General features: G+C 49.7%; 3 protein-coding genes across 3 annotated transcripts; all 3 read left to right on the plus strand.

The window, feature by feature from the left end:
- Positions 1-45,812: 45,812 nt before the first annotated feature.
- On the plus strand, positions 45,813-46,751 carry LOC308340286 (olfactory receptor 6B2-like; the record flags this gene model as incomplete). The annotated part of the gene is made up of 1 exon (XM_080799419.1): positions 45,813-46,751. The coding sequence occupies one exon, from the start codon at positions 45,813-45,815 to the stop codon at positions 46,749-46,751; it is 939 nt and encodes a 312-aa protein (XP_080655545.1).
- A 7,020-nt stretch (positions 46,752-53,771) lies between these two features.
- Positions 53,772-54,710, plus strand: LOC308340438 (olfactory receptor 6B2; the record flags this gene model as incomplete). The annotated part of the gene is made up of 1 exon (XM_080799639.1): positions 53,772-54,710. The coding sequence occupies one exon, from the start codon at positions 53,772-53,774 to the stop codon at positions 54,708-54,710; it is 939 nt and encodes a 312-aa protein (XP_080655765.1).
- Positions 54,711-64,292: 9,582 nt separating this feature from the next.
- Positions 64,293-117,248, plus strand: NDUFA10 (NADH:ubiquinone oxidoreductase subunit A10). The gene is made up of 10 exons (XM_080798540.1): positions 64,293-64,457; positions 67,400-67,568; positions 68,210-68,425; positions 70,790-70,876; positions 73,543-73,664; positions 75,071-75,150; positions 79,816-79,870; positions 81,500-81,585; positions 90,911-91,019; positions 116,874-117,248. Exons 1-10 carry the CDS (start codon positions 64,383-64,385, stop codon positions 116,940-116,942), a joined length of 1,068 nt encoding a protein of 355 aa, XP_080654666.1. The 5' UTR covers positions 64,293-64,382; the 3' UTR covers positions 116,943-117,248.
- Positions 117,249-142,548: the final 25,300 nt, after the last annotated feature.

The raw sequence follows: 142,548 nt of genomic DNA on the forward strand, positions 1-142,548 counted from the left end.
CATCCTCTCCAACACACGTTGTTTCCTTTACATTTTTATTGAGTATTTGTGTCCATGTGCTTGTATTTCCTACATAATGTTAATGAGTGAGACAAAGGCTATTGCATCATTGACCTGTTTGTAGTTTTAGAGGAAAAACTTTTAACATTATATTATTTAAGGGTGGTATTTCCTGTAAGTTTTTAGAAGATGTCCTTTATGATGTTAAGGAAATTTCTTTGTTCCTATCTTGCCAAGAGTGTATAAAAACAGCATTTCACCAAATGCTTGTATCATATGTATATTCTTCCTTATTCTGTTCATGAGTTAAGTTACCTCAATTGATTTTTAAGTGTGTAACAAACTTGTATTTCTGAAGTATATGAGTTGATTGTAATGTATTCTATCTATCTATGTATCTATCTATCATCTATCTATCTCTCTGTCTGTCTTTATCTGCCTACAGTTATACTTTTCTTTTAAAAGGTTTTTTATTTGGGAAAAATTTTCCATCTATATTTATTAGGGAATTGGGCCTGTAATCTTATAATGTCCTCACCAGATTCAGGAAGCAAGGTTACGCTGATTATTACAAAATGAGTTCATCAGTGTTCCTTCCATTTCTATTTTCTGAAAAGGCATGACTATGCTTCTACCTTATATGGAAAAATCACTGAGAGAAGTTCCTGTGTCTATAATTTTTCCCTGTGGAAAGTTTGTAATTTCAGAGTCAATGTCTTTATATAAAATTATCATTCAGCTTTTAAATTCATTTTTTGGTTGGCTTTGGTAAGGTTGCATTGCTATAGGAATATTCATCCTTTGCATCTAAATTTTCATTTGGCTTAAATTTGTTCATAATATCCCTCATCATTTTTTAAATATTTATGAGCTCTATGTGATTTCCCTTCTCATTCCCAATATTGGTTATTGATGACTTTCTCTTTTATCTTCATCTGTCTTGCTGTGTGTGTATCACTTTCATTAGCCTTTATAAAGAAAAATTTTTAATTTGGTTGACTTTGATATTGAGTTTTTATTTCCTAATTAATTATTTTTTGCTCTTATAGTTATCTTTTCAAAAAATATTTTTTCTTTCAACTTTGTTTTTTTAAATTAAAAATTTTTAAATTTAATTTTATTTTTTCAGTGTTCCAAGATTCATTGTTTATGCACCACACCCAGTGCTCCACATGATACATGCCCTCCTTAATACCCACCATCAGGCTCACCTAACTCCCCACCCTGCTCCCCTCCATAACCTTCAGTTTGTTTCTCAGAGTCCACAGTTTATGGTTCATCTCCCCCTCTGATTCCCCCCAACTCGCTTCTCCTTTCCTTCTCCCAATGTCTTTTGTGTTATTCCTTTTGCTCCACAAGTAAGTGAAACCATATGATAATTGACTCTCTCTGCTTGACTTATTTCACTCAACATAATCTCTTCCAGTCCCGTCCATGTTGGTCCGTGTTGATACAAAAGTTGGGCATTCATCCTTTCTGATGGATGCATAATACTCCATAGTATATATGGACCACATCTTCTTTATCAATTCATCTGTTGAAGGGCATCTTGGCTCTTTCCACAGTTTGGCAATTGTGGCCATTGTTGCTATGAAAGTTGGGGTACATATGGCCCTTCTTTTCTCTACATCTGTATCTTTGGGTTAAATAGCCAGTAGTACAATTGCAGGGTCATAGGGTAGCTCTGTTTTTAATTTCTTAAGGAATCTCTACACTGTTTTCCTGAGTGGCTGCACCAACTTGCATTCCCACCAGTGGTGTAAGAGGGTTCCCCTTTCTCCACATCCTCTCCAACACTTGTTTACTGTCTTGTTAATTTTGGCCATTCTAACTGGTATAAGGTGGTATCTCCATGTGGTTTTGATTTGATTCCCCCTGATGGCTAATGATGATGAACATTTTTTCATGTGTCTGTTAGCCATTTGTATGTCTTCATTGGAGAAGTGTCTGTGATGTCTTCTGCCCATTTTATTGATGTGATTATCTATTTTTCTGGGTTTTGAGTTTGAGGAGTTCTTTATAGATCTTGGATATCAGCCCTTTGTCTGTAGTGTCATTTGCGAATATCTTCTCCCATTCCATGGGTTGCCTCTACTTTCTTTAGGTTAAATTTAATCTGCCAATTTCTTGAAGTGGCTCCCACTGTTCTGTTGAAAATACAGTTATCTGTTTTATGAAGATATGACTTTTTTCTGTATCTGCCTTTAGATTTTCCATCTGAATATGGTTTTCATCTCAATTGTTACATGCCTAACTACACTGTGGTTTTAAAAAAAAAATATCCTATTTGATGTTTCATTGATTTTGGAATACTCACCTATTATCTATATTCAAATATGGTCCCAGGTCATGCCTTCACTTCTTAATTTGATAAATATCAATTATATATATGTTAAGGTTTGTTACCTTATCCCCATGTCTCTTATTACTTTTCCAGTATTTTTTATCCTTTCGACTCTTCATGCTTTTGAGTATGAATATTTTCTTTTGATCTGTGTTTCAGTTTACTAATTCTCTCACCAGCTATATCTAGTCTTTGTTAATCTTATCCATTGTATTCTTGATTGCAGTAATTTTATTTTTTTAATTTATACTTCTAATTCCTTGAACATATTTATTTCAAATCCCTGTCTGAGATGTCTTATAGATGTTTCTAATGTCTACTTTTTATTTTTGTTTTTATCACATTTTTTCTGAATGGCTGGTTACTTTTGATTACATGCCAGATAATAAATATTTTTCAGTGCAGGGGTAATTTGAGATGCTGGATGATGTTAACTCTTTTCTGAGAGAATTTCCTTTTGCTGCTACTCAGAAGTCAGGAAAAACAAATCGTGACCACATTAATTCAATTAGAATCTAAGATCTGGATCTGGGAGATATTGTGAGACCTTGTGAAAGCTGGTCAACTTGAAGTTTGCTGCTACTTCAGGATGTTGCCCTTTCCACTCCCTCCTATTCATTGCCAATTTTTGCTGTCCTAGCCACATGAATGTGCCAGTCACTTCTTAGCATTTCAGTATCAACCTTAGAAGTTGACAACTTCCTTAAAGGAGAAACCCTGAGTCTCATATGGTTTGTCTTCCTCTCTGATTTCTTCCCTTCTACCAGTCAGAATGGCAAAAAGTAACAAGACAGGAAACAACAAATGTTGGCAAGGATGTGGAGAAAGGGGGTGGAACGCTTTTACACTGTTGGTAGGAATGCAAGCTGGTACAGCCACTCTGGGAAACAGTATGGAGGTTCCTCCAGAAGTTAAGAATAGAGCTACCTTATGACCCAGCAATTGCCTACTGGGTATTTACCCCAAAGATACAGGTATAGTGAAAAGAAGGAGCACATGCATACCAATGTTCATAGCAGAAATGTCCACAATAGACAAACTATGGAAGGAGTTGAGATGCCCTTCATCAGATGAAGGGATAAAGAAGATGTGATCTATATATACAATGGAATATTACTCAGCCATCAGAAAGGATGACTATCTACCATTTATATCAACATGGATGGAACTAGAGGGGATTATGCTGAGTGAAATAAGATGAGATATCCAAACTGATAAGGAAGAAGACAAACTCAGTATTTGCAGACAGTATCACACTCTCTGTTGAAAACCTGAAAGACTCCACCAAAAGTTTGCTAGGACTAATACAGGAATTCAGCAAAGTTGCAAAACCTAAAATCAACATACAGAAATTTGTTGCATTTCTATACATCAATAACGAAGCAGCAGATAAAGAAACCAAGGAATCAATCCCATTTACAATTGCACGAAACCCCATAAGATACTCAGGAATAAACCTAACTAACAAGGCTTCAAGAGTCAGGGTTGCAGAAAAGGTGGTGGGAGGGGAATGTGGTAACTGAGTGATGGACATTAAAGAGGGCATGTGATATGATGAGCACTGGGTGATATACTCAACTAATGAATCATTGAACATTATACCAAAAAATAATAATGTTCTGTACCTTGGCTAATTGAATTTAAATTTTAAACACATAGCATGTGACCATTCTGAGAGTCATTTCTCTGAAAATGGTAATTTATTACATTTATCTTTGTTTTGATTTTTTTAAAAGATTTTATTTATTTATTTGACAGACAGAGATCACAGGTAGGCAGAGAGGCAGCCAGAGAGAGAGGAAGGGAAGCAGACTCCCTGCTGAGCAGAGAGCCTGATGTGGGGATCAATCCTAGGACCCTGGGATCATGACCTGAGCTGAAGGCAGAGGCTTTAACCCACTGAGCCACCCAGGTGCCCCTGTTTTGATTTTTAATATGTTTAAACTTATACCTCACATTTCTTCTTATATTATATATTGGCCATCTTTCTTACCTTTTTTTTCTAACTAGTTTCTGTATAAATTATTGATATTTTTTCTTTCACTTTTACTCTCAGTATTTCAAAATTACACACTTATTATTCTAGTAGCTACTCTTAGATTTTTAATACATGTTAACGTTATATTTTGTATTAATGCCTAGAGTGCAATAGAATCTCCTTCCTCAAGAAACCAAAACCATTAACATATTCTTTCCCATAACCCACCTCTCTAAATTAACATCATTTAGCATTTTAGAACTATATTTTACTTATTTTTTCAATTTAAATTCAATTAGAAAACATAAAGTACATCATCAATTTTTGGTGTAGTGTTCAAAGATTCATCAGTTGCATGTAACACCCAGTGCTCATCACGTCATGTGTCCTCCTTAATACCCATCACCCAGTTACTCCATCCCTCTACCCACCTCCTTTTGTTTGTATGTTTCTAGAAATTTGTCCATTTCTTCCAGATTGCCTGGTTTGTTGGCATATAATTTATCATAATATCCTCTTATGATTATTTGCATTTCTGTGGTATCGGTGGTGATATCTGCTCTTTCATTCATGATTTGTTTATTTGGGTTTTTCTCTTTTCTTTTTGAAAAGTCTGGCTAGGGGTTTATCAATTTTATTAATTCTATCAAAGAACCACCTTCTAGTTTTGTTGATCTGTTCTGTTTGTTTCTATATCATTTATTTCTGCTCTAATCTTTATCATTTCCCTTCTGTTGCTGGTTTTAGGTTTTATTTGCTATTTCTTTTCTAGCTCTTTTAGGTATAAGATTAGGCTGTGTGTTTGGGACTTTTTTTTGCTTCTTGAGGTAGACCTGTATTGCAGTATACTTCCCTCTAATAACTGTCTATTGCATCCGAAAGCTTTTGGATTGTTGTGTTTTATTTTCATTTGCTTCCATGTGCTTTTTTATTCCTCCTTTAATTTCCTGATCACCCATTCATTCTTTAGTAGGATGTTCTTTAATCACCATGTTTTTGTGGTCTTTCCAAAAAATTCTTTGTTGTTGACTTTCAAGTTTCATAGCATTGTGGTCTGAAAAAATGCATGGTATTTTTGTACTTGTTGAGGGCTGATTTGTGAACCAGTATGTTATCTATTCTGGAGAATGTTCCATTTATACTCAAAAATAGTGTATTCTTCTGCTTTAGGATGAAATGTTCTGAACATATCTGTCAAGTCCATCTGGTCCAGTATGTCATTCAAAGACATTCCTTATTGATTTTCTGCTTAGATGATCTTCCCATTGCCATAAGTAGGATGTTAAAGTCCCCTACCATTATTGTATTATTATCAATGAGTTTCCTTAGGCTTATTATTAATTGATTTATATATTTGGGCGCTCCCAAGTTGGGGGCATAAATATTTATAGTTGTTAGATCTTCTTGATGAATAGACCCCTTTATTATGATATAATACCCTTCTTCATCTCTTGTTACAGTCTTTGTTTTAAAATCTAGTTTTTCTGGTATAAGTATTGCTACATTAGCTTTCTTTTGACATCCATTAATATGATAGATGGCTCTCAATCCCCTAACTTTCAATACGCAGGTGTCTTTAGGTTTAAAATGAATCTTTTGTAGGCAGCATATAGATGGGTCTTATTTTTTATTCCTTCTGATGCTCTATGAATTGGATTGGAACATTTAATATATTTACATTCAGAATGATTATTAAAAGATAGGAGTTTATACCATTGTATTACCCATAAAGTTGGTGTTTCTGGTGATGTTCTCTGTTCCTTTCTAGTCTTTGTTGTTTTGGTATTTTTTTCCCCACCTAAGGAGTTCCCTTTAATATTCCTTGCAGGGTTGTTTGAGGGGTCATGAACTCCTTTGGTCTTTATTTGTCTGGAGAACTTTAGCTCTCCTATTCCAAATGACAGCCTTGCTGGATAAAATATTCTTATCTGCATATTTTCCCCATTCAGTACATTGAATATATCCTGCCATTCACTTCTGGCCTGCCAAGTTTCAGTGGATGGATCTGTTTCAAATTTGATCCATCTTACCTTGTATGATAAGGACTTTTTCTTCCCTTGCTGATTTCAGGATTCTTTTCTTGTTTGTGTACTTTGTGAATTTGATTGTGATATGTCTTGGCAATGACTGGTTTTTATTGAATTTAGTGGCAGTTCTCTCTGCTTCTTGGATTTTTATGTTTATGTCCTTCCCCAGATTAGAGAGCTTTTCAGCTTTAATTTGCTCAAATAAAACTTCTGCCCCTTTTTCACTCTTCATCTTCTGGGACTCCTATCATACAAATGTTATTACACTTTAAGGAGTCACTGAGTTCCCTAAGTCTACATTTATGATCCAATACCTTTCTTTCCCTCTTCTTTTCAGCTTCATTAGTTTCCATATTATCTTTTACATTACCAATTTGTTTCCCTATTGTCCATCCTCATTGTCATGGCATCTATTCAGGTTTGCATCTGGTTGTAGCATTTTTAATTCTGGCCTGACTAGATTTTAATTCTTTTATCTCTGTGGTAAGGAATTCTCTAATGTCTTTTACACTTTTTTTTCAAACCCAGCTAATATCCTTATGACTGTTTTAAATTGTATTTGAGAAATCTCATTTGTATTGAGTAAATCCCTGGTGCTTACTTCTACTTCCTGTTCTCTTTTGCAGTGAATCCTCCCATCTTGTCATTTTGTCCAGAGGTGGGGGAAGAGGAGGTGAGGAAGCTAGATCCTAGTTGTATTTGGTCTGCTTGTTAAAAGAAGCTTCCAGAAGGTAATTGTTTTTTTTTCTACTTGTAGACTTACAGTTTCATTCTCTCAGTCCTCAGATTTATTTCTTGGGTGTTCAGAATGACTTGATATTTATCTAGCTGTGTTTGAGAGATGAGGCAAGCTTAAGGTGTCCCTCCTCCTCTGTCATCTTAACTCTTTCTCCTTTTCAATCCAATACAGCTTTAATTTATTTAACAGTGTAATAAAGGACACGCTATGTCCACCAAGTATTTGTATTTTTATTATGAATTTTCGTTAGCTTTCTAGTTAATCATATTCAGTAAAGAAAGGATTCAAAAAGATTCAAAGGACAGAAAAGGGATTTTTAAATTTCTGAACGCATGAGTATTGACATATCATTTGAATATATATATATAACTTATATATATATTTATATAAATATTTATTTGTATGTTTATTACAAATACAGTCAAATGATATGCCAACATTCATGTAAGATACTGTATTCAAATACATATTACAAAATATGTAATATTTTACATATTTTATGTAAATATTTATGTAAAAATTTATATTACATAAAAATATTTAGGTAAAAATTTAACAATGTTAATCAACCTATTCTTATACTATGCTATGCAGCTAAAATGCATTTGTGTGCTTATTTAAATACATTCTAACAATACTGTGAGTCAAATATTAATAGTGCCTAGCAATATTTAATGTAGTTCTAGGGAGCCCACTGCTGGTGATTGAATTAGGACCCCAGCCCAGTCTTCTGAACACACATCTAGCACCAGTTCTATACAAAAGCTGGCCTTTTCCATTTGTCCTCTATCCTAACCCTATCAGAACTGACTTAGCCATCACCTTGGACTGTTTGCTAATAATATCAGAATTTATTTTTCTCTTAACACTGAAGTTATATACTCCCCTGGGCTCTGCCTTCAAAAAAAAAAAAAAACTATGCTGCTAACAGTCTTACAACTCTTGCCTCATTAAAGAGTTTCTAATGAGCTAATTAAACAGGAATGGAGTTTGGCCAAGGAAACGGCCCCCAGAGAATGTGGATTCTGAGACAGGGAGAATTGGGATTTAACACCCTGGAGAGCTCAGCCTGATGACTCAGGATCCTAATGAGCCTGGTGTGGCCCCAACCAGCTCCCAGAAAGCACATCTAATCAAACTGTGTATCATAATGAGTGTGGGCTTTTGACCCCAGCCTCTAGTGAACCAGTCTGAAAAGCCACATCTTCTAAGGATTCGCTTTGCCAAATCACAATCACCTACAAAGTTAAGTCTCACAATCCATGTGTCCTGCTGAGCAACCCATCCTCAATAAAATGCTCCTCACTGTTGAAACTGTCAAAACACTGGGTTCTAAATAGTTCAATATCTCATGGGACCAGACTGTAAGAACGTGGAACTACCCCAAAGTTCATTTGGTCAAATCCCACCCTTTCTTGGAGGAAGGAGACAAAGCCTAGATAAACTGAGATTTGACTTGCTATATGAATTCAGGGAGCCAGCCAAAGAAGGTGTATAAATAACAAAGAATACTTGAAAAAGAACAATGAATAGGCATTTTTTCCCAGCCAGTTGTTAATGTTTACTATAAAAGTAATGGTCTTTTTTGCTTTTTGCCGAGATGAATGACCATTTTTTCTGTTATCTGGCCATTTGCATAGCTATCTCTCCATAACAGACTGAAAATACCAGACACTAGCTTTCTTAGCGCCCTTGCAGCTGGTCCAGTATTGACCAACAACACATAAAGGGGAAACAGCTGGAAAATACTTTACTCATGAACAAAAGAGGAGGCCAAGTTATACTCTGTGTAAAAGACTGATAATACCTTTCAACATCCAATTCCTTTTATTATTGTAATAGGATCCTTATTATGAACTCTTCTCACGATCACTCAAAATAAAGATGGTATTTTTCATCTTGCAATGTATGTGGCCACATAATCAAGTACTGATAAATGTAATATAGCAACAATTTTTTTAAATAAAAATGAATGAAACTTGGTAAAAACCTCAAAGGCTATGTCATTTTTGATCTGGGCTTCTCCCATTTCCCCCTTACTACCTCCATGGATTGTTAGCCTTGAAAAATAGCCTCTCAGATACTGGAAGGATAACGTTGATTTTACAGTCCCTCAATCCCTAGAGTACTGTCACTGTTTCACCTGATCTGCAGTCTCCTGGAAGAACGACATTCATGTGACAGTTGTTTGGTCTGACCCAGAGCCCAGTTTTATTCCTAAAGAATTATTGAAGAGTCACCAGAAGGTGTTTAACATTGAAGCTGCTACATGCTGCAATACCAGTATTTTTGGGATAAAGAAGAGCTCAGTCAAAATTTAAAAGGAAGATCTGGGGAGTAATAGGCCTAGAAGGGGGTTTGAAAAGCTCATACACACCACTGGGGACTTATAAGGCTGCATTCATCATATGGCTATGTGCATGCCCAGGAAAGATAAGAGAGTTTCAGTCACTTACTTGTCAATGATATGGAGACTCTGCACTAACAGGAAATCAAGGCTAAGACAGATGTGTAAATTGCCTGAGCTTTGAAAGAGTGCCTCAACACACACAGATCTCAGCAAAGCGTTAAAGATTTATCACTGAAGGCATTTAAGAAAACCTGAGCAATCATTTGCCTGACTATTAAGTTGGTCTGAGCAAGTAACTCTTAGGATGCCAGGCTTAAAAGTAAAAACAGAATTAAGGAAAATACCCAAAGACTTTGGTATCCACAAAATGTGAGGAATACAGACTCTACACAATTAAACCAGGAAAAGCATTAAAGAAGCAAAACACAAACAAACAAACAAACAGCAACTATAACAAATACTGGATGTTATCTTTTTCCAGAGTTGCATTGTTATGTTATCTAAAATATCAGTTTGTCAATTAAAAATTATGAAATACCAATACCAAAAGATTAGGATTATTCCCTACATATTTTCAGAATACGATGCTTTGAAACTTGAACTCAAGCACAAGAGGAAATTTGGAGGGAACTCAAACACTCAGAGGTCAAAGAGCATCCTACTAAAGAATGAATGGGTCAACTAGGAAATTAAAAAAAAGAATTTAGAAAGTTCGTGGAAACAATGAAAATGAAAACACAACTGTTCCAAACCTTTGGGATACAACAAAGGTGGTCCTAAGATGGAAATACACAGCAATACAAGACTCTCTCAAAATATTAGGAAAATACACAATTTAACCTTACAGCTAAAGGAGCCAGAGACAGAACAGCAAATAAAGCCTAAACCAAGCAGGAGAAGAGAAATAATAAAGATTAGAGCAGAACTCAATGAAATAGAACCAGAAGAACAGTAGAACAGATAAATGAAACTAGAAGCTGGTTCTTTGAAAGAATTAATAAGATCAATAACCCCCTAACCAGACTTTAAAAAGGAAAAGAGAAAAGACCCAAATTAATAAAATCATAAATGAAAGAGGAGAGATCACTACCAACACCAAGGAAATACAGGGAATTGTTAGAACATATTATGAGCAACTATATGCCAGTAAATCAGGCAATCTGGAAGAAATGGATGCGTTCCTGGAAACTTATAAACTACCAAAACTGAACCAGGAAGAAATGGAAAACCTGGACAGACCCATAACCAACAAGGAAATTGAAACAGTAATCAAAAATCTCCCAAAAAACAAGAGAACTTCCCTGGGGAATTCTACCAAATATTTAAAGAAGAACTAATACTTACTCTTTTGAAGCTGTTTCAAAAAATAGAAAGGGAAGGAAAACTTCCAAACTTGTTCTCTGAGGCCAGCATTACCTTGATCCCCAAACCAAACAAAGACCCCATCAAGAAGGATAATTATAGACCAATATCCCTGATGAACACGAATGGCAAAATTCTCACCAAGATACTAGCCAACATAATCTAAAGTACATTAAAAGGATTATTCACCAAACCAAGTAGGATTTATTCCTGGGATACAAGGGTGGCTCAGCGTTCACGAATTCAACAATGTAATACATCACATTAATAAAAGAAAGGACAAGAACCATATGATCCTCTCCATTGATGCAGAGAAATCATTTGACAAAATACAGCATCCTTTCCTGATTAAAAGTCTTCAAAGTCCAGGGATAGAGGGAACATACCTCAACATCATAAAACCCATCTATGAAAATCCCACAGCCAATATTATTCTTAATGAGAAAAACTGAGAGCTTTTCTCTAAGGTCAGGAACACAACATGGATGCCCAATTTCACCACTTTTGTTCAACATAGTACTGGATGTCCTAGCTTCAAGAATCAGACAATGAAATGAAATAAAAGGCATTCAAATTGTCAAAGAAGAAGTCAAACTCTAATTCTTCACAGATAACATGATACTATATGTGGAAAAGCCAAAATAGTCCATCCCCAAATTGCTAGAACTCATACAGGAATTCACCAACATGGCAGGATATAAAATTGATACAAAGAAATCAGTTGCATTTCTATACACTAACAATGAGACTGAAGAAAGGGAAATTAAGGAATCAATCCCATTTATATATATTTTTTTTAAATTTTATTTATTTGTCAGAGAGAGAGTGGGAGAGAGAGTGAGCGAGCAGAGGCAGAGGGAGAAGCAGGCTCCCTGCCACGCAAGGAGCCCGATGTGGGACTCGATCCCAGGACACTGGGATCATGACCTGAGCCGAAGGCAGCTGCTTAACCAACTGAGCCACCCAGGCGTCCCATCAATCCCATTTATAATAACACCAAAACCCATAAGATATCTAGGAATAAACCTAACCAAAGAGGTAAAGAATCTGTACTCTAAAAACTACAGAACACTTACTAAAGACACTGAGGAAGACACAATGAGATGGAAAAACATTCCATGCTCATTGGTTGGAAGAATGAATATCATTAAAAAAGTCTATGTTACCCAGAGCAATCCATATATTCAATGCAATCATGCAATCCCTATCAAAATACCATCAACATTTTTCACAGAGCTGGAAAAAACAATCCTAAAATGTTTATGGAACCAGAAAAGACCCCAAATCACCAGGGGATGTTGAAAAAGAAAACCAAAACTGGGGGCATCACAATGACTAACTTTAAGCTACATTACAAAACTGTGATCGTCAGGAAAGCATGGTACTGGCACAAAAACAGACACATAGACAAAAGGAACAGAATAGAGGCCCCACAAATGGACTCCAAATTCCATGATCAACTAATTTTTTGATAAAGCAGGAAAGAATATCTAATGGAAAAAGGACAGTCTCTTTAATAAATGGTGTTGGGAAAATTGGACAGCCATATGCAGAAGAATGGAACTGGACCATTCTCTTACACCATACACGATAAACTCAAAATGGATGAAAAACCTAAATGTGAGACAGAAATCCATCAAAATCCTAGAGAAGAACACAGGTGGCATTTTCTTTGACGTTGGACACAGCAAGTTCTTGCAAGACACATCTCTAAAGGCAAGGGAAACAAAAGTGAAAATGAACTAGTGGGATTTCATCAAGATAAAAAGTTTCTGCACAGCAAAGGAAACATCAACAAAACAAAGAGACAACCCACGGAATGGGAGAAGATATTTGCAAATGACACTAAAGATAAAGGACTGATATTCAAGATCCATAAAGAAGTTATCAAACTCAACACCCAAAAAACAATCCAGTCAAGAAATGGGCAAAAGACATGAACAGACATTTCTCCAAAGAAGACATACAAATGGCCAAGAGACACATGAGAAAATTCTCCACATCACTTTGCATCAGGGAAATACAGATCAAAACCACAATGAGATACCTTACACCAGTCAGAATGGCTAAAATTAACAAGACAGGAAACAATAAATATTGACAAGGATGTGGGGAAAGGGGAACCCTCTTACACTGTTGGTGGGAATGCAAGCTGGTACAGCTACTCTGGAAGAGTATGGAGGTTCATCCAGAAGTTAAAAATAGAGCTCCCTATGACCAGTAATTGCACTACTGGGTATTTACCCCAAAGACATAAATGTAGTGAAAAGAATAGGCACATGCACCCCAAGGTTCATAGCAGTAATGTCCACAATAACCAAACTGTGGAAGGAGCTGAGATGTCCATCAACAGATGAATGGATAAAGAAGATGTGGTATATATATGTATGTATATATATGTGTATATATGTGTATGTTTATATAGATACATATCTATACAAACATATATATGTGTGTGTGTATATGTGTGTGTGTGTGTGTGTGTGTGTGTATGTATCTATAATGGAATATCAATTTCTGAGCCATCAGAAAGGATGAATACCTACCATTTGCATTGACTTGGATGGAACTGGAGGGTGTTATGCTGAGGGAAATAAGTCAATCAGAGAAAGACAATCATATGGTTTCACTCATATATGGATTGTGAGAAACAGCACAGAGGATCATAGGGGAAGGGAAGGAAAACTGAATTGGAAGTCATCAGAGAGGGAGAAAAACCATGAGAGACTCTAAACTGTAGGAAACAAACTGAGAGCTGCTGGAGGGGAGGTTCCTGGGGGGATGGGGTAATTGGGTGATGGGCATTAAGGAGGGTATGTGATATGATGAGCACTGGGTGCTATATGCAACTGATAAATTGTTGAACACTACATCTGAGGCTAATGATGTACTATAAAGTGGCTAATTGAATTTAAATTTTTTAAAAAAGAAAGAAAATCTGGAAAGACTATGACAAGTAAATAAATTAAATTAGTAACTTTACATTTTGCCACAAAGAAAAGCCCAGGCTAAATACTTTTACTGGCCAATTGTATCGAACATTTAAAGAAAAAGTAATGCCAATATTCCCAAACCCCAGAACAGGTAGTGGGTATTAAGGAGGGCACGTATTGCATGGAGCACTGGATGTTGTACATAAACAATGAATCTTGGAACACTGCATCAAAAACTAATGATGTATTTTATGATGATGAACATAACTCATTAAAAAAAACCAGAACAATACTCATGCTAGCATGACCATCTGATTATTGACAAAGGTAAGAAAACAATTCAGTGGAGTGAAGATAGTCTTTCAATATCTGCTGGATTCATTGGATATCCAGAGCCACATACAAACAAATCAGCAAAACAACTCAACCTAGTTTTCACACCATATGTAAAAATTAGCACAAATGGATCCTGAGCCTAAATGGAAAACTTAGAATTATAAAACCCTCTGTATTATTTCTTATTTCTTACAGCAACATGCAAACCTACAGTTACCTCAAGATAAAAATGTAATTGAAAACACTCCTCAGTTGAGCTTAAGGACAAAACAAAACCTAAGTGAACAAAGCCTTAGAAAGTGCCAAACATTTCATAGAATAAAAAAATTCCACAGCTGTTTCCATCTTTGACATAACTCTGTAAGGAAAAGGAATCCATTGTAGAGGGGGAAGGAAGACACAGACAAGCTTTCCCTGAATTTTAGTCATCTCATCTTGCTGGCATGGGAAATGGAACCTAAAAGAGTCCCAGCCACGAGTGGAATTGCAGCCATCTGGAAACTTAGTCATGAGTCTTCACCTAATACAGGGGGTAGAATGCCAAGGGGCAAGGGGTGGGCAGAGAATGAGTTGAGAGACATCCGTCCTGCAAAGGGATACACATGTGTGGGGTGGTGCAGTGTTGTTAGAGAAACCCATCACAGGCACTCATGGCTTTAGGCTACAGAAGCTCAGAGCATACAGTTTAATTGAGAACTCTGCAGATTCTTTTGTGTACCAGCTAGGAGAGGCCGAGGGTGGATCAGGGAGACTGAGAGAAGCTCCTCGAAGTCATTGCCGGCATTCCCAGAATTGAACCACTGGGGTCCACAGCACTCTGCCCACACACAGAGCACCTTGGCTCATTAAATATCCTAAACTGAGGAGTGCCTGGGTGGCTCAGTTGGTTAAGTGTCTCTCTTTGGCTCAGGTCAGGATCCCAGCATCCTGGGATAGAGCCCAGGTGTTGGGCAACCTGCTCAGCAGGGAGTCTGCATCTCCCTTTCCCTCTGCCCCACCCCTGCTCTCTCTCTTTCTTTCTCTCAAATAAATAAATAAAATCTTTTTTTTTAAGATTTTATTTATTTATTTGTCAGAGAGAGAGAGAGAGAGAGTGAGCACTGGTAGACGGAGGCAGAGGGAGAAGCAGACTCCCTGCTGAGCAAGGAGCCCGATGTAGGACTCGATCCCAGAATGCTGGGATCATGACCTGAGCCGAAGGCAGCTGCTCAACCAACTGAGTGACCCAGGCGTCCCTAAATAAATAAATAAAATCTTAAAAAAAAAAAATAGCCTGAGCTGAAGGAATTTATTTATTTATTTATTTATTTATTTAGATTATGTTATGTTAGTCATCATACAGTACATCATTAGTTTTTGATGTAGTGTTCCATGATTCATTGTTTGCATATAACACCCAGTGCTCTATGCAATCTATGCCTTCCTTAATACCCATCACTGGGCTAACCCATCCCCCACCCCACTCCCTTCTGAAACCCTCAGTTTGTTTCCTGAGTCCACAGTCTGTCATGGTTCATCTCTCCCTCTGATTCCCCCCTTCATTTTCCTCTTCCTTCTCCTAATGTTCTCCATGCTATTCCTTATATTTCACATGTGAGTGAAAACATGTGATAATTGATGTTTTCTGCTTGACTTATTTCACTAAATATAATCCCCTCCATCTCCATCCATGTCGATGCAAATGGTGGGTATTGATCCTTTCTGATGGCTGAGTTCTGTTGTATATATGGACCACATCTTCTTTATCCTTTCATCTGTTGAAGGGCATCTCAGCTCCTTCCACATTTTGGCTATTGTGGACATTGCTGCTATGAACATTAAGGTGCATGTGCCCCTTCTTTTCACTACATCTGTATCTTTGGGGTAAATACCCAGTAGTGCAATTGCAGAGTCATGGGGTAGCTCTATTTTTAATTTCTTAAGGAATCTCCACACTGTTTTCCAAAGTGGCTGTACAAACTTGCATTCCCACCAACAGTATAAGAGGGTTCCCCTTTCTCCACATCCTTGCCGACATTTGTTGTTTCCTGCCTTGTTAATTTTAGCCATTCTGACTGGTGTAATGTGGTATCTCAATGTGTTTTTTTTTTCTTTATTATGTTATGTTTGAATTTCCCTGATGGCTAATGGTGTTGAACATTTTTTCATGTGTCTGCTAGGCATTCATATGTCTTCTTTGGAGAAGTGTCTGTTCATGTCTTCTGGCCATTTTTGAATTGATTACTTGTTTTTTGGGTATTGATTTTTGAGAGTGTAACAGAATAGAGAGGCCAGATATGGGCTCTCAATTCTATGGCCAACTAATCTTTGACAAAGCAGGAAAGAATATCCAATGGGAAAAAGACAGTCTCTTCAATAAATGGTGCTGGGAAAACTGGGCAACCACATGCAGAAGAATGAACCTAGACCATTCTCTTACACCATACACAAAGATAAACTCAAAATGGATGAAAGACCTAAATGTGAGACAGGAAGCCATCAAAATCCTAGAGGCAGTAACTTCTTTGATATTGGCCACAGCTACTTCTTTAAAGACAAGTCTTAAAAGGCAAGGGAAACAAAAGTGAAAATGAACTTTTGGGACTTCATTGAGATACAAAAGCTTCTGCACAGCAAAGGAAACAGTCAACAAAACAAAGAGACAACCCACAGAATGGGAGAAAATATTTGCAAATGACACTACAGATAAAAGGCTGGTATACAAGATCTATAATGGAATTTTTTTTAATGGCAGAAGCAGAAAGGTCACTCTGACAACCGCTTCTCGCACCTCTTCCCTGAAACAGGTCATCAAATATCCATGTGAAGTTGCCCTCCTTGTACCAGGAGGTGGGAAGAGGTTCTTTTCACCAGAGATAGGGAGTTGGGGGCCAAGAAATATGTACAAACAAACCTTGTTAAAAACACCCTGATCCAGCTCTTTGAAAAATACTGGTGGAATTTTGATTGGTCTCCAAAGGCGAAGGAAACAAAGGCAAAGATGAACTTCTGGGACTTCATCAAGATAAAAAGCTTCTGCACAGCAAAAGAAACAGTCATCAAAACAAAGAGGCAACCCACGGAATGGGAGAAGATATTTGCAAATGACAGTACAGATAAAAGGTTGATATCCAGGATCTATAAAGAACTCCTCAAACTCAACACACACAAAACAGATAATCATATTAAAAAATGGGCAGAAGATATGAACAGACACTTCTCCAATGAAGACATACAAATGGCTACCAGACACATGAAAAAATGTTCATCATCACTAGCCATCAGGGAGATTCAAATCAAAACCACATTGAGATACCACCTTACACCAGTTAGAATGGCCAAAATTAGCAAGACAGGAAACAACGTGTGTTGGAGAGGATGTGGAGAAAGGGGAACCCTCTTACACTGTTGGTGGGAATGCAAACTGGTGCAGCCACTTTGGAGAACAGTGTGGAGATTCCTCAGGAAATTAAAAATAGATCTTCCCTATGACCCTGCAATTGCACTGCTGGGTATTTACCCCAAAGATACAGATGTAGTGAAAAGAAGGGCCATCTGTACCCCAATGTTTATAGCAGCAATGGCCACGGTCGCCAAACTGTGGAAAGAACCAAGATGCCCTTCAACGGATGAATGGATAAGGAAGATGTGGTCCATATACACTATGGAGTATTATGCCTCCATCAGAAAGGACGAATACCCAACTTTTGTAGCAACATGGACAGGACTGGAAGAGATTATGCTGAGTGAAATAAGTCAAACAGAGAAAGTCAAGTATCATATGGTTTCACTTATTGGTGGAGCATAACAAATAATATAGAGGACAAGGGTAGATGGAGAGGAGAAGAGAGTTGAGGGAAATTGGAAGGGGAGGTGAACCATGAGAGACTATGGACTCTGAAAAACAACCTGAGGGTTTTGAAGGGGCGGGGTGGGAGGGTGGGGGAACCAGGTGGTGGGTATTAGGGAGGGCACAGATTGCATGGAGCACTGGGTGTGGTGAAAAAACAATGAATACTGTTACGCTGAAAATAAATAAAAAATTGGAAAAAAAAAAAAAAAACAAAACACCCTGATCTTCCTACTTACTTTTCCACCATTGACCACCCCTAGCCCAAACCCTTTTGTCAAATCTTCACAAATTTCCTGTGTCCTTTACCATGTAAATCTATAAAAGCTGCCTGATCTGGGCAATACTTTGCATCTTCATTCTGTCATGAAGTTTCCCATGTACATGTAAAAATTCTATAGAATCTGTGTGCTTTTCTCCTATTAATCTTTGTCAGTTCACTTTTCAGGTCCAGCCAATGACCCTAACAGAGCTGAGGAACACTCAGACCGGTGGAAGGCAATGCTACTAAAGCAATCTCTTCTGCCACAGAAAACAGGTATGTGACTGGAGAACAAAGAGAAATGTCCTCTGTGACCTGGAATCCTGGGTACTGTGGTATAAAGTGTGAGGATATTTCTCACAGTTTCTTAAGGAGGTGCTCCGACTGAAGGTCCCTGGAAATCTCACTAATCACAGACCCTTGATGCCACTACCACCCTCAAAACATTTGAAGCTCGTGGTAAAGTGAACCAAACTACAGGGGCCACACCTCATCCAGTTATAGCCAGACTGGCTCATGTCCCACTTTCATACACCCCAGTCAGGGTCCTGAAAAACTAAAACAAAGAGCAGATCTTCATAGCGGCCTGAGAGAAAAGACACATTACATATACTGGAATAACAATAAAAATATTTCTGACTTATAAATGAGTCTGAGGACAGTGGAGTCTCACTTATAAATGAGTCTGAGGGCAGTGGAACAGCATCTTCAAGTTGTTGAAAGGAAAACACTGTCAAGGTAGTATTCTATATCCAGCAAAGATATTCTTCAAAATGAATGCAGAAATGAAGACATTCTCAGGCAGAGAGAAGCTGACATAATGGGGTCCACAGACCTGTACTATGAGACATTCTAAAAGAATATAGCTGCAATGTTCGCGAAACCCAAAGTATGGAAAGAGTTCAGATGTTCATTGACAGAAAAATGGATAAAGAAGATGTGGAGTATATGAAATATATCAGCCATGAAAAAGAATGAAATCTTGCCATTTGCAACGACATGGATGGAACTAGAGGGTATTATGCTAACCAAAACAAGTCAGTCAGAGAAAGACAAATACCATATGATTTCACTTACATGTGGAATTAAAAAACAAAACAGATGATGGGCACCTGGGTAGCTCAGTTGGTTAAGCATCTACCTTTAGCTCAGGTCATGATCCTGGAGTCCCAGAATTGAGTCCTGCATTGGGATCCCCACTCAGCAGGGAGTCTGCTTCTCCCTCTGACCCTCCCTCTTCTCATGCTTTCGCTCTCTCTCACTCTCTCTCTCTCTCTCAAATAAATAAGTAAAATCTAAAAAAAAAAAAATAAAGAAATAAAGAAAGAAACAAAACAGATGAACATAGGGGAAGGGAGGGAAAAATAAAATAATATGAAAACAGAGAGGGAGGAAAATCATAAGAGACCCTTAACTGAGGGTTGCTGGAGGGGAGGGGGAATGGAGTATCTGGGCATTAAGGAGGGCACTTGTTGGGATGAGCACTGGGTGTTATATGTAACAGATGAATGGTTAAGTTCTACCTGTGAAACTAATAATATCTCCTGGTAGAAAGAAAATGATATGAGATGGGATCCTGAGTCTTTAGGGAAGGAATAAAGAAGGCAAAGAGAATAAGGCTGAGCATATGGGAAATATAAAACCAAGTTTTAGAAAATATAATAAAAGCAAGTAGAATCAAGAGCAAGAAGTTCAGAAGGGAAATGAATGGAATCAGATGGATGGAACACTCACACTGCTTTTGTAATGGTGTAATATTAACTGGAGGTAGATATACTATGTTAAAGATACATGTTTCAATTTCTAGAATAATCCCTGAAACTAACCACATTAGGTTCCTGTTACTGCTATAACAAATTAACACACTGTCGCGACCGGCGCGGCAAGGGTGTCAGGGCCGAGGGGCAAGGGAATGCTAAAGAAGACGAGAGGGACACCAGGATGATTATCCACAGATTGCCACATAGCGTTTATTAGTTCGTTCTTTTGTAAGCTTACTTAATCACAGCAATGTGATTTGACCTTGACTACCATTTCTGGGCTGCTAAGCTTGTGTTAATAAAAGCCAGAGTGCCCTAGTTCAAGGATGCATAGGATAAACACGGCTGTGTTACTGTAAGATAAACACAGTCATGTTGCTGGCAATGCCAAACCGCAGACCTTGTTCCTCTGCCAATCGGGAAAAGATGCAGGCAGCCATTTATAGACTGTACACCTGGTGTGGTGTCCTGGCTGAAGGGGCTCTGAGAACCTTTGCTCAATCAGGTTGGTGACCTGAGAGCCTTTTGCTCGATCAGATTAACCCCTTTCAGGCACACCTTTTGTGGCTTGAACCAATATGAAACTATTATCTTGCAATTCTGGAAATCAGACATCCGAAAATAGGTCTGATGGAGATAAAATCAGGGTATACAAAGGTTGTGATCCCTCTGGAGGCTCCAGTAAAGAATCAATGCCTTGCCTTTTCCTGCTTCTGGAGGCCACTGGCATTCATGGCTCATGGCTTGTGGCTTCTGGTGGTGGCACTCTGATCTATGCATCCATCAGCACTCTTCCTGCCCTTCCATCTTTTAAGGATCCTTGTGGTTGCATTGGACCCACCCAGATAATCCAGGATAATCTCCCTATCTAAAGAGATTCTTATCTTATTCAGATCTGCAAAGTCCCTTTGCAATGTAAGGTAACATTCACACATCCCAGGAATTAGGATGTGGGCATAATGGGGGGATATCATGTGAACGTCATCACTGTTATTCTATCTACCACTGTTATTATGCCTACTAAACAAAGAAATAGAGCCAAAATATCCATATGGACTATAAAACAAAACTCTAAAAAATGCACAACTTACCCAAAAGAAGAGAAGAAGAGAGAAACAGAGAAACAAAGAACAAAGGAAGTAAATAGAAAACATGATACTAATATGGGACACTTAGAACAGAACATGACCTTAATTACATTAAGTTTAAACGGAGTAAATTCTCAAAATAAAGGATAGAAAGTTGCCTTTGTTTTTAAAACACATGTTCTAATTTCTAAGTCAATAACCTTACTTTAAAAAGGCAGATTGTTTTGAAATCACTGTTCACTCAGTTTCTCTGTGCTTGTCCAAGAATTGCAAGATACCTGTCTCTTTTGCTTGGTGGTTTCCTGAGCTCTGGCATGTGTAGCCAGTATCTTTCTCCTCAAATAAATATCCACTGCAAAGGCTGACTAGCATTTAATTAACATTTTCCCCTTTGCAGAAAGAAAGGGGAATGTAGGCCAAGTAAAGTAGAAGCTTTCTCCAAACATCCTTGACTGTGAAATTCTCAGCCCAACACAGGTTGAACTGCCAAAACAATTTTCATCCTACCATTAGTTTCCAAATTCAAAGACTTTGTACCCAAACCTAATGAAATATACGTGGTTAGTATTAGTATCACGTTGCTTAGAAAGGGAGCTGTTCCTGTAGGATTCTCTCTTCTTCTAAGTCTCAGAAACCTAACATGTAAAGTTGGCCAAAAACACTTCCCAAGGAAACTACCCTGGTCCTCTGTGGCACTCACCCATACTCCTCAGCTCATCATGCCTTACCTTGCTGAACGTCCATGAGTGTGTGCTTTGAATGAATACTGTCACCTTCTTACATATTCAGAATCTTGGTGACTCTTGTTTTGTTGGGAGAAGGCACCAAACAGAAGGTGGGACGATTAGAGGTCTTCCCACCAGGAATTTTAAAATAGATTTAGAAGACCAAAAAAGTAACTCACAATGCCCTAAAGAGGTGAAATAGGAGATGTGTAGCATGGAAACTGTTGGCAGCTGGTCTCTGCTATGTAGACAAAGACTCTTTGGCCAAAAAAGTTCATGGGCAGAGGAAAGCAGTCTGGAAAGAGAGAGAACATCCCTGAGCCCAGGAAGCCCTGAGACCAGCTGATCATGTGCTCTGCCTCTTCTTCCTTAAATCCATTCTTCAATGTCTTAGCTACCATTGAACTCTCAGCCTTTTCAAGAAATGATCTCTCCTTCCACTTCTCTTTTATCTTCATGGAACAGTCTTCTCCAAGCCACCATCAATTTCTCTCCAGCTAGGATATTCTCCTCCAAGGAGCTCAGTTATTCCAGTTAGAGCTGAAGGCCTCAAGCTTTAATTTGCCTTTCTGATGTAATGTGAACTTTCTACCTTCTGAGTTTATAATCAGTGACATTGTTTTTATTTGCGGTAGAATTTCTAGATGTGGCAAAAATTGCTATTTTTTTAATTAAGGCAATTTTAGAAAGTAGAAGAAATATATTTTTTTCTCTATACCTAAATATATATATTTTTTATCTAGCCATCTATTTTGCTGTATCAGTAACAGCTATTCTTGAAGATGTTTGGAATTGTAAGAATACTAGGCCAACAAATTTCACAATGTTGATGAGAAGTCCACAACTTTAATGATTCACCTTGTCAAATCTGACACAAGGCACAAAAGAATATCTCAATAGCCATATTTCAATTAAATAAATAGAATGTGTAAATAAAATCTTCCTACAAAGAAAACCCTAGGTTCATATGATTTGACAGAAATTGCTATCAAAACATAAAGACATCAAAAGAAAAGTAGATTATAAACCAATCCCTCATCAACATACTCACAAAAGTTTCTAGAAATATTACCCAAAAGGTCTAGAAATGCATGAAGAGTATCAAATAATGATCAAGTAGGGTTTATTCCATGAATTCGGGATTGGAGAACATTAAAAAAATTCATCATTGTAACTCAATATACTAACAGAATAAAAGAGAAAAAATATGATCTTCTCAACAAGTGCAGAAAATAAATCTTTTGAAAAAAATCAATACCTGTTCAAAGTTAACAACTCAGAAATAGGAATATTCCCTTGAGCTGAGAAGGGCATCTTCTCACTTGTAGCTGATATACATGATAGTAAAAAATGAAATGTTTTTCCCTAAGATCAGACATGAGGCAAGGGTATCTGCTCTCACTATTTCATTTAACACTGTACTAAAGGTTTTAACAAGGTGAAGAAGACAAGAAAAAGAAATAAAAGATACAGAATGAACAAAAAATAATTAAAATGTTTATTCACAAATAACATGAGTTTCTATGTATAAAATACTTGGGAATTTACAAACCAAAATTATTCAATCTAATGAGTAAACTTGGTTAGGCCATAGGATGCAACTTACATAAAATTAACTGTTTTCCTATGTACTAGCAACAAATAACAGGAAAATGAAAAAATTTAAGTCATTTGTAATGCCATCACCAAAAATAAGGGGTAATCATTTAGTAAAAGCAGAAAATGTCAGCTAAAAAACAAGCAATAGATGTCAACAAAATTTTATCATCACTTACATTCAATGTTAGTGGACTAAATATTCTATTGAAAGGAATAAGATTATTAGATTGGCTAAATAAAAACCCTATATGCTTCTTACAAGAGATCTACCATAAATATAAAGACCAAGAAAAAAATGTAAGTGGGAGTGAGGGGAAAAGGTACATCATGTAAAGTTAAACAAAAGGAATTGTGTGTAGTTATACTAGTATCAGAAGAATGTACTTTAAAGAAAGAAGCAATTCAATAAATAGAGAAATTTTATAATGATAAAGGCAGGTTTGTATTGTTCAGCCTGGGCAAGTTTATCCCCAGCTCCTTATGAAAGATTGGGGTCTTAGGAGTTTCTTGGTTGCAGTGCAAACTCACTCTGTATGCAATATCTACCCGGGCCACTCTACATCATCCCTGTGGTACTGGAGAGTGGGCAAGGGGAAATTGATGGAATTAGGAAAATCATTCTGCCTACTGTGTCAAGAATAATGAAATCCTTTTTCTCTGATCTATGTGTTCTACCAGCCTCCATGAAGCCATGGCAGACCTAACTGTTAGCTTCTAAGTGGGTAAAATCTCAGCTCCTCCAGTTCTTGACACATATGGGTTGCCAATGAGTGCATAAAACATGTTCAACATTATCAGTAATCAGAGAAATTAGTATGAAGAGCAACAAAACCCTCAAACATTGCTCTCTGCCCTCACTTAGATAGAGTAATGCCATTCTTTTAAATATTACCCTTCTAGTGACTGTGTGGTGCATTTTTTATGGTTTTAATTTACATTTCTCTAATTGTTCATAATTTTGAACACCTTTTCATGTGCTTATTGGCAGTCCATATGTTTTTACAATCCATCATGTTATTACATTGAGAATGTAAAATAGTACAGCCACTATGAAAATTATTTGCCAGTTTCTTATACAGCTCAAAATACATTTTCTATATAACCCAGAGTTGCACTCTTTAAGTGTTTATGCAAAAGAAATAAAAACCTCCGTACACAAAAAGATACATACACAAATTTGTAACTGCATTGTTCATAATAGTCAAAACAGAAACAACTCAAATGCCAATTAACAGGTAAATAGATAAAAATGTATGGTATATCCATAAGATGAGATACTCTTCAGCAATAAAAAAGAATGAATTACTTATGTACCCAACCATATGGATGATTCTCAAAATGTTATGCTAGTCAATTGGAGCCATACTGCATGATTCCATTTACATCACATTCTAGAAAAGGCAAATCTAATCTATAGTGACCAAAAGCAGATCAATAGTTTCCTGTGCCAATGTGTGGGGTCATTTTCTGCAAATGAACTTAAAAGAATTCTATAGAATGATGGGATTGGTAATGTTACAAAACTATATACATTTCATAGAACTTTACATTTAAAATGGGTGTATTTTAATAAATAAATTAAAGCTCAATAAAGTTATATTAAAAGGAATATTCTAAGAAGAAAAATCCATAGCAGACATTATATTTCATAAAATATTAAAAGTTTCCCCCCCAAATAAACGTATATTCACCTTAAGAATTTCTTTTTATTTCCACCATTTCAGGATCATTTGTTAAAAAGTCTGTACTTTCCCTACCTTGGCACTTTTCTCAAAGACCAGTTTATCATTTTATATGTAGTTAATTTATGGGTTATACTATATTCTGTTCCAGTGGACTATACATCTATCTTTACACCAATCTCACATTGATTAGATTGCTGTAACTTTATAGTAGATCTTAAAATCAGGTAGTAGACATCTTACAAAGTTTTTTTTTTTCTTTTTCAGAAATGGTTGTGACTCTTTTTTTAATTTTTATGTCTAGTTAGTCAACATACAGTACATCATTAGTTTTTGATGTAATGTTCAATGATTTATTAGTTGCATATAAAACCCAGGGCTCATCACAACATATATTCTCCTTAATACCCATCACCCAGTTACCCCATCCTCACACCCACCTCTCCTCTGTAACCTTTGGTTTGTTTCCCAGAGTCTAGACTCTCTCCTGGTTTGTCTGCCTCTCTGCTTTCTTTCCTTTCAGTTTTCTCTCCTTTCCCCTGTGGTCCTCTGTGCTATTCCTTATGTTCCACATATGAATGAAACCATGTGATAATCGTCTTTCTCTGCTTGACTTATTTTGACTCTTGTAGGACTTTTCCTTTTCTGCAAAAATTATAGAGTAAAAGAACTCCTCAAACTCAACTTACACAAAACAGATAATCACATCAAAAATGGGCAGAAGACACGAACAGACACTTCTCCAAAGAAGACATATACAAATGGCTAACAGACACATGAAAAAATGTTCGTCATCATTAGCCATCAGGGAGATTCAAATCAAAACCACATGGAGATACCACCTTACACCAGTTAGAATGGCCAAAATTAACAAGACAGTAAACAAGTGTTGGAGAGGATGTGGAGAAAGGGGAACCCTCTTACACTGTTGGTGGGAATGCAAGTTGGTGCAGCCACTTTGGAAAAGAGTGCGGAGATTCCTTGAGAAATTAAAAATAGAGCTTCCCTATGACCCTGCAATTGCACTACTGGGTATTTACCCCAAAGTTACAGATTTGTGAAGAGAAGGGCCATCTGTACCCCAATGATCATAGCAGCAGTGGCCACAATTGCCAAACTGTGGAAAGAACCAAGATGCCCTTCAACAGATGAATTGATAAAGAAGATATGGTCCATATATACAATGGAATATTATGCCACCATCAGAAAGGATGAATACCCAACTTTTGTATCAACATGGATGGGACTAGAAGAGATTATGCTGAGTGAAATAAGTCAAGCAGAGAGAGTCAATTATCATATGGTTTCACTTACTTGTGGAACAAAAGGAATAACACGGAAGACATTGGGAGATGAAGAGAAGAAGTGAGCTGGGGAAAACTGGAGAGGGAGACAGACCATGAGAGACTGTGGACCCTGAGAAACAAAGTGAGGGTTTTGGGGAGGTTGGGTGGGGTGAGCCTGGTGATGGGTATCATGGAAGGCATGTATTACATGGAGCACTGGGTGTGGTGCATAAACAATGAATTTTGGAACACTGAAAAAAAATAAAATAACAAAATTTTTTTAAAAGTATAGAGTAAGATTTTCAGTTTCTAAAGCCTGATGGCATTTTGATTTTGAATGTGTTATTGAATAAATAAATCAAGTTGGGGAGAATTAACATCTTCACAATATTGAAAATTTTAACACATGAATATGGTATATCTCTCCATTTAATTTTAGGTCTTTGTTATTTCCTTTCAGAAATGTGTTGTGGGGGGCACCTGGGTGGCTCAGTGGGTTAAAGCCTCTGCTTTCGGCTCAGGTCATGATCCCAGGGTCCTGGGATGGAGCCCTGCATCTGGCTCTCTGCTCAGCAGGGAGCCTGCTTCCTCCTCTCTCTCTGCCTGCCTCTCTGCCTACTTGTGCTCTCTGTCTGTCAAATAAATAAATAAAATCTTAAAAAAAAAAAAGAAATGTGTTGTGGTATTTGACTTTATCAATATTTTACATTCTTCAGTATGAGGGCTAAAGAATGGTCAGGGTCTTCTGGCTCAACCATTAGTTGGGGCCCCAAAGCCATATGTATTTGTGGGCAAAATGGCCAGAGGGTAGAGAAAACATTTGAGGAGACTCTGGGACATGAAGCTTAATGATTCCAAAACTATGCTTCCAAAACTGTTGGTAAATAGCTGTGTCTCCCTTATAGGAAAATATTATTGGCATAGATATTATGTCCAACTAGGGAGCACTTCCCCTACCTAGTTTTATAAAACAGAAAGCAGCAGTGCTGGGGTGGCTCAGTGGGTTAAGTGTATGACTCTTGATTTTGACTCAGGTCATGATCTCAGGGTCATGAGATTGAACCCTGCATTGGGCTCCATGCTCAGCTGGAAATTTGTTTCTCTCTCTCTCTCTCTGTCCCTCCTCTATCTCTCTTTCTCTCTCTCTCTCTCTCTCAAATAAATGAATCTTTAAAAATAAAATAAAAAAGAGAAGGCATATAAATTCACCCTTCAGACAGTACTCATTGGAAGTACTACATGAGAATCCATAGAGTTGTCTGAGCCCATTCAGGTTGCTAATTTCAAGCAGTGTAGAATACCTAGTGCACAGAAAGAGATTGCCACTTTCATTAACAACATGTTAGAAGCTGGAATTTCTGTAAATAAATTCTGTGTACTAGTCCTATATGGTGTGTGAGAAAGGCAGATGGCTCATGGAGGCTGACAGTAGACCAACCAGGCCTGATAAAGTAGTACCACCAATAGCACCAGCAGCTCTTATTGTGGTTTCAATTGTGCGAAAAACACTGCAAGCTGAAAGAGACATGTACGCTGGGATGTGTCTTTTTTTATGTCTATTTTTTTAATTTAAATTCAATTAACAAACATATAGTATATAATTAGCTTCAGATGTAGAGTTCAATAATTCATCAGTTGTATATAACACCCAGTGCTCATCACATCACTTATCCTCCTTAATACCCATCACCCAGTTACCCTGCTCCCCGCCCACCTCTCATCCAATAACCCTCAGTTTGTTTCCTAGAGTTAAGAGTCTCTCATGGTTTCTCTCCCTTTCTGATTGCTTCTCATTCAGTTTTTCCTCCCTTCCCCATGATCCTCCGTGCTATTTCTTATATCACTTACGTCGATGTTCATTGTATGTATTTGTCCTTTCTGATGGCTGAATAATATTCCATTGTATATATAAACCACATCTTCTCTAGCCATTCATCTGTCAATGGACATCTGGGCTCTTTCCACAGTTTGGCTTTGTGGGCATTGCTGCTATGAACATTGGGGTGCAGGTGTCCCTTCAGATGACTACATTTGTATCTTTGGTATAAACACCCAGTAGTGCAATTACTGGGTCATAGGGTAGCTCTATTTTCAACTTTCTGAGGAACCTCCATGTTGTTTTCCAGAGTGGCTGCACCAGTTTGCATTCCCACCAACTGTGTAGGAAGGTTCCCCTTACTCTGTATCCTCACTGACATTTATTTCTCCTGACTTGTTAATTTTAGCCATTCTGACTTCTGTGAGGTCATTGTGGTTTTGATTTGGATTTCCCTGATGCCCAGTGATGTGGATCTTTTTTCATGTGTCTGTTGGCCATTTGTATGTCTTCTTTGGAGAAATGTCTGTTCATGTCTTCTGCCCATTTCTTGACTGGTGTGTCTTGCAAATGCTCTTTTCTCAGTCTCAGTCTCGATTTCAGAAAGGAGTCAGATGCAGTCTGCCTTCATGTGAAAGGATCCCAATACAAACAGCCATGGGTTTCTCTGAATTCACCAGATCACTGTCATAAATTGGTTAGAAAGAACATGGACTTGGTGCACTCTGAATGTAAGAAAACACTCAGTTGACACCGTGATGATATCGGAAACTGAGGAGCCAGCTGGAACTGCCTGAGTGTGGTGCTGATACTCGCGACTCACTGAGGCTGGAAGACAAATCCTGCACAGATGGCAGGGCACACGCAAATGGTGAGACTTTTAGGAATAACACAGTCAGAAGCCCCCTGTGACGTCCCATGGGTGACTGAAAATAAGCTGCAGCCACTGCCTGTCCCTGGAACTAAGGAGGAAGCCAGTGAATGATGGCACTGTTTGGATTTGTGGGGCTTTCCACAAATGGGGTGTATTGCTAACTTCTATCTGCACCCCAAAGGAGATCATATTTGAATGGGGGTCTGGGCAACAGCAGGCTATGTCTGGACTGCAGAAAGCAGTCGCCCTATGGCTGCTCTCGGCCCTGATGATTCATTCACACAGGATTGTGAAAGGATTTACAGCTCACGCTTCACAAACTAGAGCTCAGGGCTGAAGCCCGTGAGTGCCGCCTAGTGGCCAACACTGGGATTTTGGACCAGAATGCTGCTTCCGCAGCCATAGGGTGTAAGCCCTCCGACAGACTATTGCTAGGTTCTCGACTCCCCTTTTCCCTATGATTGGTGCTCCTGGGTGCAGGGCTGTGGCCAGAGGTGCGGACAATCGCTCAGCAAAGCACTAACTACACTTCAAGCCTTTATGTCAACGCTTTCTGAGGGTTGATGGGGTGGAGCGTGCCTACTTCCTATCTGGAAAACTTGGAGCTGACAGGCAGGGCAGCTGTTCCGCCTGGTGGTTGAGATGGTCCCCTGGCTACGCTTCTATGTGGCCGCACCCTGCATGAGGGAGAGGCACTTGTCAGACTGGTCATGCTACCAGCAGTCAGAGGAGCTCAGAGGCCCAACGTACTGTCCCTTCCCAGGGTAGAAAACTTTATGCTAAAATCAGTGACAGATGGAAACAGCCATAAGCCTGCAGCTAAAGGAGTGAGTGGTTTGCCACAAAGGAGATCCAAACAGCCTTCAAAACAAGATGCGGCAGGTGTCTTTATGACTCCAGAGAAAGCAGACATTTCTAAATAGGTTGTTAAGAATTAGTGCCAACCGAAAGGAACAAATGAACTAATGAAACTGTTAGCAGAATAAGAAATAGCATCTTCCTATCAGGGCCTGCGTAGGTCCCACGTCTACCCAAAACCGTGAACTGTTTCCAAGGCAATTCCATGAGCTGATTTTCTAAATCTGGGTTCCTATAGATCTGTCAGGGCGAAAGGATGTGATAACCACACGTGGTTTAGAGGCTTGGGTTAGTTCATTCTTCTCCCAGGAGGGGGTAGTCATTAGCCTTGGCCCACGTCCCATGGGCTGGGTTGGGGAGACCAGTCACCCAGACTGGCTGTGGCCCAGTGTTGCTTCTGGGCATCATGAGAAATTAGAAAGGGGATCAAGAGGCAAGATACAGAGTGGGAGAACATGTAATTCATGTAAAATTCCAAAAATATATCTAAAGATATGAATGAGGCAAAGAATTCCTACAGATTGATGAGAGAAATGCAGAGCACCCAACGGAAACAAGAAATGAGGGAAGCACTTGCTTCCGAAAGTGGGCAGCCAGCTGGCCGATAAGCGTATGTACATACAGATGGGGCCTAATTTTATCAGCAATTAGGGAAATGCACATTGAAAACCTCCAATGTGCAGATGGACAGCAGACAAGTGCAAATGTGGGTTCCATCCACACTGCTGGAGGGTTGTTTGTGTGTCTGTTGTACTGTGCATTGCACTTGGGTGTGGACGGGCCACCCCCGCTTGTCCGTTCACCTGCTGACAGGCGTCCCAGTCCTTTCCAGCTTTTGGCAATTATGAACAGAGCTGCTGTGGACGTTTGTGCCCAGGTCTCTGTGTGAGCAAACATTCAACTTCATAAGAAACTGTTAAGCTACTTTCCAGACTGGCAGGACCTCTGGCACCTGTACAGACACTGCCCGCTGTCCGCGCGACCCTGGCACTTGGTGCCATCTCTGCTTTATTTTCACAACACTGACCGGTGTCCACAAGGCTTTGATTTGCGTTCCGCTGACAGCTGTGTTGTGCATTTTCCAAGTGCTCCTTTGCAGCCTCTTCTCTTTCTTGATCTTGAAATGTCTGTCCACCTGCCTGCCCTAAAACCGGGCCATCCTTTTCTGTTTCCACTGGCTGCTCTCCAGAGAGGAGGAAAGACGCTGGTGCACTGGAGTATTCATTTATAAGAATGACAACCATCCCCACTGCGTCCTTTCCTGTGCCTGAGCTCTGTGGCTGTCAAAGTGTGGCCCCCAGACCCCTTGGCCAGAAGGTTCTAGGCTGCTCTTGTCTTCTGCCAACTTGGGAAACATTTACAAGATGGATCTCTTTTGGCTTAGACACATCAGTGGTTTTTAGGTTGATTATAATTATTGGAAAAGTTCTTACCTTATGCCAGAAACTCGCATTTCCCTATCCCTTTGTGAATAATAATATGCATGAAATCTGGGGTAAAGAAGCATTGCCCTGAGTCCATCTCCCTGGACCAGGCCATGGTCACTGCCCCCAGAAAGGTCCTCTATTCCTGAGCCAGAGTCATCCCCCTCCCCAGCCCTGAAGGGAAGTGTACCAGAGGTCCTGGTGCGGACAGTGCTGTGTGCCCAGAGATCGAGCGGATAGGGGAGGCTGTTTGGTCAGGGGGTCTGGACCCTGGACAGGGCACGGGAGCCGACCAGCAGAGAAGCCAGACAGGGCTCGGCCCCCAGCCAGCTGCTGTCACCAGGGCCCAGAGGCCCACGGACACGAGGTTCTGGGCTAATTGGCAGTGTGGGGCAGTTACTTCTCAATAGCGGGGTAATTGGACCCTGGGGTCTGCACCTCTGTGCATGACGGGGAAGGGTGCCAACAGTCCCTTCTCTCTGGTGCCTCCTTTAAACCAGCAGTTGCTCTGGGGGCTGACCAGGCCTTGCCAGGGGCTGCCCACTCAGGGTGTCAGAGAGAAGGGCGGCCAGTGACGCCTGCATTTGTCCCAGGTAGGTCCCCCTGGCGTCCTTCCTCTCAGCGAGGTGGTGGTCTAGGCGGCCTCTGGACCTGGTCTTTCAGGGAAATGGCAGGAGTGAGGCCAGGACTGAGCCACCCCTCACCGGCACTGGCCCCTGGTCCCGAGTAGGCGGTGTGGGGACTTCCTCCCCACCCTGCACCCCTGCATGTCAATGCTTCACTCCCGCCCTCAGCGGTATCTCCAGCGTCCTCCTCTCCCTCTGAGCTCTGAAATAGGCCCCCAAGGGGCACAGCCCCTCCTCCCACTGCCCACTTCATCCACTGTCTGCTTTGCTTTGTCCACCTCCTGCAGTGGTGCCTGCCTCCCCCTCCAGGACCTGGAGAGACCACCCAGGTCTGCCCGGCCTGCACTCTCAGTCCCAAGTGGTGACGCCTGCTCTCTGCCCCCCTGTCCCTCGGCCCAACCTGCCTGTCCCCTCTTGTCCCCTTTGTTCCCGCAAGGGACGGCAGTCCGCTGACAGTGGGCATGGAGGAACGTTTCAGTAGGGGCCACTCTTTCAGTCTGGTGTCAATGAGACCAGCCCCCAGCTTGCAGCAAAGCCAGAGCAGGGACCTGGCCAGCGGGAGAAGCGGGGGTGGCAGCAGGGCCTGCTTCCAGAGTACCGCCTCACCCCTGCCTTTGCCCCGCGGGGCGCCGATGGGTCCCAGCTTCAGGGGAGGACTGCCCTGCCCACCTCCCCCACTGCCCCTCACCCCGCACCCTGCTCGCTCTTCCCTTCACTGCCCACACTCCCAGCTCTCACTCCTTTAAGCCTCCATTTCCCCGTCTTTGACAAGGCCAGAAATAACCGCATATTTGCCTTAAAATTGGGAAGTGCAGAAAGATCCAAAGAAACACCAAGCTTGCATCCCTTAAATGCTCTGCATGGTCCAGGTGGACAAAGGGCCAGGGAGGTGTTGACCCTTCAGTGGGACTGGTTCCCTGGCCCTGACCTGGTCATGGTGGAACTGGTGCCCCTGAGCAGACACATCGGGCAGCTCCAGCCCTAGCCTCTAATGAAGCCCAAATTCCAGTGTTGAGCTCGAATTCTGGACAAAACCCAAGCTTCCCCCTAAACTAGCAGCTGGACAGAGCCCTCACCCCTGCACATTAGGTCAGGGTGGGACTGCCTGTCTGAGGATTTGGGGAGGGGCGTGGAAAGGGATGGGAGCACACGCTTGGTCTTGAAGCCCCCAGACCGCCTGTCTGGTCTCTCTGCCGTGTGGGCTCCTCCCTCTGCTGCTGTTCATACCTGGGGACCTGAGCAAGTTTCCCCCAAACTGTCCCTGACCTGCCCCAAGTCACCTCCTGGAAGACTCTTGTTTAAGTGCTGATTCTTGCTCTGTGCATGTCCCACGCTGCCCTCCATGCGCCCCCAACACGGCTCCCGTGTCCCCATGACAGCCCCATGGCTAACACGCAACTCCTCGAGACTCTGCCTCTGAGTCGCCTTCTCGTGACCCTGGCTCAGGCCCCCAGCACCCCAGCTGTGCACCTGGACCACTCTCCACCCCGCGCTTTCCTGCATGCTAAGCAGTTACTTCTCTACGGTGAGTGTTACTTGTGGTCCGTCTTCTCTGCCTCTACTGGAACGTACTCTCCACGAAGCCACTTTCTCTCCTGATTTATCCCCATTGCCTTGATGTGATGACTGCCACATAGTAGGCGCTTAGGAAATCCTGGGAGGATGAATAAGTGGGAAGCCTCAGGTGACAGCCTGCCCTGTCTCTCCGTGGGCTCAGACACCCTGGGCTGGTGTGGGAGGCCCCCTCACCTGGCCCCCGCAAACCTCTGCTCCCAGTACACCTGAAACCATGCTCCTCGCCGTCCTGTCTTTCCTAAAGCATGCTTTTTCCCTCTGCACCCAAATGCTAATGGAGGCAGATGCCTGGGAGACACTGTAGCATTCTCCATTTCTGGGGGGCATTGAGTGGCAGTGCTGGGGGCTCATGGGAGCCCTTCAGGAAGAAGCTGTGTCTGGACTGAGTTCTGCCCAGGGCGGGGCCATAGGGCACTGAGCAAGCTGCTCTCAGGACGAGTGGGGATCTCCCAGGCAGGACACTGTGGCTCACGAGGGGCAGGAGCACAGGGCATGGCGTTTATGCTAAGGACACTTGATGGATGTGGTGGGGACAGTGTCTCACATGCCATTCTCTGCCACACAGACCCCAGAGCAGGGGGAGGCAGGAAAGACTGGAAGAGCGCCATCTGAGGCAGTGGCAGTAATCCAGGGTGGGGACAATGGAAGCTGGGTGGGGGCATGGTGTGGAGGCAAGAGAACTGGTTCTGGAGACATTTAGGAAGTGCTGTGGGCAGAACTCCATGCCTGCAGAGCTGTGCGGGTGGGGAAGAGGGGAGAGGGGAGCAGAAGCTGGGTTTCTGGCCCGGACAGGGGGGTAGACCATGGTGCCATTTCCTGAGACGAAGAGCCCAAGAAGGGTGTGAACTCTGTGGTTAGGGGAGGTCTCCTGTCGTTGGCTGGATGCCCGAGGGGAGTCCGCAGGGAAATCAGGGAGGACCCGGAGTGGTCATCTGGACACAACCATGAAAGACACCAGGCAGGTGTTTGCGCTCCGTGTGGACAGTATGAACAGAAGCCTGGGGCCACACTGCCAAGGGCAGAAGCGGTGTGGAGTGACACATGTGCCCGGAAACTAATGACAGGTTTTTCCCGGGCATCTGCAGGATGGCCAGGCTGGGGTGTGTGGGGACAAAGGCCAGCAGATGGTGGAGGAAGGTGGGGACCAGACCATGGCTGTAGGTGAGCATTTATGTGAGAGAGGAGACTTCTTTTCTCCTCTAAGAGGTGCAAAGCCCCAGCAGAGCCAGCGCGAAGGAGAGAAGCGTGCCTGGGGAGCGGGGCGAGCAGCAGCGGCTCCGCAGCTGGGCCAACAGCCGAGGGGCCGGCAGGTGCTGCCCACGGTGCTACCCACAGTGCAGAGGGTCTTGTACGTGGTGGGTGTGCAGCAAGGTGGGGCCACGTTGCCCCCGACCTCCCAGTTGTTCAAGAGAAGCCAGAAATCTGTGCTTCAACAAGAATGTTCTGGTTTTCCAAAATGATCGTTACAGTGAAAGGGTCCAGATTTCTGAAAGAAAGTGAAGGACAGAGTGGAAACATAGTAGCACAGCGGTGTCTGGGACCCGATGGTACAGATGTCGCTCAGATTCTCACTGCATGCACAGTAGACTCTCCCCCAACTCCAGATGTACATCTGAAATGTCAGTAATCGTCTTGGGTTGAGTTCTAACTAGCGCCCCCACCCCCGTGAGTGGACACTGCCTGCAGGGGCCGGTCTGTGCTCGCGTCCCCTATGTCCATGGGAAGGTAGCCCAGGGCTGCAGGACCGGCAGTCACACCCCCAATGCGGCAACCGTCAGAAACTCAGCTCCTGATGTAACAGGGAGAAGAGGTCCCTCCGTGTTTCTGGGCAGATATGGAGCCCAGCACCTCAGCCTCACTTACTAAGCCATCCACCCTTACCTTGCTAATTACATGCCCGGATACCCTCAGCTGCGTTTTTAGTGCTTTCTTATTGTTCCTGTATTGTGTTTCTTTATGGGTCACTGTTCTTAATATTTCTTTCATTAAAGCAGTATCTTCGTTTTTATGCTCGATCCAGCATAGGAAGTCCCCTTCATCAGCCTCCTTTTTTTTCCTGAATGTTCATGGCTTTTCCTATGTTTTCATATTTTCAGATGGTTTGAAGAATTATTTCTTCATGTTTTTAAGAGAAATAAGGTTTGATGGGATTTCAACAGTAATTGAGTAAATTTTTGAAATCAGTTTGGCGATACTGATCTTGTAATATTATGTTTTTTCATCATGGAGCATTCTTATTCATAATTGCTGGTATACGAGATGACTGCATTTTTAATACTCACTTTGAGATCCCTTAATCAATTGTAACAATGTTCTGGGCTTTCTAGATTAAAAGCCAGGTTATGTGGAAACAAGGATAATTTTGTATATTTCTTTTTCTTTTTATTATTGTGTTATGTTTGTCACCGTACAGTACATCATTAGTTTTTGATGCAGTGATCTATGGTTCATTGTTTACATATAACACCCAGTGCTCCATGCAATCCGTGCCCTCCTTAATACCCAACACCAGGCTCACCTAACCCCCCACCCCTCTGCTCCAAAACCCTTAGTTTGTTTCCCGGAGTCCACAGTCTCTCATGGTTTGTCTCCCCCTCTGATTTCCCCCAACTCCCTTCTCTCCTTCTCCCAATGTCCTCCGTGTTATTCCTTATGTTCCACAAGTAAGTGAAACCATATGATAATTGACTTTCTCTGCTTGACTTATTTCACTCAGCATAATCTCCTCCAGTCCCGTCCATGTTGATACAAAAGTTGAGTATTCATCCTTTCTGATGGAGGCATAATATTCTATTGTATACATGGACCGCATCTTTTTTATCCATTCGTCTGTTGAAGGGCATCTTGGTTCCTTCCACAGTTCGGGGATTGTGGCTGTTGTTGCTATGAACATTGGGGTGCATGTGCCCCTTCTTGTCTCTACATCTGTATCTTCAGGGTAAATACCCAGTAGTGCAATTGCAGGGTCATACGGTAGCTCTATTTTTAACTTTTTGAGGAACCTCCATGCTGTTTTCCAAAGTGGCTACACTAGCTTGTATTCCCACCAACAGTGTAAGAGCGTTCCACATTATACCAGTTAGAATGGCAAAAATTAACAAGGCAAGAAACAATGAATGTTGGAGAGAATTTGGTCTGTTTCTTTACCCCCTTATGTAGTGGGTCCCAGCATGTTTTCACAAGGACATGTCTCTGTACTGATCTCAGCAGAATGGGAGGGACACTTGTATCCAGCTCTGGGGATGCTGTAGGCTGTGGGTTGAGGCAGTGTTTATTTATCCTATTAATCTAAGCCATTTCTCCCAGGTGACAAATGTATAAAACATTGGCATAGTTTTCAGTCAAAGCTTTTCAGCATCAGCTAGGCTGTCACTGTGATCATTCGAATGGATTTGCTAACCATGAGCTCTCTGTGCAGCCCTGAAATAGATCAAGATGATGGGTGACAGGTGCTTTTTTAATATATTGCCCTATTTGCTAGCGAAACAAGCTAGGCGGTCGGCATGTAGCTTTCCTTTTGTGCAGTGCTTGTGGGTTTCTGTGCTGTTAGGAATCTGCACTGAGATGCACTTCACCTTCCCTGTAATAGTTTAGAGAGCTCGGGGAAGCCAACCCCAGGGGAATGGAAGGTATGGGCGGGGGAAGAAGCATCTGGGTTCCTTTGCAAAGACTCCAGCAATCCCTAGATTTCTATCGTGATGATGCTGGGCTTTCTGTTTCTACTTGTCAGTCTCTCAGAAATTCATCCCTCTGCCCCAGACCCTGAGCTTTGCATTCCACAGCTGCTTTCGGGACCCCGGGGACGCTCATGGATAGTGACACTGCAGGACGGCCACTCAAGGACACACAGTAGGTGCTTTATAGATGCTACTGAGCCTTCTCCTATCCCTTGGTGAATCTCTGTCGGTATCTGGTACCTTCTTTCATCATTAAAATGATGCCTGCATGCTCCCTATTTACACGTTTGTTGGACAAGCTGGGCTTTGTCTGTGTTACTGCTCCCCACTCCGAGGCTGCCTCTAAGCCCATTGTTGCCTCTATTGCTCCATGGAGGCAAATTGATCAAATAGAGGCAAATCCTATTCTTTTTCCTAATTAAAATAGATTTTCCCCTTTTCTTTCCTCTGTTTTTCCTCAGATTGGCTTAATACATTTTCTGACTTTTTAAAAAATTTTTATTTATTTATTTGACAGAAAGAGAGATCACAAGTAGGCAGAGCAGCAGGCAGAGAGAGAGGGGGAAGCAGACTCCCCGCTGACCAGAGAGCCCGATGCGGGACTCGATCCCAGGATCCTGAGATCATAACATGAGCTGAAGGCAGAGGTTTAACCCACTGAGCCACCCAGGCGCCCCCATTTTCTGGCTTTTTGAATGGAATACTTATTTATTTTTCCCTCCCTTCTGGCTAAACAGTAAAAGCCTTTAGAAGCACAGACCCGCACATGGACACCTGTCTGGCCAAGTCACACATAAGTGTTGCTGTGTCATGTCCTACCCGGTCTGTGACTGTGGTTCTGATTTCCTTGCAGACGTGGGAACTCATTAGCAGAAGCTGTCTTCTTTTCCACATGCTTAGCTGTTGTGTTTAGTCTGATGTTAACTTGTTTAGATTTTTTTGTTCCATCGCTTTTAAGAAATTGGGGGATCTGTGATGTCTACTTTGGAAATCGGGTGGACTTTTTATGCTGTGGCAGAGAATTTTTTCCAGATTTTCTGTGGGCACTTCCCTTTTTTCAAGGTACTGAGTTAATAGCCCTCCAATCAGACTGTAAGTCCCTTTACTCTGACACTCCATATCCTAACCCATTCTTGCCATGGGGATTTGTCACGGCCTGAGCGACGCATGCCCATCTATGGCCTCCTTCCTTCTGGCTGCTTCTCTTCACAGTGAAGCCACTGTGGACTTGGTGGAGGTCGTGCCAGGGACCAGAAGGTTCATAATGTAGACTGATCATTTGAGGTCTTGAGTGTTACCTGATCCAATATTAATTCTGAAATCAGGCTTTCTTGTTGTGTGTCTGACACACCCAGCTAAGCCTGTAACGTCACCCTCCCTGAGTGTTTCATTCTGCAGACCACACATATTCTGTAATGACACATATTGTCATAGATCGCTCTCACACGCTGAGAGTCTTCTCCTTTTGCCAAATTTTATTCTGTTTACATTTATTGTTGTGGCCAATGCATTTCTTTTCCTGTGACTGTCCCACCTTATTTCCACACTCTCTTGATGTTTCCCTTACTTCTACATTCTAGTGTTGTCCTTTCAGGCTTTATAGGGTCCACATCCTTTTGGGTACTATTGTTTACTTCAAAAATGTTAAGAATTGATATTACTCTTATTATAAACTCCAAGAACAAGACATAACCGTTTGATGTCCTCCTCTGAGAAATGAGGCAACAGACACAGATTTTCCTCATTATAATCATTGCATGTCCCAGGTTTTCCCTGATGTCTGTAAACCCAGTTTCTGTCTCCAAACCCAATTTCTGTCTCCTAATGAGAATTGAATTCTCATTATTATTATTTTGCATTATCTATCTTCTCGAGCCGCAAGGACTGACATTCCCATTTTGTTCTGTAAGTCTAGTGACAACAGTTGGAGAATTGCTGTGTTGGCTGTGTTCACTTTCCCTCCTCATCCCTCTCTGTGTGCCGATAGCCTGGGGTGGGACTTCCCCTTCTGAAGCTGATGGCTGTGATGTTTGAGTTTCCCATGGAGGAAGCATTGATCAGCCCCATGTTCAGAACAGGTTGTGTGGAGAGTATCTCATGTAATGGGTCTGGACACCGTATTCTTGCCCACAGCCTTCATCCCTCTGCTGTATCGGCCAGCTGTCCATCTCAGAAGTGTGTAAAGGTTTCTCTGTTGTTTTCTGGGCTCTAAAGATTTGGTGAAAAGTAAAGCTAATTCCACTGATGTTCCATTTTATAAAATGTATTTTATTCTGTCTAGATGCCTTTCACATTTTTTTCTTGAAGTTCCAATATTGGTCTCCCCTGGGACCTTGGGTTGCTGGCAACTTACCCCTTTACAACCTCCTGAGCCTGGGGCCAGCCACCAGCACCCCTGTAAGTCCCGCTTATTTGCAGTGACAAACAGTTCTCCATGAGTCATACAGCTTCCTCCACTGGGCTATCCTAGTTGGAGAACTGGGAACCTCGTGTCCCCTGAGCCACAGCACTCCTGCATGATTGTGGGTAGGTTGGCTTCATTAGTATTTCTTCTTTTCGGTGTCCAGAAGTCTGGTGACATCCTACAGGTGCTGGGCGCATGGCCCACTTGTCCTCCTAGCTTCCTGCATCATGAGGGTTTCTCTCTATTTTTGTATTTTCTAGGAAAGTTCTCTGGGACTTGAGGACTAGGAGAGGGGAAAGGGAGCAGCTGTGTGCTGGTACCATCTCTCCTTTGGCATCTTTGGCTCAGTCACATTATCGTCTGCAACTCTTTTTTCCCATGCTTCACATCCCCATTCACTCCCCTTTGGGTTCGTGGAGCTTGTCTTGTGTATTGGCAATCATGCTTGGTGCCCGGCCCAGTGGGGACTGAGGAGGCATAGCTCCTGCCTTGGGAAGTGCAGTGGGAAGACACCAAGAACACAAGCAGATGCAAACAGGGGAAGTAGAGCTACCATGCAGGTGGGTGTGGGGTGAGGGGCCCGAGAGCAGAACCAGCCAGGGTGAGGGTGGGCCGGGAGCACCCCAGGCGTGAGGGAGGTGAGCCCGAGGCTGGGGACCTTCACTTTGTGCAGCTCTATCCTGCACCCCATTATGGTGTGCTTTATGGCTTAACCACTATGTGGACAAGAAAACTGTCTTATTGTAGTTCATTAATTCAACTCCTGTGCCCATTACTGCCACCATTATGAAAGGCTGTCCACCCGCCAGGTGCTGAACAGGTATTTCCTACACATTTTTCTCTAAGAATCTGTTAGACTCATATTCAGTTATCTAGATTCTTAATAATTTGTTCTAATTCATGCCCTGATAATGCTGTTAATACACAGTTGACCTTTGAACAACACAGGTTGGAACTGAGCAGTCCATTTATATGTGGATTTTTTTTTTATAAAGACACTACAGTTCTATATGTATGTATGATTTTCTTGATCACATTTTCTTTCCTCTGTCTGACTTTATTGTGAGAATACTGTGTATAATACATACGACATACAAAATGCACGTTCATCGACCGTTGATGGTGGTGGGAAGGCTCCCAGTCACTAGTGGGCTATCAGTGGTCAGGTTTTTAAGGAGGCAGAAGCTATAATGTGGATTTTTGATTGCACAGGGGTCAGTGCCCATCACCCTACCTTGCTCAAGGGTCAGCTGTATTTCTATTATGCCCCCTTCAGGTTTTCTTTTCTGTGTTTTCAATTCTCTACTCTTTTGGGAAGACAGATGCTTTTACTATGATTCTCATCACACCTTCTTGCTGCGTCATTATTCCTGATACCCCACTTAAGGGCTTTGGCACGTGAGAGGCACATGCCCAGTGACCCAGTCTGTCCATGGGTTTTCCATGCAGATGTGGAACTGTGGTTTAGGGAAATGTTTACCTGCTGAATGTTTAATCCAGCACATAACATCTTCTTTTTAAAGGAGAATTTGAGAATTTAAAAATAAGGAAGGGTTCATTGTTTTGATAAATAATACACTTACATGAAACAAAATGGAAAATGTAGCAAAAATAGACCATAGAAAGCTCTTGGTCCACCACTGTGTTCCAGCACCTGCCTCCCAGCTGGGGTGATGGGCGTTCCAAGTTCCCTGTGGGATGGTCACACACAGTCGTCCCACATATGTGCCCTTACATACACCAGTGGAGACCCACTGTATGTACTGCTAAGAATATCTAGAAAATCTAACTATGTGTCTTGGAAATCATTCCATTCCTGTAGAGAGATGGGTTCTTTCTCAGGGATGGCACAGTATTCCGAGACAGATGGGACAAACGTACATAGCCAGCATTTCTTTCTCACATATCTGCATGTTCTGCTGAAAAATACTTTCTTCATTTGTGACCTTTGGTTAGTTTAGACTATTAGAGTTGTGTCAGAAGGCAGCCTGCAAGGCTGTCTACCCGTCTTAACAACTCCAGATTTCTGGCCTTGGTCAGATGGGTTTGTTTCCTCTCTTGCGGATTATCTGGTGGGAGGAGCTGCAGCCATGGTGTTGGAGGGTCTGAGTTTGTGTCCTGGTGCTGCCACGATGTCGGGCGAGCCTGCAAACATTTTGCTCTGAGTCTAACTTCATCTGAACGTGAAGATGTTGGCCTTGTTTTCCAGGGCCCCAGTGATGATGACAGGACATCTTTCATGTTAAAATACTTGGTCAGTGATGACGGTGATGGGGGTGATGAGGGTGATGAGGGTGACATCAAGGCTGGCTCTAAGGACCCACATACAGGATGAGGAGAGCGGTACGGGGGCAGCCACTAGACTATTCTGGAAGCAGACTACATGTAGGAGCCCTGTTTTCACCCCCTCCCCCATCACACCTGTCACATGCTGGGGAAAATACAAGCCCTTGAGAACATTCTAGACTTCTCCACTCTTTTTAAAAATTTTTTAAATTTTTAAAATTATTTTATTTTATTTATTATCTTTTTATTATGTTCAGTTAGCCAGCATATAGTACGTCATCAGTTTTTGTTGCAGCAGCCAAAAATTCATCAATTGCATATAACACCCAGTGTTCATCCCAACACGTGCTCTCCTTAATGTCTATCATCCTATTACCCCATCGTCCCACCCCACTCCCCTCTGTTACCCTCAGTTTGGTTCCCAGAGTCTAGAGTCTCTCATGGTTTGTCTCCCTCTCTGATTTCTTCCCATTCAGTTTTCCCTTCCTTCCCCTGTGGTCCTCTGTGCTATTCCTTATGTTCCACATATGAATGAAACCATATGATAGTTGTCTCTCTCTGCTTGACTTATTTCACTCAGCATAATACCCTCCAGTCCTGTCCATGTTGGTACAGAAGTTGGGTATTCATCCTTTCTGATGGAGGCATAATCCTCCATTGTATATATAGACCATATCTTCTTTATCCATTCATCCATTGAAAGGCATCTTGGTTCTTTCCACAGTTTGGCGACTGTGGCCATTGCTGCTATGAACATTGGGGTACAGATGGCCCTTCTTTTCACTACATCTGTATCTTTGGGGTAAATATCCAATAGTGCAATTGCAGGGTCATAGGGAAGCTCTATTTTTAACTTCTCAAGAAATCTCCACACTGTTTTCTAAAGTGGCTGCACCAACTTGCATTCCCACCAACAGTGTAAGAGGGGTCGCCTTTCTCCACATCCTCTCCAACACATGTTGTTTCCTGTCTTGTTAATTTTGGCCATTCTAACTGGTGTAAGGTGGTATCTCCATGTAGTTTTGATTTGAATCTCCCTGATGGCTAGTGATGATGAACATTTTTCTATGTGTCTGTTAGCCATTTGTATGTCTTCTTTGGAGAAGTGTCTGTTCATGTCTTTTGCCCATTTCTTGACTGGATTATTTGTTTTTTGGGTGTTGTTTTTGAGAAGTTCTTTATAGATCTTGATACCAGCCCTTTATCTGCTATGTCATTTGCAAATATCTTCTTCCATTCTGTAGGTTACCTTTTAGTTTTGTTGACTGCTTCCTTTGTCATACAAAGCTTTTTATCTTGATGAAGTCCCAAAATTTCATTTTGACTTTTGTTTCCTGGCCTTTAGAGATGTGTCTTAAAAGAAGTTGCAGTGGCTGAAGTCAAAGAGGTTATTGCCTTTGTTCTCCTCTAGGATTTTGGTGGATTTTTGTCACACATTTAGGTCTTTCATCCAAGTGGAGTTTATCTTTGTGTGTGGTGTAAGAGGATGGTCTAGTTTCATTCTTCTGCCTGTGGCTGTCCAGTTTTCCCAGCACCATTTATTGAAGAGACTGTCTTTTTTCCATGGGGTGTTCTTTCCTGCTTTGTCAAAATTGGTTGACCATAGAGTTGAGGGCCCATTACTGGGATTTCTATTCTGTTCCATTGGTCTATGTGTCTCTTTTTGTGCCAATACCATACTTTCTTGATGATGATGGCTTTGTAATAGAGCTTGAAGTCCAGCATTGTGAAGCCTCCAGCTTTGATTTTCTTTTCAATATTCCTCTGGTGATTTGGGGTCTTTTTTGGTTCCATAAATGTTTTAGGATTGTTTGTTCCTGCTCTGCAAAAAATGCCAATGATATTTTAATAGGGATTGCATTGAATGTGTATATTGCTCTGGGCAGCATAGGCATTTTAACAATATTTATTCTTCCAATCAATGAGCATGGAATGTTTTTCCATCTCTTTGTGTCTTCCTCAATGTCTTTAGTAAGTGTTCTGTAGTTTTTAGAGTATAGATCCTCTCTCTCTTTGGTTAGGTTTATTTCTAGGTATCTTATGATTTTTGGTGCTATTATACATGGGATTAATTCCTTAATTCCTCTTTCTTCAGTCACATTGTTAGTGTATAGAAATGCAACTTATTTCTGTGCATTGATTTTGTATTCTGCCATGTTCCTGAATTGCTGTATGAGTTCTAATAACTTAGGGGTGGAGCCTTTTGGGTTTTCCACATAAGGTATCATATCATCTGCTAAAAGAGAGAGTTTGACTTCTTCTTTACCTATTTGAATGCCTTTTATTTCTTTTTTGATTGATTTGATTTGATTTTGATTTGATTTGATTGATTGCTGAGGCTAGGACTTCTAGTACTATGTTGAACAGAAGTGGTGAGAATGGGCATCCTTGTCATGTTCCTAACCTTAAGGGAAAAGCTCCCAGTTTTTCCCCATTGAGAATAAGATTTTCTGTGGACTTTTCAGAGATGGGTTTTATGATATTGAGGTATGTTCCCACTATTCCTGTACTTTGAATAGTTTTAATCAGGAATGCTGTGTTTAATCAGGATGCTGTATTTTGTCAAATGCTTTCTCTGCATCAATTGAGTGGATCATATGGTTATTGTCTTTTCTCTTATTAATGTGATCTATCATGTTGATTGATTTGCAAATGTTGAACCACTCTTGTACCCCAGGAACAAATTCCATCTGGTCTAGGTGAATAATCCTTTTAATGAACTGTTGGATCCTCTTGGTTAGGATCTTGTTGAATATTTTGGCATCTGTGTTCATCAGGGATATTGGTCTGTAGTTACCCCCCCCTTTTTTAAATATTTTATTTATTTGACAGACAGAGATCACAAATAGGCAGAGAGGCAGGCAGAGAGAGAGGGGGAAGCAGGCTCCCTGCGGAGCAGAGAGCCCGATGTGGGGCTCGATCCCAGGGCCCTGGGATCATGACCTGAGCCGAAGGCAGAGGCTTTAACCCACTGAGCCACCCAGGCGCCCCTGTAGTTCCTTTTTGATGGTAGACTTCTCTGATCTTGCTGCCCCAGCCACCTTTCTGCCATCTGCTTTCTTTCCCCCAGAATTGGTTCAAAGTCCTTCCCTTGCTGATATCCCCCCTCCTGGTCTCTTTTGATATTTTGATGTTATGGGTTTTAATCCTTCTTTAAAGATTTTTTAAAATTTATTTGAGAGAGAGGGAGAGGTCGAGCATGCACAAGCAGAGGAAGGGCAGAGGGAGAAGCAGGCTCTGTGGGGAACCCCATACATACCAGACTCCAGACTCGGTCCCAGGACCCCAGGATCAAGACCTGAGCTGAAGGCAGACACTTAACCAACTGAGCCACCCAGGTGTCCCTGGGTTTTTACCATTTTACTCCTTTGTCATATTTTCAGGGGTTTTGAGATGGCACAAAGATAGGTATGTGACTACTCTTCCCCCTTGGCCTGGGAGATTGCTGCTGCTCCCAAAAACCCCAGCCCTGTGAGTGTGTCTGGGTCCAGGGTCTGGCTAAACTGGGACACCATATCCCACCCCCATGAGCCCCACTGCTATCCCTTCCTCTTACAAAATCAACTCTGAAACCAGGCAGAAAAGTCAGTATCCACAGATTTAGAAAGAGCTTGCCAGATGACCACCAAAAGGCCCACGCAAGGCTGGCTGCAGAGAGCTTATTGTCTTTAGAATCTTGGGAGACCTCCAGCTTGTAGGAAAATAGGACCATCATGGGATATGTGGGAGAGGATGTGGCGGACATTCCCAGAGCCCCTATTCTTAGTGTGATCTGCCCCACAGACACTGGGAAACTCCTGATGGGAAAAGCTTCACTTGGGGACAGTTTCTGCTCCCTCTGCTGCTCATGGAGTCAGGCATCCAATCTCTGGATCGAAACCCTCCTGCAGGGTGAGCTTGGCCTTCTCCCCCAAGGCCCCACAGCCCCTCACTCTGGAATGACGGTGTTTTGCAGGCTCCCAGCACACAAGGATGAGGGGAGAGAATGTCACCAAGGTCAGTGCGTTCATCCTACTGGGCTTCCCCACGGCCCCTTGGCTGCAGTATGTGCTCTTCCTCCTTTTTCTGCTCACCTACCTCTTCGTGCTTGTGGAGAACTTGGCCATCATCCTCACCGTCCAGACCAGCTCCTCCCTCCACAGGCCCATGTACTACTTTCTGGGCATTATGTCTTCCCTGGAAATCTGGTACGTCTCTGACATCATCCCCAAGATGCTGGGTGGTTTCCTCCTGCAGCAGAAACACATCTCCTTTATTGGCTGCATGACCCAGCTGTACTTCTTCAGCTCCTTGGTGTGCACTGAGTGCGTGCTCCTGGCCTCCATGGCCTACGATCGCTACGTGGCCATCTGCCACCCCCTGCGCTACCAGGTCATCATGACCTGGGGGCTCTGCGTGCAGCTGGTGGTCTTCTCCTTTGTGAGCGGCTTCTCCATCTCTGCCATCAAGGTGTACTTCATCTCCAGTGCCACGTTCTGTGGCTCCAACGTCCTGAACCACTTCTTCTGTGACATTTCCCCCATCCTCAAACTGGCCTGCACAGACTTCTCGACGGCAGAGCTGGTGGACTTCATCTTGGCCTTCATCATCCTGGTGTTTCCCCTCGTGGCCACCGTGCTCTCCTACGGGCACATCTCCGTGGCTGTCCTGCGCATCCCTTCTGCCACTGGCCGCTGGAAGGCCTTCTCCACTTGTGCCTCCCACCTCACCGTGGTCACCATCTTCTATACGGCCTTGCTTTTCATGTATGTCCGGCCCCAGGCCATTGATTCCCGGAGCTCTAACAAGCTCATTTCTGTTCTGTACACTGTCCTCACCCCAATCATCAACCCATTGATCTACTGCCTTCGGAACAAAGAATTCAAGGCCGCCTTGAAAAAGGCTCTTGGCTTTGGTCAAGTTCCAGTGTAGGAGGGCACACCTTGGCATTCTACTCTTGTAGAACATAATCTGAAAATACATATCCTCACTGATGGGGCCATTTAATTTGTAATTATGGAAATTCCTTCCATCATTGTAAAGATTATTCCCACCTCTATGTTTCTCCCTTAGCTCATGGAGGACGTCAGTATCATAGGTGGTGGTCTATTTAGGCTCCTAGTGTCTTCATTTTGTATCTGAGCAAAGTGGAACTCGTGATTTTTTCTCATCCTTAAAATTGCTCTGCACATTTCAGGAAAGAACAAAATACACTAGATCATCTGAAGTATTAAACTCCTAAATAATTGCAATGTTTTAAAGAGTTAACTTAAACTACCTGGTGAAATGAGCCCCAAGTGTCTCCAAGTGTCCCCACGTGGCCCCAAGCAAGCCACATCCTGGGCTGGCCACCACTGCATAAGCACTTACCCCTCACCCATCAGCTGCTCAAAGGATAAGACATGATCTTGGGTGACCTGTAAAAATCGCAGATGCCCAGGCAGGCAGGGACTGCATCTAGGAACCCTCACAGCTCAGCCCAGTGCCTGGTGGGTAGTCCACAAACATTTGTCAAGTTAATGCCCCGAGGTACAAAAAGGACCTTCTTGTCTGCAGGGAACATTCTGGAGCCCTCTCAAGACCCCAGCCGCCTCCTTCAGGGAGCCCTGCCCAAAGGCCATGACTAGGACCTAGCACACTTCGAATGAGTGTTCTGTGGGGGCGGGCATGACAGGGCCCGACCTGGGGACCCCCGGATCAGAACCTTGGGATTCAGCTCAGCATGTTCTCAGACCCTTAAAACATTAAACAGCTCTCGAGATGACTCTGATTGTCTCCCGAGTTCAAAAGCCAGTCTGTTGGACAACTGGGAGCAATTAAGAAAACATGAGGGCAGACACCCCCACAACAGGACAAGGTTTGGGGACACATGGAGGATGGAGGGGGCCGTGGAGACCAACGGACAACCCCAGGGCCTGGGGGCTGCTCGGGCACAGAATACTTCTCTCTGACGGGGGGGGGCGGTCTTGGGCCCTGGGCCCCCTTGCCATTCCCCCCAAGGGTCTATAGCTGTCACCCCTCCTGACACCCCACGAGGGTAATGATGCACGTAGGTCCTTTGTCATCTGCTGGTTGTTATTAGGAATTCTGTAAGTCATCGTGTTCATACCGACGGGGGGCCGAGGCTGGGTCCTGAGTCCATCTCACAGGTGGCCACGCCGCTCTCCATCTTTTTTGCTTCTTTGTTGGTTCAGCGGCCTGGTCTGTTCCCAGCTGCCCACCCACCTGCGTCAGGCCTGAGATCCATGTTGGAGGGACAGAGGATGGAGACTCGCCACCTGTGGCAGTCCTCAGTGCCCAGAGAGGCAAGGCAGGTGTGGCCACACTGGGGGTGACTGGAGCTCCACAGCCAGAGGGAAGATGGTGAGCAACCCACGGTGGGGGCACAGGGAGGGGCTGAAGGGGGCCCCGCGGGGCTGGAAACAGGAGAGGGGTGTTAAAGGTGGAGGATGGACAGGGCCCAGGCATGCTGGGCAGCCCCGGGTTACCAAGGCCAGAGGTAGGGGCTGCACAGTGCACGGAGAGCTCAGAGAGGCTGGGGCAGCTGGTGCCCTGGGCTCATGGGGGGACACTCACGGGGCGGGTGGAGGCAATGCTATGAGCCCACGGGCTGTGGCAAGCAGCAGACAGACCACAGGCAAGGGTGGGGATGATGGGGCCAGTGAGGCAGGGAGGCTGTGGTGGAGGTTGCTGGAGCTCCCCGGGAGGGGTGATACCACTTGGATGGCTGGGTGCCGTGGTGTGGTCTGCAGACTCTTCGAGAACCTTCTGGAGGGCTCCAAGAGGGCTTCCAGATTCCAGGTGACCAAATGGAAAAAAGAGCTTCTGAAGGAGGGCAGAGGACGGGGAGCTCGTCTGAAGGGAAGCGGACGTTTGCTTGGGGCCACACTGATGTGGGGACCATCTGGAAGTCCCGCATTACAGGGAAATCCTACAACATGAGCAGGACTGTGGTCCAGGGCCCAAGCAGTCACACTCAGGCCAGGGGAGCAAGGGGTCTCCCCAGGGCTCAGGACAGTGATAGCATTTGGGATTTGGGGTATTTGGGTTAAGGGATCAGGAATTTGGGGTTCACATCTGAAAGAACACTGCAAACAGAGGCAGTGTGCAGGTGACTGGGCAGCTGGGGGTGAGGGGTAGCGGGCAGGCCTGTCCTGGGCAGCTGGGGGCGGGGGGCAGGGGGCGGGATGGTCAGAGAAGCGGGGGCTGGGTGGGATTAGAGCGGAAAGGATGGGCGGGTCAGAAGTGAGGCACAGGGCTTCCCCATCTGACAAGTCCTTCCCTGGGGTGTGTGGGTGGGCGGAGGTTCTGAGCTGGGGGCTGAGACCCGCCTCGTGTTCTACTGGCCTCTGTGACAGTGGTGGGGCCCACCCAGGGACAGGGACAGCAGGGCCAGCCATTGGCTCTGGCCCCCACCCCTCCCACTGCAGTGGCAGCCCACTCTCCCCCTCCCACCACCCTCCCGCAGAGCACAGGCTCCTCTCCGTGCAGACACAAGAGCCGGAGCCTCTCTGAGTGTGAGACCCAGGGCTGACCCAGGGACAGTGGCTCTGCAGGTCAGGAAAGCAGGACATCACCACCAAGGTATTTGCAGATGCAGCCGACCAGGGGCCATGGGGCATGGGTCCACACACTTACCCAGGGGCCCTCAGCCTGGGGTGTGGGGGGGGGCAGACAGCCCCAGAGGCACGGAGACCCAGCTAATTGGTGGTGTAGGTAACATTGTTGGCGTGGCAGGGGTAATTGGACCCTGGAGTCCCCGTGCTCCAGCAGAAAAGTCCACGACCATTCTCCTCAGCTGCTCAGGCAGCTTGCCTCTCCAGAGTGTGTTCGAGCCACAGCCGGTCACCGTGGCCAGCCTGTGAGTCACTGGGCGAGGGGAGAAGCCACCCCTTCCCCAACAGGCAGGTGTAGGCATTCACAGTGAGGCTTCTGGAACCTGCAGGTAGGACCCAACGCTGTCCATGCTGATGCCCGGCTCATTTTGCTGTGATTTTTAGAGCATGATGGCCAAGTGTATGTGTGTGTGTGTGTGTGTGTGTGTGTACATGTGTGTGCAGGTGTGTGTGGGTGCACGAGTGTGTGCACACGCCACCCCCTGCCACAGATATCCATACACCTGATCCAGGGCAGGGGCTGCGCAGGACCCTCTGCATGGTGGCTCGAGGATGCTCCACAAACAGTCCCCAAACCTAGGGCAACCGCGGCAAGCGCCCGGCTGCAGATCCTGTGGGGCCTCGTTCCAACGTCACACGCAGTGGCCCACAGCTGCGTCACACAGACTGTGCAGAGCGGAGGACCCCTGCTCCCAGGCCAGCTCAGGTCCTCTGCCAGCCGTCTGCTGGTAGGAGAGCCCTTTGGGGCAGGCAAATCGGCCCCGTGCTCTCTGCCATATTCCCGAGGGGCCTGGGGGTGAAAGCCTTCTGTCACCAGAGCCTCGGAGAGGGGACCCACGAGGAGAGAACCCAGGATCCCCTCGCCTGCCCCACCTGGCCTTGCCGACCCTGTGCAGCCTGTTGTCCAAGCATCGCGGGCCTGGAACAGGAGGAGGACGCAGAGGAAAACGAGATGAAACCCAAGTGGGGGCTGGGGTCTAGCGGGCAGGGATGCTCCAAGTCAGTCTCAGCGGTCCGATGAGCGTGTGCTCCCCTTGTGAGACGCGGCCTCGCAGCCACTGGGGGAAGGTCCGCGGGACCTCCACACTCTCTTCACAACTTGTCTTGACGTCTAAAATTATTCCAAGATGAAAGTTTATTTAACAAGAAAATGCAGCCATTGTCCAAAGTACAGAAGAAGGAGAGCATGCTTTAAAGGGTCCTGAATTTGTAAATAAACACAATATTTTATATAACTGATCGATCTGGTGTAAATTAGCCAACTAACTAGTGATCAGTTATGACTCTGAGTGATCAGCACAAACTCTCGAGGGCCTCACTGTGTGGGGATGAGGGTCAGAGGCTCGGAGCTCCGCCGGGCTCCCCTGGGGGTTAGGGGACCTCCTTCTGGGCTGCAGGCCCTGGGGCAGCCTGGCTGGGCGACAGGCATGGGGTGCCCAGCCAGCGTGCAGAGAGGCGGCCTTCAGGACAGGATGCTGGGGGCCCTCTCCTGGCAGCTGTCATCCCTGCTCTTTCTATAAAGGACACGGTAGGTTTGGTGTGGAATCCTAGAGCGGACAGTAAGTCTTCTGAAGTTGGTCCTCAGTTCGGAACCTCTCGCTGGGACTTCAAGGCTGAGTCTGCTGTGCTGGCCGTGGGGGCAGACCTGGCCCCATGCTGACATGGGAGGACAGGCATGTCTCCCCCAGGGCATAGCTGCGCTCTGGAACAATTCCTTTCCAGAAATTTCTTTGTCAGCCCAGCCCTCATCCCTCAACTTCAGATTTATGTAGCCACCAGGATATCCAGCCACTACCCCATATACCCCCAGGAGATCCCCGACGACGTGGCCCCTGCGTGGCCCTCTCCTGCTCTTCCTACCTGACCAACAGCGGGTGTCCTGGGCCAGAAACCTGAGCCTCAGGCTCAGCACCTGCCGCCAGCCCAGCGGCCTTCCTCCTGTCTGTGAACTGGCCACATTCACCGTCTGGTTTTTGCACCTGCTGTTCCCTCTGACAGAAATACCGTTCCCTGGTTTCCCAGGGGCCTCCTCATCACCATGCTGAGACCTCAGGGTGAGCAGCACCTGCTCTGAGAAGCCTGGCTCCCCCTGGCCCCCCACCTAAAGATGCGGGGAGGCCAGTCCTCCTCCACCCTCCCAGCCCTGGCTGGGCCTGAAGAATAAAGCCTCAGGCCGGTTAATAGGAGGAAGCTTGCCGCTGTGCTGACTATAGACCTCGGGGCCCTTTCCCAGGAACGGAAGGTGTGCTGAGGCGGCTGAGCGAGCGTTTTCCTATGAGCTTTGGTGAAGGGCGGACGGGGGAGCCACATGGGGAGTAAGTGCAGGTGTGGGACCTGGGCTGCTGAGCAAGTCCTGGTGTCCAGATCCTTTGTCTACAGAGGCTGGGGCTCCGGAGGGGAGGGAGGGCCCCTCACGCTGAGGGGGTGACCTGCTGCAGGGGAGGTGGGGTCAGAGTGACCTTCCTGCTTCTGCCAGTTTCTCCAACTCCCTCCCAGGTCAAGGTGCAGTATTTCAGGGTGCTGGTCCTGAACCCTGTCCGCAGCTTTACTGCCTTGTCACCCCGTGTCCGCATCCACCCGCCTCCCCAGCAGAGACATGAGCATCACCACGACAGCCTCATCTCCCACCCGGTCCCCAGTGCATGATCAAACATTGGCCTCAAAGAAAAGAGAAAGAGGCCAGTGAGAAGGGGACGGGAGCTTATGAGGAGTCACTCTCGTTCGAGCCTGGTGAGACAGGGTGGCTGGAGACAGAGGCCAGGTGACACCCATGGGTTTGGGGGTGTCGGTGTCACCACATCCCCCAGAGACCCTGCGGCTTCTCAGCAGGCTCACACTGCTGGCGTCTGCTGGGCATGCAGGTTCCCAGTCAACGTTGTCATCCTGTGCAAACCAGAATGTCCCCACAAGGCTCTGCCACCTTCTCCCATCCTGTGGCCTCCTCAGACCTTCATTGCACTGGCTGTTCTGTAGGCTGTGGGCTGCTTAGCCCTCCTGTGGCCTCCTGGTGTGTCTGCCCCGATGCCTTCCTCCCATCCCACCACCTTAGCACAGGTACCCCCGCCCCCAGCTCTGAGCAAACGGCCCAGGACACGCCCTGCACCTGCCAGGTAACCTAGATGACCCATCAGAGACTGTCCCCCAAGTCAGCAGGGGCCTGGAACCACAGCCCCTCCTGTGGGTCTGGTCTCCTTCCCTTGAGCTTCCTCCGTACACCTCCCCTCTCCTATCCACATTGGGACTCTGTCCTGGTTGGCTGGTGGCCCCAGCTTCTCACTGAATTCCTTCTGTCCCGCTCAGCGTCCACTGCACTGACTTGGAGGAAACTTCCAGGTCTGTCACAGCTCGGGGAATCTCCAGGGGCCCTTCTCTGCAGGTGTCCACCTAGAGGGTCCCTATGTGAGACTCACCCAGGGCTCAGGGCTCTGAGTCCTGGTCCTGCACCTGCCTTGGGGCTCCTGGCCCTCTGTCTGCTGCCTGGATGCCATCCCCGTGCTCCCAGTGGGTGTCCTCCCATAGGCTGGCCACAGCAGGAGCGCGAGCGATGTCCATGAGTGCATCGTGGTGTGTGTGCACATACTGTGTATAGTGGTTTGTGTATACTGGTGTGTGTGCGTAGTTGTGTATTGTGCACAAGTGTGTTTAGTAGTGTGTGCACAGGCATGTGTGACTATGGCCTGTGTGCACACATTGGTGTGAATAGAGGTGTGTGTGTACCCATGTGGCTAGTGTTTCGTGTAGTGTTGAGTGAGTGTGTACATGAGCGTGTGGCATGGTGTGAGGGAGGTCAGGGCACATCCAGAGACCCGGGGCCCCTCCCTCACTTGCAGCGGCTCAATCCTCTGGGGGAGAAGTGGGCGTGACCGCACTTGGTTCCCTCCATGGAGATCGTTCCAAGCCGTGGAACGAGGTCCAAAGATCGAACAGTAGCCTTGGCCATCTCTGAGACTTAGGAAGAAAACAAAATAAAATAAGGCTCCGTCATGATCCATCACGATGGAGGTGCTGGTGGGAGTGGATGCCGGCGATGGCCGGGAAGGCATGCGTTTGCCTATAAGACCAGACCGCACACCAGAGAGAACAAATGAACCATCCTTGCTCCCAGCTCTCCCTCCCAAAGAGCCAGGCAGGTAGGTCCTTGTCTCAGCCGTGCGCAGCTGCCCCTGCCCCTCTCCCTGGCTCCGGCTGGGTTACAGTTTCGGGTTTTCCTACTTGAAGACATAACCACAGAGGTGACACTGCTCGTGGGGGCAAGGTGAGCTCGATCTTCTCCCCCAAGGCCCCACAGCCCCTCACTCTGGAATGACGGTGTTTTGCAGGCTCCCAGCACACAAGGATGAGGGGAGAGAATGTCACCAAGGTCAGTGCGTTCATCCTACTGGGCTTCCCCACGGCCCCTTGGCTGCAGTATGTGTTCTTCCTCCTCTTCCTGCTCACCTACCTCTTCGTGCTTGTGGAGAACTTGGCCATCATCCTCACCGTCCAGACCAGCTCCTCCCTCCACAGGCCCATGTACTACTTTTTGGGCTCCATGTCTTTCCTGGAAATCTGGTACGTCTCTGACATCATCCCCAAGATGCTGGGTGGTTTCCTCCTGCAGCAGAAACACATCTCCTTTATTGGCTGCATGACCCAGCTGTACTTCTTCAGCTCCTTGGTGTGCACTGAGTGCGTGCTCCTGGCCTCCATGGCCTACGATCGCTACGTGGCCATCTGCCACCCCCTGCGCTACCAGGTCATCATGACCTGGGGGCTCTGCGTGCAGCTGGTGGTCTTCTCCTTTGTGAGCGGCTTCTCCATCTCTGCCATCAAGGTGTACTTCATCTCCAGTGCCACGTTCTGTGGCTCCAACGTCCTGAACCACTTCTTCTGTGACATTTCCCCCATCCTCAAACTGGCCTGCACAGACTTCTCGACGGCAGAGCTGGTGGACTTCATCTTGGCCTTCATCATCCTGGTGTTTCCCCTCGTGGCCACCGTGCTCTCCTACGGGCACATCTCCGTGGCTGTCCTGCGCATCCCTTCTGCCACTGGCCGCTGGAAGGCCTTCTCCACTTGTGCCTCCCACCTCACCGTGGTCACCATCTTCTATACGGCCATGATCTTCATGTATGTCCGGCCCCAGGCCATTGATTCCCGGAGCTCCAACAAGCTCATTTCTGCTGTCTACACTGTCCTCACCCCAATCATCAACCCATTGATCTACTGCCTTCGGAACAAAGAATTTAAGGCTGCCTTGAAAAAGGCTCTTGGGCTAGGTCAGTCTTCACAATAGGACAACCAAAACTTTCGGAAATCTGACTGGTAGGATAATAAAATGCTATATTTTATTGCACTTTCCACTTTTTTAAAGTAAATCTATAAGTGAAACATGGCAAACTATAGAACCACACAGAAATCATAAGCGTTTATCTGCTTTTGTTTTCCCAAAGGGCAGTGGTCACTTTGGGTATATTTTGAGGTTTTTATGGATGCAGTTGTGAAGATGCTTTTACGTTTCTTTCATTCAGTGTGGTGCTTGAGTGACTCCTTCATGGTTCCGCATGTAGCAACAATTCACGCATATGGTGTATAATGTTTCACCGTGTCAATGTATCACAGTGTGCTATGCATTGACTGTGCGGACCATGTTAGAGATGGAGCCTATCATCACTATGGTTAGCGTTGCAGTAAACACTCAGACTCAATTGTTTTCACTAACGCACATTCACTACTGCTAGCTGTGTGCCTGGGTGGACTGAGGTTCACGGAAGCGACACCAGTAATTGCTGCTGCAGGAGGTATGTGTTTGGGCAGTTTTAGTAGGAAATGCCAAACTGTTTCCCAGGGCGGGTACACTGGTTTTTCTCCCCCACGAGCAGTATGTGAGGGTCCCAGCAGCCCAGAGCCGCCCCGACATTTGGTGTCCTTATAGTCCCCCCAGGGACAAATGCTGAGTGCCCCAGTGACGTTAGGGTCTGCTGTCCTGGGTGTTTGCCTTCTCAAGCGCCCATCACCAAGGCGTCCCCTAGTCTCAGATCTAGTCGCTGTTTCTTTTTAACAATTTTTAATGGGCCTTTTTAAAAAAGGTTTTATTTATATATTTGACAGACAGCACAAGTAGGCAGAGAGGCAGGCAGAGGGAGAGGGGGAAGCAGGCTCCCTGCTGAGCAGAGAGCCCAATGCGGGGCTCGATCCTAGGACCCTGAGAACATGACTGGAGCAGAAGGCAGAGGCTTAAACCACTGAGCCACCCAGGTGCCCCCAGGTGGGCATTTTTGCATGCCTCTGTGTTGCATTTACTGCAAAAATATCCTAGTTCCTGGGCTTGCCTTTTCTCTCCCGTAAGGGTGTCTTCCAATGAGGAGCACTGCTTGATGCTGACATCTAGTCTGTCCACTTTCTCCAGTTGTATTTGGTTTATTTTCCATTTAAGAAGGGCTCATCTAGGGGTGCCTGGGTGGCTCAGGGGTTAAGCCTTTGCCTTTGGCTCGGGTCATGATCTCAAGGTCCTGGGATCGAGCCCCACATCGGGCTCTCTGCTCGGCGGGGAGCCTGCATCCCCCCCTCTCTCTGCCTACTTGGGATCTCTCTCTCCGTCAAATAAATAAGTAAAATCTTTAAAAAAAAAAAAAAAAGAAGAAGAAGGGCTTGTCGACTCCAAGCCATAAAGACATTCTATTTAATTCTAGAATCTTTATTGTTTTATCTTTCATGTTTAGATTTACAAACCATCTGAAACTGACTTTTTTTTTTTTTTTTTTTTAGGGTATGTGGTACGGGTTAAAGTTTATCCTTTTCTATGTGGATATCAAATTGACCTGCACCCATCATATATTGATATGACCATGTCTTCCCCGCTGCGACGTCGCCCTTTCTGTAAACCAAATTTCTATCTATCCACCCATCCTCCTCTTTTCAGACTCTTCATTCCATTCCATTTGTCTGTGTCAGCTCCCGCCCCAGTGCTGTGCTGTTGTAGTTACTATGGCTTTTTTATGTACTGACATCTGGTATTAAATCCTCCATCCTTGTTCTTGTTTTTCAAGACTGCCTTGGTTATTCTTAGCCCTTCCCAAATGGGTGTTGGGGGATATAAATGTGAGAATCAGCTTGTTAATTTCAACACAAGAAAAATTTTTTTGGATTTCTTTTTATTGGGATTGTAATGAACCTATAGATCAATCTGGAAAGAACTGTCATCTTTATAATAATTTTGAGACTCAATCTAAGAGCAAGACACATGCCTATATTCTTTCACAGGTCCCTCAGCTTCTCAATTCTGTTTCATGATTTTCAGCTTATTGATCTTTCATGTTTTTCAGCATATACTTGAGTTTGGGTTGTTTTTTTTTTAAACTAACACAAATGGTAACTTTTCTGTTTAAATTTTTATTTCTTAAATTAAAAAAAAATTACCTCTGTTCCTTTGTTGCTGGTCCATAGAACAAAAGCTTTAAACTTTCTTTTTTGGAATAATTAGATTTACAGGACATTGTAGAAAAATATGGAGGGAGGCTCTCCATGTGCTTTGCCCAGCCTTCCCCCATGACACCATCCTACATGACGAGCTTGGCATCAGGACCAGACAACTGACTTCAAGGCAATCCACACAACAGATTCCCATCCCACCCATTATACATGCAGTCATCTGTGTGTGTGTGTGCGTGTGTGGACACACGTGTGGCTCTGTAGTTTACCACCTGCGTAGCTTTGGGAACTAGCACCTTCAGGGCATGTGGAATGTTCCATCCCCTCAGGACTCACACTTGACCGCAATCTTTTGATATTGGTTCTTTCCATTCAAAGGCATTCTCTGGGGGTCCATCCAGGCTGTGGTGTGTCAACAATCTGCTTTTTTGTTGCCACCACGAGTTCTGCCCCAGGGCTGAGCCGTTCACCTGCTGAAGGACAGGCGGGGTGGGGGTGCTCCCAGCTGCCAGCTGTGAGGCACGACCGTGCAGGCAACACTCAGTCCAGGTCTCTCCGAGAAGCCAAGTTTTCGTGTCTCTGGATAAGCACCCAGGAGACCAGGTGCTCACCAGCATCACTGTTGTGTTACAGCTCACTTTCAATGCTAAAGGGAACCACCAACCCTTGGGCAGAGAGGCTGTGCTGTTCTCTGCTCCCGCCAGCAGCGAATGAGTGAGCTGTTCCTGCATCTTGCCCCATCGGTGTCATCACCACATTTCCCTTCGCCTTTCTGGAAAGTGCGCAGTGGCACCTCGTTGTAGTTTACTCTGCATCCCTCTAACAATGATGTTGAGCTTCCTTCCTGTGCTCACTGGCCGCATGCCCGTCCCTGCCAGCGAAGTCTGTTCACATCTCTATCCTGTTTTCTTTAAGATTTATTTATTTGAGAGAGAGAGAGAGAGAAAGAGAGAGTGAGGGAAAGAGTGAGGGGAGGGGCAGAGAGAGAGAGAGAATCTCAAGCAGATTCCAAGCTAGTGGGAAGCCCAATGTAGGGCTTGATCCCAGGACCCTGAGATCACGACCTGAGCCGAAATCAAGAGTTGGGCGCTAAGCTGCCTGAGCCATTCAGCCGTGCCTCCTGTTTTCTAAGTGGATTTTTAATGAACGTTTAGTTTTGAGAGTTCTTTCCATATTCTAGATGTGAGCCCTTTGTCAAATTGCACACCTTTTCTCCCCATCTGATGTCTGCCTTTCCATTTGTGTAAGGTCCCTCCCTGATGGAACAAACATTTAAGTTTTGCTGAGTTCCCCCTTCTGTGTATCATGCTCTTGATGTCAAGTCCAAGAATTCTTCCCCTCATCCCAGGTGCTGAAAGCTGTTTTCTGAAAGCTGTATAGTTTTACATTTACATTTAGGTCCATGATCTATTTTGAGTTAGTTTTTGTGTGTGGTGTGAAGGTCACATCAAGGTTAATTTGTGTGTGTGTGCCCTTGGATGTCCAGTTTCTGTGATACCAGTGTGCAAGAAGCTGTCCTTCCTTTACTGAATCACGTTTGTACCTTTGTAAAACATCAGTGGAGGATGTTTGTGTTAGTTTGTTTCTGGTCCTCTATTCTGTTCCATGGATCTATGGTCTGTCCATCCCACCAGGACTGTGCAGGCTTGAGAAAGGTAGCTATCTGATAAATTCTTAACATTGCAAGAATGACTGGTTCCCCTACTTTATTCTTCTTTTTCAAAATAATTGTGGCCATTCTAGGGCCTGTATGTTTCCTTATAAATTTTATAATAAGCGTGTTCATGTGTGCAAAGATCTTGATGGAGTTTTGACAGGAACTGCATTAAACCTACAGATCATTTTGAGAACTGGCATTATTGTTCTGCCAAGTCCTCCAACGCAGGGACACAGCAAGTCTCTCTGATGATTGATGATTTCTCCGACTTCTTTCCCTTGTGGTCTGTGGTCTCCAGCATACAGACCCCATACATGCTTTGCTGGATTATACCTAACTATTACATTTTTTTTTTCTGGAGCAGTCATAAGTGGTATTGCATTTTTAAATTTCAGCCTCCTCTTCTTGTTGGTAGTATACAGAAATGCAGATTTTTGTGTGTTGACCTTGTAACCTGCAAGCCCACAGACCTCATTTATTGGTTCTAGGGGCTTTTCTGGGTATATTGCTTTGGATTTTCTACATAGTCAATCATGCGTTCTATGAATAAAGGCAGTCTAATTTCTTCCTTTCATATGCTTTTTATTCCTGCCTTGCTGTACTGTTCAGGATTCCAAGGCTCTGTTGAACGAGAGCAGGGACAGTGGTTATCTTTGCTGTCTCCTCTCACATAAGGGTTAGAAGGGAAGCATCACACTTTCACCATGCGGTGTGACATCAGCCGTGGGCCCTTTGCAGATGTCCTTTACCAAGTTGAAGCAGCTACCCCTCTATTCCCTGCTTGTCAGGGTTTGTTTTGTTTTGTTTTAAGTGAATGAGCGTTGTGGTTTGTCAAATGTTTTTTCTACTGCAGGTGTTCTGATCACTGATTCTTCTTCTTTACCTGTTAAGGTGGATTGCAGTGACTGACTTTTGAATATCAAGTCAGACTTGCAACCTTTAAACAAATTCCATTTGGCAGTAGTGTGGTCTTCATCTTCTATTCATTGCTGGTTTCAGTCTGTTAATGTTTCGTGGAGAATTTTTGTGCCTAAGTTCACAAGATAAATTGGTCTATAATGTTGTTTTTTCCATTTCTTTGGTGCTATCTTTGTCTGTCTGGAACCATAAAATGGACTCAGGGACATTCACTCTTCTTCTATTTTTCAGAGGAGACTGTATAGTTAAATCTTTAAGTGTTTGGCAAAATTCCCCAGTGAAATCATCTGGGCTGGAAATTTCTTTTTTGGGGGGGGCGTATTTTAAAATAACAAATTCAATTTGGGTAATTCAGGTTATCAAATAATTGTTAGGGCTTACATCTGTTTTCCTTTGTATTTCTTTCCTCAGCTTCTTTCCTCTTACCTTCTGGTTGGAAACCCCTACATTTTTTAGAGATCCATCTTGATTTAGTTATAGAGTCATAGTAATAATTCAACTTGCATAGGAGGTGGTGTTTGGGCAGTGCCGTTCTGTGTCACGTGGTCTCCTTCACGGTTGCTCAGTCACAACCTGTCTTCGCTGCTTTACCACTTCCGGCGAATAGTCTACCTTCGTTGACATCCTTGGACCCTTCCTACTTTCTCAATGTGATTGTTCCGCCTCCTCCACATACATTAGACATGCTTCAGCCATCCGATGTGATCTGAGCAGCTCACGAAGGAAGGTCTATTCTGTTCACGCCCCCACCACGGTTCTCACTTCTTTCAGAATTCCCCAGAGTCCTCTCGCTATATCTTCTCTGCTTTGGAAACTCCTGTAACCACGCATAAGGGGTGGTTTCCACTGGAAACGTCCCTCAGTGTTCCTTCACCTCAGAATGTCTTTGTTTCCCCCTTTACACCTGAAGGACAGCTGTGCTGGGTGCAGGAGTCCCAGTCCAGGGACTCTTTCTTCCTCTGTGTGGATGGACAGTCCCCCCAGTGGCACCAGCTGAGCCCAGCATCACTGGAAAAGGGGGCAGTCAGGAGTCCACCGACAGGAAGTGGTTGGAGGAAGTTAAAGAGGAACACTTCCCAGGTAATATTATGAATTCAGGATTATCCTAATAGCGTGACCTTAAAGATGGTCCAAAGTGAAAACTATAGCCCATCTCTCTCATGAATATACATGAAAAATTCTTTAATATTTGCAAATAGGACTCAGCAATATACAAAAATCATGACACAATATGACCATGGGGGGTTAGTCCAGGGATACAAGGCTGGTTCAGTGTTCAAAAACCAGTCACTGAGATCCACCATATTAACAGGAAAGTCACATGGTTCTATCAATAGATGTGGGGAAACTGCTTAACGGAGTCTAACGTCATTCATGGTAACAATTCTCAGGAAGCAAAGAACTGAGGGAGCTTCTCCAACTTCCTAAAGCACATTTACAAATTTCCTGGAGTTAGCATCACACTTCACTGAAACCTGAGTGTTTGTCCCTAAGAAGGCAAGGAGGTCAGCTCTTGCCACCACCGTCCATCACGGAACCGGAAGTTCCAGATGGGAAAAGAAGTGAAGGGCATCCGGGCTGGAAAGAAGGAAATAAAGCCGCTCCTCTCTACAGATGACATGACCATTTGAAAGGACTAAACGGTTTTTAAGTACTTAGATGTAGATCTAACAAAACTAAAACATCCATGCTGGAAAGTGTGCGGTGCTGGTGGCAGGAGTTAGGGAGCAAAGAAATAGGAGGGGGGCTGTCTGCTGCGCATGGGTGGGAGGAGTCAGCACAGCAAAGGGGCTCATCCTCCCCAAACTGATACGCAGGTTTAACACAATTACTACCAAAATCGCAGCAAGAGTTTCCGTACATGCAGAGAAGATGATCCTAAAATTTACACGAAGAGGCAAAAGAAGTAGAACAGCTAAATCAATTTTGAAGGAGAATAAAGTTGGAGGAATTAGCCTATTGATGCTGAGACTACTCTATAGCTAGTCGTCAATCTGGGGTATTGTCGAGAGACACACAGATGATGATGGGACAGAAGAGAGAAGCCCCATGTAAATACCACCAATGTCTTTAATCAAAGATTTTCCTGAGATAATTTCATATTCACATGCGATTGTAAGAAATAAGAGATCCTTTGTGAAGTTTGCCCCATTTCTCCCAATGATCACACTTGCGTAACTAAGGTTACACAAGGTTGTGGATGCTGATTCTGTCCACCCACTTTGTTCAGGCTTCCCGCATTTCCCGTACTTCTTTGTGTCGGGCTCGGTGTGTGTGCTGTTTTAGAGAACATTATCATCTGTGCAGGTTTTGGGTCCACCACCACACTCAAGACATTGCCCCACCCACCACCACGTGGATTCCTTAAGCTGGTCTTTTACACACAACACCTTCCTCCCACTCACTGCAAACCTACCCCCATTGCTAACCCCTGCAGCAACTAACGTGTCCTCTGTCTCCAAAATGGCATCTCAAGATGTTGTGTAAATGGAGTCACACCATTTCAGAAGTCATTCTCCATGTAGTGTGGGTCCTGTTTGGTGTTCTTTCCCTCTTCAGTGTTGCCCGTGCTCCATGGTGTGCACCTGTCGGTCTGCTCACCACCTCCCCTCTGAAGGACGTCCCTCCTGACTCCAGCATCTCCCTATTATAATACAGCTACCACAAACATCCATGCACGGGGTTTTGTGGGGGACCCAAGTTCTCAGGGAAGCAGAAGTCAGAGATGACATGGGGAGAATATGGCTCAAGACCTAGATCAGGCTATACTTGCAGCCGATGCATGCACAGAACTGCCTGGGTCCAGTGAGGTTTCTGTCCCATGCCTTACATGGTGGGTAGGTGCTGTCAGGTGTTACACGGTATCTCAGATGGAGACTTGACAGGTTAGGATTTGGGGGCTAGTGTTCTACAGGTGTACACAACATAAACATGAATTTTATTAGTAAAGTCTCACAAGTCACGTGATCTCAGGATTGAGCAAGTGTCTCCTATCAATCCAGAAACATCAACTTTTTCTTATGAACTGATACTGAATTTTCTCTCATTTGGTTTCACCATTATAGTGATTATACAATCATTCAAACTGCAGCTGGACAGAAGTGTAACTTGCAAGATATTTATAAATGAAGTTCATTTGGACGTGAATTTCCCAAGCTCACAACTTCCTTCTCCAGTGTTTCTGGACAGGGAAGGACAGTATTGGTTGGAGCTGGCTATGGAGGTCCCCTAACAGAGTGTTTATGAATGGTCTCACAAGGAGGAACAGTTGAAATATATTATCTATTTCTGTGTACCAAGAGCTTAACTTACTCTAGTTACAAGATTCATGTGTTTAAATAATGTTGGTTTACAAAAAGTAGTTGGGAAGCATTATACAGAACAACCCTTACTTCAATATTCATCATGAATGTTAGTGTTTAGAGCTGGGCCCCATGGACTCTGTCCCTTGTTATTCTGTCTCAGGATCCATCCCTGGAGGAGGTACCAGGGAGGAGAGGAGCCCAGGTCTGGAACTGGGAGGTAGCTCCCAAAACAGATGGTGGAGAGGGCCTGAGAGGCCTGACCGTGCCTCACCTGGCAGGGATTGTGACTGTGGCCTCCATCCCTGTCTCACTCTGCCTTCAGGACCTGTTGCTCACACAAGGACTTAGTCTTGGGTAAGAACATAAAGGATGGGTCTTCATCCGGGGTACAGCTGGGAAAGAAAACAGGAGCTCCAGAGGCAGTATGTGAATGGGACAGATAACAAAGCAAGGTAAGAGGACAGAGAGCCCTTCCCTGAATTCTGACCCCAGAGGCATGGGATGTGGAGGGAGGCCTTGGGTAGGTGGTGACCCCACGGGGGCTAGAGGACTTAGGGCTCCCTGGTCACACCTGCTTATTGGAGGTGCATCTGCAACGTGGCAGGAGCTTTGCTTGGGGACACGGTGGGGCAGGACGTGAACGGGGCCCCTGCTCTCCAGGAACGAAGGGTTTAGAACAGTGTTTCTTTTAGTGAGGACCATTTCCATCGCAGTTCAGGGCCCATCCCAGATCTTCTAATTCGCTCTGGCTCCGCGGACTAGGACTCTGCATTTCGGACCGGCAGGAATTTTCTAATGAGAGAAATATCCGCTCAAAGATCTTCTTTCCAGAACCGCATTCCCACCCTACCGTACAAGTCCACGGTCATTCCGAAAAACTGAGAACCAAACGAAGTTAAACGACAGAAAACTTCGGGAGTTAAGAACCGTGAGCCCGACTCGGTGAGATGCTAAAACCCTTCCCAACGACAGGCTAGTAGGAAAAAAAAAAACCCCGCGTTAAAGTCCTGGGAGGACTGAGGTGACGGAGAACCCACGGCGCGTGTGCGTCCGGGCGCCTCTAAGGTGTTACACGTCCTACCAGGCCTGGGGCCCGTCGTCACGCGGCCGGGAGGACGGGGACCCCTGCCCAGCGCCCTGGGGCGGAGAGGCCGTGTCCACCGTCGCGGCTGCTCCTCTCCCTGCCCCGCCCAGTCCGGAGCTGCCCTCCGGGCTCGGACTGGCATCGGGCTACGGAGACGTCTCGATGATCTTCAGGTCTGCACCCGCCCACCCGGGGGATGTGGGAGGGCGGGGGGGCGTCCCGGGTGCAGTAGCTGCCTGCCCGGGGGCGGTGTCGGCTCCGCGCCCCGCACGACCTCGGGGTCCCCACAGAGCCTCCCGAGCGCCTCTGTCACGGCCCCAGGCCCAGGTCGGGCGGCCGGACCCTGAGAGGTCCGGGCGGAGCAAGAGCCGGAGCAAGAGCCAGAACAAACGGCCAGCGGCCCTGAGCCCCAGACCAGCTGCTCTCAGCGCCTGCGCGCATTGCCTGGAAGCTCCCGACAGGCGCCGCGCGGGCACCCCGGCCGTGACGTCACAGAGGCGCGCCGGCCGCGGAAGAGGACCCCGTCGCGACCGCGTCCCCTCTGGTCCTTGAGCTGTTGCCGACAGAGGAGCGATGGCCTTGAGTTTGCTGAGATTGGTCCCCGTGTCTGCGTCGGCGCGGGGCCTGGCGGCGGCCGCCCACCGAGTGGTGAGGCGGGGAGCAGGCGGGCGGGCGGCGGGTGGTGCTGGCCTGCCCTCCCGGCGCGGACCCTTCCTCTACCCGGGCCTCTGGGCAGCGGCTCCCGGGGTCACTCCGGGGAGCTCCCCTTGCCCCCGGCGTTTTTGGTCCTGAGTCGCGGCAGAGCTCATAGGGGCCGGGAGCTTCTCCAGGCAGGACTCTGGGGACGGAGGTGAATCGGCCGCCCGGCTGCCTTGGTATGGGAGGTCAGCTTGCAGGTGCCTCGGTGCAGTTGGGCGCCGGACGCACGAGCAGGTGTGGGGGAGCCGGGGGAGCCTGGGTGGTGGTTATCCACGGACGATCCTAGTGGCGCTGTCAGGCCCACTTAGGGCTCAGCCCTTGCTAGGTCCCGCGGGAATGTGACGTGGAGCAAAACCCGAAGACAAGGCATTTCGGTTAGATCAGAAAGGCTTAGGGGACTTCCCAAGGTGGACCACCGGCGGGACATTAACGCAGAGGAAACACAAGGAGCAAAAGAACTGAGGCCAGAAACCTTAGGAAACTTTATTTTATAACCGCCGTTGTAGAATCGCTTCTTTCCTTGCTAATGCCTCCCCCTGCATCCGTGTCAGATTGATCATAAAAGGACTTGCTTGATCTCCGTGCTAAAGATTCTCATCAAAGGATTGTGAATAGAACAGTGTAATAGTCTTGCTAAAAAGCTATATATGTGTTTTCAGGAGATGACTCAGGCCACCAAAGAGAAGAAATAGACAAGTGGTCACCTTTTTAATATTCAGTGTCGTGGGAATTGTGTTAGTGTTAGTGAAGGACCCAGAATTAAGGGGGTGCTACTCTGCTGCAATGTGAGTACTGGACAGACCCCCTTGTAACAGTTTGTTCACTTCCTGGTACCCTCTGCAGGGGTTGTAGATGAACTTCAGTAAGTCCAAAGAAAAAGGAGGAAGATGGAAAGGGAATACGCCTTGTTACTTAAATAATCAGAGGAATTGGAGATGTGTCGTGAAAGATCTACTATTCTGTGTGATTCTAGAGAGCAGTAAACGGGACCAAGGATGGGAAATTGTAGAAAATCGTACCATAATTCTATAAAAAAGCACTTTCTAAAGATTTCAGTCAGTAAATGGCTGATTGCTTGATCACACATTACTGTGTACCTGCTTTGTGCCGCGTCTGTGCTATGATCAAGCCGTGGCCACACATGGAAGCAGTTTGCACATGGCTCATAGGTAGCCTAGAGGAGGGAGTGGTTAATTTCTAGGATGCAGGGTATGATAAGATTAACAACCCCGTATGCCCCTCATGTGCTGTTCCCTAGTCCACTTGGCATAAGTTTCACTGGACTTGCTGATCTTGCAGTGCTCTTGCCCTTGGACTTTTGTGCTTACTCTTTCCTCTGCCTGAAAGACCCTCTTCCAGATGTCCACTTGACCAGTTCCCTTGGCACTTTCCAGTCTTGGTTCAAATGTCACTCTTCCTTCAAAGGCTCCTTGGCCTCCCAGTATAGCCTACGGCCCGTCCCATACACCGTGCTGCCCTCCACAGTGATTATTTAATATGCTGTGTATGGTGGATGCCTGAGCAACACAAATTTGAACACATGGGTCCACTTCTTTGCTGATTTTTTTTTGATAGCCACAGTGTTGTATTTTCTCTTTATGATTTTCTGAATGTTCTCTCTAGCTTACTTTAAGAAAACAGTATATAATACATATAACATACAAAATATGTGTTAATTGACTGTGTTATCAGTAAGGCTTCCTGTCAACAGTAGGGTATTAGTAAAGTTTTTGGGGAGTCAAAAGTTGTAGGTGAATTTTCAAGTGCACGAGGGCGGGGAGGTCAGCATCCCAGCTCCTGCATTGTTCAGAGCTCAACTGTTATTACTTTTTTGTTTTGTTGTCCCGTTGAATCCTTTGGCTCATTTCCATATCTACGTTGTCTAGAAAACATGCTTTGCATTGTGTAGGCTCTTAATAAGTACTTGTTGAATGATTAAATAGGTGAGTGAACATTTTGCCAAATGGTTTTTGGCTATTTTTAATACTTTCAAAATAAGCATTCCTGTTTTTCCTTATTCTTTCAATATTCCTTGCTGGTCCATACAACCTTTATATATACTAAGGATTGTGCTGCTTGCCTTTTGATTGTGTTTCTTCCTTGATGTGTGTGTTTTGTGTGTGTGTTGGTGGGGGTAGACCATTTGGCCTTTGAGTGGAGAATAGACTGGATTTATTGGAGATAGGACATGAGGCAGGCACTGCACTATAGACGAGAGGCGTGAAAATGTCTGCAAAATCATTGCGGTGGGGATAGGGAGGAGACACTTGGTTCCAGAGAGGTTTCAGAGTTATCAGTAGGATTTTGTGAGTGACGATAGGGTTGGAGGAAGGTTGAGGATATCCAAGGTGATTCCCATGTGTCCTTGGATTTGCTTGGTAGATTGCGGATAGGGAGCTTGGGAGGGATAGCAGATTGAGGGGTTAGGGTATGTATGTTAAATTTCAGTTTTAAGCCTGTTAACGTTCAGATATTTTCAGGACCACTAGATGGAGCTGTTTAAAGACAGGTAACCTGGTCCAGAGCTCAGGACAGAAGTCTGGCCTAGAAAAAGGCTCCATTCCCTTTCTATCTTCCCTTTCCTTCCTCCCTGCCTTTCTTCCTTCCATCCATCCATGCATCCATCCATCCATCCAACTTCTATCAAACATGGTATGCATATTCTGTTCCAGGTACTGTTCTAGGCCATGAGGATTTAGCAGTGAACGAAACAGACAGTCCCCCCATCCTTATGAAATTACACTGGGGTGGGGTAGGGAGACCGGTAATTAAACAAGTAAATAGGTAATTAAAATGTAGATGTTGGCATTTTTATCACCAAGGGTCTTCTTGGCATTTTTATCTCATAGCTGCTTTTTCCCGCAGTAACCAGATGCTGTTGTGTTTTTCAGGGAGGAATTCATACAAGTGTACAGTGCAAACTACGGTATGGCCCTTTGGCCTACATACTCGGTGAAAGAACAACCAAAAGATTCACAGAACACAGCAAAGTGATAACTGTAGATGGCAATATATGTTCTGGAAAAGGCAAGCTCGCAAAAGAAATAGCAGAGAAATTAGGTATGGACTTCTGTCTCTGGAGTGCCTTCCTCCCAGCTGCACGGCTGCTTGTCTGAGTTTGATTTTACTTTAACATTGACTAGACAGAATTGGGCCCTGGGCAGGTGTTTCACATTTTCAAAATGCATTAAAAGCTGCTTTAATGTATTAAGTTTAATGAAGAAAAATTTAAAAACCCATACTGGTTGTCAATTTGACTTGGAATTTCTTGATAATTTGCTCTTACTTGAGCTTTGGAGCAGTCCTCTGAGTAGGGCAGTGATTACTGCTGTCACTCCCAGAGGGGTAAGAAGCTGCTGTCATGAGGCTGGTTGGTGCAGAGCCAGGCTCTGAACCCTGTTCCCCTCGAGTACGACTGGCTGGTGCTCACTTGTACATGTGGGGCTCCCACAGTGCTGGGCCACCGTCCTTTTCAGGAGGATCTCCCATGGGGGTGGGGAGGGTCTCCGGGGGACCTTGTCCTGCAGCTATTCTGGAAACATCGTCTTCAGTGTCCTGTGCAAACACAGGTGTGAGGGTAACTTTGCCCAGGTTCTAAGCGACCAGCCTCTGCTGTGTGTCTGGGTGGGGCTTGGTTTCTGTGAGACCCGGTTGCCCATGGAGGGCAGGTGAGACACTCACGTCTCATTTCTTCTTCTCAGGCTTAAAGCACTTCCCAGAAGCGGGGGTGCATTACGCAGACAGCACCACGGGAGATGGGAGGGCCCTGGATGTAGAGCTCAGTGGCAGCTGCAGCATAGAGAAGTTCTACGATGACCCGAAGAGTAACGACGGCAACAGCTACCGCCTGCAGTCCTGGCTGTATGCCAGCCGCCTGCTGCAGTACGCCGACGCGCTGGAGCACCTACTGAGCACTGGTGGGTTCCCCGAGGCCGGCGGCCACGTGCTGTGCCCTAGCCCCCTTCTGGAGTCCCGCCATGCTCCATCGCCACTAAGCAGAGCTTTGCTTTGAGGGTGTTAGATGAGGCAAGCTCTGTCTTCTTAATAAGATTATAAATTCCCCCACGATTCATGTCATTCCTGCTTCAGAGTAAAGTTTGTTTCCTGTTACTTCATTCCTGGGGTAGGATTGATGGTTTTTGTAGGAAGTTTCCGTGCCGCTGCTCTAGGCTCCCGGGAGAGGTATCTGCAGACGCAGGGAAGAGAGCACGTGTAAGTGGCTGTGATGACGTGTAGTCCCATGCATGCGGTGGTGCTATTGTCACAAACAGATTGGACACACAAAACAGGCTTGTTTTTGTGGGCCAGGGGTGGGCTGGGGTTCACCGTGCACCCACTGGGTAGCGCTCACCCTGGAGAAAGTGCAGAGGCAGGGCAGGCAGAGCACACAGGGCCTTGCGGGCCCGTGCAGTGTTTTAAGAGGGTGTGTTTCTGGAACCCAGCAAGAAACAGACAAGGGCCGTTTGGGGCAGGTGCTGCCTAGAGTCTGGGAGACAGGAAGTAGGAGTCAGTGCGTAAAGTTAGCGCCGAACAGGGTCTGGTCTGGGGTGGTGTGGAGGGTGGCAGCATCCTGGGAACAAGCAGTGTGGGTTAAACTCAGCCCCTCCCCCAGAGCATGCTGTGGGCAGCAGACACTACTGTGCTGTGCCAGAGAGCCCCGGCCTCGGAGGTGCTGAACATGCAGCCGGCAGCAGACAGCGTGTATGCGTGCCTGAGAGGAGGTGCAGATTGTCTAAGTGTTGTGTCTGCCTCCTATGGCAGCGGTGGCCACACCAGGGCGGCTGTCTGTTAATGCAGTGAGCTCACTTACAGGCAGCTCAGCTGCCACCTGGGGGGTGTGCTTCATGGGTGGGAGAACAAGAAGGTCTTGCAACAAGGGCCCCCAGTAATGGATGGGACTGATTCATAGACCTGCGTTTAGGACCTACTGGCTCACACTCCAGCGGGCTCCGCGTGCACGGTGAATGCCCCAAGCTGCAGGACTCACTCTTCACCTAAATGGTTACATAGGAGTCTGGTTATTGTCTTGCTTTTCTGGAATTTTCTTAGTGATACTTTTCCTCGGCCAAACATAAGCCCTGATTTTGGTTAGTGCCGCTCCTAAGAAAAAAATGCAGTCTCCCTTGTGATGTTCTGTACCAGGACCTGGCTTGCAGGAGCTGCTTGGTCCTTGGAATTAATACTGAGACTTGCCTTACCCCAGTTTCTTTTGGAAGCATACTTCAATCCTATCTTAGGGCTCCCTATTTCTTAGGGTGAAAAAAAGAGCACTTTAAGTGAAAACTTGCTTTTTGTGTTCCATGAACTGTTGCACATTGTGTGAGTGCCTGCCGTGGGTCAGGTGCGTTCTAGGAGCCTGGGAGGAGGAAGCAAAGGCTGCCACCTCCTAGAGCTGACACTGTGGTAGGGAGAGAAAGCGTAAACATGGGGATGTTCAGTGTCCTATCCAGAAGTGAGAGGATCGAGGGGGTTTGCTGTGGGCCCGGGGCCATGCTTCCTGGTGAGGAGGTGGGGGAGGCCTCCGTGCTGACACAGTAGGCCTGAGTGCAGGGACGCCAGCCGGAGCTGGTGGGGAAAGTGCACAGAGTTGCTGTGGTTACAGGAGGCTGCTGTAACGTGAGTGGGCTAGGAGTGGATGGGACGGGGTCAGAGAAGTGGCCTGGGCAAGATGGCTTTCCCCCTGGAGGGGAGAGGGAGCCATCAGGAGCTGTGAGCAGAGGACTAACAGGATTGGGGTTCAGCTCTGAGAGTGCCCATCTGTTGTTGGGAAAGCAGCCGGGGGCAGGGGCGGAGGCTGGGCCTAGCTAGGGGCTGGGGCTAACTAGGGGCTGGGGCCGGGACCTCGCCAGCAGGCAGGAGGCTTTCAGTGGTTGGGTTCAAGATGTGGTTGGGAGGAAGCTGGTAGTTCGCTGATGAGTGGGGCACGGGGTGTGGGGGAAGAGTCTGGATGCTGCTGGGGTCTGGCTGAGAGGTCGGGCCAGGGCGGGATTGGGGTGGGTAGATAGGATGGAAAAGGTATGGTTTCAGACAGAAATACCTTCCTCCTAACTCGATAGGTTATAGCTGACAGGATGAGACAGAATGTGACAGCACCAAAACCAGAAGTGTTCTCATTTTCTAAAACGATTTCCCACTTAGAAGAACACGTCTGTGCTTTTGAAATATTTGATATGCAAAGTGTACCGTAAATAACTTTTGCCTTTCTGAAATGGAGTTACTCGTTTCCAGTGCTTTGGTTTGTATCTGTCTGACATTTGATTTTGCTTCCCTGTTTCTGACAGGACAAGGCGTTGTGTTGGAGCGCTCCATCTTCAGTGACTTCGTGTTCTTGGAGGCGATGTACAACCAAGGCTTCATCCGAAAGCAGTGTGAGTCGGGACTGTGGTCAGGCCTTCCTGGGTGAGGCTCTGGCAGACTCCCTTTACAGTTGGTGTGCGCTCGGCACGTGCAGTGACTACATGAATAAGTGCCTTTACTTGTTACATTAACAGGAAAAAAGAGCGTTCTTTCCACCCTCTCTTCCAACTAAATTCCTATCTCTGGGAAAGCAGACAGGTTCCGCCCAACCTTCCCCAAGACCGCATCTCCCGGCAATGTGTTCAGCCTTGCCAAACACCTAAGCTACTTTCTCTGATCTAGTTTAATTTCGCTGAATTAACCAGTTTCTAGTGTGTGATTTTGTGTGTCATTAGGATGTCTGTGTTTTTGTGCCCGCACCTGCAGCCGGCGTCATCGTCGTCTTTCCCTTCTGTCTGATACAGCAGTGTTCTGATTCCTCCCGGGACAGCGGCACCCTGTGGGGCTCATTGGAGGTCTGACAGGTGGACACGGACAAGGATGAGGTCTGGTCAAAGGTGGCCTGACTGAGGAGTTAGGGACACGTGTCTAAGGGGTGTCTAAGGAGGCGTGTGCCAGGGCAGGGCTGTGGGGGCCCTGTGCTCAGTCTGCTTGTGGACTTGTTCGTCTGAGTGCTCAGCTGGCCGGAGCCCGGCTGGCTGGAGCTGGCAGCCGGCTCTCCCTGGGGTGCCAAGCACTACGGGCTGGTTAGTGAGTGGGGAGAGCCAAGCCAGCCAGGAGACGATTCGGGGCTGAAGCGCTCCGCTTTTATCTGCTTCCGTGTTCTGCTGTGAGGGTGGCCTACCTGCACTAATGGAAGGAGTGGCCAGTGCCCTTGCTTCCGGCTGGAGTGCCAGTACTCCCAAGCACTCTGAGCAGCAGATGAGGTCTGTTGGCCAGCGTTTCTGGGCTGCTGACTGCGTGCTGGGCTCAGTCATAGGTGCCAGGAATATGACGATAGAAGACAAGGAAGGCTCTTGCGGTTCTGGCCGGGGTGAGGTGGGCACGGAAGCTGCATCGATGCTGGTTCCTCCTGGGGCTGCAGGAGCACACAGGAGAGTGCTAACTGGTGGGGAGACCGGGTACTGTCAGGCACAGCGGCCTTGAGGAGGGAGCCTGGTGGTAGAGTGCCCGGTGAGCGGGGTGAAGCGTGGAGGAGGCTCCTGCGGTGTTGATGGCGGGGGCGGCCCAGGAGAGGCAGGTGGGGAAAGCCCAGAGTGAGCAGTGAACACTGAGGCCGGGATCCTTGGGCTTCTGGGTTTCTGCCTACTGGGTCATCCTGCTGCAGACCTGAAGCTGAGTGGGCTCAGCGAGGGTGGCAGGGGGACATTCGGCACCCGGAGAGTGCAGGGTCTTATGGGACAGGATCTGAGAAGGGCCCTCGGGGAGGCCAGTGGCTAGTGAGCGGCGTTTCCAGGTTATGTTAGGGGAAACAGAGGACTTGAGAGTAGAGGGCGCTGCGAGGTAGAAGGTGTTCTCCAAAGGGGAACTCTGCTCGTAGGAAAGCGCAGCAGGAGGCGGAAGGACAGATGCCTTTCCTGAGAGCGGGGGAGGCTGGCCTGGCTCCGTGTTGCCCAGGTGGGAAGCTGAGATGAGACTGGGGGTTTCTTGCATGGGCAAGGAGAACAGCGCCCACGGGAAGCCTCGGTCACTCGCTGCGATGGCGTCACCTGTGTACCCTGATAGTCCTCCAGCTCAGACCCTTGCTGACTTGGGTCCAAGGTGTGCCCTGAATGGCCGCTAAAACCAGACTCACTGCAGTGGTCACCTGAACATTTCTTTTAGAGCAAAGTCATTGCCTTTCTGTGGCTCTAGTGTGAGCCCCCAAAGTTGATCTCTTCTGGAAGTTTCCACCACGTGAACCTCTGCAGAGATGGCAGTTTCTTGATGTTGCTCCTGTGGTAGGTGAAGGTGGTGGTTTCATTCCAGTGACCCACAGAGTGCTCTGCCTGACTTTCTAGTAACATCCTTATATGCCAGAGGACGTCCGGGTGCAGAGTGTCCTCGAAACAGCACCCGTGTCCTTTAGGGCCACAGGTTGTATGTGGCTGTTCTGCACAGTGGTGACCCAGGGAGAGTGAGCCCTCAGCCTTAACTTGCTTTCTGTTTTATTTTGTATTACTAAGTCTGCTACAGTAGGTAGTTCTGTGTAGCTGATTAAATTTACTGAAACCAGGTAAATGTAGCTTCCTATTTTTCAGTTATTTGAAAAAGAAAGTGAATAACAAAGGTCTGTCCTGGCTAGAGGAGACGGGACCGTGTCTGTTACTGCCAAGCACTGTGGGTGTGTAGGATGCGTCCCAGCCACAGGCCACCAAAGAAGACACTTGTGTGCCCTCTCCTAGCCTTCTTTGTGGCTAAGATGCCCTTAGAATCTGGCCTTTCAGATGACATGGAGGCCAGTGCATAAGTCCCAGCGTCCCCGCCCTGTGGAGGTGACGTGCAGTCCTTGGGCCCGGGGCTTGCTGTCTGCGGGCAGGAGAAGTGCTGCAGGGCAGGGGCTGCCCCTGGCACCTGCTGCGGGGTCCTGTGTCACGTGTGTGCTGCCGGTGTGGACACCTGTGCCTTCTGTGATTCATGGATTGACACATGGCTCTAGGCCCTGCAGTCTACCTTTGCTCTTTTCCTCGGAAGGGCACGTGGTGGGGGATCCTGCGGCGCCCCATCCATGACCAATGTGCCTCTCTCATGTGTGCAGGTGTGGACCACTACAATGAGGTGAAGAAGGTCACCATCAGCGAGTACCTGCCCCCTCATGTGGTCATCTACATCGACGTGCCCGTTCCAGAGATCCAGAGTCGGATTCAGAAGAAAGGAAATGTAACTCAGCTTTTTAGTTGCAGACCACGCTCTTTCTACTTGTCCTCGTTATCTTGACATGTTCTCGTAGATCAGTACTTCCCGGTGGCAGTCACAGCAGTTTGCTGTCAGGCACCGCCGGCCTTCACAAAGATGGGCGGCCCACGTGGTGGGGGCACCTGAGTATGGGCCCTCGTGCGATGGCTGGAAGGGGCTGTGGTCAGTCACTGCTCTCTGGCAGTGCTCTGCAGCCCAGAGCAGCATCCCGCCGTCACACCTTGTCCCCTAAGCCACCCTGTGGGGATGGGTTAGTATGCTGGTGGTAGGCCCCTTGCCGTGTTCTCTCCTGTTCTCTCATGGGGCTTCTGCGCCCAATTTTCTGTTGGCCGATTGAATGTGATTTCTGGCATCCTTTCAGTTCTCCCTTCCTGTTTAACTCAGGTTGAGCCCCTGTCCCTCCTTTCCCCATGTGGAGACTGGAGCACTGGGGCTGCGGTCCCTGCTCAGGCAGCGCTGGCTGAGCCTGCATTAGGGGGCCGGAAGCTGCGGTTTGGTGCTGCTCACAGGCTCGGGGCACAAAGCAGGACCCGGGGCACGAAGGTGTCACTGCTGCTCAGACTATTTCTTGTCTGCAGACACCACTCTCACATGGAGTAATTTTTCCTGGGACAGAACAGGTCTTCTTTCCAACGCTGTGATGCAAGTGTAGGATTGCATGTGGGCAGGGTCAGCAGCAAACAGGGAAGCAAAGGAAGGTACCAGGTGGAGGTCAGTCAGTGCCACGAAGAAACATGAAGTGGAAGATAACATGACTTGCCTGTAGCATTGCTGAACTGTAAGAGGTTTTAGGTACTGAGACTGGCTGCTCAGATGTGGAGGTTTTGGTCTCTGAATTTGGTGGAGCACAGTTCAGGCGATAAGGGGGGTGAGTGGTGCAGGAAGTGGGAGAGGTGGTTGCGGTGTGCGAGTAGTCAAGGGAGAAGGCAGGAGGGAGTCTGTGGTGGAGAGGAGGGGGTAGGCTGGGGGAGAGATGGGCCAGTGCCCTCATTGTCATGGTCTTAGCTGCCAGGCTCTGGTATTTGTGCACATGAGTGCTTGTGTGTGTGCTCTGTGTGTGTGCACTACAGCCCATGCCAGGCGGAATGTGTATACTATAACATGTTCTTCCTGCTCCCATTCTAAGCGTGTGTCTTAACCTTAACATGTGAAAGGTTAGGCCACGGGATCCCCTGGGCAAACGTGTGTGCCCTGCTGTGGTACAACGAGGTTGGCCCTGACCAATACTGAGGCCCCTTTCCTGTCATCTCTGCAACGCCCAGGAGTTGTTCCGAGAAAACCATGTTTGTTGCTTGTTTTCAGCTTTTACAGGTGTGCAAGTAAAAGAAAAAGTCTAAACATTCCGCTTGTTTTTCTCTGCTTTTGTTTAGCCGCATGAAATGAAGATTACCTCCGCCTATCTGCAGGACATCGAGAACTCCTACAAGAAGACCTTCCTGCCAGAAATGAGGTGAGCTAAGCGAGCGATTGAGTACTGTGGTGCGGCATCCCCACACATGGTTCCCTGTGTCCAGCAGCCCGGAAGTTCATTCCTATTTATTACAGCGGATGTTGTCTGCAGTGTTTTAATCTCATGTTTGTATAAGCAGCAGTGACAGCACACATTTCAGCTTGATTGGTGGGGATTTTTGGTTTCTTGGTTTGCTTAGTTTGCCCATACTTCTTTGTTTTATTTCTACAATCATTGGAGGCTAGAAGTAAAACCATGCTGTATCCTACGCCAGGCAGTTAGCATCAGAGAACTCCTTTGTTTTAACCTGAAGTGGCAGCTGAGTATTCTTGGTTACCTAAAAGGCTTATTTGAAAGTGCTCCTTGAATCCGTGCCGAGAATTCATGGAGGACAAGCAATTTCTGTAGATCCTTTTAAAAGTTATTCTTAATGGTCGTTTGGATTACATGAAATCCCACCAGGTCCTCCTGTTTCTTTCCTTTCTCCTGCTTACATTGTTTCTTTCCTGAAAACACAAAGGAAATGTTCTCCCCTCGGTCTGCTTGTCGTCCCTAGTCCTTGGCTGCTGGTGTCTGAGAGGGAAGTCCGGCCCACTGTCCCTTGAGTCCCACTGGAAGGAGGTGTTTGATCTCTTCCTATAGGTCTCTAGCAGCTTGTCTTAAACGGTGTTAAACTTAAGCCCCTTGATGCCTGAAAATCTCATGCCTTTGCTTAAGATTTCAGTGTATGAAGGCGTGAGTAAAATCAAAGTAAGTTATGGTAACTTTGAAAGAAAAGTTTGATTTGTAAATTGAAAACTAATTTTTTTAATCATAAGCATTGATGCGTATGTTCCCATATCTGTTTTGTGCTAAGCTATTTCCTAGCAGCAGGATAGAGCAGGGTGAGCTGTAGGTCCCTGTCTTCCTGTTGGACTGCTCTGTTTTTAGGACTAGAGGTGTAGGAAAAAAGCAGGTTTCATAATCTGTGCTCAGGGGAATGTATAGACATACGTGAATAAGCAGAAGAAACGGAGATAGTTGACCCTTGGGTGGCAGTTCCAAAACTCTTAGAGATCTGACTATAGAAACCTCAGCTGAGAGATGGCGTTCTGACAAATTCTCAAATGAAATATTTAGCTAATAATGCCTGAGTCAGGCTTGCTGTGAGGGTGAAGTTTTCTTTTACTTTGTGGTGATTTTCAAGAACTTCTCCTAGAGGGCTTCCTGATAACGAAGTATGTTCAGCGGCCATCGTAAGCGCCCCTTGTATCGTCTCTGTTCTGGCCTGGATACCTGCCCTGGTTACATCCCTGCGCGCCCAGGGGGTCCTCTTGCTCTGGTGGTCCTGTCTCGGGGGGCATCAGGTGAACAAGGTGAAGGGAAGGAGAGGTGCTTAGGGTAGGTGTGAGTTTTTCATGGAACACGTGTAGCACGTGGCCGCTAACGGGACAGGCACGGTGTTGTGTGCTTGTCGCCATGAAGGAGAGGGTGCCTCTCCACGACTGATGGTCGCACTGCTGACTGTAGCTCACCTGAAGACTATAGCTCACCTGAAGACACCACACGTGTTGGGGACTGTCCCCTCCCCTGCTTTCAGGATAGTCCGGTGGAGCCCTGCTCTCAGCAGTTTGTAGAATGAGAACAATAGACAGACAGGTGAATGTGTGGGATTTAATTTGATTTTTCCAAATGAATAGCATAGTAAAGATTTTTTAAGTTGTAGGTCACCTGTTTTCCTGCCACGGAGACTCATTACACCATAGGCACTGGTCTGTCCCCTTGTGGTCCTGCTCTCTTCTCAGCTCTGTCTTCCAAATATACACGGTCTGTCCACTCTCATAGCTCAAGCTGTTCTGGGAGCTACTTACGTTGGCAGTCATTTGTCACATTTAAAAGAGCACCTGTGTGAAAGTTTCTGTGCAGCCCATGTTATGTAAGTGTTCAATCATAGACCAGGGTCCTGCCGTGGCTTGGTGACCTACTTGTGTCTCGAAGTTTTCTCTTGGGAATTCACTGTGAGATTTGACTAGAACTGCCAAATTGTACATGCAATTTTAAGAAACTATCATGACTAGGTTATCTGAAGTTTGTAAGTCTTTGTGTTTTAGAATTCAGGAGGTATTTCCCACAGAAACAATTTTAGGTTTCCTGGGTTTGGTTATTTAAAATCATTTAGTTAAATATTACATGTTTATAGTGCTAACCTTAGAAGGTAAAATCGTTAGAGTATTAGTAATTAATCAGTAAAATCAAAATTGAATAAGAGAAGTGTTTTTTTAGCTTGAATGTCAGTATTTAAAGCAAAGTAGATTTACTGGGCTTGATTAGTGTCGCCTGCAGCTGAGCCAGTCTCTCCTGTGTTAGCTCTTCTTTTGTGACCCGGACACTGTCATCTTACGCGTCCTTTCTGAATGCATGAAGAACGGTGCAGCTTTGGTCAAAGTCGTATTGTGAGATTTTACGAGGCACAGTGAACTACCAAAGGAATATGTGTTTTCTGGCTTTGTCAACATTTATGCTGAAAATTGTTGGAGAACATGTTTTTTATCCTCATTACCTTATATTGTGGAGCTGTAGCTGGGTTTAGCAAACATCTGTGTATACAGTCGTAAAGAGACATTTACTCTGCTCCATTTATAATGTCACTGTTAGTGCTGCTGTTCCCAGGAGACCCAGGGGTTCCTGGGAGAGGTGTGCCTGGGGGAATCAGGCAGCTTAGAGTTCGCTCCTTAGGCCTTGATCGTGTCCCTGAATCTCTGAGACCCTTGTGGGCCACCCTCTTTGTTTCGGTCTCCCTTCAGAAACAAGCCAGCGGGAATGGGGGGTGGGTGGGGACCCAGCAGGAGGCTTTGATGTGTCCTCTGTCATTTTGTCACTGAGGCACTTGCTGTCGGATACTGCTCATTACAGACACCTGGGAAGCAAATGTTCGTTGAACTGAGTCACACGGGAGATGGAAATGTTAGGCTGTGAAATTGGCTCTGTGAGTTGTTCTCAGTAGGTGGTCTGGAGTCTCACATTCTCTGAGGGCAGGGGCCCTGTCTTCGTCCCCTGGCCCATGCTGCGCAGTGCCTGCCACCTCCAGGGGCTTTGCAAGTGTGCTATTTTGTGTGCTGGAGGTACCTGTCACTGCTTTCCTGACCTGTCTTGCTCACGCCTCTGACAGCCACACCAGGGATGCCACATCCACGGTGAGCATTTAAACTCCTATGAGATAGACAATAACGCTTCCATGCTAGCCGCCCTTCCTTGATTATCATGGAGTGTCCACGACTCTGTCTCCTACACACATGGTTTAATTCTGACTCGTGTGGCTTGTGGAGGGAGATCACTACCCTTTGTGCCTTTCTCTTTCTAGTGACAGTGGGAGGCTGTGGGTGCTTGAGGAGGAAAGATGCTGAGTTCTCGAATGAGGAGTGGTTCTTGCTCTGGCCAGGAGGGCAGGTGCAGTGAGCTTCTGTTTCTGGCTTTATGGGGCCGTTGTCGTTGTGCCTGTGGTTTCTGACCTTTTTTTTTTTTTATCTTTAGTGAATCAAAAAATGCAGTGATAGGGCTGCACCAAGAAACTGTCATCTAGTCAAATGACTTCCTTTGACTGTAGAATGTAGCCTTCTCTGAAGCACAGCACCTAAGAAGTTGGGGATTTGTAGGAGTCCATAATAATTAGCTACTAACTGAGTTCCTTAAACCAGTGGCCCGCTGAAGGTGGTTGCTGGTTGGTGTAGTTGTATACCATTGTGTAGGGTCAGATGTGGATTTCAGGTTGAGCATAGCTTGTAAGGTCTTGGACTATCTGTGGATTTACCCCCCATCAGTAGGGGAGTGCTGTGCTATCGACTCCTAAATGAGAGGGTGTCCCTTGTGTAATCTCATTGGGTGTGCCATGCAGCTGATCTGGGGGAAGTAGAAGTCTGTCCTTGACATTCTGCTGTCCCCTCTGCGGGAAGGGGGTCAGACATTTCTGCAGTGATGGGCTTTCCAGCAGGCCTCCAGTCTGGGCAGCCTCATCTCTGGCCGGGGCTGTGGCTTCAAGTCTCCCATGGTTTGGTCTAGAGGTAGTGGCAGAGGCAGCCTCCTTCATCTGTCAGGTACAGACTTTCCCATCTGTTGGCTTGCAGTCATGTCCCGGGCGGGCAGCCAGCCGTCTGCGTGGTGGGGCATGCGCAGAAGTGCTGGAAAGGGCATCCTGCCATCCCCTTCTTTTCAGGACCTAGCTGTGACTTTTCATTGTTTAGACAAAGGGCCAAGGACTAAGGGAACTGGGCTGTTGCCTTCCTGCTGCAGACTTGGGTTGTCTCCTAGATTTGAGGAGCTCATGTACCTTGTCCTTCCTCCTCCACCACTTGGCTGTTCTCCGGGCCCACGTCCAGTGATGAACCTATGGCAGCGGTGACCATGCACCCTGTCCCCCTCAGCCCCTGGTCTCTGGTGCCGATGCGGTGGGGTGGGGTGGGGTAGCCAGAAGGGAAGTCAGGAGATACACCTGCTGTTGTCACTGTCCCACCAGGAGCTAGCAGGTCCTCCTCAGCCTCTCAGGCCCCGTGAGCCAGCACGTGTCTAGCACACTGTTCCCTTCAGAACGGGCAGCTTTAATGTTTGTAGCGGTAGACTTTAATGTTATATACTCATTTGTTTATAAGCTTAGAAGATTTACCGTGAATTTCTTCTTGCCTTTCCTTACAGTGAGAAATGTGAGGTGTTACAGTACAGTGCAAGGGAAGCTCAAGATGCAGAGAAGGTAAGAAATCGGCTGAGAAGTTTATAATTATTCTTAAATTTGATTCATACGTAAAGTTCTTATAAATCAGATAATCAATTCAGCTCCCACTGGTCTTAGAAATGTCTGCATTTCATAAGCTCAAGGAGGCACTAAGGCAGCCCATCACTCCCCTGGGCATGAGATTTTGATTTTCATTTAAATAATTCAGTTTCTAGGATCTTAAAATTGTAGAAGGTACATTAGTAAGTGCACTTTGTAAAATTCAAGTCAATCTTTGTGCTATTTTCAAGAGAGCTTAATGAGTAATAGCCAAAAGAAATTGAAAAAGAGTAATGCAGGAACACTTGCCTTCCCAAATACAAAAACATACTGCAAAATTATGGTGATGAAAGCACTGCAGTATTACTACAGGAATTAATACGTGGTGTAATGGAACAGGAGCAGAGAGTGGAGAAACACGTGTGTGTGTGTGTGTGTGTGTGTGTGTGTGTGTGTGTGTGAGAGAGAGAGAGAGAGAGAGAGAGACTTGACTTTGGTAAAGGTAGAGCTTTAAAGAGAAAAAATGAAGTAGAAGGAAATGGATTATTTCTTAAATGGTGTTGAGGCAGTGAATCATCCGTTACACACAAAAAAAGTCCTGTATCTTAAATATTAATTGTAAATTATAAAAAGCAAACTAGAAGGTATGAAAATCCTAGAAGAAAATGCCGGTGTTACAATGTGGGTTTGAGGTCTAGGTGGTGTTGAGGTCTAGAGCACTGTGGAGTTGACGGCCTGGCTGGCTCTGGGTGCGGGAGCAGGAGAAAGCTCTGGAGGAAGGTCTTCTCCATGGAGAGGAGCGCAGTCCCTGAGCACCCGAGGCTGTGTCCCTTTGTGGTGCTGGGACAGCGCTGAGGACGCCAGCGGCCCATTCTGCTCCGACAGATTACATCCCACGTGCTTTTGTTTCTGGGGACATGGTTGTATTTAGGAGATTTTCACACCTTGAGAGATGTTCAGGTGCTGTATGTCTGAGTAGGAGAATGCATTTGCTCTGTAACACTGTTGTGTTTTGAGTTCAGGCTCAAATTCTTGAAAGTTAGGAGAGGACCCTGAGTTTGGCATGTTTGGGGACAGAAAGCATCTGAAAAGACTGCCCCCCAGGAGGTCGGACTGCAGGCTGCCGCTATGGGGCTGGAAACAGTGTATTGGATCTCTCTAGGAAGTGGATTCATTTTCTTGTTCTCTTGTTGCTTTCAGAGGCTGGGTCTTGTGATCAGGAATGAAGTCCCTAGGGAGGAAATGAGTAGTCTGTCCCTGACACTGGTTCCCCGAGTCTTCATGGTTTTTTCGTCCTGTGCTGCTTTTCTCAGCCTCACACATAATCTCTCCGCCACCTGTGTATTAGCTGGGCCAGGCGTCCACGCCGAGGGTCAGCTCCACCCCCCCGACCCCGACCCCAGCGTCTGCCAGGCTGGGCACCCACACTGAGGGTCAGTGCTCAATCCCATTTCCTCCCTGAAGGCCATCTGTCCGAATTCCTTTCTTTTTGATTTCTGTGCTGATTGTTCCTGCTAGATATTCGTGGCTTATACTGTATTAAAATGTTATCTCCCTTAAATTTTCAAAATGGGACTCTACATGAAATTGAAACTGTTTTTGTTTCAGGTGGTAGAGGACATCGAGTACCTCAAGTATGACAAAGGGCCATGGCTTGAGCAGGACGACCGCACTCTTCACCATCTGCGGATGCTGTGAGTTCAGTGCCATGGGGAACCAGCCCAAGAGGACGAGGGTCTGGGTGTTGGCATGTGGGCCCTTGCCTGCTGTAGAGATGTGGAGAAGTTTGAAAGAATTCTGTTTCAAGTGAGATGTTAACTGTCCCAGCAATAACGAGGTGTACTTCCGGTTCCCTTCAAAGAGGCTGTTGCACTTCCCACTCACGATTGGTTAATTGATCGCCAGTATTAATTCAACAGATATTTTGCTTCTACCATGAGCCAAGCACTGTATCAGATTTAGAGGATTTGGCATCAAATAAAACTCCTGCTTTCATCTCCTCTGGTCACTTTGTCCTCCCATCCCCAGGCCCAGGATGCTGGGGAGATGGGCATTAAATCCTGTTGCTGGTTCGCTGGCCGAGCAGCACCCCGATTTGCAAACACAATAGAATGCTTTCCCCAGCTAGTGCCTTGACGTCCTTCTGGGGACCATTCACTGTTCTGTGAGGCCAATTGTGTCAGACAGTGAGTGTCTCATGCATGGAGCCACTGTCACACCTCCTGAGCCCTAACATGAGTTCCTTGGACAGGCTGCATCATGAGTGGGTGACCGCATGTGTGAGTGACCTGGGGCTGCCATGGCAAGTGGCCACACACAGTGCTAGTCTCCTAGTTCTGGAGTCCAGAAGCCCAAAGTCAGGATGTTGGTAGGGCCGCCCGGCTCTTCAGGATCGAGGAAGAACCTTTCCTGCCTCTTCTGGCTTCTGGTGGCTGCTGGTGGTCCTCTGTCCTCGGCATGTGGCCCCATCGCTCCCACTCTGCCTCTGTCCTCATGGGGCCTTCTTCCTGGAGTGTCTGCGTCTGTGTCTACATTTCTCTCTTGCTATAAATTCACATGTCATGGGATTAGAATTCCTGCTGATCCCCTGTGATCACATTTTAACTTCTCTCTATAAAGACTCTGTTTCTAAATGAGATCCTATTCACAGGTTCCAAGCAGACATGAATTTTGCAGGGACATTATTCAACCCAGAACACCGTGTGTTTTGAGGGGCCCTGAGCCCAACCCCACACTTGAGAACTCACTGGAAGGGCTCGGGAATCACAGCAGATGGTTGTGCTCATGGCTAAGGAAATCAGGGAATCAGCGAGGATTCCCAGCTGGTCAGTGAGGAGAAAGGCACACAAATGTGGAGCAGTCCAGGCACAGGCGCTCTAGGCTCCCTCCCATGAGGGATGTGCCAAATGAGCTGCTTTGGGCCCAAGAAAAGCAGTAACATGCACTTAGGCAGTCTTTCTGCCACAGAGCCATCAGACACTCGGTGCCCAGGGTTTTGATTGGGTGCTGGTCATGTTGGTCTTAGCAGCTGCTCAAGTTCTGACCTCCAGAAAAAAGGCAGGTGTTCCCCATAAATCACGTTATACCCTGGTGCCCAGTGTGTGGTGCCCCCGCCTCAGGGCAGCATTTATTAGACACTGAGGCCTCAGATGCCAGCCGAGGGAGACCGCAGTCTCGGGCCTGCTCTGTTTCTGAGAGCTGGGCTTCTGGAAGACAGGTCTTGGGCAGAAGGGCAGATCTGAACCCAGGAAATGGAAGCTTCCTGTGAAGGTCAGTGGCTGCCCCCTCCACGAAGGGTGGGGCCCTGTGTCACTGACTTACCCATTTGTCTCCAGCAACGGCCTGTGCTAGAGGCTCAGCATCAGCCTCTGTTCTGCCACGCTGGACACACACTGGCTGCGCTGTGTCAGTTTTGAGGAGCACCAGTGTGAGTGTTGAGCCCACGGAGAGTGTCCATCCTGCCTGGTGACCACTCTGCCTGTCAGCCCATTGGCTAAGCTTTGCCCGAGCGGGTGCCCAGGGCCAGAGCTTCCCTGTTTGCTGGGGAGTTTGCGAGCTCATGGCGTTTCTTTTGAAACTGACATGCTCATTTCTCTGCGTTTGGATGCACCCTTATGTCAACATATCAGAGTCCATAGATTTCAGGAATTTCTCATGTTGAACCTGTTGATTTTGTTATTAAAAGTAGGACCTAAAATTTTAGTCATTTTAGCAGTTTTTTTGGTTTTAGGGTTAAGATGGAAGAAATAGCACATGGGAAAGATCCTACAGTTGTGGGGTTTGGGGAAGGCCTGGAGTGGCCTCTGAAGACGTGGCCTGGTGTTCCGTGGCAGTCCGTGCTTCTGACAGGACGGAGGGGTGTGGGCAGGGATTGGGTGAGTGGGGCTGTGCCTTGGGCATGTAGACATTCCCTGATGGTTGCTTTGTCTTTGTAGTGATGGGAAGTGGGTCATCAGCCGCAGGTGGCAGTGGAGGGGATGGGTGGGCTGAATGTCTGAGGAGGGAGGAAAGGTAGAAAGTGTTGTCTGGGTGTTGGCGTGGGGAGAATGGGCCGGGAGTGTGCTATGGACAGCGGGGTAGGGTGGCGGCACTAACATCTGGTGGAAGGGGAGCAGCCTCCCGCTGCTGCAGCTGCCCGAGTGTCGGCAGGGAGGAGGCAGAGCTCTGGAGCCCAGCGGGATCAGCGAGAAGAGTGTACAAAAGTGAGTGAGTGTGATGGTGAGAGATGGGACGTGGGTGAGGTGGCAGGGAGCATAGAAACAGTGGTAGAGGCCAGCAGACTAGCGATCAGAGTCCCACCGGCTCACTCTGGGGTTGGATCCCGCTCCCTGTGGTTCTGGCACGTCGCACCTGAGTTTGCTCCACGTTGGGAGTGAAGCTGAGCACACTGGGTGCAGGCGTGCAAACACACCGTACAGGTCTCCTTGCATGAGCACTGTTCTTAGGAAAACACATGCTGGTCTGCCAGCTGGACCGTTTTCCCGAAGTCCTATGCAGACCATGAAGTTCAAACAAAAAGCAGACAGACAGTTGTGATTTTGATGCCAAAGAAAAGTGTTTGCTTTACTTTACATTTTATAAACACTGAGCTTCAAATAGTTTGTTTTTATTGCCCATTTATTTGTCCTTCATGAATTTTTCTTCACATTTATTGATCTTTTTTTAAAACCAGCTTTTTGTTTTCTTGAATTTCTATATTTTTCTTTTTCAGTCTGTTTCCTGCTCTAGTTTTTATCATTACTATTTTTCAGAGGCCTAGGTGCTCGATTTCAGGTCTTCTCCATACGTGCCGTCTGTCGGTGCTGTTGGTGTCCCTCCTGCTTAAGGGTGCTAGTGATCTGAGAAGTAGCTGTGCTTGCCGTCTGTGTGTTTGCCTGGGCGCGGGGACTTGACATGCTCGGGTGTGCTTTCATCTAGAGTCATGCCCTGGTCGGGCAGGAGAAGAACTCGCCTCCTGCCGTTGAGTGGAACTTTCTGCTAGTGTTAGGAGACCAGGCTGTGTCGCGGGTGGGGGTGTTCTTCTCGTGCACGCCCCCCCCCCCCAATTTCTTGGCCCATGGGGTCTGTCCGTGAGCGGGGGATGGCGAGGTCTTAGCTGTAGGAGCACGTGGCCCTGTCTCCACTGACTTGTGTTGTCGCCTCATGTACTTTGATGCTGTGCTGTCGTATGTCTTCATGGAGAACTGACCCCTTCCTCGCCACAGAGCGCCCTGCTGCCTCCCTGATGATGTTCCTGTTCTGCAGTCTGTCATGTCCGAATGGGTGCTGTCTGTTCTGGCTTGATTCGTGTGGGTGTCTTCCTCCATCCCTTCCCTTTGGACCCGAGTCTGCTTACCGTGGGTGTCTTGGAGCCACATAGATTCAAGGCCCGTGTTTTCTTCTGTTCTAACCGTCTCTGTGTCTTAATTGCCATGTGTGGACAGTTACATTTAAAAGGAACATTGATGTATGTGGATTAACATTTACTGTGTCTCTCAGGGAAGGTTTTTTGTTTGTTACATTTGCTGTTTGTTTTCTTTCTCCCACCTTGTCTGGTTGGACCTGAGCCTCCGTCTGATTCCATCTTCTCCCCTGGCAGAGCAGTTGCACTTCTCGCCGTGTGCTTGTCACAGTCCACGTCCCCCAGCTCTGTCACCTCCCAGGTAGGGCCGGGACCTCCAAGCAGAGCACCTGTTTCCTCTCTCTATCTGCTCTTCTTCCGGGACCAGAAGTTGATTTGCAAGGATGTGTTCTTGTTGGAGGGACAGGAGTGATGACTTTCAAGCTCTTTCCTTATTGCACCTGAAACTGGAAGTCTGTTTTTGAAAGCTCTGGTTCACTTTTTTTGTCTAGATGCTGCTCTGTACAAATGTTTTCGTAAACTGACCTAAATGAGATATATATGGTGCATTCTGAACCTTGCTGGAGCCCCTTTCAGCAGCCGTGTAGTGTCTGCCTCTAGGTCTAAAGGCTCAGGGTATTAGCCTGAAATGAATCATGGTTACAGTGTCAGCACTGTGTCCAGAAGGCATTCCAGAAATGTTTCCTGATGCCACAGTGCCCCTGCCCAGTGGGGGCTCCCCTCACCTTACAGCTGGGGAAGCCGCGGCTCAGGAGTGCTGACCTGCTCGGTGAGGAGGGGCCACCGTGATCCCCCTGCGGCCCAGCGTGCAAACCTTGCTGTCTCCCCTCCTCCCAGCAGCTCAGGCTTGGATCCTCGTGGGCTCGTCACCTCCTTCTAGGACCCTCCTTTCCTGGCTGGCCCTCTTACCCGCACATCCTGAGTAACACTCTGAGGCCTGTGTGTTTGTCCCCACTAGTTTCTCTCCCTCTCCTCTTCTTTCCTAACTTTTGTTGTCTTTGAGGTTTGGTCCTCTCATTCTTGATCTTTATCCTGCCATTAATTATTTCTTCCTGTTGCTCGTCCTGTGTGCACATACCCAACAGGCTAGTTTTCATAAAAATGTCACAGTGGAGCTCTTTTCCCTTCACTCTGGATCCTTCAGTGGCTTACCCTTGTTTAGTTATCAATCCAAATTTCATTTCTGCAAAGTAATTCAGAGTCCTGATCATCTGGTTCTCCCTCTTCCTGAATCTGTTTCCTCCCCTACCTGCCCAGTAATTGTCTAAAAATCCTAGCTTAAGTCTGGCTGTATTCACTCTTTTCCCCCCAAATACTCTCTCTTCACTTCGCCAGGCTTTATATGTGATTCTTGTTCATGTCAGTGACTGCTGGACGCAGACATGAGGGAGCGTGTGAGAAGGTGGTTGTCCTCGTGCCAGGCCGTCCCACCAAGGCCAGGGGCCTGCTGACTTGTTCCACCGAAACAGGGTCGAGTTCTAAACACAGTCTGGAATGTGTGTTCATTTGATTCCAAACTGTGTCCAAAATGATAATCTTAAGATCCTGATTTTAGTGGTTACTTAGTTTTATTGTTGTCGGTTCACAGAGAACGGTTCAGTACTTCCCTTCAAGATTATAGATTACAGCATTCAGTTCACTGTTTTATTTTGCTGTAAACGGTCTGTCCGCTCCTTCTCATGGTCCATCACTCCCCTGCCCCTGTGCCCTGGGTATTTCATAACCGTGTGCAGCAGTAATTGTGTTTATTTTCATGTGAGTGCCATTTCTTAATTTGGGGGACTCAAATGAAAATTATGCCCAGTTTTCTAAGATAATTACTGTAAACATGCCATTTACCAGTTATACTCATTTCGTCTAGAACCTGACCAAATTATTGGTTTCGAGCATTTTTGTTCCATCTCAGTTACGTATGCTGGTGTGTAATTACATGTGCGCTTATGCTGAGAGACGGTAACTGTACATGTCAGCCTGGATAGCATTTTGTGTTCCCGTGTGTACTCCCTAACTTACTGGCTGGCGCCCGCCTTGGTTCATTTCATTCCTGGGTTGGTGACTCTGGTCACCAGGCAGGGCTTCATGTGTGCGGGGCTCTGGGCCCCTTCCTCCCACTTCCCCAGAGCCTGGGCTGCCCTCCCGCTCGCCCTGTTTGCTTCATTATGGAGGCTTCTGTTTCTTGTGACTCTGGGATGAGGTCCTTATAGTAGGAAATCCCAGGGCTGCAGTTGGTGGGGTACGAGTTTGGTATCAGAGTGTGGTGTTCAAACAGAACTTTGCGGCTTGGGACAAGCTGACAGGTGGACTATGGACATGTTTTAGGAGCGAGGATAGACATTCTGTCAATTGGGAACCAGTGTGAGCCATAAGACATAATTTACTCGGTGTTTTTTCTGTCTTTTCCTGCCTCACTCTTTTAGAATATGGGGCCTACTGCCCTGTGTTGTGAACCAAGCCCCACTACAGTTCATCATCTTCTTCGGGCACTTTGGCTTCTGATGTTAAGAGGATATGTTATCCTCAGCCAGTTTTTGAATTCTCCTCAATTAGATTTAAGTGCTTTGTGAACAGAATGTTTTCTTTCTCTGTGTTTTGCTCCCTGGGTCATAAAATGCTTCCCTTTCGTCTCTGTTCCTTACTTATCTTCAATCCTGAGTAATTGGGTTGATGGAAGGTTACCACTCTTGGCGTTTACAGGAGACAAGACACCCTAGGCTCATCCCAGCAGTCACCGCTTGAGCTCATGGTGACACGTTGAGACAGTGGTTTAGCTGAGCTTAAACAAGTCGTAGACAGTTGCAGCAGATTATTTTTTTAATGTTCAGAAACAGTTGGAAGCATATTTGTTGAAAGAGATGGTGTATTGGGGGTGGGGGGGCATGTAAACTGTACTTCAGCCAGATGAGGCATAGAGGGCGCTGTCGCTCTGTGTGTCACCTATTGGCTCCGGGGCCAACAAGTTCGTAAGGGATTTTCCAGAATTTTGTAGGGTTTTCAAACTACTGAGAAAACCAAATCATGCTCCACCGTGACATCTGTTAACATTTCAAAACACTAATTTTCGCTTTTAGAGGAAATGGTTTACTGTGAGATCACTTTAAAAATTATCTGTATGAAAAGAATAATTCTCTGTGTTAACAATAAAGGGATGCGTACTTATGTGTTCTCTGCACCTGCATGCCAAAGTCTGTTGTGTGAACAGCTTACTAGGGGGACTGACAGGGAGCCCTGTTCTTGGTGCGCCCTAGTAAGCCCAGCTTACTAGGGGGGCTGACAGGTGAGCCCTGCTCTTGGTAGCTGGCTGTGTGCCTGTGGACATCCACAGAGATATCCCTGGGCACGTAGACAGTTCCCCAGGCCGCATTTCCTGGGGGGGTGATATTTGTTGCCAGATTATGAATCCGTGTATGAGAGATGTCTCATTTGTCCCGGTGACCCTCAGGATGTGCCTCTTCCTGCTTTCCTCTCATCCCACCTGCCGCATGTTCTTAGGGCACCGAGGTCCTCGGCAGGAGGGGCCTGAGGAGCACCGGCCCAGGATCAGATCAGGGCGTTCTGACCGTGGCTGTCTTCCCCGGCTGCCAGGGGTCTGGCCTTGGCCACCATAGGTCTGGACTCTTTATCACAAAGTAGCTGAAAGCCAGATGCATTTAAAGAACTTCCATTTGGGCCATTATAAACAGAAACCTTTTTTGCCTTTGTAACTCATTAATGGGAAAAGTGGTCATTTAAAGTAATTATTTGATTTGTTTTGAGCCCTTAAGAGAGGAGACTTTATTTAAATGTTTCTTTCTAAAAGCCCCAAAAATGCTTTTCATCTTCAAGTATAGTGGTCATATTCAGACTAAATTTGACTTAAAATAAGCAGTTATAACACAGTGTAAATATTTCAGCATTCAGCTAAAATAAAATGGTGAAACAAGGAGCATATCCTATGCTTTGTATTTGTTGGTGCGAAGCAAGGCGAGGGTTTGCCTGGCTGGCCTGCGTGGGCCTGCCACCCCTCCCCCCACCCCAGGCTCCTGACTTCCCAGTGGCCCTTCTGCTCCTGGAACCTTTTGGGCAGGGCAGCAGGACACCACGGTGTAGATCTGGAGGAACTGCAGTTACTTGCTGCCTTTCCCTCAAGACTCATTAGTGAGTTTTTTGATTTTTTGTTTTTAATTAATTAATTATTTGTTTATTTTTAAATTTTTACTTTTTAAATTTCTTTTCAATGTTCCAGAATTCATTGTTTATGCACCACACCCAGTGCTCCATGCAATACGTGCCCTCCATAATACCCACCACCAGGCTCACCCAACCTCCCACCCCCCCGCCCCTCCAGAACCCTCAGATTGTTTTTCAGAGTCCATAGTCTTGCATGGTTCGTCTCCCCCTCCAATTTCCCCCAACTCCCTTCTCCTCCCCCTCTCCCCATGTCCTCCGTGTTATTCCTTATGCTCCACCAATAAGCGAAACCATATGATAATTGACTCTCTCTGCTTGACTTATTTCACTCAGCATAATCTCCTCCAGTCCTGTCTATGTTGATACAAAAGTTGGGTATTCATCCTTTCTGATGGAGGCATAATCCTCCATTGTATATATGGACCACATCTTCCTTATCCATTTGTCTGCTGAAGGGCATCTTGGTTCTTTCCACAGTTTGGCGACTGTGGCCATTGCTGCTATGAACATTGGGGTACAGATGGCCCTGCTTTTCACTACATCTGTATCTTTGGGGTAAATATCCAATAGTGCAATTGCAGGGTCATAGGGAAGCTCTATTTTTAATTTCTCAAGGAATCTCCACACTCTTTTCCAAAGTGGCTGCACCACCTTGCATTCCCATCCACAGTGTAAGAGGGTTCCCCTTTCTCCACATCCTCTCCAACATTTGTTATTTCCTATCTTGTTAATTTTGGCCATTCTAACTGGTGTAAGGTGGTATCTCAATGTGGTTTTGAACTGCTTTTTTTGTTTTTTTTTTTTTAAGATTTTATTTATTTATTTGACAGAGAGAGATCACAAGTAGGCGGAGAGGCAGGTGGTGAGGGGGGAAAGCAGGCTCCCTGCTGAGCAGAGAGCCCGATGTGGGGCTCGATCCCAGGACCCTGAGATCATGACCTGAGCTGAAGGCAGAGGCTTAACCCACTGAGCCACCCAGGTGCCCCTTCAATGTGGTTTTGATTTGAATCTCCCTGATGGGTAGTGATGATGAACATTTTTTCCATGTGTCTGCTAGCCATTTGTATGTCTTCATTGGAGAAGTGTCTGTTCATGTCTTCTGCCCACTTTTTGGGGAAAAAAAAAAAGATTCATTAGTTTTGCATGTTTTAGTGAGGGCTCACTATGTGCCTGGGGCAGTGGGCGGTGTGAGGGTAGTGTTTTATCCATGCTATTCCTGTGTTTAAAGCACAGCGTGGCTCCTTTGTTATGTCTCCCAAACCTCATCCATTCCTGAAAGGTGGTCTTCTGTGACTGCTCAGGCTTTCAGGAGACTCTCCCTCGGGTTCTGAAGGTCACCTCAGAAAAACGGCTGCGCACAGACCTCATGGTCTTTGGGGTGAAGGTTTGCGTCCAGAGGACCGTCTGGGAATGAATGGCATTTATTTGGATGTATGTACTTTTTTAAAAAATCAGCTTATTTTGTTGTGTTTCAGTGGTTTAGTGTGGTCTCTATTTGTCTTATTTTGTAGGGTTCAGAATAAGCTGGAGGTGCTGAATTACACCACCATTCCCATCTACCTCCCGGAAGTCACGATTGGAGCTCACCAGAGTGACCGTCTCTTCCAGAAATTCATACAGGTGAGATTTGGAAACCAGGTGAGCTGTCTGCTATGAGCCCTGCGACTGGCACCAAGGTCACATCCCCGAAAAGGTTTTTGTTGTTTTTTGCCTGTTTGTTTTAGTGAAAGAGCTTCCTTTTCATTTAAATAATTCTCCCTTCTTCGCCTCCCTGTCCTGTCACTGGTGCAGCTCCTCTCTCAGCAGGGCCGCATGCCACAGTGTGTTATCTTGATAGGAATACAGTGTCTGTTGTCTGCCTCTTGTCTACAGAGCGCACTTGGGGTGTTGCCTGACTCCTTATGGTACCTGTGTCCACAAGGAATGAAGCTGTACATCTGCGGGGGGTGGGGGAGCACAGGGCTGGGGTGCAGAGCGGTGTTGGGGGAGGTGGACCTCAAGAGGCTCCGACTGTATTACTGGTCTTCTCTGATTTCCATACATTTTTGTGAATTGCTTGTTTTCTGAATTGTTTGTGGATAGTCATTTCAGTCAGAATTCTGTGAACTTCGAGGGCACATATAAGTTGTGTTGTAGAAGCCCGCAGATGAGGGAGAGACTTCTCTGGGTGTTCTGCCGTCAGTGAAGGCTAAGGGCACAATCCATTTCTACACCAGGGTGGGTGGGGCTTGTTACTGGCAAATGTGTGGAAGGATCGCATTTAGATTAGATCACCAAGCTGAGCAGCCAGCATTTAGATAAGTTTCAGCCTTAAATATTGTTGCGTTACCGTAATTCTCTGATGCTTGCAAGTTGCTTGAAGCACTGACTGGGTGTCCACAAGTATATCCCACTACTTGCTATCTTACTGGAGATACTTGGCATTTTCTTTTAACAGGAGTTCTTCTGGTTGTTTTGGAAGTGACTGGATTCATTGTAGGAATTTGGGGAAGTACACAGAACTGTGAGGCCATCCCTCAGGAGTACCCATGGATAGTGTGTGTGCGCGTCTTCTTTCTGACCGCTGTCAGTGTGTACATGCGCGGCGACTCGGCAGGACGGTGCTGTCTGGCGACTGGGCTGGCTCCTCCCTGCCGCCAATGCCTTGGTTGCACCAGTGTCCTGCTGAGCTCTGTGCACAAGTGACCTCATTTTGTTCTGTGTCATCAGGACTCCCACCTCTGTCCAGGCAGCCACCATGGTGCTTGGACTGGCGCTGTGGCTTCTTCTGCCTCCCCTGCGTCCCACGTGCAAGCATGCAAAACCTGTGGCCCGCCCATCCGGCCTGGCCGCTGCTGTCACTGCTGAGCCCCGGACCGGCCCTGGGACATAGGCGCTCTGGCTTGCACGGAGCCTCTTCTCCACCACAGCCCTGAGGGCATCTGCTGCTGTCTCCCCGATGCAGTTCACGGGGCTGGAGCATCTGTGCTGCGGAGGGGTTTGAAAACATAAATACTGTATTACCTAGTGAGAAATTTTTGCCCTTTCAAATTTTTTTAAAAATTCACCTGATTATGTCAGTGTGTTGATTTACTCATGATAGGTCTTTAACATCTCTTACTTTTGACGACCTCACTTTTAAACAAGGAAACAGTAGGCGGCAAGCTCAGAGACTTGGAGTCACTGATGTGTGGGGCTGATGAGTAACTTTTCTAAGGCTCTCTCTCATTTATGATGAGCGGCTCTGGCTTTCCGCTTGTCACTCATGCGAGGTTTCCTCTAAACGTATTCAGTTTTTCCATATGTAAGCAGGGGGTTTGCGCAGCTGTCACCCCAAGTGGGAAGGGGGGCCTCACATGAGTTGAGTGGCTGAGCTCTGCTCACTGCGGGTTCAGCGGGCCCCAGGCCCTTTCATCTGGTCCTCCCACCTGCTCACTGCCTTTGTTCTATCAGTTCAGTCACTCTTTCCACTGAATGCTTTCCGAGTGTGTGCTAGGGACCACGCTTGTCCTAGACACTGGGGACGTGGCTGCCCTCATGGGGTGTACGTCAGAGTGCGAGAAAGCAGTAAAACAGAATGTGTCAGACGATAGCAACAGGTGCTGTGGAGAAAATTCAGTCCCCAGAAGAGGGCAGGGCAAAGCCTGGCTGAGGCGGGGGCTGGATTTGAAAAGCTGGAGTCGTGCTTCCAGAGCCACCTGGAGAGCTGTGGGAGGTGAGGGGAGCAGGTGGAGTGTGGGGCAGAAAGGCCCAGGCAGGGAGATGGGCAGTGACAGAGGTGAGGCACGGCATTATCAGCACAGACACAGGGAGGATGCCTGCTAGGCCAGTTGAGGGCTCTACAGGAGTGGAGGGAGAATGTGTGTGATGTGCTTCGTATTGGGAACATTCTGGTTTCTGACCCGACACTGGGTGGAATAGGGCATGCACAGAGGCTAGGAGGCCTAATAGGAATGTCAGCCAAGGGGCAGTATGAGCTTGGACCAAGGTTCAAGAAATGGTCAGATGATGGGTACAAACAACAGAGTCTGTTAAAACTTCATACTGGAAGAGAGAAGCAAGTAAGCTGTTTGCTGGGTTTTGGCCTCGGGAACCAGAACTGGAGTTGGAACTGGCAGGTGTTGCAACACATAGCGACACAGGTTTCGGAGAGGGGTACAGAATTTGTCAGTCATGTTTGAGATGTTCGTGATAGCCACGAAGAGGTTTTGATCAGGTGGTTACATGTGCTGAGTTTGGGGTCTGCAGGTGCGTGGCGGTTATCTGCCTGTGATTGGTGTTTGGAGCCACAGTGCCGGTTGAAGTCACCGGTGGTGAGGACAGGTAGAGGAAGGAAGAGTGTGAGGTCAGGATGTGGAGGGGACGGGAGAGCACCAGACCACATCACGGTCTCCAGGGAGCATGCGTTCCAGTGTATGCGTATTTCAGTCACTGCTTTTACAAGTGGGGGAGGGGTGGTATCTACAGGAATTGCTTCTCCTGGTGGATGTCTGGTAGCGAAGTATAGCTTTGTACGTATTTCTTTGTGTAGAAGCAGGAAGGAGTCAGCCGGGTTATCCCAGGAGAATAGAACTGGTCCCCAGAGCGCCGAGACTCTCACTGTCATGCGTGGGTATCGGGCAAGGGCCACCAAGCGTGGGTGGAGTGTGTGCAGCAGCACAGACGGGTCCGGGCGTGGCAGAACAGCCTGCCACACCATGGAGGGTGTCCTCGCAATGGGCGGAACCTCCAGGTGTCCCTACTGGGAGCAGGTAAACTCCCAGCTGACCGCCAGCCCCAGCCATCACAAGGACTGTTAGAATTACCTCTGTAGGGAAAGCGGACATTTAAAAGTCCCAGCGTGTAAAAAGAAAAGTGTGCATGCTGGCAAGTCATGACAGCTCTGTTTCTCTGTAATCTTTATACTGCCTTTTCTTCCCCTTGCCTCAACGGGTCTCTGGTTCACGGACAGCAGCAGTTGTCCCTGTCTGCCTCCTGCTGTCACAGAGGATGTGCTCAGTGAATCACCAGCAAGGGTTATGTTTGCTGTGGGTTAATGTAGATGTTCTTAAGAACTTAAGGAAGTAAATTTCGTCACTTGTGGGTATTGAGTTTTATCACGTGTCTGCCGTGAATGATTTTTTTTCTCCTTTTTCTGTTCATGTGGTCAGTTATATTAATTTTCTAATGTGAGACCAACCTTGATTTCGTGGCTTTTGGTCCCACTTTTGTGTGTATTATCCTCTTCGTATGCAGCTGAACCTAATTCACATTTTAACTGAGGATTTTTGTACCTGTATTCTTGAGAGACAGATGAGAACTTCCCTTTCTTGAGACATGCTCCTGAGAGTGGCCATGCTATCCGCGTCATGCTGACATCCATCCTGAGTTGAGGCGGGGCTGTCCTTTCTCCTCTCGGGGAGGGTTTGTGCGAGATGAGCAGCGTGTTTCCCTCAGCGTGCCCAGGAGCAACTGGTGGGGCTCCACAGGAATTGTCCAACACCACGGATTCAGTTCCTTTAATAGATACAGAACATTCAGTGTTCTTTCCCTTCTCGGGAAAGTTGTATTTATCCAGGAATTTTCTTGGCCCCATTGCATTTAAATTTTCTAGTTTCTTGCATGGAGTTGTTTAAAATGTCCTCTTTGGTGCTTTTAAGTCGGTTGGGCCCGAGGGTGTCCGTCGTCCCTGTTCTCGTCCTTGTTGCTGATCCTGGTGTTTCCGTCCTCCTCCACTCTGGAGGGAGCTTGTCATTCAAGGACCTGACTGGTGTCATGTGGTACACATTCTTGCACGTTCTGGCTCACTGGTGACTGCTCTTTATTTTTTCTTTTTATTTGCTGTTTTTCAATCTTCTTAAAATGAATAAGAACATCATTGATTTTTTATCTTGCTCTTGAATAGACGCATTTAAGGCTAGACACATTGCCCTTCAGGTCTGTCTTGATCTCCTAAGTCTTGATGTTGGGTTTTCTTTAGTCAACTCAGATTATTTTCTAGTTTTAATCTGATTTCTGTTTTGACCAGTATGCTAATTTGAATTATACTGGATAACTTAAAAGCAGTTGGGATCTTTCTAATTATCTTTTTGTTACTGATTTCTGGCTTCATTCTGCTCTAATCAGAAACATAATTTGTATAATTTCAATCCTTGCATGTGATTGAGACTCAGCATTTGGTCAATTTGGTGGCATTTTGTGGTCTTGGAGGAGAGCGCCCCTTCCGCTTATGCTGTGTGTGGCATCCTGCTGGAGTCTTGAGGTGACATCTGTGGGGGCGTGACTCACGTCGCCTTCCCCCAGTCTGGTCTGGGTCCCCGTGGCTCTGCTGGGTGGAGCATGTGCAAGTCCGCCACTGTTGGCGGATTGGTTCCTTACCATGGTTCTGTGCCATTGTGCTTTGCACATGCTGAGGCCGTATTGTTGGGTGTGTGTGCTGTTGTGTGTGCCCTGAAGCCTCCCTTGTGGGTGGCACTTGTCCCCAAAGTTTGCTTTCTTCACTAGCTGTGTAGCGCCTTATGCCGTCTTCTGCTGGTCTCCTTCCCACATGTCCGTGTTGCCGGCAGGCGCTGTGCTCCCTGAGATGGTTGTGCCTTGCCTTTTGTCCCATTTGCATTTTGAGACTGTCTCCCTGTTCACACTCAGTGCAGCTGCTGTTGCGCTCCTGTCTCAGGAGCTCTTCCTACTCTGTGTTTTGTGTGTTTCTTACCTGCTCTGTTTTTTTCCTTACTGGCCCTCTTTTGCATTAAGGCGTTTTTTGTTTCTTTTCATTCTGCTTCCTTCCTCTGTTCGCTTCCTAGCTGTCATTCTCTTAGTAGTGTTTAGTAGCCAGTCAGATAGTTAAATATCCATCCTTGATGTACTGCTGTCCACAGTGCGCTAGGTCTCTAGTTCCAGAACTGAGGTCTTGGGACTTTCTCCTCTGTTTGCCCAGCTCCTGTCTTTTGTGCTGTTTTGTCATCTGTTTCACTTCTCCAAGCACTGTGGGCCCTGGAGACAACAGTGTTCATCGTTTGTCTGTGGTCCGTGCCCCTGCAGCTTTGCCCCAGGTTCCCCTGCACCCTGTCCCCCCTGCTCTCTGTGCTCTCACTCCACGGTCTGAAGAATCCTGGACGACAAAAAATAAGAATTCTGAAATTTAAAAATGGTCTCTAGGATCCTTGTTTTATCTGTTTTTTATTTTGGAATGCTTTAAATTTACAGAATGAACGAGAGTAGAACATACCATCTGCCGAGCTGTCGTGAGCACTCCAGATGCCCTCTTAGCCGCAGGCAGTGCAGAGGTGGTTCTCAGTGGGCCCCTGCAGCAGCCCCGCCTGGCCCTGTGGAGATGTAAGCTCTTGGGCCCCATGCCAGTTCTGCACAGACCTCCTAGGGATGGGGCCCAGAATCTGGTTTAAGGCAAGAACTGTGGCTTTAAAGCATTCTCCTCCCCCCCACAGCACAGCTGTCAAGGCCAGGAAGTTCACATTCCTATGTTCCTATCTCTAATCTATAGACCCTTCGAGGTCCCCCACCATCCCAGAGCTGCTTTGGAGAGTGGGAAGACCAGATGTAGGAGAGCAGCCTGCATGTGGCTGGTCTCTGAGCCTGACCTGTCCCTCTGGCTTTTCTTGACACTTCAGAGGAGGACAGGACAGGCCGTGTTCAAATGGCCCTCCGTTTGGTGGTGGTTGGTGTTTGCAGGGACCAGGCTTCAGATGCCTGCCTTTCTGTAGGAGTCTCCTGGAATCCATCGTGTCATCTCAGCCCAGGGCGCCCGTGGCTCTGCACTCAGACTGTGCTAACTGATCACTTGGCAGAGGGGCTGTCTTCACTGGCAGTTGCTCTTTTTTAGTCCTTGTAATGTAGCAGTATTTCAGGGGAGAGGACTGTCGATCTCCTCAGTGGGCTTTCACTCAGTGGCTCGGTTATTAATGTAACAGTCTCCAGACTTTGCCTTCCTAGCTCTGTCACTGCTCTCCCAGTGCTGTTTCTTACCCCACTGGAAGCCAGCGCTTTCTCTTCTCCCTGCACGTTCACTTACTTGGCTGTGTGGCCACAGACTCCCAGGCTCTTATCCTTCACCCACATGCCTGTATTTACCTTTGCCTCCTGGGGGCCAGCAACTCCGAGCTCGTGGCAGTCCCTGCAGTCCCAGGGTGGCATGACAGGGTCCGGCCTCCTCGTCCCCAACTCGTAGGCTTCTCATGTGGCAAGAGGCCTGGTGTCCATGGCCTTGGGGTACGTGCTTCCTGGGGTAGCTGGCGTGTGACCCGTTTCACACCACGCTCGTGTGTCTCAGTGAACATGTATGAACATGTCCCAGCCCCTGCCGGCGCCCCCCCACACACATCTGTACTTTTGTCTCTGCTTGGGTTCCTAACGTTCTTTGGCTAACATTTGTCCCAGTTTCGGAAGACTTGCTAGGACCTCTTGCTAGGTGTGGCCTGCACCCCTCTCCGAGTACTCCCATTGTTGGGCCCCAGTCAGCCATGGGGACCTTCGAGCACATTCTGTGCCCCGATGCTCTTCTGTTGTTTCCATCCTGTTTCTCTATGACCTTCAGCCGGGCATGTTCTTCTTGTGGGGCTTCCAAGGTGCTCGTCTTCCCTGCTCTTTCTCATCTGCTCCTAGACCTGCCGGTCCTTGGTTCCGTGTTTAATTGTAATCCTAGTCCTGTTTGGTTCTAGAATTTACATTTTTCATTATGTCGAGTGACCTGCTGAAATTATTTTGTCCCCTCATTACTTGAACACACTCATCACAAGGTTATCTGGTAACTGCACCATCTGAACCTCTTTTTGATCCATTTAAATTGCCCAGCTCTCTCCCAGTCCTTCCATGGTTGATCATTCAGTCCTGTTTTCCTGTGTGCTTTCTTTTTCTTCCCTTTAAGCGCCAGTTATTGTAAAGATAGCGGGACACCCTGGACGGCGTTTTCTTACCTTGAAAGGAGGCAGGTGCTGTCTCTGGCAGTCATGAACTTCCAGTGGGTCGCCGGAGCCCATCCACAGACCAAGCACCAGATGCCCAGTGTAGGATTGTGAGGTCTGCTTTCCTTGCCCGTCGCCCTTCCCGAGGAGGGCACACTCAGTGGGGCTTGCTGTGTGGTGGGTCCTGACCTGCCCTTCTGTCTCCACCGACCCTTCCCCTGCGGCTTCTCGGGCTCGCAGCTACCCCTGCGGGGGTAGGTGGGCCCTGGGGAGGCATTCTTGCAGGCACACGGCAGCTTGCCTCTTCTGCTTTCCTCCCGGGGACCTGGAACCTCCCTGCCTTCGTGCCTTTGCACAGGTGTTTTCCACACGGTGCCCGTCTCTACCGGTGGCTCAGGAGGGACGTGTCGTCTGCACCGGTCCCCCAGGAGCTGAGTATTTTAGCCGTTTGAATCACAGACATGCTGGGGGAATTTGGCAGTTTTCCATCATTATTATGTTCTGTGTGTTAATGTCTTTTAATTTGTGAGTATTTAGAGAATCTATTCTATTGGACTTAAAATTTTAATTAAATATTTAGAAATGCTGGAATTTTTAATTAATTTTTTAAATTTCTAAGCTTTAAAAAAAGAATTTTAAAAATGTCTAAGCATTCTAAAGAAGCACTTTTAGAACAGTGTTAGATTTGCAGGAAAGTTGTGCAGCTGCCGGAGTTTTCTCATGTGCCCCACACCCCACTTCCCTTGTTGACATCTTACATGGGTGTGGTATACTATGGCAGGGGACAGACCAGCATCTGTGCAGTACTGTTCACTGAGTCCATACCATGTTTGATGTCCTGAGTCTCCCTAGTGCCCTGTTTCTGTTCCAGGACCCCTTCAGGGGCTATCCATGGACCATCCAGGGACCACATGACACTGAGTTGTCACGTCTCCAGAAACTCCGTTTGGCTATGACTATCTCATTTCCTTGTGTTTGGTCCTTAGGATAGTTGTAAGGAAGACGGTCAGGATTTTATAGACTGTTCCTCAGGTGGGGTTTGTCTGATGTTTTTCTAAGGATTAGCCCAGGTTTGTGTTTGCCAAGAGGTGAAGCTCTGTTCCCACCACATCGCGGGCCATACACACACACACACCACATCCCTACTGGTGTCGGCATTGACGCCCTGGCTGCAGCCATGCGGGTGCCGCTCCCAGGAAGTGACCATGCACACCGTAGGCTTTGCAGGTGCCCGCTGAGTGGGAATTGTGTGAACTTTTAGAGGAGTGCTGATGTTTTTAAAGTAAACTCAGTTACTTGATATTTAAAAAAAAAACAAATGGTAAATTGGAATTAGATAGAATGTAAATCATAGTGACCATTTGTCCTCATTCGCAGAGTATTCTGTTTGGACATCCATTGTTACCAAGTGTCCCCCAGAGAGCCTGTGGTGGGAGGTGTAGGGATGACTGATGAAGGCTTGTGTCGATCTCACATGCAGCTGCTGTGGAGATCTGGGGAGATCTGGTCCCAGAAAGGGGTCCCTGGCCAGGCTGCAGAGCTCTTGTCTAGAGATGCTCAAGGGAGCAGCAGGCACAGCTGGCCTGCCTCCGAGACACCTGATGTGCTCATGGGTTTGCTGCTGGGAGGCAAGTGAGCAGCATGGGGACATGTCAAAGAATTGTTTCTGCAAGAGGAGGAATTGTTTGGTGCTGGAGCAGAGCACATTCTGTGGCTACTTGTTTCCTGGAACGCGTGGGGTGGTGGGTGCCTTTATGGCAGAGACCCTTGGAAGATGACTTCCCTGCTAGGCTGTTTCTCATTTTCTAGGGAAAAAAAATGTTTTTAATGTTGAAAATGTGTTTTAGCCAAGCTCCACCAACAGCATGAGAAGTTTCTGTAAACCTGGCTCATGTAACAAAGGTAATGAAATTACTACAGTCGCACCTCATGATTTCACAAGGAACTTAAAATGTATCTGCAGCGTGCTTGTGGAGACACTGGGAAGCAGGAGGGTGGGCTCTGCATGGGGTAATACATCCATTACGTATGATGCATATTTTATGGTGGATCCTGAACTTGCTGGTACTTGTGGTTAGGAGTTACTGGATGGCACTTCTGACTCTTGGAAGCGGGAGCAGTGCGTGGACCTTTTGTTTTTATTTAAACGTCACAGTCTCCCTTTCTCTTCTAGGATCTTTCTGCTCCTTCTGTCTTTGCTATTTTGGGTCGGGGTATAAATTTGTTTTTTACTTACACCAGCACTTTTTGACTCTTGTGGGTGGGATATTATTTCTTGCTTATGTTTTCAATAGCTTCTTTTTCTTTAAGCATCTCAAATACAGTTTTTTCTCTTCTGTGTCTGGTAATACCAGGTTTGGAGGACCATCCAGACTTTACCATTTATCATTTCCTCTGATTCTTACCTATAGAGGTGTCTTTTTCCCTTCTGTGTTTTGGAAACTATGACACTAAGTTCATGCTTTTTGGGCCTCTATCCGTGGACACATAATGAGAGTCCCTCCTAAATACAGGATCCCTGGTTAAATTTGAATTTGAAGAAATGACCATGCTCTTTTGGGGTGAGTGTGCCCCAGACATTTCAGGAACTGGGGCATCTGACGCTGTTCACTAGCTCTGGCTGTCCTGATCCTGTAAGGACCGATTGCTGCTGCAAGCCCCCAGACTCACGACCAGCAGGGGCTCCAGGCCCCTGAGGTAGTGCAGCTGGAACCCTCAGAACCATGTGAGGAGAGACCATGGCAGTGAATTCCCCAGATGGCAGCTGAGGTCTCTGCAGGGCCCGGGCTCTCTTCCCTTTTGCCTTCAATGGGGGCTGCTGCCCTCCAGATCTGTGCTTCGGTAAGGATGCCCCTCCCCGGGCCCCACCTTGCCCTGATGGCGGCTTTGCCTTCCCTTTGCCTTCCGGCTCCAGGCAGCTCTTCTCACGTCCCCAGGGCCGCTGAGGCTTCAGCTCCCCACTCTGGTTTTCACCCTGCTCTTCATTTCTAACCTTTGTGATTTCTTGCAGAGCTCAGCAATGCATTTAAAAGCATTTCTAGATGTTTTATATCAAGAGCTCTTTCAGGGCTCTGGGGCTGTTGTTTGGCTGGAAACAGAAAGCTGCTGTGGTGTTCTCCATGCTCTGCAAGCTGGTTTGGGTGCTGGGTCTGCCTGTAGCCACACTAGAGAGGGTCTGAGTCGGAAGCTCTGTCTCTCTAGTCTCAACAGGTGTTTGCTTGGTGAGCCCCTGGGACAGAGAATTCATTAAATCCCCGACCCTCAAGGTAAGAAGGGAGAGCTGGCTGATGAAAGACTTTCTGTCTCCTGTTAGCATCAGAGAGTCCTGTCCAGAGGCCATATTCAGACGTTGTGTGGGCACTAAGTTATTTCCAGGAGTGACAGTCTACTCTGAACACTTGCTGGTAAGCTTAACACTGCTGCCACCCCACAGAACTGTCACCTCCCTGTTTTGCATTTACTCCCCTGTCCCTTGGCAAGTCTGTTGTTCTAGGCACTGTTGTCAGCATCGGGGCCACATCGGGGACTAAAACAGTGTTGTTCTCAAGGAGCTTGCATTCTGGTTGGGGAAGGAGGGACAGCCAATAAGCTCACATGTAACAGGGCATCGAAGTGGAATGGGGCAGGAATAAGGTGGTCTCGGGCGGAGGTGTGCTACAGAGAGGGGTGACCGAGCTGCACCTGTGGGCAGGGCTTCGGAGGTGGAGGCAGGCTGGGCCTGCCGTGGTGAAATGGGGGTGTGGGGGTGTAGGCAGAGCTGGAGGTGAACGTGGAAGCTAGCGGGGCATGATTGGGGGTGGGGCCTGTAGGCAGTGCTGTGAAGCCTGGGGTGACGTTTTCATGAGACTATAAGCCAGTGCGCTGTTTTGAGAGTGATCGGGTCTGAATTATGTGCAGAGATTATGTGCTTGCTGTGTTGGGTTCTAGGGTGGGGGCAGAGAAGCGGGAGGTGTTTGGGGAGTCTTGGTGAGAGACAGGGGGTACATGGCTGTGACTCCCGGGGTGAGCTACGTTCCGTTACCCAAGAGGCTCTGTTTGCAGTGATGGGCTTGCCCTTTCCCGGGAGTCAGATCTGTTCATATGTGTCAGGTTTACAGCTAAATAAGCTATCATGGAAGGGTTCCAACAGGGGGTGCTTGAGGGAGGGACACAGCCAGGGGGTGGGTGTGCTGTTTGTCTCCCTACTTTCCTTTTAACTCTGCGGTGGGTGCAGTGCTGGGAGCAAGTACAGGCACACTAGGACCTGTCCCCTACAGTGGCTGGATCATGAGGGCGAGCTGAGCTGATGGGTCACAGGGTTTGTGAGAGCAGAAGCTGTTTGTCAGAATGGTGGCTTTGTTCATGGGGCCACAGGCACACTTAGTCGTGGACACCTGTTAGCCTGATGCTCACTGAATTCGCTGATGAACTGGATGAACCCAGAAAGGGTGGCTCACTGGAGCCCTTTCCAGGGGACAGCCTGTCACCCTGGACACCTGTCTACTGGAGTGGTGCTGTGGCCCAACCCGCTTGTCGGCCACATCCTCCTCATCAGGGGCACTCGTGGCAGCGGCTGTCCCAAGCTTGAAGAGCATGAGGACTGCTGGGAACACAGGGTGCCCCCCTAGCCTTTTACAGCTGCTCCCTCACTGGGAGGATTGCAGCCCGGGCCTCCTTGTCAGACTCAGACTTCGCCGTTTTCATGATACTTAAGTAGATTCTGCAGTGACAGTGACAGGTGCCATTGGCAGGGCTGTGAACCGACCCTGACCCATTCCATGCAGGGGGCTTGGCGGGGAGCAGAAGTACCCTGGTTGCAGAGGACCTGCCTCTTCCTCCCAAGATAGTGTGCTGGCCTGGGGCCTGGGAAGGTGGGATGGTGGGCGGGCAGCTGCCACCCTGCCACCCCCACCACTGCTCCCCACCTCCACTGCTCCTCCTTCCACCGCTGCTCTTCCCTCCTCCCTGCCCCCACTCTCTGCCCCCGCTACCCCCCAACCAACCCCTCCACCCCACCCTCACACGCACCGCCCCCCCCCCCCATCACTGCTACCAGGAGGGCAGGGCAGGGCAGGCCGATGGACCTCAGGAGGAGAGTTTGGATAGGATGGTGGAAGTAGGCTTTCCCATATTTTGTTGGCATGTTGTTTTATTTTGAAAGGCTGAGACAGGCTCAGTCTTTTGCTGGGCTAAGCAGGTAGGGAGGGAGGGAGAGGGCGCAGGGCAGCCAGAGGTTGCGGAGGCGCAGAAGGGATCCCAGCTCGCAGGCAAGTATGGCTGCTCCCAGAGGACTCGGAGGACTCGGACAGTCTTCCCACAGAGCCCACCCCGCTTCTGGGGGAGGAGCCACCCTGAGGGAGAGTGGAGCCCTGCTCCATAGGACCTAGGCAGACCGGCTCTTGTTGCACCAGAGACACAGCGGCTGGAGGGCCGTCTGGCCAGCGAGAGAAGCTACCTGTGGGGAGGTGTGGGGCTTAGCATGCTCAGGTCAGTGTGGGGCATGCACACCAGCCTGTACGCGGGCTGCTGCCTCAAAAGCCTCATGTTCCTGAATTAACCTCACTGGAGCCCCTTCCAGCCCCAGGCTCAGAAGGTAGATTGTAGCTGTTAGACTTCCTGCATTTACGTTTGCATAAGAGAAAGGTTTTTGTGTGTAGCATAGTGTCCACAGGCATTTTGATGGCTAACGAGTCTGGGGGCGGGGAGTAGAGGTTCCCAGAAAAGGTCTTGACAGGTCACACTCTGCAGCTACGGAATGTTCGTGGTGTCACATTTGCATGGTGGTGGTGTGTCTCTGTGGATCCTGTTGCCTGTGTGGCTTCTCTTGGAAGCCAGTCAGTGGGGATGATGGGAGCAGTGCTCACCCACACACACAGTGGCAGTGTGGGCCATGGAGGTGAGCCCTCATGGACTCTGGACCCCTGCCCCTTAGCTGGCCTGCCTCAGTGTGTCCGGAGGGTCAGCTTGAAGGAAAGCCGGCTGTGGTGGCCCAAAGCCAGGGACCCCGCTGCTGTGTCTGGCTGCCTGGCTTGGGTCCCCCAGCCGGAGCCTCGCTGCCTGCCTGAGCTGAGGGACACCCTTGGGGTGAAGATTCCACGTCCTCCCATGGCTGGGCAGGCTCCATGGCACCGGGGCCCAAGTCTGGGTGGCATGTGTCCAGGTCACGGGGTTCAACTGGCTCATTTTGCTTCCTGTGACATTGTGATTTTTACTTCTGCTTGTCCTTGTAGGATCTGAGCTACCATTTGTACTGGGGCACAGCAGTCCTGTACCCCAGAAGTGGCCCGTGTCTCAGGAGCCGATGGGCTAAGGGTTCGGCTCTGTGTTTCCTTTTTGCTCTGATGGTCTGGAGTCAGGGGCCCAGTTTCAGGCTCTATACCAAGGATGGAGTTTGTCACTGCAGAACTGCCTGTTCCTGGGAGCTGTCCTGTGCCAGTGTCAGCTGGTGCCCTTTCACTGCACAGCCCACACAGACACCATGCAGAGGATGCGGGGATAGACCCGGTCCCTGTGCCCTGCAGGCTCAATGACCGCTGGGCACCACACGCATGAGCATAGCACACAGTGTAGTTCCTGGGCTCATGGTTGGGGTTCAAGTGTCAGGTGTCAAGAATCTCAAGATTAGGGGGCGCCTGGGTGGCTCAGTGGGTTAAAGCCTCTGCCTTCGGCTCAGGTCATGATCTCAGGGTCCTGGGATCGAGCCCCGCATCGGGATCTCCGCTCGGTGGGGAGCCTGCTTCTCCCTCTCTCTCTGCCTGCCTCTCTGCCCACTTGTGATCTCTGTCTGTCAAATAAATAAATAAAATATTTAAAAAAAAAAAAGAATCTCAAGATTATAAGGATGATGGTTTACCAAGTAGACGAGGGCCCCCCTCCCATTTGGGGGGAGAAGGAACAGCTTTGTGACGGCTAGAGGCAGGGTGGTGGGTCATGTATTATGTGAAAGAAAAGAAAGAGGTAAAAAGAACTTTTATCAGTTCAAAATTTAAGGTGATCTGTGGGCTTTATTTGGGATTACTCATTGACTACAAGAAGCTCTCTGCTGTGAATTTCAGAGGTAGGGAGACAGTGGGGCTTGGAGGTTGGTTAGCTCAGGGCAGCTCCCTAATGTGGGAAGATGTGGAGGACAGAAGTTCAGGGTGATGGTTCAGAAGATGCTGTCCCGGCCGGCGAATGCATTCTGGTGGCGAGTGGCAGGTACGCAGCATGGGCCAGATTCTTAGAGGGCCCTGATGCCCTCGTGGTTGTTGGCAGTAAGAAGGAGAGGCCTTCTGGAGGGCTGGCTAGGATGAAGGTCGGGTGTACGGGACAAGGGGACCTGGGGCAGGGGTGAGAGTAGAGAGGCCAGCCTGACCGGGAAGCCATGCACGAGGACAGCTAATTTTGAGTAGCTGCATTTGTCCCCTAGCTGCTGTCTGGGAGGGCGGGTTGCTACTTTTCTCAAGTGTGAATGGGCCGCCAGGCGCAGAGAGGCTATCTGAGCCAGAGGCTGGAAGGTTCCCTGCAGGGCACAGACCGGGCTCCATCCCATCACAGTCCCTGTGCACAGCAGGCTGGGGGAGTGCTGGGAAGGACGCCATGCACAGCTGGGCTCGAGGTCCCTGGGTCGGGCGGAGGTATTGTGAGCATTTCCTAGTTGGCTGTGTTGGTGACCTGGGGTGCAGACTAGTGAAGACAGACCTTTTGAGAACAGAAAGTCGCTAAGATTCCATATGAATAGGAATTTTAAATTTTGGTTTTGTGTTGTTGATCCTGTGATCCGGGTGTTAGTTCAGCTCTTTCATTGCTCTGGCTGGAGTCAGGGTGGTTTTCGGGCACCCATCCCATCATACTCCAGGTGACTGCCTGGGCAGTCTCAGGTTTCTCCTGAAGTGATGTTTGCAGAGGGACACGAGTGTCTGGAATCTGAGTTTATTTATCCATACATTTCCTGTTCACTCGGCCCCCATTCTGTTGTTGGCACAGACCTGTGAAGACTCACATGAGTGCCGATATGTGCATAGCAGGCTACTAATTTTTTAAAGTCATTTTTCAAACCCTGTTCTGGGTTACTTCTTATTTCTCTGCAGTCCTTCCTTGGGGCAGACAAGCTGTGAATTGGTTTCCGCTTTACTGGTTTGGTGTCTTTTCAATTTAGGGAGCCCAGATGCTATTAAGATACGGAGCTCCCTCCACAAATCTGATCGTGTCCGAGACAGTTGCCAGGACGACAGAGTCTTCTGCTTTCTCTCCTGCTATTTTTATTTCTTTACTATCTCAAGTTGTTTTTGTCTCAGTCCCAAGTTAGCATTGTCTAGAAGAGTGGTGCTTTATCGCTGGACTACGTCAACACTGTGCGGTCTTACCTCTGCGGGGCTTTCTTGGGTAAGGCCACACTCTCAGTAATGGGAGAGCCTTGGAGTTGTTGGCCTCAGTGAGCCGACGGAGCAAGCTTCCTAGACTCCGCTCGACGCTCGGGCCTCAGAACTTAGCTTGGTACCTGTTTTTTTGTGTTAAACTGCAGATTCTCTGTTTAGAAATTGTTCTGCTGAGTGAGAGTGAGTGCATGGTGTTTGCGGTTGCCCCTCGCTCGCGGGCTGGAGGACACGCTAACATGGCTGCTTGCTGAGCGCGGGGCTGACACTCCTCGTCGGTCCACATGCCCTGTCGCTTAGGTTCCCGCGTGTGGAAGATGACCTGCGTCCCTGGGGCAGGGCAGTTTGTGTCAGACGTGGACTTCTCACCCAGTGCTTCAGGTTGAGTGTGATTGCAGATGACCACGTGCTGTCTGGGCTCTGCTGGTGCCGGGTCACGGGGTGACGTCCTCGCATACAGACTAGCAGACCACAGGTGCCCTGATGTCGCTGTGTGTGCCCTCCGTTCTGCTGTTGGAGAATTTCTAGCAAGAATATTGTTTTCAGGTCTTTAAACAGGGGCTTGAGTCAGAGCTTTCCCACTCACAGCTAACATGAGTCATGCAAAGTGCATGGTGCTGTGATACTTAGGGCAGTGGGTTTGGCAGCTAAATACGGATGTGTTTGTAACAGGCTATGGTGTTTGTGCCAAAAATAGAAGACAGTTATTCTTTAAAAGATGGCTTCTGAAAATTGTCTTTGGTAAAATAAGATTTTAGGGGGTTGATTTCAGAGTTTTAGACTGGATTTATGCTTAGCAATAATGAAAAATTGGGGACATTGTATATCAAAGAAGTCCCTTTACTAAATAATTTCTATAACTTTCTTCTTTAAAATTAATAAAACATTTTTATTCTTAGAGCTCATTAGCATTTATATGTAGTAATTGATAACAGAAGTTGGACATTGGAATCCCCAAGTCACTGTAGACTTCCTTAGCCGTTTGAGCTCCTCAGAGCGTCTGGAAAAAGCAGAGTCCATCATACCTGTTACAGCCCACTTCCCACCCCAGGCAGGGCTTCATCTGATCCTTTTTAAAAAATTCCCCTTTTTACAGTCCCACAACGAAGGACCTGGTGCCAGAATTAACACATCTAATTTAGCTCTCCAGGAGGACTCAGCTGAGGAGCTGTGAGTCTGAGTGCCCCTGACACGCCTGCCTAGAGCCAGAAGTTCCCCAACAGGACTTTGCAGTACACCTGAAAGGGGGTGGAGAAACCCTGAGAGCCCACCCCCAGGCCAGCATAGATGGGGGCTGGGTGCTGATGCACACCCAGGCCCTTCTCAGCTAGAAACCAGAGCAGCAGAGCTCCACCCATACCGACTGGGGGGCGAACAGAACACTGGAGGGAAGGAATGGAATTCAGTAAGAACGAAGGCAGCACGTGGGTGAGACAGACAAAGCTGTTGCATCATTTCCCAAAGTTAGCGCATGCTAGGAGTTGCAGTTTAACTTAACGGATTCTTTTTTTTTTTTTTTTAAGATTTTATTTTTATTTAGTTGTCAGAAAGAGAGCGAGAGAGCAAGCACAGGCAGGCAGAGGCAGAGGGAGAAGCAGGCTTCCCACTGAGCAAGGAGCCAGATGTGGGACTCGATCCCAGGACGTTGAGATCATGACCTGAGCTGAAGGCAGCCGCTTAACCAGCTGAGCCACCCAGGCGTCCCTTAACTTAACGGATTCTTACACGGGGTCGTGGAAGATATTCCTGGACTTGAGACTTGAGGGTCCAGCCTGTCACCTGCAGTCAGGTGGCTCAGGCAGGTCACTTGACGCCTTTCCGAGGAGAGACAGCACCCACCTGCCCCTCATGGCATCAGAGCGCGTGAGGCAGTGCTGGTTTTGGAATTCAGTGACTGCCTGCTTACATCAAGCAGGTGAGTGTCTGCCCTAGACACCAAGAGGAGAGACGGGGGAAGAGAGGACACAGTCACCCTGTCTGCGTCAGGGCGCTCCTGGAGGAAGGGGCAGGAGCTGGGCAGGAAGAGCTAGTCGTGGGAAAGGATGAAGACGAGGCAGAGGCTGGGATAGCTGGTCACCTGCTTGCTGACGGAGGGCCACTTGGGAATGCCTGAGAACCCAACACTCACTGGATCGGGAGGTGCGTGTGCCAGAGCTAGGGTTGGCTTCCTCCTGGGGGCCTCCTGCCACCCTGTTCCTGGAGCCCCTGGAACACTCCTCCCAGAGGTGTGATTCCTCACAAGGCAGCGGTTTTTGCCGCACATCTCCAGGAGAGGTGGTGCTTGAGGAGGACAGCACTGGCTGGTGAGCAGGGCTGTGAGAGCTGGCGGCCTTCTTGGCCAGAACCAGAGCACCGGCCCCCAGGAGGCCTGTGGGGGAGCAAGTGACTCACCACTGCCCTCTGGCCTTGGGAGAGGGGCTGGGTAGAGGTGAGGTCTCCTCAAGCGGGGGACACTTCAGTCCCGTAGCAACTGAGGTTCAGAGTTTGTATCTTACTTTTCTGTTTTCCTGGCTTCTTTTGGCTTGGTCAACCATCTTCCTTTTCTATTTTATTTCTTCTGCTGACTCATCAACTACACCGTCTGGTTTCACGTTCATGAACACTCCGGGCTGTTCTAGTGCATGTCTGTCCCTCACCAGCATCTGCTCACACACGGCTGGTCAAATCCTGCCAGCCCACACACAGCAAGCTGACTTCTGCCCAGCTCCCCTGGCCTCTGCCATGGTCAGTTATCTTTAGAAGAAGCTGTTCTCATGACCTTTCACCCTGGCTACCAGCTATGCTGTCTAGTGTGCTCTGTGTAGGCCCAGGCCTCTGTGTGACACCTCTCCGTAGCCCCAATCCCCTCCTGCCTTCAGTGTTCCCACCACCCAGGTCTGTTGGCAATGAGTCTTTAGCTCTTGCTCGAAAAAGTCACCCGCACTTGCGTTTCATTTTTGTAGGTGGCGGCACTCAGCACAGACTTCCGCGTTGGCCGCTTATTTCCTCTGACACCCTGAAACCGCCCCCTGGACCCCTGGCCACACGGCTTTTGTGGATAAGTCTGAAGTCCTGCCGTGTGCCATTGCATGCCTGAGGGACCTGTTCTTTCTGGCTGCTTCTGAGACCCTCTTTTCATCTCTTTATCACTACTTCCCACCACCTGGTGACCACGTGCTTCGGGTGATTTTCTTTGTGCTTATCCTGCCTGTTCATGGAGCATCTCGGGGATGAGCAGTCCATTGTTTCCATATCATTTGTAACACGTTTAGTCATGATTTCTCTGGATGTTTCTTATTCTCTTCTGGGGACTCTTGACAGTTCATGACCCATAGGTCACTGAGGCTCTGTCCAGTTGTTTTTGGCCTTTTTCTCAGTGCCTCATCTTGGATAGTTTCTTTTGTCCTGTCTTCAAGTTCACAGGGGTTTTCTCATGTTTATATAATATGCTGTTAATTCCATTGTGCTAGTTTGGGTTCTCCAAGGAGCAGCAGCCAAGATAGGATCAGGTAGATATTGATGAGTCTTTTGGGGAAACACCTGTGAAGGGTCAAGGGGAGAGAAGATGTAAGGTACAGGGAAGCCCTTAGTCCTTGGTGCCATGTGACGCCTGGGACAGGAGAGGGAGGGAGGCATATCAACAGTGCGGGTGGATCTGGCCGGGCTGATAGGGTGACCCGGGGCCAGCGGTACCCATCATAGAGTCCCATGTCCTGAAGAAATAGGAGGGCCTAGAGCCTCTGCTGCTCCTGGCCAGGCTGAGTGGGCACCTTCTGTGGGGACATGGCCCAGTGTGACCGGGGTGGTAGACACGGGCAGCAGCTGACACTGTGGGCACATTGGAGCAGCACACCCAACCAGTGGAATTTTATTTCAGATATCCTTTTTTTTTTTTTTTAAACCTAGAAGTTTATTTGTTTCTTTTTGTTTTCTGGTTTTCTCATTACTCTCACTTCTCACTTAATTCCCTGAACATACTGAATATTTTTATAATAGCTTTTTCAGTGGTCGTCTTTTCTGATTTCCCATCTTTGTTACCTCTGAGTTGGCTTGATCTGTTCTCCCCTGGATATGGGTTACATCTTCCCTTTCCAGGGCTAGAGGCTTTTCCACGGTCACCATCCATTGTGAGGTCTCTGCTTATGAGTCCTTGATCTTGTTTTATCCCTTGAGGAGTGTTTGAATGTGTACCCAGCAGGCAGTTGACACACTTGCAAATCAGCTTAAGCTTCTGGGGTTTGATATCTTAGCTTTGTGGTCAGTCTTGAGCAGCCTGGCTCATAGGGGAGGGTTAGCCTGGTAGCCAGGTGTGTGGTGAACCCCGGGTGCTGGGAGCTCAGTCCCTCAGCCCCATGGGAGCATCCAGCAGCCCCCAAGAGTGCCCTTCTTCCTGGGGGGCCTCTGCCCGCCTCTGGGAGCATCACCCCACATGTGCAGGGACACATGCAGCCGCAAACCAGGTCCGTCCCCGTCAGTATGTCAGGCCTCCTTTTCTGCCCACGGCCCTCCCCTCTAGCTCTCCGCCCGCAGATGCTAGCCAGCCTGATCTGTGTGTCCGGTGTCCAGATGGTGGGGGAAGCTGTGGCCATCAGGAGGCGTGGGTTGGTCTGGTGTCCTCACATGGTCCGTCCCAAGCAGCAGAGCTGCGGCCAGGGCTGCGGGGGTCCAGGTAGGGTGTGGTCACTGTGGCTGCTCCCATGGGCCGTGCCTTGCACTGTCTGGTCACTGCCTGGCCTGCTGCTGAAGCTGTTTTCTCCTCTCCGCCGTCCAGATCCCATCTGTTCCTGAAGCCTCAGATCCCATGGGTCAGACCGGTTCCTCCATCCTCAGGCACTTCTGTTCTCTGACGAGCTGTACATGTTCTGTGTATTTCATGAGGTTAGAGAAAATGGGATTTGTTCATGCCACTCAGGGCACTAGGACACAGTGTGCTTTACATGCAGAAGGAACTGAGTTTTTTCCCAGGAGAATGAGTGAATATAGGTAACTGCTCTCAGCTGGGTTCTGAGGGAAGCGGCTGGGAGAGGGCTCCCTGTGCGACCTCTGACCTCATCAGCCACCTCTTGGCACAAATCCCAGACTGGCTTGTGGCGTTTCATGACGGGCGGCTTTCCCTGGAGTCAGACTCACCCGCAGTCCCACTCTGTGGCATCACCTTGCAAACAAAACGTACCTGTCTCGGCCGCCTCTGAAGCCTCCCCTTGAGCTACCCGGCTCCCTTGTCCCCCGATCCCATCGTCACCTTGTTCACTTTCTCTTAGGGCAGCGGGTAGCAGTTTTTTTGAGAGGAGCCGGAGAGTAAACAGTTGAGCTCTGTAGGGCCCGCCCCCACTGTTCCCAGGACTCATTTCTGCCACGGGACTGAGTGCCCACGAACCTTGTTTCTACAGGACAGTCATCAGCCGGGTTTGGCCTGCAGGCCATAGTTTGCCGATCCTGCATGAGGCCGTAAATTCACACGGGGACATGGGAGCCCTGACTCCCCCGCACAGCGTGAGCAGAGCGTCGTCATCTGGACCAGAGTCTTGTGTGCATTAAGCGAGAATCCGTTCTGGTTGCTTGTGTCAGCATCTGTTTATTTTTTCCTGCAGTAAGCAGTTCCACGTGGAGAATTTCACATCAAGCACAGAAGTCTGGAAGGGCACGTCAAAGGGTCATTTCTCACCAGGAACGCTCCACAGAGCAGGGGCTGGCCGCCCGGGGGGTGATAGGCCCAGGGGCCAGAGGGGCTGGCGGCCTTGTAGCGGGGGTGGACTTCGAGCCAGAGGACATGGGCTTGGAGTCTAGCTCCGTGGACAAGCTCCTGAGCCTTTCTTTTAGGGAAAAAGACAAAACAAAATAGCAGTGTGTGTGCCAGAAAATACAGAATGTATGAAGAGTGTGCAGTTAGCACTGACTAACCTTCCTTGCCCCCTGCTCCTGGGCCCCTGAGAGGCAGCCCTGCAAGAAGTTTGTTCTGCACGTACCATCCAGCGGTAGTGTGCCAGCAGTGTGTGTGTGTGTGTGTGGCTGGGGGTTGCCCAGGAGGCTGTCCTGTGCTCCTTACCAGGGGGGTCAGGCCCATTATGTTTCCCACTGTTGTAAATGTTAGTTGCAATTAGGCATTACCTTTGACACAGATTTTATGCAGTTTAAGTGATCTGGAGAAACTGGGAATGATTTTGCGAAGGCTGTGGTGCCCTGACTACATCTGTCCCATGCCCATCAGGATGGTTCCAGTGGGAGGAGATCTGGGCCTGGGGAGGAAGCTGTGGGGCTGCATGCCTCCCCCATAGTCCTGAGGGGAGACGCACAGGGCTAGCCCTTGGGGGGAAGAGCCACGGCCTCTTTGGGCGGCCCCCCAGCCCAGACAGCTGGGCTCATAGGGGCATGGGGCCTACTCAACATGGAGAGCCCCAGGTGGGCCAGCTCTCCAGCATTTCGGGCACAGGGCAGCTGGGGCACCCCCCTGGAAGAGGAGGGCTTTAAGTCTGTGTCTTTGTGGTTTGCAGGGTTTTTCTCTTTAGTAAACTCACTCTTTGACTTTTAATGGAAAATGGGGAAGGTGGGAACACAGGCTCCTGCAAGTATTAGACTGGGCATGTGCTGCCAATCCAGATGTCTGGCATGTGCAACATTGTCCTTGGGTGCTGTGCACTGTGGGAGTTCAGATAGGGAGCACTGATGGGCTAGACGGCCTTGGTCATCTTGCTTGCTCCCTTGCCCTGTGTCCCTGCAGCCACGCCAGGCCACTTCAGTGTGTGCACCCCTCCTCCTCCTCTCCCTCCTCCCCTGTCCTCTCTCCTGCCCCTTCCCCACTCCCCTCTGTCTCTAAACATTTCATAAGTAAGTTCATGTCATATCTTCAGAGAGTTTTTGAATGAAATCGTGCAGGTAGTGAAGAGGGGTCCGTCCACTAGTCAGAATTTCTTCAGAAATATTTTCTTATGTAAGGAGCACATCAAGATTAGGAGTAAGTTCAGCTGGGGGAACCAAACAGAAGATCTAGAACACCTGGGTCTTGGCTAAGCTCAGTGGCTGTGTCTCCTGCACAAGGCCGGAGATTTGTGCGCGGGAGGCGCTCAGCAGCTCTGTCCCACGGAGTTCTCCCTGCTGATGTCCCACTCCCCGAGGGCTGGCCCCTCTCTCCATGGATGGGCTGGCACCCATGTTCCAGGAAGCGGGTGGAGGGAAGGGAGAAGAGGAGGAGGCGCAGGCTGGGCTGACGACCCTTTCTCCAGGTGTGCACCTGCAGGTGGGTGTGCAGTAAGGGATGGCTGGGCCCAGGCTCGCATGTCGGTGTCGGTCCCCGGGCTGTGCTCCCTGCACGATACACACTCTTCTCAGGACACTGCAGGTGTTTTCTCACGGGACAGGTGTGAACTGGGTTTTGGTAGTTTGCAGGTTTTTTTAAATGAGCAGATGCAGATAGGAAGAAATGGAAAAGAAAAAGCTTATTTTGCATCCCCTCAGTGTGGAATGTTCCAAAAATAAACCCTCCCTAGGGTCCCCATTGGCTTAAATGTGCTGGAAAGGGACCCCGAGGCTCCAGAGATCAGAGGGCAGGGGACTGCTGCCCCGAGCAGTCCAGGGGCAGGTTTTTGAGCCATGCGTCACCGCCGATGGTCTGCCAGCTGTTACTTGCTCTGGGCCTTAAAATCTGGTGTGCGAGGATGTAAGCAGAGCTGCGTTGCTGCCACACACCAGCCCTTCCTTACGGGGCTGCCAGTGCTCAGGGACACCATGCCTTCAGAACCCTGGGGACACTGCTGACAGAGTGGCTCGCCGCAGGCGTGGGGGACGTTTGAGCACTTTCCCGAGCTCTTTCCCTGACCGGTCAGCTTTCTGTTCCGTGGATACAGTGCTGGGGGTGGTCCTCCAGGAAGAGAAGTCCCGTTCTGGTGGGCCCACTGTTGGGACACTGTAAAGTCACACTTCTCTTTCCTGCTGGGACTGTTGTGCCTTCGTGGCCCTTTACTGGGTGTTCTCAGATGTGGGCCCAGCCCAGGGCCTCTGGCCTGCCCTCCTCATCCTGTTCTCAGCCGGTCAGCTGGTGTCTCCTAAGGCCAGGGCCCCGATCAGCAAGCCCCCTGGTGTGCACAGACATGCCCCAGCATCTTCCTCACTGTGGGCAGAGCATTCCCCTGTGTGTCCTGGGGAGCCACTCACCTGTGTGGTCTTGTGGCTCCGGAGGTCGGGAGGAGGAGGTGAGGATGCGGGTCTGCTGTGTTCCTTGTGGACACTCCAGGGGAGGCTCTGTTTCTGCCTGCTTCCAGCTTCTGGAGACGCTTGCACCCTGTGGCTCGCGGCCCCTTTACCTGGCCTCTGCTTCCGTGGTTTCCCCTGCTCCTCTGGTCTGACCTTCTCGTCCCCGTGCCAACCCCGGGTGTGCGTGGACAATCCGGCTGAGCTGCAGAACCCCCTGTGCTGTGTGAGGTCTCGCAGGCACAGGGTCTGGGGGTTGTGGCATTGTTTTGCCTGACACCGCCCCCCACCTTGGCGCGGGGACTCTGCCACACCCCTCTGTGCACGCGGACACGCGCTATTAGTCGTCGTCATCATCAGTCCCAGCTTCCCCGAGCTGCCCCGTCCCTGCCCAGACCACCTTTGCGCACAGGTCAGTGTTTCCGACGTCTTCTCTGCGCTCTCCCCCAGGCACCCTCATCAGTTCAGGTGGTGTCTCCTCCCCCCCAGCTGCTGGGCGGTGGCCGCATACCCGCAGGTCCCCAGCACAGCCTGTCTCTGCAGCCTCAGACCCAGCTTTCCCACTGCCCCTCACCTCCACGCAGTGTCCACGGCTTGGCTAGTCGCTTACCTTCCCGTCAGCCACCACCTGCCCTCACCTGTTACTCTGTCATGGAGAGCTTCCCGAGCCCTGAGGAAGCCAGACAGGGGTGTTAATCCCTGCACCCACCTTATGTCGAACCGCTCATGGGAATCAGCAGAATACGTGATGTGTTCCTAATGCTCACCGTGTCCCGTAGCCTGTGCGGCTTCCTGGGTGCCGGCCTCCCCCAAAGTGTCCCCCTCTCCACTGGCAGCTGCACACTCACACCCCCCCCCCAAGCTCCCCCGTGGTGCTCCTGTGGCCTGTGGGAGTGTGATACCCTCTCCCTTGCCAGTTTTTTCCTGAGACTCTGGACTCCCAGGAAGCTGGGTCTTGCCTTTTGTTTTCCTTGCGGATTCCCCAAATGTTCTTGGTACATGGGTGGCTCTGTTAATGGGGTATCCCAGGCCTGAAAAACGGAGACAGCCTGTGCTGGTCTCCTGCTCTGAAATGCATGGGCTCAGCCCTCCCGCCCGTCCTCCCTGCAGTCCCCAGCAACACAAGCGCCTCTGCAGACTGCAGAACCCCTGCAAACCCGCGTGACCCACATGGGCGACAGCATGGGAGCAGGGCCTCAGAGCACACCTGCCGTCGACTCTGTTTGGCTCAGCAGTGGCCTTTGGAGCCCCCATTAGTGGCTCTCCTTGCTGTGGCTGAGGTTGGATGCCTGGTGCTGATGATGAGGAGAGGGAAACTGATTTATTTTTTCAAATACTTTAATACTTAAGGGCAAAATGAAGGTTTTTTTATGTAATATGTACGAATCTGTTTATCCACATTGACTTGTAAATACGAGAAAGTAAATTCAATGTTTTGTTCCCACATATGTAACTTGGCAAACCTAGTGTGCTCCAGTGTTTCCCTGGCCAGGCGTGGCTCCGTTGCAGGCCCACCCTGCACTGTGGGTCCCTGTCTTCCACAGCCACCTGGAGCCCACGGCCCCTGGCTCTTGCTGCAGACATCTTTGTCCAAGGGAGTGGGCTTGTGGACACATGGTGTGGTCTCTCTGGACGCCATGAGGGCTGGCAGGAGACCTGTGCCCTCCCAGTCTCATTGCTGCCCTGACGGACAGCCCTCCCGCGTCTAGTCCAGTCTGCTTCCTCCTCCTGCTCCCAGGAGCTCCCACTGAGGTGGGGCCTGATATTCGACACCCCCCCCCTTTGTCCGCTTCGCTAACCTGCCCTGTAGATGGCAAAGGGCAGAGGGCCCGTGGTAAGCTCACCTGAGCGCTCCTGAGACTGTGCTGTTCCAGCTAGAGTACCAGCCAAAGCAGTGCCCTCTGGAGGTGCGAGTGGATTGTTTGAATGACCACCCTTAGAGCCTGAGAACAGGCATGCTGCTTCCCAGGCCAGAGGCCACCCCCCGGTGCCTGCATGCTATGGGTGCACCGGGGCTGGCGGGGCTCTGTTCCCGTGGAGCAGCTGCACTCAGCTGGGGCTCGTGGGCCTGTGAACCCCTGTGACTGTGGCCTTCCCTCCCACAGCTGCCGGGCCGCAGGTACTGTCCTGGGTACAACGCGGACGTGGGCGACAAGTGGATCTGGCTAAAGTGACGGGTCATCCTCCACACTCTACACTGCGACAACGAAGAGGTTTCCAGTCTGACCTGCTCCTGTGGACTCCGTGTGGCTTTAGAGTGGAGGCGGGGGGTGGATAGTAAATAACCTGAAAATGTCACCATGGGAGGAAACGGCCCGGCCAGGAGCAGGCTTCCCTGAGGAGTGTCTGGGCGCAGAATGGGCCTCTTGCTTTAGGAAGTTTTGCGGCCTGCTGGCTCTGTTGGGCAATGATCCATAGTTATCACGGGGAAGAAAAATCTGCTATTAAAGACCAGACGTGAATAGAATTTCATTTCATTATGGTTGTGTTCTGTGTCGTGCTGAGTTGGTACTTGATTTCTTCAGACTTCCAGAAATAAAGCCGATTCCACTGCGTTTCCCTCCATCATCCGTCCACACCCGCACCCGCCACATGTGTGCACACGTGTTTGCTCACGCATCACTGACCGTGTGCTGTGGTGGGTCTGGTTTATTGAGACAGAGGCCAGGACTCAAGAGTTTCTGTACGGAGAGGGAAAATCACATTTCCTTACATAGAAAGCAAAAAGAAAACTTGCCAGCTCCTTGAGCATTTCAGTGGCCTGCCCTGTTGAATGGGAGAGCTCCCCCCCAGAGCTGTGCCCCCTGGCTACGTGCAGACCCCTGGACGCCTGTCCCTGTTGAGATTTGGGTGCTTGAAGTTCAGTGTCGCATAGAGGTCAGTTCCTCGGCCACACAGGTGCACTGGCTGCCGCTCAGGCTCCTTCTCCCGCACCTGCTCCCAGGCTCTGGGCTCACTGAGATGCTTCATGGGCGTCCCAGTAGTGCCCAGTGCAAAGGAGGCCCAGACTGCTCTCCAGTCCCTCCCCTTCCCCAGCTTCCCTACTCACCTCCCCATCCCTTCCTCTCCCCTCCCTGCCATTCCTCCCCTGCTCCCCTCCTTTTTTTCTTGTTTTCTTCCCTTCCTTCCCCTCCACTTCCCTCCTTCCCCCTCCCTCCCCTCCCCTGCTCCCCTCTTTTCTCTCTGCTGACTTCCCCTCCCTTCCTTTGCTCTCCTCCCCTGCATTGTCCTCCCCCTGCGCTCCTCTTCCGGTCCTGTTTGCCCCTCTCCTCTCCCCTCCCCTCCCGCCCTTCTCCTCTTGCCTTCCTTTCCTCTTTCCTCTTCCTTTTTGGGGAGGGGGTGTTTAACAGTTGAAAGTTTCCCAGCAGCGTCTAAGTTGGATGCCCTGCTTTCATCAGGACCTGGGAGTGCACTTGGCACCCGGCCAGCTGTGGAGTGTCTTTTGGACTAAGTGCCTCACAAACCATTAAGGAGAGGAGGAAGGAAAAGAAAAACATCTCTAATTATCCTGGCTGTCCCTGATGTCCCGGCCATAATGAGCTCTTTCTCCACGGCAGCGTCCCCCACGGGTGGCAGGTCTGCCATGTGGTCAGGACACGTGGGTGGGAGCCGGCTCACTCTGCAGGCAGACTCATCCCTCCCAGCCTGTGTGCACCGCACCCAGGGGACACGGTGGAGCCTGAGTCTCAGCGCTGGGGTGCACACTCCCTGCCAGCCGCGCACGTGGTGGCTTGTAGGTGCCAAGAAAGGCAGGGTCACTTCTTGGTGCTTCTCCTGTGAGTGCCGGGCAGAGAAGAGTGAATGAACAGTGGACCTGGCCTTCTCTGCAGCTGAGGACCTGGAGGGTTGGGTGGATGCCCGCGTCGGATCTCCTGACTTGAGAGCAGCCATGATTCAGTTTCACAAAAATGCTACACCCCTCAAAGCCCTGGAGCTAAAATAACCCGGCATGTATTTAAATACTCCATTTTGGAACGTTCAGCACTTCGAGGATCGGGAGTGGTGTTGGCGTGGCCATGTGTTTTTAGAGGGAGTCCGTGGCTCACGTCCCCCTCGCAAGCGGGCCTCACCAGGTGCTCCAGCTGCCGGGTGCCCTCTCTGCGGCCACCTCACTCCACCAACCCCTCTCTTGCACACGAGGTGCATGGCCAGAGCCGCGGGTGAGGAGGCCGCCCCCTCACGGGGCAGGTGTGGCCACAGACTCTGGTGACACTGGTGCTGGGCTGCGGCAGAGACGAAGCAAGCTCCTGGCCTGCTTGCCCGAACCCATCTCGTCTGTCAGCAGCCAGTCTTTTCAACAGCCTGCCGGCTGCTCATCGGGCTTGGGATCTTCCTGCGTCCTGTTCAGCAGCTCCCGCTTCTGGATGGGCTGTTCGTAGCCGTGCACATGTCCGAGCAAAGAGGTGGGCAGGCAGCTGCTTTCTTGTAGGAAGTGCGGTCCACGTCCACCCTGGATGCCGACCTGCAGGATCTGGGGGGGTGGGGAGAAGGCTGCAGTTACTGTCACACATTTGGGCTTTCAGAGGGGAAGATGTGCAGGCAGCAGCCCCTGGCTGCTCAGGACACAGTGAATGGAAGTACTGCCCCAGTAATTCTAGGTTTTACATCTGGACAGAAATAAAAGCTGCGAACCGGAGGCTTTGCTTTAGGAAAATCAGAGCCCGAAAAAGAGGCAGAGACTCTCAGTCGTTATCCTGTCAAGAGGGATCATCTAATATCTCGGATTTCAGATATTAGGGCACGGTGATGTGACGCGTCCACCCTTGAACAGGGAGATAGCCTCAGGGAAAGGCCTCCCCTCTGTCCTCCCTGATGCGTGCCTGGGTTTGTTCTGATGCCCCATGTCGGCACCCCCCGACTGTGGAGCCCCGTTAGAAACCCATCCCTGGGGGCACCAGGGTGGCTCAGTCACTGAAGCTTCTGGCCCCCAGTTTGGCTCAGGTGTGACCTCAGGGTCCTGGGATCAAGCTCCGAGGCGGGCTCCAAGCTCCTTACGCCATCTGCTTGCGAGTCTCCCTCTCCCTCTGCCCCTCCCACTCTGCTCACAGGCTCGCCCTCTCTCTCTCTCTGAAAAAAAGTAAATCTTTAAAAAGAAGCAACCTCCTTCCCCAAAGAGCCTGAACTTCCCCGTCCGGTGTGTGTGGTCATTTGTGTCGTCTCTGCCGCCCCACCCGCGGTCTCTGAAGGCAACTTACATGAAGGTTCTTCCAACGGGAAGCCAGGTGAAACAGTAAAATTTTGTCATTAAATGTGTGAGTCCATTTCATTTGTCCATCCTACTGAAGTTTTTAAATTGTTGTGATCAGAACAGTACCTGTTTTCATCGGTGAGGCTTCCTAAGTGCCAGGAAACCCCCCGGTTAGACCTGGCTGTTGGCCGCACTCTGGAAGCGCTCCGTTCCGCGCTGTCATTTCACGGACTTCGCCTTTGTGCACCTTCGGTGCAGTCATGAACACTCCTGCATGGTTGCTCATGGAGCCTCCCGTGTCCCCGGGCCTCACAGGTGGCAGTGCACACAGCACGGGCACAGACTTGCTGGGGCTGCCTCCGGTGGCCTGATCGCCCATGTGCTGAAGCTGTGATCTCTGTGAGGCCCCGAGACCCAGCAGCAGGGGGAGCAGATCAGGCCTGAGCCAGGACTGACACAGAAGAGCAGAGTGGCTGTTCTGGAGGGTCCGGACAGGGGACCCATGATGACCTGGCTGCAGCTCTAGCTGCAGCAGGAGGTGGGTGGAGACAGGGCCGTGGGGGCTCAGGCAGGGACAGCAGCATGAATGAACGGACCGAGGGAGAGCAGGGTCCTTTCCAGCCAGGAGTCCAGCATCACCCCGTGTCAGAAGCATGTCCCCCATTCGGGTTGAGCCCTGTCCTGTCAGGGAGTGCAGGGGGGATGCTAGCTGTGCTGCCCACCTCCGGGGGGCGCAGTCACGGCTGCAGACACCTGCACCCCCAGACTCCACAAAGCCTCCGCCAAAGGCACGACGTTTCTCCAAACATTGCAGTGTCGAGTGCAGGACTTGGACCCTTCTGCAAAAAGCAGGGGGCTCCAGGATTGTTTCAGTCTTCACATCGTGGACACGAGATGAAGCCAGGGGCCCCAGCCCTTGCACCGGGTGGACAGGGGTGTAAGGACGGGCACCTGGGGGATGCAGTGGGGCCCGAGGCTCACCCCTGGGGTGTGCACTCCCTGCCGGCCTGCACCTTTCCTGGTTTGTAGGTGCTGAGAAAGGCTCTGTGTCCCTTCCCAGTGCTTGACCCGGCCTTCTCTCCAGAGGTAGACTCGGAGGGTTTGGTGGATGCCCATGTCGGATCTCCTGGCTTCAGGGTATCCGTGACTGATGTTCACATCACCGCTGCACGTGGCCAGGCCTCCCGCTCACGGGCTCTCACTATAGAGAAGCTGCCGCCACACATGATGAACATGCCAGTGTCTCTGAGTGTTTTACCCCTCGCACACAATGCTGTGGGTGAGGCATCCAGCCTCTGAGCGTGGTCAGGGGTCCCCTGGGGCTCAGGGGGCCATGCATCCGCAGCTGGGCCCCAGGACCAGTCTGGGTGTGGGGGGCCACTGACCAGGATGTGCCCCCCCACGGGGGTGGGGGGCTGCAGACCCTGATTGGAGATCCAGTCTCTCCTGTCCCCATGCCTGGACAGCTGGCCAGCCACCAGAGTCCCTGCAGTGTCAGCCCCTGGATTCTGCCTCTTGCCTACCTCCCATCCTTCAGTGGGGTCAGGGACTCACACTGTCCGCAGGGCGGAGTGATAGTGGTGTCCGAAGCCAGAGTCTGTTTATCTGGCCCTTGATTCGGAGCTGCGGCTGGCCCCTCCCTAAGAACCCCATCCCCTGGCCCCGCGCCCAGCTCCCCCCAGCCTCAGACGTCCCCTGAAGCCCCAGCAGAGTGAGGCCCAGGTCCTGAAAGACCCATACGGCCCTCCCCTCCCCTCTGTGTCCCAGCCGCTATTCCCCCGAACCCCTTGGGAAGAGGACCTGGGGCTGGACCATGGGGAGCATCACGAAGCCCCGCGTTCAGGACAGTGCTCCATCCTCATGCTGGCCACGGGACAGTGAACTTCTGGCCATGTCGACATGACCTCTCCGCCACCCCGAGGCCTCAGACACCTGCACTGGCACTTGGTTCCGCTGAGCCGGACGCTCGGGGACCTGCTGCCCTTGTCTGCCCTTCACGCTGTGCAGAAAGAACCTGGGGTCCCGCCCGTCCAGCCGCCAGTGTGTGCAGCTTGCTTAGACCCTCGGTTCTCAGAATGGCTTTCCGCGTGTATATTGTTTCTAGTATTTGTGGACTTAACATGAAGCTTGGCTTCTCGGTGGATCCGCAGAATAACCTCCTTGCTGCTGACGTGAAAAGCAAGAGGAGCTCGCTCTACACCGGCCAAAGCCGAAATTAAAATGAGCCCCTCCTGCAAAGAGGGAACCAGCCTTGCTGAGAGGATGTAATTTAGCTACAGAAAGAACTCCAGCTGCTGGAAATCCCACCGCAAGGAGCTGGCAGAGGGAACCATTTGTCTGCGGCTGCGTTGCTGTCCCTGGCGGGAGGAGCAGAGGGGTAGCACTCTCGGGGCTGCCCCCTGCAGGGCTCTTGGTGGCCTGGAGGTCAGTAATCCCGCCTCCCAGCACCAGTGCAGCCTGAGGGCAGGTCTGCGCTTGCTGTGAGCACAAAAAAGGAACCCAAGGAGAATGTTTACCTTCAGAGATTCCAGACCTTTTTTTCTTTTTTTAAGTTAGCCCCTTTCTCTCCTCCAGCAAATGTGTCTGCTCATGTGGTGGGCACCTGTGAGGTCCGTGGGGGCCTCCTGCAAATCGGCTTTGGGCCCCCAGTGCCCTCTGGCCTGAGAGCTGCTTGTCTGCGAGCCCCGCGGGGGACAGTGCGCGTGGGGAGACCCAGAGAAGATGGCTCTCGAGGCAGTGGCTTGGGCAGGGCCGTGGCCGCCTCCTGAGTGTCCATCGCCACAGCCCAGCATGCTCAGACTTTGAAGTTCCTCAGAGTGGGCGCTGGCGGCTGGCCGTGTGCCTGTGGATGTGGCTCAGCACCCCCCCCCGCCCCCACCGCCGCCCCACTCAAAAGGCAGTTTGCTCCGCTCGTGGCTGGCTGGAAGCAGAGAGCATGGTGGGGGGACGTGCGGGGCCGTGCGTGCTCGGGGAGGGTGTGTCCAAGACCGGCCAGGCTGTCGTGTTGGCTCAGAAACGTGGCTGTGATGACCCGAGCCCCACGAGCGCTTCAGCCTCTGGCCCTCCCCAAGCTGACCCCAGGGCCATCTGCACACACCTCCCCGTGGGACTGGTGAGCCCCGTGAGCTCCCTGATGGCCTGGCCCCGCTGCCCGGAGCCTGTGCTGCCACGGACGTTGGAAGCCTGACACAGCGGTGCCGCCCGATGGATCCTTCCTAGCCTCGGCCCCTGGGCTCCCAGACCCCCAGACCCCAGCTGAGCACGGCTTCTGTCCTCATGTGTCCTCCTCCGACTGTCTCCTGAGGATGCTGGGTGACATCGGCCCTGCACAGCGGCAGGACTGTTACCACCCCAAGATCCTTCCTCACACCTGCGAGGTCCCTTGTGCCACCTCAGGTCACGAAGGCACCAGTCCTGCCATCAGTGCCTTGTCCATGGGCTGTCCATGTGCTGCAGTCCCCCAAGACACCGTAGGGAGCTACGGGGGTGGCCCTGCCCTCTCCTGCCTTGGCTCCTGAGGGGCTCTCCAAGGATAACATGCTCTGTGTTCCCAAGGGCACGTCCCAGGCTGCTGTCCCAGCCCCTGTGGGGGTGACTCAGGCCCACCCGGCCCCCTGGTGCAGAGCCCATGCTGTGCGTCCCTGCCGGGGGGGGGGGGTGGGGAGTGACGTCAGGCTGCCCTGTCTCAGAAGGGACGTGAAGGAAAAGCCAGCACCCTGCCTGCACCTGTACCTGGTGCAGCCAGTGGTCGGAGCACCCCTCATGCGCACAGGAGAGCCCCTGATGCTAGCTCCCCACCAAATCCTCCCAACAGCCCCGGCACTAGCCAGAGCCGGCTGCCTGGACTGGGGCAGGAAGGGTCGGGGGCTGCAGGGGGAGAGGGCGCCCAGGGACATCGGGGCCCTGCACACATGGCAGATTCTTCCCTTTGGGCCTCCTGCCTGCTTTGTGTGGTCAGGCTGTGCAGACCCATCCCTGCATATGAGCATGGAGGCCCCACACGGCGCCCCTGCTCTTGGCCAGGATGGCGGGAGGCTGCGGTGAGCATCTGTAGCCCGTTCCCACCCTAAACCCTCTGGGCGGCGTTTGTCGGGGACGGAGAGGCCACCTGAGCTGTGGCCTCCAGCTTGGGCTCCTCCACCCTACACAGTGCCCGGCCCTTCGTCCAGCCTCCTTTGCACTCCGCGAACCCTGAGGTTCAGAGTTGTGCGGCGTGTCCAGGGACACACAGTGAGGAGGCATGAGGTCTGGGACACTGCAATGGGGCCGTGTGACCCTTCTGTTTGCTCTGAGCCCATAGCAGCAGCCAAACCCAGCTTGGGGACGCGTCCCTCGGTCAGTGTGGCCTCAGGCATGGGGAGCGGCCTGCGGGTGTAAGGAGCGCAGCCTCAGACAGACAGATGGACAGACGGCCGGAGCTCAGCCCTGGACCGACCTGACCCTGGGCTGTTAGGGGTCCTCGGGCTTTGTTAGATTGTAAATCATCGATCTTGATCCCAGCAGCCGGTTCTGGTGAAGAAACTCCTGAAACAGCCCAAACGAGTGTGGTGGAGGTGGCACCTGCCAGCTGGTCCAGGCCCCAACAGAAACAACACAGAGGGGCAGCCCGCCTCCTGGGGCCCCTGACGGCACAGGCCTGCGTGCCCCACGCGGGCGGGCCGGATCTTCGAGTATGACAGGCAGGGGCTGCCAGGCCGGCGGTGTCTGGGGAGCCTCTGTCCTCGGGAACCTCCTTCCTTGGGGGCCTCCGTCCTCGGGGAACCTCTGTCCTTGGGGACTGTGCTGCAGGGGCCCCAGGGAGCTGCCAGGCAGGGGCCTTGTTCCGGGCATGCATGAGTCTTTCTGTCTGGGATCAGGACTCCTTGCAGGGGGGCCGTTGTGCCTGGTGGCGCTGTCCTACCTTCTTGCAGGAGCCAGGGTCTGGCTGTCAGGAGGGCGGCTCCTCTGTCCACCCCTGTGCTAGGCTGAGTCCCTGGGAGCTTCCTGTTCAGAGAGGTTGGGGGCAGTAGGGTGACAGCCGAGCTCACCTCTTGTCTCCCACAGCTATTCCCTCCACGGCAGAGGCTTCCAGAACCTGTCTGAGCAGCCGGAGCACCCAACGAAGAAAATCACTCCAGGCTGGGCTGGGGTTAAGGTGTATGCGCTGCATGGAGGCCCAGCCCGAAGTCCGGCCCCAGGACCAACGCTCTGCACCCGAGGACCTCAGCGATCTCAGGGATCTCCATGAGCACATATGGAGGGAAGGGGCTGGGGAAGGTGTGCCAGGGTCTGGGTGAGGGGCCTGCAGGTGGTAACAGGAGGGGGCGTGAGCACAGGGACGTCCCAAGGCCTTTTCCTGGAGCTATCGAGTCCCTGGACAGCTGCCGGGAGGCTCTGGTGTCCGGGAGCCCCAATGGGAGCCCAGCCCGGTGTGGGGTTTTGACTGCTCGCTTGGGAACACAGTGGAGCCTGTCAGAAAATCCCTGCACAACTGGCGGCTCGGGGAGGTCACTGCCCCCAGATGACCTCAGCAAAAAGGGGCTGGGTGTCGTTGAGGCAGTGCTTCCGGGTGGGGTGGGATGTGCCTATGCGGAAGTGTGTGCGCATACATGTGGTCTGTGTACATGTGTGTATGGTCCGGGATCCGTCAGTGTTGGTCTCTTGTTTCATGTCGGGATTTTCAGATGAGAGGTACAGACCGTTGTGCCACGATGGTTCAAGCTGGGGAAACCCCCAGCTTCCCAGGCACGTCCTGACGTTAGGTGACATTAAACAAACAGCGTGAAGGAGCATCCGTGTAAGGCCTAGCCCTGACCCCACTTGAACACGCACAGAAGTGTCCTGTCATCCCTTACATGGACGGTGGAGCCCGAGGTGATGTTCACTCGTGTTGCGGTTTTTCTGAAGAGAAGAACTCACTCCTGAAACCTCCCCCACCCCCGTTGTTGCTGCTCTGATGAGCGGGGGTCTCTGCGTGTGGGGGCGAGGTCACAGGAGGGGGCGAGGTCACAGCAGTTGCGGGGACAAGGTCACGGGGCCCCGAGATCCTGGTGTGTGGTCAGAGCCAGGCTGTGCTTACCCCTTGCTCGTGTGTCGGCCGAGGTGTTCCGCGTGCCATCCGTGCTCACGCCCACGGCAGGCAGCCACCCTGCAGGTCGGCTGACTTCTCGCCGGAACTCCGTGGGCCCCACGCTGCCCTCTGCTCCCTATGTTTTTCTTCTCGACTCCGTCTATGAGGCTGCGGCAGCTGGTTGGTTGTGTCCAGCTGCTCCGTGGGGTCCGCAACAGTGTCTTGTGTGACTCACGCCCTCTGCCATGTGGACACGTAGACCGCCTCCACGGCAGAGCCGGCCCCCCAGTGTGGACTTTACTGTGTTTCCACGTTAACACCTGCTATGTCTGCACAACACGCTCCGAGTCACTGGATTCCAGTCTGTCACTGCTTTGGAACTATTGCAGAGCCCTGTGAGGCTTGGGGACCCCAAAGGGACTCCTGTGGACATGCAGGTCCTGCCCTAGCTAGTGGACACCCACTGACTCCTTCCCCCGGGGGACACCCATGAACACCATCCCCTGGGGGGACACCCACTGACACTGTCCACTGGGGACACCCACTGACTCCGTCCTCCTGGGGACACCCACAGACACCGTCCACTGGGGGGGGACACATGTCTCCTTGCGGGGCTGTGGGAGCATTTCTTAGGGAAACACATCAAGGAACGACCTTGCTGGTGGCCAGTTTCCTCCTTCCGGGCCCTCTGAGGCCGGCTCCCCTGCCCTCTGGCCTGGCAGGACCCTGCGCCCCACTCAGGCCCCTGGACTGTGCGCACAGAAGACTCCGCATATCCATGCCACTGCAGGGGAGCCCCGGGTGAGATCCCGATGCCTCGCAGTCTTGCCCCCATGGCTGTGGACACTGCAGCTCAACCACAGCCCCTGGGCCCCCTCACCACCTGCTTTTCTAAGTGAGGCTTTTGGGGAACGTAGGCTCTTGGGCTGGTTTAGGCATCATCTGTGGCCTTTCTGCTCCTTAAGGGCCGACCTGAAGACCAGACCGAGCGGCAGTATGGCCCCAGTACTTACTGCCTGGCCCTGATGGGAGAAGCTTGCGGACCGCTGCTCTAGGTGGTGTGGCCTCCATCAGCTGCCCTCTTTGGGCACTGTGGGGAGCAGAGCCCACTCCTAGTCCCTGCGGGATACCTGAGCCCAAGACAGCCTGTAGCTGGGCGAGCTGCTATGATTGGGGATCTGCTCGTCAGCGGCCCCCCACCGGCTCCGACTGCACACGGCTCACCCGCCAGCCCCGTGAGGCTCCCGCTGTCCAAGCCCCTAGCCGCCTGGGCCCACCAGCTCCCTGACTGCTGCCGGGTGAGGGGGCAAGGGACAGCCCCTGTTTAGATTCATGATTTCCTCTTCAGGGATCATTTGAGCCTCGTGTCATGAACTTGGGTCTGGGATTTCTTCCATGAGTCGCCGGCTGCATCTTTTGCCTCTTTTCTGGGGCAGAGACCTGCCCCTTTCTTGTTGACCTGGAGAAATCCCTTTTCTCTTCTGGAAATTGTAGACATTACAAATATCTTTGACCATTTCTTGAATTTTTCTGCATAGCTCTCATCCTTTATAATGGACTTGTGTAATTTTTACCCCCCAAAAATGTGATTTTTCTTAGAAATACAAAAATAGAAGTGTGGCAAGGACAGGAGTGCTTAAAGCAGTGGCAGAAACATGGGAATGAGTGAGCAGACAGCCCGGGGAAATTCATCTGAATGAAACAGCATCACTTCCTCTGATAGAAGCATCACTAGTCTGTACACATATGTTTCCATTCCACAGAGTTCTGCTGGGCTTGTCCCCCTGAACCCACACACGGGAGCAGTGGACTAGATCACCTCCTCAGTAAGGGGCCAGAGGGTGGCCTGGGGGGCTTGGGGCCCACTGAGGCTGAGAGGCTAGGCACTCCAATCAGCCGTCCTGTCCCCACCCTGCTGGGAGCCAGTGAGGCCCTGAGGCTCCCCCAGGGAGAACATAGGGCTGTCAGCTGGGGTCCTCGCTGCCCACCAGTCCCCGGGCCCCTGTCTGATACAAGGTGTCCAACTTGCAATTACCCATGCTCTGAAAACACAAGCCATCTGCCTGGCAAAGCCTTTCCAGCAAGCGGATTTCTCCCGGCTTTATGGCGGAAAAAGGAGACACCGGACCCATTACACCGTTTGTGAGTGTGAGCGGTTTGCACACTTTCAGTCTGGTGCTCGGAAGCATGCCTGCCCTCTGTCTCCTCGGCGCGGCTCGGACAATCCTCAACTCTCCCGGCTGCCCTGTGGGCAGAACTGATGTCGGTGGGGTGGCACCCTGTGGGGACCGGGGCTGGGCCAGCACCCCGTGCTAGGGAGGCCCTGCCAAGCAGCTCCCAAGCAGGAGGTGTCCAGCCATCGCTGTTGGGGACATGTCCTCCAGCTGCACACAGTGGGGCGCTCCCACCGCGGCCCTAGTCCCTCTGCTCTGCGCAGCCGCAGAGGTCAGGAAGCAGGAGCTCTGTGACAAGTTCCTGAGACATGCACAGTTCCCCACGTGCTCCAGAACATCTGGCCTGTGACGGGTGTGGTGCGTCCGTGCGGTGAGCAGGCGGGGGTCCGGGGTCAGGTGCTGCTGGGTTGCTCGCAGTGTCACGGCCGCGGCGGCCTCGCTGGCTGGGGGTGCCAGACCTGCCCTCTGCGCACTTCACACCAGCCTTGGAGGAGGGAGCCATTCCTGCCTCCCCTCTCCAGGTGGGGAAGGCGAGGCCCGAGTGCAGCAGGTGGGGGCTGCTGGCCATGGGGCACTGTTCCCATCCCTGCAGTAACCGTGACCCCACGGGGATGGCACACGGGACACGAGCAAGTCATTGAGGCACCTCTGGGGACCTGGCATGGAAGGCTGAGAATGAGGGGGAAATCAGGGAAGCCCCCCGAGGCTGCACTCCCAGATGCTGACCACAACTCTGAGGGCCGCCCCGGGGACCACAGGGTGAGTTGCGTGCTGGAGCAGCTTCCAGCCGTGTCACAAATCCGTTCTTACAGTCACAGTGAAGGGACTTGTGCCAGAAGGTGACCAGTGTTAGAGGCACATGGGGGCACGTGGGGACACCAGCGTCCCCCTGTACCGTCCGCAGGAATGCAGATGGTGCGGCAGCTCTGGAAACAGAGTGGAATGTCCTCCGGAGGCTGGCCTGGAACCGCCACTTGACAACATGCCACGCCCACATGTCTGTCCAAGAGCATTGAGAACACGTGTCCACACGAAACTCATCCACACATGTCCACCGTGGCGCCACTCAGGATGGGAAAAGCAGGGACAACCCAGATGTCTGTCCTCAGATGAGCGGACAGATGAAACGTGACAGACAGGGACTGTTGCGAAGCCACAGCAAGGACGGGAGCGCTGGAAGCTGCCACAGCGTGGACAGCCCTGGAAGGTGGCGCTCAGGGAACGCAGCCAGTCCAAACAGACCACGCATCACGTGGTCCCATCGGTCTGAAATGTATGGAAGCTCACCACCACGGGCGGGAATGAGGGGCCCTGCGGGATGACGGAAATGGGATGACCCCTGCCCTGTCCATCCATCAAAGTCTGTTACGGGGTGCCCGTAGAATGGCGACTTAGGATGTGTGAGTTGTGCGTCTATGAAGTTGTTAAGGACAGAGTTGCAGAAAGATAAAGTGGAGGGTTCCATGTGTGTCGCTGCTGCTTTCGTCAGTCACGGTGACAGTGGGAGGCAGACACACCTATATTCGGCCCCTGCTGTCCCCTTGCTGTGGGTGGCCAAAACCGGAGGGCCATCCCCTCTGTTCCGGAGTTGTCTGGAGGGGCACGGGGCCATGACTGGCTCTTCTTCACAGAAGGAAGCCCCAGACAAGACGTGCCTGTCTGGTTCTGGACGCCCTTGCGTCTCCACACAGCCGTCTTGTGACCATGAGGAAAGCCGGCAGAGACACAGGTGGACCCTGGGCTCTGGAAACGTCCCCCTTTGGTGGGTGTGTGCAGGAGAATTCTGCTCCTCCAGCTAAAATCGTCCTGCCGTGTTGATTTGCTCCCTCCCTCCCTCTCCCTCCCGCATCCTCACGAAAGCAGGAGCTTGAGCAGAAGAAGGAGGGCTAGAGCACCAGTCAGCATTTTCACAAGTACGCAGACCCGCTGCTTCGTCAGCTCCTCGGAGCCCGGCGCCAGCAGGTGTTCATGTTTCCCTTCCTCACGGGGCCATTTCCAGTTACTGCCGTCCCGGCCATTTCTGAGAACTGCAGGGGCGCCCTCCTGGTCAGGATCACAGGGGGAAGGGGACATTTGTGCGACGTCATCTGGGACTCTAGCTGGTGCAGACGCACATGGAAATTGGGAGCGATTCAGGTAATACACAGCAACACGTGGAGGGCAGAGCAGCCACTGTGGGACCCTGTGGGCATTGGGGTCCAGGGACGCCGGAAACTCTGTCACTGCCCCCAGCTTGCCCTCTCCCTCCCCATGCCACAGACCAACTCCATTCGAGCACCGCAAGGGCTTTGGGCCCCTGCTGGGGGACACCTTGTCCCCGGGGAGAGCGCCCAAGGGCAGGGTCAGAGGACAGGCATGAGGAGGAGGAGGGCGCTCTGAGGAAGGGGGTTGGTGTGCAAGAGCCACGCAGACGATGCTCAGAGCTCAGGTTCATAGGTGGGAGCCCAGTGGCCTTAAGGGGACGGTCGCAAGAAGGCAAGGTCCAGGGGACGCCATGGGGACCAGGGTCTGGAGACAGTGCCAAAGGAGACTCCGGCTCCCGGGCTGTCAGTTCTGTCTTCCCTGCATTGCTGACATTTGGGACGCATCCAATGTCACGTTCCATAAAGCATGAAACACCTGCTTCCAAGACAGCATCTTCACAGGGGCCTGTGGGGAATCCCGCTAGCATTGGGAGCCCCCGTGGGGACCGGGGGATGAGGGCTTAGTGGCTGGAGTGCCCCTAGGTCCCCAGGCACCTGCAGCCTCTTTCCCTGGTGAAGACTGTCTATATGGCCCCGAGCCCCCCCCCCCAACACCAGGAAGTGGTGGGCAGTGGGGTAGCTAGAGCTTGGAAGGGACGTGGATGGTGTGGGAAGCTACTTCCTGATGTGTCGTTGGCCCTGGAGAGTGTGGGCACGAGGCAGGGAGCTGCCAGTTCTCGCCCTCCCAGCCCTGCACCACAGGTGCCGTGGACCCTCCCATCCCTGAGTGACCCTGTCAGACCCCCAGACCCCCATGAGCAGCCATGGCCCCCAGGCCTGGCCTCCTCACTGAGGGAAGCTTCTGGAACATAGGGTGGGGTCACTCACAGTGTAGACTGTTGGATCAACAGATCAACGAAATCCATCGCAGGATCTGACCAGAGTCTCCCTTTTGGAAACAGACCCCAAGGAAAGACCTTCTTACCAAAGGGAGTGGTCCTCACAGCAATTTGGGTTTGGACTCATGTCCTCCAGCCTGTGAGCACATGCGGGCAGTCTCAGGCCAGCTCGTGGGGCCACGTGGGGGTGCAGGAGACCCCCAAGGCACGGAGACAGTGTGCACCTGTGCCGCCGGTGGCGAGCTCGGGAAAAAGTCGCAGGGGGCTCGGTGGCAGGCGATGGGGGCCCTCCAGTGGGGGAAGGGGCTAGAGTTCCTGGGCGAGGCCACTGGACAAGGAATATCAGGCTCGGAGACCTGGGCTGGAAGAGGCGTGCATGCTCACCGAGCGCAGGGGTCATGGGAGCAGCCGGGCCTCGAAGGCTACATGTTCGGGCTGCAGGTGTTGCAGGAGCCAGTAGGGCCCACGGGGGCCGACCCCGAGGGGAGGTCAGAGGGCTGGGGCCACATCCCAGGTCACAGTGAGAGACGGGAGAGAAGTAATGGCCAGAGTGAGACAGAAGTCACCTACTGGGCCGTGAGCCCACGCTACCCAAAATCCGCAGCCCCGGGAGACCGACAGCGGATGCCCCTCACAGAGAGCAGGGTCCTGGGGCCTTGGCACATTGGGTTTGGGTCTTCCCCACACACTGCAGAGAGGCGGCACTCTGTCCCCGACGTGGGAGGCTCATGTGGGGTCTCCAGGCTGGTCACACGTGCTTTGTGGCGACAGGACATTGGGTCCCTGAGTAAGCATGAGGGATGTGTGTTTACCCGGCTTGGAAGAACACGGCATTATTGTGTTTGAGGAAGAAGCAAATAGCCAGGTTCACAGAGGCAGCCGCCCACCAGTGCCCACTTACTCCAACGGCTCCTTTGAGATCTGCCCGACTGACTAATGCCTTTGAAACTGGAATTGCCCACCTCCAGCAGGTCAGGGCACCAGATCTCGGCTTTTGCGGCAAATGAGGACTTCTCCTTTGTGGGCCTCCCGCAGCTGCTGCGGGCCTACGTTGTCCCCTAAGCCCGGTCTCAGAGGGTCTGTCCTGTGGGTGGGCGTGACATTCAGGGGGACGCACATGAAACCCCTGGTGTCAGGAAAGGAAGGGATCGCCCCCAGGCCCAGCTGGGGCGGGTGGAAGGCCAGAGAGATGGAGGTTTTAAGGAACTGGCTCACAGAGTCGTGGAGTTGTCCAGGCTCAAATCCGGGAGGCGGGCTGGAAATTCAGGTGGGACTTGATGCCACTGTTTTGAGGCAGGCTTCCCTTTTCTCTGGGGAACCTCTGCGTTGTTCGTAAGGCCTTCCACCGATTGGATGAGGCCCACCCACATTGAGGAGGATGATCTTGGCTCAAAGGCTGTGGGCGATGGGTGCAAACCACACCCCCCAGATGCCTTGGCAGCCACACGGGGATCAGCGTTTGCTTGGACTGTGGGCACCGCAGCCTGGCTGGCGTGGCGTGTGAGCAGACTGACTGGGGATCTGCATAAGGTCCCTGGCACGGGAGTTGGAGCCCCTGGCCTGTCTTGGGAAGCAAGGAAACTTCCACAAGGCACAAACTTGGAAGCAGAGGCTCTGACACTTAGGCCCACACACACACCTCCAGCCCCCTCCCCACACCAGCTAGACCCCTTCACCTGGCAGAGGGAGGCCATGCTGCGTGTGATCAGGTGGGGGCTGGGCCCCTGGGGCCTCTCGTCCTCCTGCAGGAAAGAACCCAGGCTGGTTTCACCAGGGGACGGACAGTGGGGACCTTCCCTCTGGCACTGACTGGGGACACGGGCTAGCCTGTGGCCATGGCAAATGGCTGGTGAGAGAGGACAGAGGCCCCAGTGGGGAGCCAGGTGAGAAAGGGCCTCGAAGGAGCCCTGTCCACCGGGCCCTGGATGCTCTGGGGGAGCGGGAGTGGGGAGGAGTTGGCCAGGATGCCTGGGGTCTTCCCCATGGATGTGGCTGGGGTGTGGCTGGGGTCAACACAGAGGGAAAGGTGGAGCCTCCAGCACATCCTGACATCCTGGAGGGGTGTCCATGAGTCCCTGGGGGTGGGAGGCTGGACTAACGGTGGAGGGGGGCGGGAATCCAAGGGCATGGCCATGGCCTGGAGGGCAAGGGGCACAGAGCAGCAGGGCAGAGCACAGTCACCCTCCAGTCCCTGACCTCGAGGCTAGGGATCCAGGCAGCGGCTGGAGGGGCGGGCCAGACAGGTCCCTCGTGTGGTCAGCAGGAAGGGGACATACTTGAGCCGGGAAGCGGCAAGTTAACAAGGAGTGTTGGAGGGTTCCGTGTGGAGGTGTGTCTCCCCAGGATGGGTCTGGATGGAGAGACACTGCCAGGCCTGCTCAAAGGGAAGAGGAGAGACACCGGGCCAGTGACAGAGTGCGCAGAGAACCTACCGTGTGCTGGGTCCTGGGCGGGCAGCAGGGACAGCACAGCCCTGCAGACCACTGTGGAGTGGGTGTAACCTTGAGAGTTCTCCTGCAAGGTGGGGGCCTGTGGAGGGCTGGGAGAGCCTTCCAGAAGGTGGGGAGGGGCCTGGCACTGAGCTCTGGAGACAGGTGGGGGCAGCGACCCTGTCACAGCCCCCGGGCAGATGCACTGAGCGAGGAGCACCTCCCAACACGAAGGAAAATTACGATCAGTTAATTGAGGTTTCCAGACACGAAATGGGGTGCTCACACTTTGCTTTTCCGCAGGCCCTGGGGAGAGGGATGCCTGAGAGAAGGTTGAGGGGACCGTGCGCGCTGCCAGGTGCCCTCTTCATGCTCAGAGTCTCCCAAGTCACCTCTGAGCATGGTGTCCAGGGAAGGGCAGGGGCAGGGGCACGAAGTGTCTGGAGGCATGGTTGGCAGAGCTCACAGGGTGAGGACCCAGGCTGGGGCTCAGAACCCAGGGTGCGACTGCTGGTCGGGGCCCAGAAGCTGCTGAACACAGAGGGTCCAGTGCTCTGAGCGGCAGATGGATGAGAAGAGAGGCACCTGGACGGATGGGCACACCTGCTGCTGCAGTGACTCACAGTTAATCTCATAGAAGAGACAGCATCTCAGCCAGACCCCTGGATGCGGCCCCCTGGGGAGCATGGTTGGAAGCCAGCCGCCCACCTTCACAGCTGCCTGGGGTTGGTGGGGGGAAGCAGAGGTGCCGCTAGCAGGAGCCCCATGCCCCCCTGCACCCGCGCTGCCTCTCCAGTGGGTAGACAGGGAGCATCCCTGAAAGCCAAGCACTGCCCCCTTAATGTGCACCGCCAACCTGGGCCTGCCGCCCTTGGGGAGAAGACGTCCTGGGGCCATGGGGTGGGGTGCGCGCAGAGGAGGGGTCCTCGAATGGAATTACTGGGCTCTATGCGGAGCTGAATCGGCTTTCATTTTCTGTCTTTATTTTCTTGTCTTTTCCAGCCCTATCTCCTCGTCTCACCTTTGTCTTCTCTTGGATCTCATGATGCATGCGGTTCACTTGCTCTTTGATTTCTTTGCAACATGGAAGCACCTTGGGTATAATTCTTCTTCTGTTTCTGTAATAACTATGTCTTCAAAATGGCATTCTTACCTGCCTTTTTCCCTGTTACACTTGTTTGCTTTTTTTGCTATTTGGTGTAGACGCCTTTCTGCCCGTCCTGGGGACTGATGCCGGTGGCTGAGCAGGGGGGCGGCTTCCCCAGGCCGCGGGGGGTGGGCCTTCTTGGCTTCCAGCCCTGCTTACCTGGGTACTAGTGTTTCAGTTTGCTTTAATTTTGCAATGACTGTAGCTGCACAGGAAATGGCACAATCAGCACATCTGCCCTCCCCCAGTTGCTGTGAACATTTGTGCACAAATTTTTGGGTGGGCATGGTATTCTTTCCTCTGAGTGCGTGCCCAGGAGTGAGACTGCTGGATCCTGGACTATGACTGTAGAAACTCCAAAGCGTTGCCCAGACAGCCATCCTCCCTACATTCCCACCATCCTGTAAGGGGGGACTTTATCAGCCCCTCACCAGCCCCGGCTGGGTCCCTGTCTTCCCTGCATCCCCCGCCCCGCCCCGGCTCTCAGCGAGTGTAGACATGAGTCCTTGGTCACCTGGCCCACACCGCGGACTCCTGAAGGGGCCCCCATGGAATGGAAGTTTGCAGGTTTCACCAAATCCAATATTTTCATTTTTCCTCTTACGGGTGTGCTTTGGGGTCAAGTCTAAGAATGCTTCCCGTCGCCTCCGTCCCCAGGGGTTTCTTCTGTGCTGGGTTTTTGCTTTGTTTTTTGTTTTTTTGATAGTCCATGTTTCTTTTTACTCATTTTTGTTTGTTTTTGTTGTGTTTTTCGTTTCAAGGGAGAATTTAGTGATTCATCAGTTGGTATAACACCCAGCACTCATCCCATCATGTGACCGCCCCAGGGCCTGTTCCCATCCCCCCAACCCCTCCTATCAGCAACACTCAGGTTTGCCTCCCCCTCTGTTTTCATCTTAGTTTTCCCTCCCTTCCCCTATGCTCATCTGTTTTGTTTCTTAAATTCCACGTAGAAGTAAGATCATACGTCTTTGTCTTTCCCTGACTGACTTATTTCACTCAGCACAATACCTTCCAGTTCCATCCACGTCCTTGCAAATGACAAGAGTTCATCCTTGCTGACGGCTGCGTGATATTCCGTTGTGTGTATGAACCACACCTTCCTTCTCCGTTTATCTGTCGATGAACCTCTGGTCTGTTTGCTAAGAGTTTCCTAGATTTACATTTTACGTCTGAGTCTGTGGCTGGTTTTGGGTTCCTGTTTGTGAGCTGTGGATGATTCCCATCCTGTGTCCCCTCTTCTGCCCACGGATATCCACTTGCTCTGTGTGGTGACACGTTCTCTTACTTCCCCTTTATCGCAGAATCCCTTCATTTCTGCTTTCTTTCTGCAGGATACCCTGACTAGACAGAGGAGCTGGGACTGGTAATTCTTTGGGAAATATGATGCCAGTTCTGTCTGGCCTCCGTGCTTTCCGAGGACAAGCCGGCCATGATTAAAGTCATTCCCCTCCAGGGAATGTCTCATCCTACCAATTCAGGCTTGAGTAATATTTGAGTATTAAAAAAGAGATTTTTACCGGGTTGGTAAAGGCACACAATGACAAAAGAGCCATTAAGCTTCTCTGTGACTTACACTAGGTCATCTTTGCTTGCTAATGGTAAAGGACAAATGTCGTGATGCAACGTTGTTTATTTTCAGCATATTGTAGACATAACATAAGACATTTCCTCTCAAACTTGTGATTGTTAATGAATGTCCCTAAATAAAGTCTCATCTAAACATCCACCGATGCGTGGGCGTGCTCCACGACTCCTGCATGCCGTCTGTACTGGCTGCTGTCCTGCCACCCCCACGCCCAGCTCGGACCCCAGGGGTGCATCCTGTCGGCTGGGTGGAGGCCTTCAGAAGCTGAGTTCTGGCTTCAGGGACCCCTGCGGCCCCCACAGGATGGATGCTCAGGGTTTGCACACACCAGGTGGCAAGGCAGGAGGTATAGACTGTGGGATGAGAGACTTCCCAGCCCCAGGTCCCCAAGCCCCAGAGCCACTCACATGATTAAAGGGGCCACGGCAATCCCCACCCTCTGGTTCCTAAGGCCCCGTGTCCTCTGCGGATCCCGTGCCCTCTAAGAGGCCCGTGGACTCTGGCTAAGAAAGTCTCCAGGGTTGGGTAAATTTCTCCATGCCGCTGTTCTGGGGGTGGAAGTGGAGAGGTCCGGGCGTTCCCCTCCGTCCTGTGTGTCCAGCTGCCTGCCATCTGGGCTCAGCTAGCAACCAGACTCCGGGGGCTACCCTCTGGGCCCTGGGCTGCCTCTCAGCATGGCTTGGAGCTGTTCAAAAACGCTGGCCCCTCCGGAGCACAGATGGGGTCAGAGAAGGTGGGGAACTGGCATGCTCAGCAGTGAGTCACAGCTGCCTCTGTGAGGAGCCACCATTTACAATTGTGGGAAAGGAGGAGGAGAGAAAGAGAGGGAGGAAAGCAGAAGGAGGGAGGGAGGGATAGAGAGGAAAGGGGAGGGAAAGAAGGAGGGGGAGGGAAAGCAGAGGAAGAGGGAGGGAGGAAGGGGGAGGGAAAGCAGACAGAGAGGGGAGAGAGGAGGGAGACAAGAGCAGAGCTGCTGCTAGGTCTCTCCTGCCCTATAGTCAGGCGGGTCCTGGCTTCCTGAGCCCCACCTGTAAAGCAAGGCCCCCACCTGCTGGGTGCACCTGGGACCCCAGGAGTGTCCCACGCAGCCTCTTGCAGACAGCATCTGCAGGATCCCGACCCTGAGCCCGGCTGCCAGTCCCCCATCCCAGGGCGGGAGTTCCATCCCTCGGACACTCCTGGGCACTCTGGCGTCCGTGTGTTAACGGAGAAACCCCTTGACTCAGTGAGGCAGCCTCAGGTGCGTGGCTGCAGGAGAGCAGGCTCATGGGGGTGGGAGGGGAAGCTTGCTCTGGGGTGACAAGGGGCCACTCACAGTCCCGCCGGTTCCATGTTCCCGCACGAAGGCCACCTCTGCTTTAGAGCCCATGGTCCGGGGCTGCAAGGAGGCTGTCTGGGCCCTGGCAGAGGATGCTTGTGGGTGGATCCCCCCATGGAGCAGGCATTGGTAGTGCAGTGGAAGGCTTGTGGTATGAGTGGCTCCCCCATAATGTGCATTTTGAGGGGGCAAGGACCCCCGGTGCCCAGAGCAGGCCCGGAGGGTGGCTTCCCGTGATTCAGGCCCAGGTAGCCGGGCACAGACACCATTCCCCTAAGGCCATGAGGAGCAGATACACTTGGAACATTCCCCATCTCCCCACCTGGCGGCCCCAGGTGCCCCTGGCCTGCAGACCCTGAGCAGACAGCCGGCCTGCTGCAGTCTCCTGAGGCTGCCCATCCCGTCCTGTCTTCCCGGGGAGGCTCTGCGCTGTCCCCCACCCCTGGCCGCCCTCCCTGCCCACGGCTGGCTCACCCTGCAGGGGCTGGGCCATGTGCTGTGTGGCCTTCTCACACCCACAACCCTACGATGCCATCTATGGTGCTTAGTGGAGAGCCTGGGTCCTCCCCTGGTGGTGGCTGTGGCAGGAGCCAGCCAGCGGGCCTGTTTGAGGCTGAGCCCTATCGTATGGCTGGGGCTGACCTTAGTTTCCACTCCTGTCAAGACTGTAACCAGACTCACACTGGCACGTGTGGGGCCTGCCTAACACAGATGGCATGTGAGGTGGGCAAGGAGTGAGGGGCCCAGGCCCCTCAGGGATCAGTGATAACAGGTGGGGGTCCCCGCTCCACGCCCCCCCCCCACAAAACACAGCTGGGAATTAGCGGTCTGCTGTGACCCTCAGATTCATTCCGATGAGAGCCACAGATACCTGTCTTAGGAACGGGATGACTTCCCCCCAGACTGTGAGGATTGGCAGGTGGCAGGACGCCAGGAGGGCTGGAGACTTAGAGTTCACAGCCAGGTTTTGGAATCCCACCGTGTTTCCAGTCGGGAAGGCAGCGGAGGCTCCCAGGCCCAGTAGAGATGCTGGACTGAGGTGTCTTCCAGAGAGAAGAGCTGGTGTTCCCCAAGGCAGCTGCACAGGCTGGTGACAGCTGCTGCTTTCTCGATAGTGGAAGGGGGACTGGGTCCTGGATGGAGGCCCTGCCCTCCAGAGCAGACCGCATCAGCCTCTCCGGTCCTTGGGAAGCCCATTCACCCCTGACCTGCACGGGAGACATGTGTGAGCTCAGGGCCCATTCGGGTGGCCCAGTCTGGCCCTATCTTGCTGGCAGTCACGTGGAAAAGCATTTTGGGAGGGACCAGCTGTTCTGTGAGCCCCGTCCCTCTCCTGGTCCTGCTTGCCTCTGACTACACAGCATGGAGAGAAGCAGGCCCAGCAAGGAGACCTCACTGCTGAGAAGAGGGGCGTGGCGCCGGGGTCAGCATGTGGGGCTGGGAGAGGGCAGGTGGCAGGAGGTGGGGCACACAGAGAATGGGGTTCATGGAGGCTCCCTCTGCCCCAGTGTGGGCCCATCTTTCCGTCTGTCGTTACTACTTTGTACGCTCAGCTCTGGGCCCTGCTGGACTTGTTCAGTCGTGCTCCTGGACATGCTCCTCGGGCGGCCCCAACTCTCTGGACAGCCTGGCTCTCGTCGACGAGCAGACGCCCTATTACAAATGTGCGGCACTGTGCTGCCCGCCTGCCACAGGCTCTCTGTGATCCCACACACACCTCTCTTGTGTGCCAGAAAGGCAACACTGGTTTGCCCAGGATTGAAATGCCACGAAGTCCCACCCCGCCACCCATCCCAGCTCCCCCTGCACCTAGAAGAGCTCCCAGGCTTCCCCACCTCCTCCTTACCCCAGTGATCCTGTTTCCGCCGGGCCTTGTCTGCACCAACAGCAGCCAAGGAGCACAGAGCCATCTGTGAAACCAGGAGAGATGGCCGGGAAGGAGACTGCAAAAAATGGCAGGCCCTGCACACAACTTCCAAACTGCAGAAATTTTCTGACCTACCGGTAACATGTATACGTTCCATGCTCTTCCTTATCAAGTTCTTCCAGATCAGCTCTCTCTGTAAACAAGGCCGTGTCTGGCTCTCTTGGGAAGAGGTGCTTCTTATCTGTGGCCTTAAAGAGAAGCACACCTTCAATCTGGGAGTCTCGATCCAGAAGGATCTAGAGCTGCCCGGTCCTGTCACAGACAGTCACAGGGCGTGCTGGACTACAGTGGCCAACGCCCTTCCCGGTCATCTCCAGACAAGTTTCATAGGTGTCTCCCTGCTTTGGACTGAGTGCAAAAGAGGGCGCATGGCGTCCCTAGTGATCATGGTCGTATTCCCGGAAAATGCCTTGTGGGGTTCAAGGCATTCTTGAGAAGCCTGCTTTTCTCAAGAAATTCATCAGAGCCTCAGTGAGATCCTAGAGTGGGCTGGCTCAGCCAGGAAGATGCTCTTGAATTCCTCTGCTGTCGCTCACCACTCTTCTCAACTCTGGGCTTCCGTCTCCCCATCTATAAGACAGGCCCGTGACCGACCCAAAAGGGTGTTGTTTAGATGAACAAAAAGAATAAATGCAACCCAAATGTTGGGTGGGCTGTGCTGTCTCTTACTGTGGGTTAAAGTCAAGTCAGACCTGCATTAGGAGACCCCAGAGCCCTCCCCAGGAATCCTGCCCGTTCCCCCCAGGGCCACTCCAGGTCTGACTCCTGAGGTGTTGATCCACACCAGGGAACCCCCGCCACCTGCAGCTGGCTCAGTCACATCCCCTACGGACCCTGTGAGAGCCAGGGGGTTCACACAGAGAACATATTTTGTAGCATGGTCCCAGCCCATGCACACGTGTGTGTGTCAATGTACATAACAGAAAAGAGCCTTCACAGAACAGCCCCCGTTGGGGACTGTGCAGTCTGGTATCTTCTGTGTCATTCTATTCCAGTCTATTCTACTCATTAGGGAGAAAACAGTAGTTGTGAGCCACCAATTGGCCTCCTGATCCATCTCAGGAGTCACCCCCCCCCCCCACCAGGCTTGAAGGACCTGGTGAGAAGGCCGCCATAAGGGCTTTGGGTGAATGAAGTATTTATTTTTCAGAAACGCAAGCATAGTCACATTCAGCATTAGATCCAAGTCCCTCTGCTGGGTCTGTGCCTTGAGCTCAGGCTGCCCCCAGAGCCCCTCCCAGTGCAGAGTTTGCACCCTCACTGCTCGGACACAGAAACCCTTCTTCCAGATGTGTGAGGACCACACCCTAGGAAGCCTGCACCCGTCGGTTTCAGGCAATCTGGCGTTTACCCCACCCCACGAACATGGGCTTCTCCCTTATGTGGTATCTGAGGCCCAGAACCTTCTCTGCCTGGCAGGGGTGGTCCTAGGTGGCCTTGTGCTTCAACATCCAGGCTCTGAGGCCCACCATCCTCGCCAAGCTGACCTTAGTGAGTCTGGAGACTCCTTTTCTCTGGAATGAAAGTCACCATCTACAAATCACACCCCGGGACCAGGCTTTTGTGCAAGGTCAGTTTGATGCTGCCTTCTGTGGAAGGAGATCGTGGTCCCCTGCCCTCACCCAGAGAAGGGCACAGAGAAGCCCAGCACACACTGCGTGTGGAGCAAATGCCCGCTACTCTTTCTTATGAGGACTCCTGATCTTTTTGCAGACCCTCCCCTGATCTGCAGGGGCGCAGCTTCTTCTCCCCTCACACCTGCTGAAATCATGCTAGTCAGCAGGAACAAATCATGAGAAATGCCCATGAGCTTCACCTGCAGAGAGAAGGGCCGGGTAGGTCAGTCTCTGGTCCTGATGTTGGCCGCCTGCCCCCTGGGGGGACCTATCAGGTCCTGATCCCTTGGGAGTTGGGAATCCCCAGGGGTTCAAGTTCACGACAGCATCAGCTCCTGGTTCTGGAAATCCAGCTCTGGAGACGGGAGCAGAGAGACTGCAGAGTGTCTGAGATGGCTCCTTCAGGGGACTACCCTTCTGGGCTCAGGGTGCTTACAGGGTAACAGGGAGAATGGGCTTAGAGGGGTTGCCTGTCCCTCCCCTCCTCCCCACACCTGGAAGGACAGACAGCAAGAGAGGTCTCTGGCCTAGGAAAGGCTGTGGAGCCCAGATGAAATGATGACACTCCCACAGGAGCCCGTGTTCATCATGTTGAGGGCCACCGGGGTGAGTGCAGGCTCGCAGCCTTCCAACCCCAGTGCTTTCCTGCGCTGCCAGGGGGGTCCACATTGCCTCAGACCAGGCAGCCCAGCCTGGCTCCTGACCCTGGGGACTTCCTACCGACCGCCAGCCCTGAGGCTCATTAGCTCAGTAACCGAACAAAATCTGGGCTTCAGAATGCAGCTTTTGGGCCTAGATCCACGATCCCCTCGTTCCCCTCCCCGGGTCTTCCAAAGGCAGGGTTGCAAGTGCTGCCCAACACCTGGGCTCAGGCGGGGCAGGCGCCCCCATCCCATGCTGGCTCAGACCCACCCCCCCAGGCTCGGTGCTCCTGCCCCTACCCGCCCCCCCATCCGCCCCGCTACGCTGGGACCACCGCTCCTGCAGAGCCCAGGGCTGCGCCCATGGGGGACGCCCGGGGCCGGCTGAACTTGGGGTACCGAGGAACATTTCCATCCGGTGTTCAGCATGGACGAGGGCACCGCGCTTGGGTGTCACTAGCCCACATGTTTTGGTTCCTGCTATGACACAATTGTGACAGTTTATCCAGACAGGCAGGTGGGGGGGGGCAGTCTCCTCACTTGCCATCCGCCTGCATCCGCCTGCACCTGGGGGCTGCCATATTGGCACACTAGACTCCTCCCCTACCCCAGCCGATTGGC

This window comes from Martes martes, assembly GCF_963455335.1.
Source record: "Martes martes genome assembly, chromosome: 3".
In the NCBI taxonomy this organism is placed as follows: domain Eukaryota; kingdom Metazoa; phylum Chordata; class Mammalia; order Carnivora; family Mustelidae; genus Martes; species Martes martes.

Bases quoted from the DNA above. Each gene is read 5' to 3' on its own strand.
- NDUFA10 (XM_080798540.1), top strand. From the start codon at position 64,383: ATGGCCTTGAGTTTGCTGAGATTGGTCCCCGTGTCTGCGTCGGCGCGG. The intron at 67,569-68,209 runs GTATGGACTTCT...TCTTCTTCTCAG, and splicing joins AGAAATAGCAGAGAAATTAG to GCTTAAAGCACTTCCCAGAA. The intron at 68,426-70,789 runs GTGGGTTCCCCG...TGTTTCTGACAG, and splicing joins GGAGCACCTACTGAGCACTG to GACAAGGCGTTGTGTTGGAG.